Genomic DNA, 144,179 nt, shown 5'->3' with positions numbered 1-144,179 from the left:
TCATTTCTGTTAAGCAGGGTCTTTCACAAAGCAGAAGTTTTAAACTTTTAGGAAGCTCAAATTATCAATATTTTTATTTATGTGTCATGCTTTTGGTGTCAAATTTGCAAGTGATTTTCCTAATTCTGTGTCGTGAAAATTTTCTCCTTTTATTCCTAAAAGTTTTCATTTTATATTTTACATTTAAGGCCATGATCCAACTTTCTTTAGTTGATCTTTACAGAAGCTGTTGGGACTTATGTCAAAATTTCTTCCCTAGTCACTTACTGATGTCAGATAGTTCCCAGCACTGTTTGTTGAAAAGGCTGTCTTTGGTCTATAGAATTGCTTTTGCAGTTTGTAAAAAATCAACTGAGCCTCTTTGTGTGGTTCTACTTCTGAGTCCTTTATTCTTTTCCACTGGTTTATCTGTTTATTTCTCTGCTAAAACCTCACAGTCATTTTTACTGTAGGTATTACCTTGAAATTAGGTAGATTGCTTCCTTCCACTGTATTTTTTCCTTTCCTTTCTTCTTCTTCTTCTTTTTTTTTGAAATGGAGTTTCGCTCTTGTTGCCCAGGCTGGAGTGCAATGGTGCGATCTTGGCTCACCGCAACCTCCACCTCCTGGGTTCAAGCAGTTCTCATGCCTCAGCCTCCCAAGTAGCTGGGATTACAGACATGTGTCATCATGCCTGGCTAATTTTGTATTTTTAGTAGAGGGTTTTAGTTTAGTTTAGGGTTTCATTATGTTGGTCAGGCTGGTCTCGAGCTCTTGACCTCAGGTGATTTGCCCGCCTCGGCCTCCAAAGTACTTGCCGGGATTATAAGTATGAGCCACTGCACCTGGCCTTCTTTTCAAAATAATTTCAGTTATGCTACTTTCTTTGCCTTCCAGTATAAACTTTGGAAGCATCTTGTCTGTATCCGTAAACAAGCTGGGAGTTTCATAAGAAATGTGGCAAATCAGTACATCCATTTGGGGGAATTGACATCTTTATTATCTTGTCTATAGATGCATTAACACAGTGTATCTTTCCACGTATTTAGAGCTTTCATTATTTTCATCAGCATTTTGTAATTTTCAGCAAAAGTTTTTCAGATCTACACCTGTTTTATTAGCTTTACACTTGAGTATTTTGTGAGTAATTACTAATGGTATTATAATTTTAATTTCTGTGTTCATGTTTTTATTGATAGTACAGAGAAAAACAATTGCATGTTTATCTTGTATCCTACAATCTTGCTGAACATACTTGTTAGTTCCAGGATTATTTTTAGTAGATTTTTGAAATTTCTATACAGGCATTATGCCATTTGCAAATAAGAACAGTTTTGGTTTTTCACTTCTAATGTATATGCCTTGCATTTTCTTTTCTTCCTTATTGGCCTGGTTAGAACTTTCAGCAATCAGTTGAATAATGTAAAAGGAGTGAGAGTAGACATTCTTGCATTCTTCTTAATCTTAGCAGGAAATTGTTATGTTTTTCATCATTAAGTATAATGTTAACTGTAGGTTTTATTTTATTTATTTTTCTAGATGTTCTTTCTTAAAGAAGTTCTGCCATTTCCATGTTTCTGAGAGGTTTCATTATTAAGGGGTGTGAAATTTTGTCAGATGCTTTTTCAGTCTCAGTTGATATGATCATGTCATTTATCATCTTTAGTGGATTAAACTGATTAATTTTCCAATACTGAATCAGCCTTGTATCCCTAGAATAAACCACATTTGGTTATGATGAATATTTTTATATATTGATGAATTCTATTTGTTAATATTTTAAGGATTTTTGTGTCCCTATTCATGAGGGATTATTTGTATGAAGTTTTCTTTTTTTGTAGTTTATTTGTCCAGTTTTGGTATCAGGACAATAAAATCAATTGGTAATTGTTCCTTCCTCTTTAATTTTTCTAGAATTGATTGTATAAAACTGGTGAATCTCTTGTTTAATTATTTGATAAAATTATTCAGTGAAACTATCTGGACTTGGAGATTTCTTTTTTGGGAGATTTTAAATCATGAATTTAATTTTCTTAATAGTTACAGGGCTATTCAATTTATTTCTTATTGGCTTATTTGTGGCATTTCACATTTTTTTTGAGGAATAGTCCATTTCATTTAAGATGTCAGATTTATCTGTTCAGAGTTTATAGTATTGCCTTATTATTTTTTCAATGTCTTCGGGTGTATAGTGATATCACTTGTTGAGTTTCTCATATTGGTAAATTGTCTTCTCTCTCTTTTTTGTCAGTATTAATAGAGGTTTGTCAATTTTATTAATCTTTTTGAAGAAACGACTTTTTGTTTAATTGATTTTCTCTATTGTTTTCAATTTTGCTAATTTTTGCTTTTTATTATTTCTTATGATTCTACAAGTTTATTTTGTTCTTATTTTTCTAATCTTTAGATGAGAACTTAAGGTATTGATTTGAGACATCTCCTTTTTTCTGATAAGCATTTGGTACTATAAATTTTCCTTGCCACATTGCTTTAGCTATATCTTATAAATGTTATGTTTTATTTTCCATTTCTTTCAGTTCTCTTGAGACTTTCTCTTTTTTATGCTAAAAATTTAAGATATATATCAATGGACAAATGAATTAAAAAATTGTGAAACATATGCAATGGAATATTATTTGGCTTTAAAAAAGGAGATCCTGCCATTTACAGGAAAACGGATGACACTGGAGGACATCATGTCAAGAGAAGTAAGTCACACACACACAAAATACTGCATGATCTCACTTATATGTGGAATCTAGAAAAATCTCAAGACTTCCTTTTCGATCATGAATTATTTGGGAGTGTTATTTATTTGTTAAATGTTTGTAAATTTTCCTGTTACCTCTGTTATTGATTTCTAGTTTGATTATGTGTGTTGGAGAGTATATTCTGTATAATTTCAAAATATACTCTGTAGGATTTGTTGAGGTTTGTGTTATGGAACGGAAAATGTTATATCTTGACATAGTTTTGTGGGCACTTTAAAAGAATGTGTAAAATAATGTACTCATATGTAGTATGGTGGAATATTCTATACATGTTAGTTAGATCCTGCTAGTTGATGGTGTTTTTAATTTTTTCTATATGTTTGCTGATTTTCTTTCTGATTGTTGTGTCAGGTATTGAGAGAAAGGTATTAACGTCTCCACTGTAATTGTGGATTTATCTTTTCCTCCTTTCAGTTTTACTAGTTTTTGCTTCATATGTTTTGCAGCTCTATTTTTAGTTACATACACATTTAGGATTGCCATGTCTTCTTGGTGGATTGACTTTTTATAATTATAAAATGTCTATCTCTAGTAATTATCTTTGCTGTGAAGTCTATATTGTCAAATATTAGTATAGCCTGTCCTACTTTCTTGTGATTGATGCTTGCATAGTATGTTTTGAAGTCTATCCTTGCCTCTTGGCCCTGCTGGTAGGGGTGGGGTGGTGGTTGGCTGAAACAGAGTACTTACTGTCCATGCTTTTCCTGTCTTCCTCTGCTGTGCTTTTCTTGGGCCTTTAATTAGGGAGAGTGAATTTCTGTTGGAGATTTGTGTGTGGCTATCTGTGTTCCCACTGGTGTTTTATAGTTGCTGGTTCCTTCAGCTCCAAATTTTGAATGGATGAGTTAAAAAAGAAAACCCAAGTAACTCATCACCATGTTGTTCCTTGGGTCCCAAGGTCCTCAGTGGACCTGCCCTTCCCGTCCTCCATCTTTTAGTCTTCTTACATTCGTGTTACATAGAACATTCAGGGTTTTTAGTTGCATTTTGCAGGAGGATTAAGGAAAAGTACATCTACTCCATCTTCCCTGAGGCAGAAATCAGGATGCCAAGGTCTTTGGGTTTTCCATCTCAGATTTTAATATGTAGTAATTTCAAAGATTTTTTTTCTTCAACCTTTCATTCCAAGATGGTGTCTACAGAGCTTCAGAGTGTCAGAGTTAGGGGTACGTATATTGGCTGTTCTTCACACCCTACTGCTGAGAGGGAATTTATTCTTTAGGACAATGACATATATGGCAACTGCCATCTTCCCTGAAGCCCATGGTCCTGTAATAACCTCTGGTCATCAGGTCCATGCTGATCAGTCTGTCTTTCTTATAGCCCTTGCCATTCAGTTCTACTTGCATTTTTTCAACTTTGTTTATTTTTTAACCTTTTGGTAATATAGAAAAATTCATACTACTTTTTTTTTTTTTTCCTTTTTGAGACGGAGTCTTGCTCTGTCACCCAAGCTAGAGTGCAATGGCTCGATCTTGGCCCACTACAACCTGTTTCTCCCGGGTTCAAGCAATTCTCCTGCCTCAGCCTCCCGAGTAGCTGGGATTACAGGTGGGTATTACCATGCCTGACTAATTTTTGTATTTTTAGTAGAGACAGGGTTTCACCATGTTGGCCAGGCTGGCCTCAAAATCCTGACCTCAAGTGATCCACCTGCCTCTGCCTCCCAAAGTGCTGGGATTACAGGCATGAGCCACTGCACCCAGCCCTACTTTTGATAATATAGAAAATCTATACTATTAGGGGCCAGGAAACTTGGGAGTTTATTGGGATAGCATGGTAAGGGTGGAGAAACAAAACTTATATAAAGAAACCTCAATTTCAGGCCTGCTCATAGTATATGTGGAATACGAAGGCCTATATATTGAACAGACTTTCTTTTACTGAGACAATAGCAACTGAAATTACCAATCAAAAATTTAAAGCAACACTTATATTAGGAAATAAACACAAATTTCATCTATCACCTTTAAACACTACAATGGTTTTGCATATTATAAATTATTATTATGCAGTGTGTCAGTTAGGGGTTCATAAAAAAAGCAAAACCAGCAGGAGATTGTGTGTGTGTGTGTGTGTGTGTTTATGTCTATGGACCTAGCTCTATCTTTGCCTCTGGATTGGTTTATAAGATTGTGGGGACTGGTTAGGCAAGATTGAAATCTGTATAGTAGGCTGTTGAAAAGGGCAGGCTGGAATTATGAGGCACAAGCTGAAGGTGCAGTTCACAGACAGAATTTCTTCTTTCTCCTTTTCTTCTTTTTCCTCCAGTTCCCTTTCTCCTCCTTGTCATCCTCTTTCTTTTCCTTCTTAAAAAAATTTTTTTTATGGATACATAGTAGCTGTATGTATTTATGGGGTACATATGATACTTTGATACAAGAAATCAATGTGTATTGATCAAATCAGGGTAATTGGGATGTTCATCACCTTAAACATTAATCATTTCTTTGTGTTACAAACATTCCAATTCCACTCTTTTAGTTATTTTGAAATATACAATAAATAAGGTACTTCAGTTGATGGAATCAAGTCCACCCTGGTATCTAGGATAATTTTTCTTACTGAAAGTAAACTGATTATAAGCTTTAATCACATCAACAAAGTACTTTCATGGCAACATCCAGATTCGTGTTTGATTGAATAACTGGGGAATGTAGCCTAGACAGCTTGACATATAAACCTGATCATTACATGTAGCAAATATTAAACATATTTTAATCACACACAGCACTATCCCTTACATGGCAGTTGTCACCATCTCTCAAAGCAACAGCTAGACATATATTAGGGTAAAGAGTTGGTATAAAGTCATGCACTCACTCTTTGTTGTGAGAGCTGTTCCGTGCCTTGTAGGATGTTTAGCAGCATCCCTGGCCTCAATACACTAGATCCTAGTAGCATCCCCCACCAGTTGTGACAACAAAAATGCTTCCAGATATGCTGAAAGTTCTTCAAGGGGTAAAATCACTGCTGGTTTATAACCACTGAGCTAGATATATGTGTGTGTGTGTGTGTGTGTGTGTGTGTGTGTGAATGTGTGTGTGTATATATATACACACATATACATGTATGTATAATATATATACATACATGTATATGTATAATATATTATATATACTATATATATACATACATACACATATATACATATATTAGTTTTAAATATACATGTATATATTATATATAATAAATATATATATTATATATAATAAATATATATTATATATATTATATATATTATATAATGTATATTATATAATATATATACATGTATATGTGTGTGTATATATACACATCCAAAATAGATATTAATATCTATTATATATTATTATATATAGTAGCAGAGAGATGTTTTACAATATTTAACAACTCGTATTATTCTAAAATATATATATATTTATGTTCTTATGTTCTTCACATTAACAAATAATAAAAATAACAATGAGGCAATATGTATGCATGTTTTATAGATATATATTTTAGAATAATACGAGTTGTTAAATGTTGTAAAACATCTCTCTGCCACTAGAAATACCATTAATTGGAACATGAAGAGAAATAAGAAAACAGTTACTTTGCAAAAGCAGGAAGCAATACTTTGTCCTGAAAAATAAATCTAGTGCCATTGGTGAATAAGACTAAAACAAGATAATTAATTTGCCTTTTTTTCTAAGTACTTTGCTGCTCAAAGCTTCCTAGCATGAAGAAGATTTAAAGCTACCTTTTTTGCTTTTTTCCTATAGAATGAGCACTGTTTTTATTTATTCAATAGTTTGTTTTCTTGACCTCAATTTAGTATCAAAGAATCACAACAACTACAAAAAATTTGCTTCTTATTTAAATGTGGTACCAAATTGATTTTATGCAGTCAGGTGTCCTTGATAGCAGAAAATATTCTGAAATCCTAGCTTTTTAAATGGATATGACATGCCAAAATCACAAATGAACAATGAAGATAGGTTACTGTATTATTGAGTTCTCCAGAGAAACAGATCCAGTAGGATGTGTATATACATATAAGAAGAGATTTATTTTATGGAACTGTCTCATATGATTATGGAGGCTAGTAAATCCAAAATCTGCAGGGTGGACTGGCAGGCCAAAGACCAGGTAAAGGCCAATGCTGCAGATCCAGTCTGGAGGCTGCTCACGAATTCCCTCTTGCTAGGGTAAGGCCAATCTTGTTCTATTCAGATCTACAGCCGATTGGATGTGGTCCACCCACATTATGGAGGGCAATCTGTTTTACTCAAAGTCTACCAATTCAATTGTTAATCTCATCCAAAAACACTCTCATAGAAATATCCAGAATAATATTTTACCTCATATCTAGGCACCAAGACCCAGTCAAATTGACACATAACATTATCCGTCACAATTGCCTCATTGTTATTTTTATTATTTGTTAATGTAAAGAACATTATGGACAAACATAACCCATGGAGTCAGAGAAAGACTTCGTTTTATTCTGCTGCTTTTTAGTTGTGGGATATTGAGCAATTTATTTGGTCTCTCTGAATCTCAATTTCTTCATCTGTATGATAATATTTCCTTCTTAGGGTTGTTGTGGAGAACTGCATATGATAATGTATATAAAACATGTACATCCTGTTGGGCTTTGGGACATATATACACACACACATACACACACATATATATTTAAATAATTTTTAATTTCTATGGATACATAATAGGTACGTATATTCATGAAGTACATGTAATGTTTTAATACAGGAATTCAATGTGTAATCCTCACATCATAGAAAATAAAGTATTTACCTCCTCAAGCATTTATCCTTTGTTTTACAAACAATCTGATTATACTCTTATTTTAAAATGTACAATTAAATTATTATTGGCTAGAGTCACCCTGTTGTGCCATCAGATACTAAGTGTTATTTATTGATTCTATTTTTTTTTAACCCCTTAACCATTCTCATCTCTCCCTATTCTTCCCACTACCCTTTCCGGCCTTTGGTATAACCATCCTTCTGTCTCCATGGGTTCAATTGTATCAATTTATAGATTTCCACAAATAAGTGAGAACTTGTGATGTTTGTCTTTTATTTAATACTGATCACCAGTTCCAACATATTGTTGCAAATGACTGAATCTCATTCTTTTTTTATGGCTGAATAGTACTTCATTGTATATAAGCACCACATTTTCTTTAACCATTCATCTGTTGATGGACACGTAGGTTGCTTCCAAATCTTGGCTGTTGTGAACAGAGCTGCAATGAACATGAAGTGCTGATATCTCAATATACTGATTTCCTTTTTTTGGGTATATACCCTGCACTGAGATTCCTGGATCATACAGTAGTTCTAATTTTTAGTTTTCTAAAATTTGAGGAACCTGCAAACTGTTCTCCGTAGTAGTTGTACTAATTTACATTCTTACCAACAGTATGTGAGAGTTCTTTTTTCTCCATATCCTTGCCAGCATTTATTATTGCCTGTCTTTTGGATACAAGTCATGTTAACTGGGGTGATTTGATATCTCATTGTAAATTTGATTTGCATTTCTCTGACAATCAGTGATGTTTAGCACATTTTCATGTAACTATTGCGATTTGTATGTCTGCTTTTAAGAAATATCTATTTACATCTTTTGGCTAGTTTTAAATTGAATCATTTGATATTTTTTTCCTATAGAGTTGTTTGAGCTCCTTATATATTCTGGTTATTAATCCCTTATCAGATGGGCAGTTTGCATATATTTTCTCTCATTCTGTGGGTTGTGTCTTGACTTTGTGCTCCCTTTGCTGTGCAGAAACGTTTTAACTTGATGTGATGCCGTTTGTCCATTTTTGCTTTTGTCGCCTGTGCTTGTGGGGTATTACTCAAGAATTATTCAGACCAATGTCCTGGATAGGTTCCCTGGTGTTTTCTTATAGTAGTTTCATAGTTTGAGGTCTTAGATTTTAGTCTTTAATCTATTTTGACTTGATTTTTGTATATGGTGAGCGATAGGGGTCTAGTTGTATTATTTTGCATATGAATAACCAGTTTTTCTAGCACCATTTATTGAAGAAACTGTCCTTTCCCCTATGTAAGTTCTTGGCACCTTTGTTCAAAAGGTGTTTACTACTGATGAATGAATTTGTTTTGGGGTTCTCTAGTCTGTTCCACTGGTCTATATGTCTGTTTTTATGTCAGTACCATGCTATATTGATTACTACAGCTCTGTAGCATAATTTGAAGTCAGGTAATGTGATTCCATCAGTTTAGTTCTTTTTGCTCAGGATAGCATTGGCTATTCTAGGTCCTTTGTAGTTCCATATAAATTTAGCATTTTTTTTCTATTTCTGTGAAGAATGTCATTGGTATTTTAATATGGATTGCATTGAATCTATAGATTGATTTGGGTAGGGGAATGTGGACATTTTACCAATATTGATTCTTAACATTCATAAACATGAAATATCATGTTTTGTCTTCTCTTCAATGTCTTTCATCAATGTTTTATAGTTTTCAAAGTAGAGATCTGTCACTTTTTGAAGAATTCCTAGATATTTAATTTTATGTGTGGCTATTGTAAATGAGATTACTTTTTAAATTTCTTTTTCACCTTGTTCATTGTTAGCAAATAGAAATACTACTGATTTTTGTATGTTGATTTTGCATCCTGAAATTTCACTGAATTTGTTGATCAGTTCTAATAGTTTTTTGTGGATTCTTTAGGTTTTTCCAAATATGAGACTGTGTTATCTGCAAAGATAATTTAACTTCTTCCTTTCCAGGTTTGATGTCCTTTATTTTATTCTCTTGTCTGAAGTCCTAGCTCTAGCTAGGACTTCACTGCTATGTTGAATAACAGTGGTGAAAGGGGGCATCCTTGTTGTGTTCCAGATCTTAGAGGAAAGGCTTTCCCTTTATCCCCATTCAATATAATACTATCTGTGGGTCTGGTACATATGGCTTTTATTATGTTGAGGTATGTTTCTTCTAAAATCCTTCTTTTTTTTTTTTTATCATGAAGGGATGTTGAATTTTATATAATGCTTTTTTAGCATCTATTGAAATGATCATATGGTGTTTGTCTTTCATTCTGTTGATAGGATGCATCACATTGATTGATTTGCATTGAATCATTGAACCATCCTTGCATCCTGGGATAAATCCCACTTGGTCATGATGGGTGATCTTTTAAATGTATTGTTGAATGTAGTTTGATAATATTTTGTTAAGGATTTTTGCATCACTATTCATCAGAGATATTAACCTGTAGAGTTTTGTTTGTTTGTTTGTTTGTTTTTGCTATGTCTTTTTCTGGTTTTGGTATCAGGGTAATACTGGCCTCATAGAATCAATTTGGAAGTATTTCCTTCTCTTCTATTTTTCAAAGAAGTTTGAGTAAGATTGGTATTAGTTCTTTGTTAAATGTTTGTTAGAATTCACCAGTGAAGCCACGGGGTCCTGGGCTTTTTTTTTTTTTTTTCCCTGAGAGCCTTTTTATTACAGCCTCAATCTCATTACGTTATTGGTCTGTATAGGTTTTGGATTTCTTTCTTGTTCAATGTTGGTAGGTTTTATGTGTTTAGAAATTTGTCAATTTCTTCTCAATTTTCCAATTTATTGTCATGTAGTTGCTCATAGTGGCCAGTAACAATCCTTTGCATTACTGTGGTATCAATTTTATGTCTCCTGTTTCATCTCTGACTTTATTTATTTGGATCTTCTCCCTTTTTTTCTTAGTCTGGTTAAAGTTTGTCAATTTTGTTTGACTTCAAAAAAAACCAACTTCTTGTTTTGATTTTTTGCATTGTTATTTTCATTTCAATTTCATTTATTTCTGCTCTGATCTTTAGTATTTGGTTGTTTTTTTTTTAATACTAATTTTTGGTTTGGTTTGTTCTTGCTTTTCTAGTTCTTAAAGGTACATTGTTAGGTTGTTTATTTGAAATATTTCTTCTTTTTTGATGTAATCACTTACAGATATAAACTTCCCTCTGAGTACTCCTTTTGCTGCATCCCAAAGGTTTTTGTATGTTGTGTTTCTATTATCACTTGTCTTAAGACATTTTTCAATTTCCTTCTTAATTTATTTATTGACCCACTGAAGAGCTTCCAGAGCTTATTGTTTAGTTTCCATGTATTTGTATAATTTCCACAATTCCTCTTGTAATTGATTTTAATTTTTCTTCCACTGTGGTCAGAGAACATGTTTGATATTATTTCAATTTTTTTAGAATGTTTTGAGACTTGTTTTGTGTCTATATTTGAGAATGATCCATGTTCTAAAGAAAAGAATATTTATTCTGCAACAGACAAATAAGCAAAAAGGAAACTAATAAAAACTTGCCTTAAGTGTGTCCCTTCACTTTTTAACTTTTTGCTGTTTCTATTCATATCTTACTGTAATGTCTATGTCTTAAAAAGTTGTTGTAGTTATTATTTTTGATTGCTTCATTAGTTAACATTTCTACTTGAGTAGTTTACACACCAGAGTTATAGTATTCTGTGTTTTTCAGTGTACTTACTATAATCAGTTAGTTTTTTTTTAACCTTCAGATGATTTCTTATTTCTCATTAACATAATTTTTTTCTGATTGGAGTACTAATGTTAGCATTTCTTATAGGACAGAACTGATATTGATGAAATCCCTCAGCTTCTGTTTGTCTGGGAAAATCTTTGTTTCTCCTTCATGTTTGAAGGATATTTTCACCAGATATGCTATTCTAGGGTAAAAGATTTTTTCCTTCACCACTTTAAATATGTCATGCCGCTGTTTCCTGGCCTATAAGCTTTCCACTGAAAAGTCTGCTGTCAGATGTATTGGAGCTCCATTGTATGTTAGTTGTTTCTTTTCTCTTGCTTCATTTAGAACACTTTCTCTTTGGCCTTTGGGAGTTTGATTATTAAATGCCTCGAGGTAGCTTTCTTTGGGTTAAATCTGCTTGGTGTTCTATAACTTTCTTGTACTTTGATATTGATATCTTTCTCTAGGTTTGGAAAGTTCTGTCATTATCCCTTCGAATAATCTTTCTCCCCCATCTCTTTCTCTGCCTCCTCTTTAATGCTAGTAACTCTTACATTTGCTATCTTGTGGCTATTTTCTAGATCTTGTAGGCAAACTTCATTGTTTTCTATTCTTTTTTCTCCTCTAACTGTATATTTTCAAGTAGCCTGTCTTCAAACTCACTAATTCTTTCTTTTGCTTGACAAGTTCTGCTATTAAAAGACTCTGATGTGTTTTTCAGTATGTCAATTGCATTTATCAGCACCAGAATTTCTGCTTGATTCTTTTTTGTTATTTCAATCTACTTGTTAAGTTTATCTGATAGAATTCAAAATTTCTTCTCCATGTTATTTTGAATTTCTTTGAGTTTCCTCAAAACAGCTGCTTTGAATTCTCTGTCTGAAACATCATATATCTGTTTTCTCTAGCATGACCCCTGGTCATTTATTTATTTCATTTGATGATGTCATGTTTTCCTGAATTATCTTGACACTTGCAGCATCTGTGTCTGGACATTGAAGAGTTAGGTATTTATTGTAGTCTTTGCAGTCTGGGTTTGTTTGTAACTATTCATCTTGAGAAGGCTTTCCAAGTATTCAGAAGGACTTGGGTGTTGTGATCTAAGCTGTATCTACTTTAGGGGATATTTCAAGCCTGGTAATGCTGTGGTTCCTGCAGACTCATGAAGGTACCATCTTGATGGTGTTAGACAAGACCTGTAAGAATTCTCTGGATTACCAGGCAGAGATTCTTGTTTTCTTCCCTTACTTTCTTTTAAACAGTCTCTTTCTATTTTGAGCTACCTGAGCTGGAGATGGAATAATACAAGCATCCCTGTGGCTACCACCCTAGGACTTCCCTGGGTCAGACCTGAAGCTAGCACAGCACTGGGTCTTGCCCAAGGCCTTCTGTAACTACTCCCTGACTAGCTACTGCCTGTGTTTGCTCAAGGACCTGGGACTCTACAATCAGCAGATGGCAAAGCCAGCCAGTCCTGTGTCCTTCCCTTCAGGGCATCAAGTTCCCCTAGGCCCTGGGTGGGTTCAGTGTGCCATCCAGGAGACAGAGACTAGATTCAAAAACTTTAGAAGTCTACTTGTTATTCTCTTATACTGTGGCTGAGCTGACACTCAAATCACAAGACAATTCTTCCCATTCTTCCTTCTCCTTTCAAAAGGCAAAGGAATCTCACTCCATGGCAACTGCCACCTCAGGCCCATAGGGAGTACTACCAGACTACCACTAATGTTCCCTTAAGGCCTAGAGCTCTTCAGTCGGCTTGTGGTGAATGCTTACTCGCCTGAAACTCACCATTCGGGTGAGTGGGCTTTGCTGTGGCCCAGGGCAAGTCTAGAAATGCCATCCATGAGCCAAGTCCTGGAATTGGGGACCCCAAGAGCCTGCTTGGTACTCTACCCTCCTGTGGCCAAGCTGATACCTAAGGTACAAGACAAAGTCCCCTTTATTTTTCTCTCTGTTTTTCTCAAGCAGGAGTCCCACCCTGTAGCCACCACAGCTGGGAATGTGCTGAGTCTCACCTGAGGCCGGCAAGTCTTAGAGTCTCACTCACAATCCTTTATGTAGTACCTAAGAATCATTGCTGGTTATTCAGGGCCCCAGGACTCTTTAGTGAGTGGTGATAAATGCTGCCAGGACTGATTCCTTCTCTTCAAGGCAGGGGGTTCCCTTCAGGCTCAGAGTGTGTCTAGAAATGTCATCTAGGAGCTAGGACCTGGAAAGTTGCTCTCATGACTCTGATTAGTGCCCTATCCTATCTTGGAGCTGGTCTCCAAGATGCAAGACAAAGTCCTCCCTACTTTTCTGTCTTTTCTTCTCAAGTGGAAGAATGGGGTCTTTTGAAGCTTTAAGCTATGTAGCCTGGGGTTAGGGGAAGGGTAATGCCAGCACTCCTTTAACTGTCCTAGCTAATGTCCCAGAAGTCCTAGTAGGTTATGTTTCCACTTGCCCCCCAAGTCCACTGGCTCTGGGCCCATTTCAGACTGATGAACACAAGGACTCACCTAGGTGTTGCAGTCCTTGTGGCCTAGATTGACTTTCACGTTTATTTTGGGCCCCAGAGCCCTTTAGCCTGCAGTGATGAGACTTGTAGGAACTCAAGTTCCCAATGAGTTTGGCAATTTCCCTCTAGCTAGGGCTGGTTTAAATGCTTCCTCTGTGGGCAGGCATCAACTAAGTTTGGTCTGGTTTTGCTTTCTGCTATAACAAGGGCAGCAGTGAGTTCAATGCCTCACAATTGCTGGTTCTCCCTCTCGCCAGTGCATGGAATTGCTCTCCATACCATGCTGCCACTGCTGAGGCATAAGAGAGGGGTGGCATTGGCAATTCTGTAAGGTTTTTAATACCTCTTCAGTGCCTCCTTTAGTGATGTGAAGTTAAAACCAGATACTGTGAGTGCTCACCTGGTTTTTGGTTCTTATAAAAGTCCTTTTTTTGTATGTGTAGATAGTTGTTAAACTGGTGTCCCTGAGAGGTCGGGGATGATCAGCGGAGACTTCTATGCCACCATCTTGCTCTGCCTTCCTCTGAGCTATCTATTTTTTTAGGGGTGGTTAATAGTTACCTTTCCTTTCTTGATTGTTGAATCAAGTCCCTGGGTATCACTGCATGCAAGAATCCTCTCAGTTTTAAGTCCTGAAAAATTTACAAGATGTGCTTTCATTTTAATGCTGGTCATAGGACCTGGCCCATGGTAGGTATGAAGTACAAGCTGGATTTTTGAATGATGAGTAATATAGAACTGGGTGTCAATGCTCTTTTTTGTTGTTGTTATATCTAAATTGGTCAAACTAAACATTACAGATCTCAATGGTGATCTTTTAAGAACTGCAGATTTGCCATATTGATTTGCCATTAGTTTCAATTCATCAAATTCATTTGACTCGTAAAGTTCAATGAAAATGCATTAAGGAGAAACTGTTTGATAGGACAACTAGACTTGCCTCCAGTTTGTAGGAAGCTGAAGAAATTCAGTAAACTTTGTGAAAAGCCCATTTCAAGACAATTTTTCAGCAAGGAAACCGCTTAACAATTTCTGACAATAGGTTTTGTCTTTGTTTTTATTGCTGTTATTCCCATCCTTTATGCTTTTTAGAAAATGTGTATATTATATTTACTCTGTAAATGTTGGAGATGAAAAGGGTTATCAAAAACAAGCTTTGAGAATCAATACTATGTCTATTCTCCTATTTATTACACTAACCCTTGAGGTCCACTCAGGATGGCTACTGAGCCTTATTCACCTTTGTACTTCAAAGCACAATACAGTCTTGCTAATAAGGGACAGATTAAAATGTCAATAAACTGAAGTAATAACACCAATAGCTAATATTTACTGAATACCTAAAGTATTCTAGGCAATGTTCTAGGAGCTTCATATGCATTGACTCAATGTCCTGGTTTGCTTGGGACTGAGGGGTTCTCTGAGATGCAATGCTTTTCATGGTAAAACTGAAAAGACCTCAGGTAAACTCTTGACGGTTGGTTACCCTACCATGAATCACATGTGTTGACACTGAGCAAAATTAGGGCTATTAAATAATCAAACATTGGGTCTTATTAAAATATTTTCCTTAGATAATAGGGATGCTGAAAACATTCATTAACTTTTCCCAGTACCACTGAGTCCACAGGTCTTCAATAAATTACTTACAGGTAGCAAATTCTTTAAAAGTAATTTTTAAATTACAAATTTGTGTTGTTTCCTCAAAATATACAATTGGCTTACAGAACGCTAAATTTTTTTTACCTTGGAATATAGTTACTATTTGTTGAGGTTTCTGAGGTCTTTACATATATTGTCTCATTTAATTCTGAAAACAAGCTTTTGGAGTAGAAGTTACTATTCTAATTTATAGAGGAGTTAATTATGACTCAGAGAAGTAAAATACTCTACTTCAAATCACAGATAAGTGTCAAGGCAAAGAACATCGTCATTGCACCACCTTTGCACTTTGTGGATTTACAACCTGCCCCCCAAACAACAGAGAGATCTGATATGAAGAGGGTATGTTTAATGTGTACATACCAGAAGTTCTTCAACCAGAATCCCACTTCCAGGCTTCTCCAGATTAAAGGAAGGCACTATTCCTTGGTATTATATTCTTCCAAGGATGCTCTTGTTTTTTGCTCTGGAAACAGTACTGGCCATGCTCTGTGTTCTGTATCTTAGCAGACAAGAAGCTTGGGGTAAGAAGGAGATAAGGATCTCAGCTCCTACCCAATCAGATGGCTCCAATTTCTGAATGTTTGAGAGGATGTGAAATGTCCCAGCACTCTCCACTCCTACAAATGCTCTTTGGAGATCTCCCTTTAATTAATTTACAGTCTTTGCTTTCAGAAGTGCTTAAAGGTTATAGTCACTGGATCTGTTTGCCTACTTCTTAGCAAGTCTTCTGGGGATATGACTCATATGTAGAAAATGTGGTGTGGTAGTCGTGCAAATGTGCCACTCAGATCTCCTGCAGAAGGCATAATTGACTGACAGTCACAGCTACTTGTTCTGAATCCATCATTGCATTTGTGTCAAAGCCACACTTCCCACAGACTGCTCCCAGCCATGCCAATGATCAAATGTGTCAGGGATACTAAGACAGGCTTATTTCTACCATGGAGAACTTTTTGGAAGCATAACTTTGGCTTAAGGAGTTCCCATTGGTCTGTTCCAAAACTTAGAGTTTTGGTGTAAATTGAGTAACTTTCTATCCAACCCTTTCTTCCCTTTCTCCTTCACAGGAGTCAAAGCAGAATGTCATTTTCAACATTCCCTGTTTCCACTGGTGCCCTTCCTTTTTCCCTAGTAGGCATTTCCTGCAATACATCTATTGCACATCTACAGTTTTCTCACAGAACCCAAACTAACACATTGGTACTTAATGCCCACTGTCTTCTCTTTTGATGACTTAGCCAAAATTCTAACTTGAAACAATAGAAACAGTCCCATTTAATATCTTGCTACATATGCTGCAGTTTCAAATTTTGGAATATTTAATTTAATGCCAGATTTTAAAAACCAAAACATTTTTGGGTGATTGAACAGGGGAGTAAACTTGAATCAATAGAAAATTTGAGACAAATAATTTTAGTATAGATTCCTGAGATAATTCTCCAGGTTTTTTGTTCAGTTTACTTGTATAAATGGTAATTCAACCATAAAGGAAATGGCACAATAACAGAAGAGGGTTGATTTAGAACTGAGACCAGCCATGTGGCTCCTGGATATTTATCTCTTTCCCTTACTAACTATGGTTTTGAATGCATCCCTCCATCTCTCTGCATTATACCTTCTTGATCTGAAAAATATGAAATTTTTTCATTATACCCAAGAGGAAAGTATTATTACTTCCATTTTGCAGATGATGAAACTAAGGCTGAGAGAGAAGAATTTAACTTGCCCAAGTTAACCTAGCTAGGATGCAATAGGATAAAAATTTGGATAGAAGGTTTGGTGGCTATATAGTCTTTGTTCTTTTCATCTGTTTCAAACTGCATCCAGTAATCCTTAAGGTGTTACCAATTATTAATTTTATGGATTTATATACTTGGAATTAAAAAATAACACTTTGTCTAAATGCATATTTTCCCTGTGCATGGATTTTCTATTACTAAGGAACCACCTTATTGGAGAATTTTAGTTTATTTTTTATTGGCTGCTTTACTGAGCCTCATCAAATGTATTTGCTTTGCAGAGCTATAGTGGATTAATCCTGAATAAGTAATTTGGAAATGTTTTTATTCATTTCTATGGAAACCATCTATTTGGATTTTCATATATCAAGATCATAGAGATTTGTCCCAGTCCAATTGCAATCTTAGTCACAGCAGTGTTGGCTTACATATTAAAGGCATAGTTTTGCTCTGATGGCCCTTCAGAAATCTGTAATTGGTGTGGAACACTGACACTAACAGAATGTGTCCTATGAAGTCCTACGAGTTAGACTTCTGCAGATTAGTGAAATCTTTCTTGATGGAACAAGCCCTTTGGAATTTATTAACATTATTTGCCTCTCCTATTAACTATTCCCTTCTCACACAATCCATTTGATGTGCTTTTGCTGGCATTTTAAAGGGTCAAACTTCAATCTGAGAGTAAAATTGATATCCGAGATCATATATATCAGCAACATAGTTCTTGACTTCTGCATTAGTCTCTTCTTGCACTGCTATAAAATAATACCCAAGACTAGGTAATTTAGAAAGTAAACAGGTTTAGTTGGTGCATGGTTCTGCAGGCTGTACAGGAAGCATGGCTGGGGAGGTATCAGGGAGCTTTTATTTGTAGTGCAAGCCAAAGCCAGAGCAGACTTCTTCACATGGCTGGAGCAGGAGGAAGAGAGAATGGGGAGGTGCCACACACTTTCAAAGAACAAGATCTTGTGAGAACTCACTATCAGGAGAACAGCAGCAAGGGGATGGTGCTAAACCATTCATGAGAAACCCACCCCCGTGATCCAATCACCTGGCCCCTCCTCCAACATTGGGGATTACAATTTGATGAGAGATTTGAGCAGGGACACAGATCCAAACCATATCAACTTTTCCTCTGTCAAATAAGACTTTTCTTTTTAAATTTTGGGATGAACAATATTTCCTTTATATATTTCTTTTCTGCAGAGAAAACCCCTATCTTTTGATTCTCAGAATATATTACACTGCCTCCAACATGACTTTCTGACCCAGCAGCTTTAGGACTCTCTGTGCCAGGGTCTCCTTTGCTGAGGGGGCTGTTTGTAGAAAGGTAGGTGCTGGACTTACGCAGTTCAGACCTCCCGGAGGTGGTACACTGTGTTTAAAGAAAGCATTCTGTAGGGTATGGCCTCGAGATCTAAGACTCATGTTAGAAATTTAAGCTGGCTGGGTATAGTGGCTCATGCTGCAATCCCAGAACTTTGGGAGGCCAAGGTGGTTGGATCATGAGGTTAGGAGTTTGAGACCAGCCTGGCCAATATGGTGAAACCTTGTCTCTACTAAAAATACAAAAATTAGCTGGGTGTGGTGGCATGTGCCTGTAGTCCCAGATGTTCAGGAGGCGGAGGCAGGAGAATTGCTTGAACCCTGGAGGCGAAGGTTGCAGTGAGCCAAGATGGTGCCACTGTATTCTAGCCTGGGTGACAGAGCAAGACTCCATCTAAAAAAAAAAAAAGAAAGAAAAAAAAGAAATTTAAGCCTAAATTTCCCAGATATAAATATAAATCCTGGGAGAGTTAATAATAAATATTTAAGATTATGTATCCATCCATCTCTCTCTCTCATTTATCTTTCCTTGTTTCTTTCAAGTCAAATAATTATACAAAATTATTTCTTAAGACATTGATTACCTGCAACTGGTTTATTGTCCATAAAACAGCATCTAATTTGCCAAAATATTACCTTAAATTTCTATCAATTCAGTGTCATGAGGTAGTTAAAAAATTAATCCAGAGGTCCTAAGCTTTTAATGTGGGAAAAATCAGGCCATTTTGATGAACTTTGTTTATTCTTCCTTCATGCTATGCTGATAGTATTATAATTATATAAGCTTTCATTTGGTCTATCTTTATATTTAAATGCTGTCTTTTATAAGCATTATTCATTTTTAAAACCAATCTGACAAACTTATTCTTTTACTTAGACTATTTAGTTCATTTTTCTTTAATGAAATTACTGATACATTTGGTTTTACATCTCTCATCTTACTATTTGCTTTCTATTTTGGATGTTTTATATTAATATTCTCTTTACTTTCTTGATTTTTTGAATTAATCAAATATTGACATCATTTCTTTTTCAGTCTGTTCGTTTATTAATTTTACACTTTATTATTAATGTTTGACCTAGAGATCACAACATGCATCCTTGACTTATTACAAATGATTACTCTGAACTCTTTCCTAATATTACTAGAAACTTAGAACCTTTGAACTTTTTCTACCTTTCCCTCCTGCCTTTTGAATAATTCATGTTATACATTTTAGGTGCCTATATACTTAAAAATTCACAAGAATTCACAGTTTTTACACAATCAATATTTATTTATAGTTATTCATGTATTTATTCTTTCCTGTCTTCTTAATTTTCTCATTTTTTTTTCCATGTTTCCATCTGTGATTATTTTCCTTTGCCTGAAAATCTTCCTTTGGTATTTCTTTTACACAGACCTACTGACAGTGAACTCCCTTAGTTTTTGTTTGCTTCAACTTGTCTTTTTTTTTAGTGATGAGAGAATATTTTTGCCAGATATAGAATCCTGGGATGGTTTTTGTTTTCTTGCAGCCTTAAAAAATGTTATCGTGATGTCTCTGGCTTCTATCATTTCTGTTCAGATCTAAGTTGAAAGTCACATTGTTGCTCCTTTGAAAATAATATGGTATTTTTCTCTAGCTTTTCTTTTATTTTACTTTAAGTTCTGGGGTATGTGTGCAGATCTTGCAGGATTGTTACATAGATATACACATGCCATGGTGGTTTGCTGCCTTCTCTAGCTATTTTTAAGAATCTCTGTTTTTAAGAAATTTTACTGTACTTTCATACAGTGCATTTCAGAAATGTCCTGTATGATTTTCTTTGTCTTTACCCTGCTTGGGGTTTGTTGAACTTCTTAAATCTGTGGGTCAATATCCTTTAATGGTTTTGAAAAATTCTTGGCCAACATCGCTGAGACTACTGGTTTTCTATCATCTCTCTTCTTGCTTTCCTGGACAATAATGATGCATATGTTAGACATTTTGAGCGTATCCTAGAAGTCTCTTCCACTTCAAAGTATATATCCTTTCTATTCTTTGTTTTCTCTGTACTTCCTTTTGTATACTTTCTATTAATCTCTTTTCCAGTTTACTGATCCTGTGTCTAATTTGCCATTGATACCATCCATTGAGTTCTTATTTTAAGATACTGCATTTTTTAGTTCTAGAGTAACTATTTGATTCTTTTAAAAAAAATGGACTCTAATTCTGTGGTGAAAGTCTTCATTTTTTTTCATTTATATTTTCTACTTTTTTTTTAAAGAGGGAAATTTATTTATTTATTTTTGTATTTAACATATTGATCTTAGTTATTTGCTGACTCAAAAATCTGGATCATCAGTGGGTCTATTTCTCTTCTTTATTTTATTCTGTGTATTATAAGTCATATGATTTATTTTTTCATGTGTAATATTTTTTGGCTGAATGCAATGCTTTGGTATATGAAAGAACTGTAGGCTCCATATGGTTTTATCTTCCATCAGAGAAGGAGTCCCCTTTTCTGTTATGCAGATAAAGTGAGGAAGTGATCATCTTAATTCATTCAAGGATTGAGCTTGGTTGGAACTCATAGTAATATTCAATCTATCCTTGGTTTGTCCCTCTTCCTAGTGTAGGCCCTCCCAGGTTTTTGACTGAGAGTCTGGTGTTTCCTCAGCCCTGCCGTTTGCAGCAGATTCAAATTTTCCCTTCAGAAGAGTTTAGCCTAACTTTTATTTATTTAGAGACAAGGTCTCACTCTGTTGCCCAGACTAGAGTGCAGTGGTATCGTCTCGGCGCACTGCAACCTCTACTTTTCAGGCCCAAGTAATCCTCCTGCCTTACCCCTTAGAGGAGCTGGGACTGCAGGTATGCACCACCATGCCCAGGTAAGTTTTGTATGTTTCGTAGAGATGGGATCTTGCCATGTTGCCCAGGCTGGTCTTGAACTCCTGGCCTCAAGCCATCTGCCTGCCTCTGTCAGTGTAACTTTTTATCCTCACAAATCATGCCATTTAAATATTTGCAAATGTCTTTGGGGGTGAACAGTCAGCATTTGAAATAGTCTTCTTCACCTTGAGAGTCTTTAATTCCTAAGCACTGTGAGATTGTGGTTTTCTATCAACTCTCCCAAGGCTATTTTCTGCCTTTGGGAATTTTGGCCTACCTTTTTAACTTCCTGTGATATCAGAACTCCAAAATTCCCTTTAAGGAAAACTGGCTGTGTGTTTAAGACTTCTCAAGTTTTCATTTTTGTCACTCCAGTTTTGTGTGGCAGCTCACACTTTTGCTGGTTTCTTTCCTGTAGTATAGCCTCTGTCTGAGCCAAGGTTGATCAACCTCCGGTCAGAACTGAAAAATGTCCCTAGAGAAAAAAATTAGTAGCTATCTAGGAACTCTGTTCCCCTCTGGAATTTTAATTAATCTAGTCTAATTGCTTTCATAGATCTCTAATGCCTTTAACAATATTAAACAAAATAACATTCGCCTTTTGCTAGTTGTCTTGTCACAGTGGACGTCTTGGCCTGCTCTGAACTACTTTATTCTATTTGGACGTAAAAGTTCTTGCCCTCACACTTCATTATTCAAACCGTCATCCAGTATAGTAATCTGGAAATTATTGTAATACTGTTTTTGATCTAACACTTTTCCATGTGAAAATGGCTTAGTTATTATTTACTGTATTTTCAAGGACTACTTTACAAATATTAATTGAAAAAATGTCACTTATTTTCTACCTAATCTTCATGTCTGACTTTGTATATGGCCTTTGCCTCAGTCTTCCTTGAGTCCCCTAGTTGGAGGTAAACTTCTTTTTGGAACTCCCACAACACCTTATTTGTATGATTTAATTGTACATATACCATGCATTATAGTTACTTGTGTATATCAAGAGCTTTTTACACACTGGAAGGAATCAATAAATAAAAGACTGGCTATAATACTTGGGATACTTTTTGGGAATACCAAGAGAGTTATTACATACTAGTCCTCATTGTTTGTAAAGGGACCACCTAGGAAGCAATATTTGTGAATGTTTCCTAAGCTGGAGGCAAGAATCATACCAGTACTATCCATTTGCTTTTTGGAGCAAAGATTTTCATAATACTAGGGTTAAAATTCTAGTTTTCACAGCCATTAAATAAGAGAAACACAGTTAATATGACAAAGGTAACTTGTGTTCACATACTTACAGACCCTTTTATCAGAGGCTGTTGTAGGGCTTATTATATTGTTAGCAGTTAGGTTCAAGAAAATCCATATATAACTTACATTTTAAATTATGCACATAAAACTTCTGAGTCAGAGTCAGAAATGACTCTGCTACTCTAGCAATTCTTATACCTCTAAAATCAACCACCATTTGAGCAACTGAGCACTGCTGTGAGCAAAACACTGTGGGGAACCACAACATTCAGACATTGCCTCTTCCACACCAAGGGCCTTAGTTAAAACAACACATAAATATTAAACATAAAACACCATCAATATTGTAAAATATGTGACAGAAGCTATGTGAATAAAGCAGCTAGTAAATAGTCTAAGGACATAGAGGAGATGATGACCGTTCTAGGGGTGGTCTAGCTAAAGACCTAGATTATATCTTCTCATGGGACCTCGTATAGCCTCGTGTAGCTTACGTAGCCTCAAGGGACTTTAGCTTTAAAGTTCTTTTTCTTTTCTTTATTCTTTCTTTCCTGTGAGTTGGATTAACATAACCAATTGTGTTGGAAGAGAATTGAATAAATTTAATATGGCATTCCATACCAGCTGGCTTTAATAGTCTCAATTGCTTTTAAGAAAAATTTCTAAGACAAGTAAAGAACTTCCTGCCCAACTGTATAAATGCCATCTGGCCTGTTGTGGAAGCTTGGTGGTCTAAGTCCATTCATAAAAAAAGTACAATTTACCACAGTTATTCTGGAAGAGCTTGAAGGTAGGAGGAGCTGCAGTGTTTCTCATCAGAAATGTTAAATGAAAAAAAGGGATCAGAGATGAACCAAATAAGCAATGTCTCTGGAGAACCAAAACTTACAGATTTCAAAGTGTTATGGTGAAATAATATTAGTAGTTGGGTAGAACATGAACCGTGAAGTGAAATTGGTGGGAGGGAATCAGAAAAAAACAGACATAAGAATGCTGTTTGAAGACTATTTGTGACACCAGGACATAAATCAAAATTTGCCAGAGTTTAAATGTTCATTCAGCATATTAGTCCAGGTTCATGCCTATAATCCCAGCACTTTGGGAGGCTGTGGCAGGAGGATCATTTCAGCCCAGGAGTTCAATACCAGCCTGAGAAAGATGGTGAGACTCCATCTCTATGCAAAATTTAAAAAAAAGTTAGTCAGGTTTGCCTGCTCATATCTGTAGTCCCAGCTACTCAGAGGACTGAGATAAAAGGATCCCTTGTTTGACCCCAGGAGTTCAAGGTAGCAGTGAGCTAAGATCGCACCACTGCACTCCAGCCTGGACAACAAAGCAAGGGATTATACCTTAAAACAAGAAAATAATTACTATAAAGACCACCTCATCACATGAAACCATGGAAACATGTCATTGTACAGTTAAATTGCACAGAATTCAAATTACACAGAATGCAAAAAGTGCAAACAAAAAAACTAGGAAGAGTTCAGACTCCAAAACATAAAAGTAGTATTAGATGGTGAACTAAAGATAAAGATAATTTTCTGTTCCTCTGTACTTCCTAAATTTTTGTAATTTTGTTATATTAATAATTTTTAAAATAGTACTTTTATTAAACAAATAATCATGGCTTTATGGTGGACTTAAAGACATAATACATATTATTTCTACTCTCAAGGAACTCTAAAACTAGTAAGAGAGTAAGGCACATAATAGCTAACAAATAGCGTGAAATAAAGTAAAAAAGCCATTAGAGGGGCCGGGCGCGGTGGCTCACGCCTGTAATCCCAGCACTTTGGGAGACCGAGGCGGGTGGATCACGAGGTCAAGAGATCGAGACCATCCTGGTCAACATGGTGAAACCCTGTCTTTACTAAAAATACAAAAAATTAGCTGGGCATGGTGGCGCGTGCCTGTAATCCCAGCTACTCAGGAGGCTGAGGCAGGAGAATTGCCTGAATCCAGAAGGCGGAGGTTGCGGTGAGCCGAGATCGCGCCATTGCACTCCAGCCTGGGAAACATGAGCGAAACTCCATCTCAAAAAAAAAAAAAAAAGAATTTTTTTTTGTAGGCAGCCAAGTGTGATGGCTAGAAAATGGCCTTAAAATAAAGCCTTGGTACTAATTCTAGTTCCACTATCAGCTGTTTAACATTATCAAATAGTTGACCTTTTCTGAGCTTAAGTGTCCTTATCTTCAGTAATACTAACAGAGTTGTTCAGAGTAGCAAATTGGAAAAATGTAAAAAATGTTCAGCCTAGGACCTGATTCATAATAAGCATTAAGTTAATAGACATTTTATGTTGTTGTAGAAGATATTATTAATATAATAACTTTGAATTATTAACGAAATCCCTTTCTTTTTCTTTTTCCTAATTTAGTTTAGTCAGTTCTTAATGTCCCAGATTTCATGATGGTAGATATCATCCTTATGTTTCTATGGAACTCCCTTAAGCATTTCTTATAGGTCCAGTCTAGTGGTGATGAATTCCCTCAGTTTTTGCTTGTCTGGGAAAGATTATTTCTTCATTTGTTTTTAAAGGATAACTTTGCTAGGTATAGGACTCTTGGTTAGCAGTTTTTATCTTTCAGCGCTTTGAATATATCACCACTTTCCTGGTCTGTAAGATTTCTGCTGATAAATCCACTGTTAGAGTCTGATGGGAGTTCTCTTATACGTGACTAGGATGCTTTTCTCTTGCTGTTTTTAGAATTCTTTCTCTTTGACTTTTGACAGTTTGACTATAATCTGTTTTGGAGAAGACCTTTTTGGGAATTTGGGGTATCTGGGGATTTTTGAGCTTCTTGTATCTGGATGTGTAAATCTTTTGCTCAGGAAGTCTTTAAAATAAATTTTAAAGAAACCTGTTATTCTTGGCCAGGCATAGTGGCTCATGCCTGTAATTTCAGCACTTTTGGAGGCCAAGGCAGGTGGATCAGTTGAGGCCAGGAGTTTGAGATCAGGCTGGCCAGCATGGTGAAACCCCAACTCTGCTGAAAGTACAAAAATTAGCTGGGTGTGGTGGTGCATGCCTGTAATCCCAGCTACCCAGGAGGCTGAGGTACGAGAATCATTTGAACTTGGGAGGCAGGGGTTACAGTGAGCCAAGATTGGGCCATTGTACTCTAGCCTGGGTAACAGAGCAAGAGTCTACCAAAAAAAAAAAAAAAAAAAAAAAAAGAAATCTATTATTTATTTATAAATTTATTTATATGAACTTTTATAGAAATCTATTGATATTTTATAAAAATTTTTATATTTATATATATAGAAATCTATTTCTAAATTGATTTAAAATTTTTAAAAAATAGATTTAAAAGAAATCTATTATTTCTTTAAATAGATTATCTATGCCTTTGTCACTCTCTTTACTTTCTGGAACACCCAAAATTTGAACATTTGGTCACTTTATGATGCCACATAGGCCTCTTTCATTCATTAAAAAAAATGTTTTTTCCTTTTTTTGGTCTGTTTAGGTTATTTCAAAAGACCTGTCTTCAGGTTCTGAAATTCTTTCTTCTGTTTGATTTAGTCTATTGTTGAAGCTTTCAGTTGCATATTTTATTTCAAATCATTGAATTCTTCAGTTTTAGAATATCTATTTGGTTAATTTTTTAATGATATCTACCTCTTTGTTGAATTTCTTGTTGGTGTCCTGAATTGTTTTTCTGATTTCTTTATATTGTTTGTCTGTGTTCTTTTGTATCTCACTGAGCTAGTTTAATATCGTTATTTGGAATTCTTTTTTTGGCACTTCATTTTTTTTAATTGAAATCTATTGCTGCAGAATTATTGTGTTCCTCACTTTTACACTGTTGGTGGGAGTGTAAATTAGTTCAACCATTGTGGAAAACAGTGTGGCGATTCCTCAAGGACCTAGAAATAGAAATTCCATTTGACCCAGCAATCCCATTACTGGGTATATATCCAAAGGATTATAAATCGTTCTACTATAAGGACACATGCACATGAATGTTCATTGCAGCACTGTTTACAATAGCAAAGACCTGGAACCAACCCAAATGCCCATCGATGATAGACTGGACAGGAAAAATGTGGCACATATACACCATGGAATATTATGCAGCCATCAAAAACGATGAGTTCGCGTCCTTTGTAGGGACATGGATGAACCTGGAAACCATCATTCTCAGCAAACTGACACAAGAACAGAAAATCAAACACCACATGTTCTCACTCATAGGTGGGTGTTGAACAATGAGAACACATGGACACAGGGAGGGGAGCACTATACACTGGGGTCTGTTGGGGGAGTGGGGGTACGGGGGGGTGGGGAGTTGGGGAGGGATAGCATGGGGAGAAACACCAGATATAGGTGAAGGGGAGGAAGGCAGCAAATCAAACTGCCACGTATGCACCTATGCAACAACCTTGCATGATTTTCACATGTACCCCAAAACCTAAAATGCAATAAAAAAAAAATTATTGTGTTCCTTTGGAAGTGTCATATTTCCTTTTTAAAATGTTCATTTTAATGTTTAATGTTTTTTAAATGTGTCTTTATATTATTTGCACATCTAGTATAACAGTTGTTTCTTCCAGTTTTTGGATTGCTTTTCATAGACAAAGACTTTTTCTTGTAGATGTATCTATGGTGTTAATTGGGTAGGACACTTTAGTTTTGATTCTGGGTATGTGCAGTAGGGTAGTCGTTGCATGATTTCTTTGGCTATAAGTAGTGTCAATGGTATCTGTGATTTCCTCAGTGGCTTAGGCTGAAGTTGTTAGTGGAGACTATGGTGAGACTTTACTCAGGATGGGGAAGCCAAGTGGGCCAGACCTTGGGCCCCTGAAGTGGCAGTGCTGGGCTAAGCATGCCTGTCCTTGGGTCCTCCTGGTGGCATACATGGGCACTGGTATTAGTGGGTCCAGGAAGACCAATTCTTGGGCCTCCAGGCTGCCTGACGGCAGTGACAGCAGTGGGCTGGGTAGCTGGGCAGGCCTCAGGTTGCTGGGCAGTGTGTATGGTATGCATGATGGCAGTAGCAGTAGTAAGATAGTCTCAGGCTCTCAGAAGGCATGAGCTGGTGTCAGTGATCGCTGCTGTGGCTGGGCGGAGCAGTCCCTAGGCCCCTGGTGACATGTGTTGGTGGTACCAGTGGTGGTGGTAGCAGGTTGGGTGGGCCTGTTCTCAGGTCTCCAAGAAGAGTGCACAGATGTCAGTGGTGCAGATGAGGTGGGGTGATTCTCAGGCTTCAGTGGTGTGCTTGGATGCTGATGTCAGGTGTTGTGGGACTGTTATGGTGCACATGTGCACTTGAGGTGACTGATGGGTCGAGTGTTCCAGATTTGAGCAATGTGATTGGAAGCAAAGAGCCCACTATCTCCCTGCAGCCAAATGTTCACCTTTCCCTGGCCTACTCCTACAGGCCATTCTGTTGTATATAAGGGATTTGGAAGGCCACAGAATAAGAGCCAGCTTAATAAGTAAAGAAGGGAAAGGGAGGTTACAATCAGGATCACTTTATTACTTTATCTGAAGTGATATAACTCTTCTGTGCTTGAGGAGTAGACAGTCCTATGTATTAATTTACTTCATTATCTTATCTTTAGCATCATTAGTGAACTAAAGTACACTGAGATAATACTATTCTTGCTAATGTTAAGAATTAACATTTACTGGCTCCTTAATATATGCTAGGCAACAATCTAGAATAAAACAGAATAAGCCACTCAAGCTTCAATTTATAGAAAACTTTTTCTTATTCTAAACCTTTGTGTTGCATTATTGAAGCACATTTTTACTATGCATATATGGAAATGCACTTTTTGTTATTGCACCAAGCCTATAGAGTCAACAAATGTAGACTACCTCTGCTATGGCCTGAATGTCCCCTCCAAAACTCATATTCAAATTTAATTGCCATTGTAACAGTGTAAGGAGATGAGGTCTTTAAGAGGTGTTTAGGTCACAGGGGCTCACCTTCATAGGTGGAATTGGTGCCATTATAAAAGGGCATGTTGGCCCTCTCTCATCTCTCTCACTATCTTGCTTTCCACCATGGGATGACACAGTAAGAAGCCCTGGCCAGATGGTGGAAACTTGGTATTGAACTTTTCAGCCTTCAGAATTGTAAACCAGTAAATTATGCTCATTATAAATTACCCAGTTTCAGGCATTCTGTTCTACCAGTGCACAATGGACTAATATAACCTCTATAAAAACACCCCACCCCATATTTGGTATATATTTGTACTACATCTCAGAGCCGCACTATATAGCTACAGCTGCACAAAGCAAATATACTATGCATTTGAGTATTTTCTTCCTACATTGACCCTTCTGCTTCTTATTCTTGCCATTGTATTTTCCACCAAAGTTTTAATGTCCTCAAGGTTAGGTGCTTCTAGAAAGTCAGGCATGATCAGTCCTTTCTGTGAGAACTCAGTCTATCAAGATACTCATCAGTGTATATTAGTTGGCTTTGATGTGCTTTACTATTCTGATTTTAGCTTATTTATATGTTTTTTTTAAAACTATTTTGACCTAAAGAATTAGAATCAGAAGTCTGGCATTTATAATGATACCCTTTGGGATATATTCAATGGATACTTGATACTTACCATGTTGATAATGATGATAGTTTGTTAAGTGATATAGGTGTCAAGTAGCTGGGAAAATATGAGTTTGACTGAATAGCATAGAAAAATGCAGACACTAATTTCAAGCTCATAGACACAGTCTAATAAATTTAAAAAATCTGGTCCTTATATACATTCTTACAGTTTTAGCCAGTTTTAAGGTGTATTCTTAGAAAAAAAAATCTTTTTTGCCCCCTTAGTGTATTTCCACTTCTTACCCAAAATTCCTTCAAATACTAACTAACTAAATATAAAACATGAAATGTACAGTCTGGTGAGAGATCAAGTAGGTGGTGTCTTGAGATTAGGAAAAAGATAAGCACAACTTCTTAACATCTTATAATATCTAGTTAGCACTGGAGCCTTGAGTATTTCAGGGGATTTGGGGAAGCCCTTCAGTAACCAGTTGTTGGCTCAGGAGAAGGCGCTTCTTCCAGAGTGCTACACTAGTATGTGGAGGAGAAGATCCAATGGAAGGAGAAAGAAACTCCATCACTCTTGCTTGTGGAATACTAGGGAAGATCAAAAGATCCTTTAATTCTGATTTTAATCAACCCTAATGATAGATTTGGCTGGGAAACATTCAAGTAAACTCCCCCCAGCTTACAGGCTTACAAACCTAGCTCCTGATCTTACACAGCTCTTTGCCTAGAAGGCTGCCCAACTGCCCCTCAACTACAAGGCTTATTTCCCCTATGTCTCCCTTAGCCCCTCTAATTGCCCTGTACAACTACTTCATCATATTTTTAAAAGAGAATAAAATTAAATACTATGTGTTTGATAATTGATTTAATAAAATGTGTGATTCACGTATTCTTTAAAAAGGGTGCAGGTATTTTTAACACATATGGTGCTTCTAATAATGTGTATAAATATTTAGTTATTCGATCTCAGATAAGTTATGTCTTATTATAGCACTCTTGTAGTAAAAGCATCAGATTCAACGCATATGATTTTTAACTCACAACTCTTTCCAGAAGCATTCCATAATTTTTAGCACTGTCCATACTGTATACATTTACATATTGTGAGGAAGCCAAATAAACTTGTAAATCATAGCTTCAGGATGAAAATATTTAGGCATTTACATATCACAAAGCTTCAAACAGTTTAATGTAGAGATTTATACATATGCTATGTAAGCAGGATATGAGAGACACTTGAATTAGTACATAAAGTTTTTATTTAAAGTTTTCCCCTTCCAAGCAAGCTTCATTTACACATTCTAATACTGTACAAAATTTACATTCTCTGTGACTTATTTATTCACTTTTCACTTTCTAGTAGCTTATGTCTTTCTGAAATACAGAAAGCTTCACTTATAGTTCTCATAAATGCTTTTATTTATTTTGGTGAGAAATAAAAAATAAAATGCAGAACAAGTCTAAGGAAAGCAAATGTTCTGGTATAAACTGTGACTTTTGGAAGAAACAGTGACAGTTGACGACAAAAGGTTCTGAAGCAGACCTCATTCTATTCATGATGTCAGCTGGGATTTTCCCACAGAGTACTGTAACTTTTCTCTCTATATACTCATATGTTTTCAAGGAAAAAGAAATGAAAGTTGATTGCACTGGATATACATATATTTATATATATATTTTTTTACAACGGATCCTTTGGATCTGAACATACAAATAAATACAAAAACAACGAAGATTGCACTTTACTGTAGAAACGGCATTGGATTCCAGTATACCCATTTATCTTGATGTGCTCCACCATGAAAGCTTATCACCAAGACATTTTTCGTCTGTGGGCTTCCCCTAATTATTGTTTTGAATGACACATTTGTTGAAGGATTCAGCATCTCTGGATGGTTAAAAAAATGTGTTAGGCTTTTATTTACTCCTAAAGTTGTTGTTCAAGCTCTGAAAGGCTTGAAAATCGAATTTGCATTCCTATCAATTCTGTCCTTTTGGTTGGCCACACTGAGACTATCTCATGCTGTCCTGACCTTCTGCTCCTGAATTCCTCATGCTCCTAAAGACAGCTAGCAATTGCTTGCTTAACTGAGTTCAGGCATCTCTGGTGATAACAAACAAAATATGATGAATTGGGAGAATGACAATGGTAAGTCAAGTGTCTAGAGCCACCCGAAGGTGAGGAAGAGGAGAAGTATCTTGTCAGGTGCTATAATTGCCTCCTGTGGCTCTTGTAAGTTCTGTGTTTTAGAAACAGAAAGACAACTGGCATTGTACTTAACAGAAATTATTCTTTCTTTTCATCCCTGAATTCCTGAAAACAACCTCCCATTTTTTATTATGGATTAAGTTTGGGTCAAGCATATCATCTTACAGAATCTCTAAAATAGTCTATTTGTCAATCTTGTCTTTTGAAGCAAATAACATGTGTATTGACTACTTATATACCACAAAACATGAAAAAGCACAAACCTCCATGAACTCAATAGTGACATAGTGTATTTTGTTTTAGTCTTTCAGATAAAACTGAGGAACAGAAATGATGACTCTGTCTAGCCTAGAACTTATAAGGTAGAAAGCATTTATTACAAGAGCCAACATCTTTCTCTTTCCTGATCCCATGAGGAGCTATACAGGCAGAAGGTGTATGAAATAAAGTTGTATAGAAACGAAAATGCCCCTCTTTAATCTTATATAATTTTCAGTATGTTGCCAATGGAGTCTGTGAAGTAGCCAAAGGTTAGGAATACAGAATCAAGTGGCAATTTCTGTAACGCAGTGTATTTTGGTGGCTCAAATTTGGAATCATTATTGAATATAATATCCCCGGAATGTCAACATAGATCACATGCAGGTAGACTACAATGCACAATACTGATCTCAAGTCTCTCTGGGGCCAGTCTTCTGTATTTTATCTTTCTCCTTTTGCAAGTTAGGATTCACGTGAAGAGTTTTTGTAAAGCTGGGATAAGTTAAAACCAGTCTGAAATGGAAGAGTCTGTCACCACTGGAAGTTTGGTGCGATCTGAGTTATAGACACAGTATCTGTTCAAGAACAGGTCTCTTTCTTTTGTAGTTACTTATAAATCATCAGAAACCAAGGGTGGGTTTTGGCAGTGGTACCATTAGAATGCATTGTACCTGCCATTGCTTCCTAGAATATGATACTGTTCATTCCAGAGTTTCCTGGTGTTATTTGTTGTATGGTACACAAGAGGGCAGAATAACTGTCACACAGGCAGGGCCTGCCAATGGTTCTGCCACGTCTCCTTCGAGTTCTGTCCAGCTTCCTTTCTCTGGACAATAGCATATTGTAGATGACTTGTAGGCCCCCTGTAATGACAGAGGAAGGAGCATTTAGAGAAGGATGTCAGAGAAGTGCAATGGCAGTGTTATTGATCACATTTATTAATATATTGAAAAGAAAATATCTGTTCTCCATTTTTGCTAAATAATTGCAAATGAAAGCGATGGATTTTAAGCTGTTCTAATCCAAGGGAAAAGCTGAGATTGACAAAATTTCAAAAAAAATTTTTTGTGTGACTAATAATAAAAGTCAAATAAATATCTAGAACATCCTAGATGCTCAATAAATCCTAAATTGGCTGGGCCCAGTGGCTCACGCCTGTAATTGCAGAGCTTTGGGAGCCACGGTGGGTGGATTACTTGAGCCCAGAAGTTTGAGACCAGTCTGGGCAACATAGCAAGGCCTCATCTCTACACACACAAAGATAAAAGCTAAATTGGGCATGATAGTGCACATCTGTAGTCCCAGCTGCTTGGGAGGCTAGAACAGGAGGATCGTGGTTACAATGGCTTAAATAATAATAATAATTTTATATATATATATATATATATATACACACTAAAAATAGAAGTTATCCAGCTTAAGTTTAAAAAAGGACAAATTTACCATAAACATTCAAATAATTAGTAAAGTTGTATTTCTGATTGTCTCACTTCTCCATTTTTATTTTGCTACTGTGAAGAATCAGAGCTAGGATTGAAAATCAGTTTAAAGTGAACTGGAAATGAAAGCTTGTCAACTTTTTCTCACATTGACTTATCTATTTTCAACAGGCCACATGAAAATCAAATGTCCTTAATCTTGTTTTCTTTGTCAACTTTAGGGGTTAGTGCTTGTGTAACATTTCCCTCTCCAAACCAAGGTAGATTTGTGTTTATCATAGGAAACAAACAAGAAAGCCAACTAACCTAAAAATTGTTTTTCTGAAAATACTCCTAATGTCTGCTTCTAAACATATATATTCTTGCAGCTAATAATTTGTACCAGCAAACGAGCACATATATGAATATCTAGTTATATATGTCAATACATATTTGCTTATATGCAACTAATAACTTTTTAAAGCTCCCAAACTTTATGTCACAATCTTGTTTGAGGCAAAGGAAATAAAACTAAATAATATTGTTAAAACGGCCAAATTAATCTTATAAAACTAATACAGGTAATTCGAAAAATATGCAAATATCCATCATTTTAAAAGTGACTTTATAATATGCTAGACCTGATGTGTCTCCTGATATGCTGTAATTTCAACTACAAAGCGACTTTCTCAGGTGTTCTTGCTAAAAAAGAAAAAAAAAAGTTAGCAAAAGAAATAAGAAAAAAGAAAAAAGCTGAATTTAATTATGCTCTTATCTCTAACTTCCAGTCTCTAGCAAATAAGCAGACGGAGGACTATTTCAAATGACTCCACAAGGAAGTCATTAGCCACTTTCAAAATGTAGAGTATTCTGTATAACTGACCCTCTTTTGTCAAAAAGTCAATGGCATGAAACAAAAAGAGGCAGGGTAACGTTCTAGATTGTAAGAGATATATGAGACATAATGATGAAATATAAGAAAGACTTGTTGGATCCTAATTTGGATATGGCAATTTGAAAAATATATATATTTTTTAAGTCAGTTGCAAAAATTTGAATATCAAATGGATATAAAGGAATTATTGTTAATTTTTTGGAGTGTGAGTGTATTTATGTAAGTTAACGATTTTTTTAAAGATAAATACTGAAGCATTAGGATGAAATAATGTGACGTCTGGGATCTGCTTCATATTGCCTCAGCCAAAAATTTTAAAGGGGGATACATGAAGTGTGGCAAAATGTTGATGGATGTTGAAGCTGAATGATGGGTTAATGAGGGCCCATTGTAATCTCAATTTTTGCATATATTTAGAAATTTTCACGATAAAGAAGGAAAATAAGGGGAAAAGCAATGGCAAATTACACATCCTAAACAGATTTCGTGAATATTGGAGAATGAATTTCCATTTTTCATGCCTTACTGGTCAGAAACCTTTCAGACTGTCTTACTAAACTGCAGAACATTTGTAAAATCACCTCAGTTTGACTTTAGTTGGGAAACCAAAATCACAAGATCATAATAGAGATAGGAGAGAAAGAGACCTACCACATCTTGTGATGCTGTTGGTCAGATAGCAAGCCAGTCTGACAGCGACCAAGCTGATCCTATTTTACTACCTAAAGCAACTGACTGCTTGCATGTAAGTATGATACTCTTAAAAGGTACATGTGTGGGGGATAACACATTTGGAAAGATACAGAAAAAGTAAGCACAAACAAAATGAAGGAGGATGCAGTAAATGTGGACACATACCATACTCCAGCTGTAGCCTCCCACAAGGTAAATGCTGTCATCAAGCACTGCACAGCCAGGGCCACTTCGACCCTCCAAAATGGGAGTTTGGAGTATATTCCACTGGTCACCTTTTGGGTCGTAGCATTCCACAAGCATTACATCAAGGTGGGAGAAACCTAAGCAACAGAACAAAATGGAACAACAAAATAATAAATGCTCAGGGTCCCAATTTAAGGCTAGGGCTTCTTTTAAAAACGGATCTCAAGCCAGAATAGATAATTTTGTTTTTTGAAGACACAAATGCATAAATTCACTGAAACTGAGAGAAACATCAGAAAGACCTAAAGAAAACCCCAAAGAAATTCTAGTTGCTTCAGATTACTTTAAAGCAAGAATGCCTGAGCAGATTTCATTAGTAAAGGTTGATTATATGTGGGTTGTTCTTATTAAAATGGTTTATTAAAACCTTATTTAAAAAGGTTTAAAATAATAATAGTTTAAGCAAGCATTTTACAGGGCACTTACAATATGCTAGTTTTCTTTTCTAAGGGCTTTATTTAAATGAACTCATTTAATCCCTTCTATCACACTATGAGATAGTCCTTGTCATTACTTTCATTTTATAGGTAAGAGAGCTGAGGGACAGAGAAAGTCAATTACTTGAGTAAGTCACAAGCCAGTATGTAGATAGTTTGAGATTTGAATCCAGGAGAGGTTTAAGAACTCAGATGCTTGCAGACTAAATTGTATTGCTTTTCTCAAATGAATATTTAACTCTCAGAATGTTTTGATAGATTAAAAATATGTTGTTCAGTATCTTTTACCTTTTTCACAGTTTGACTATGTTTACAAACAACTCTGATGATGTAAATGTTTTCTAATATTTACCAAGAATCAAGGTTTAGAATAGGAGGCTTAGTACCTGTCACTGAAAAGTTTCTCCTAATGTTTCTGATAGGATTCTCAGTGTCTGGGCCAGAACCTAGGTCACTGAGAATGTTCCTGGATTCTACTGGAGCCCTGACTTTAATTTAGAAGGTGAGAAACACCTAATGGGAGCTTCATGCTCACCAAGCAGATCAAACGCTTAATGTTTTTTTTTCTGTAGTTAAATGCAGGCTATGGATATTTGATGGCGGACAATCACAGTGTGTAAAAGTAACTAGCATATTGGATTCTTAAAAATAATTGAGAAGATGAATAAAAAAGTAGAGAAATTTTTGTTCTTGAAGAGGTAGACACTTCCTACATAAAATAAATCACATAGATGATGGAACAACAGAACAATGTACTCATTGCAACTCCAGAGTATATTCCTTTCCTTTACCATTAAGATTACAGATGAAAATTTTTGAAGTGTATACACTTAGAATGGGCACTTGGGCAAATTCCAGGTTCTGACTTTAGAGGCAACATTTGAAGATTTAGATGCCTTCTCTGTGCCAATGTTACACAAGTTGACTGTAATCCTCACAGAAGCCATCAAGGCAAGGATAATTATCCCTCCTTTACAGACATGAAGTTAAATGTGTTGAGTAAGACCACACAACTAGGAAGTGCATAACTAGAATTCAAACCTAGGCTTGGATGCAACGTCTTTATCCTTTCCTCACCATGATGCCTCCTGGAGCTAACCCAATTTTGATATGTGGGCACTATTTCTCATTTAGATTGTCATTACCTGAGTCTTTCTCTCCAAACCTAACCTTAAATGTTAGAAGATCCTAGAACATTTAGACAATATCTTGTGCAAAAGAAATGAAAAGAAATCACAGTTTAACATAGAAGGATACAAAGTTAATATAAAACATATCGATGTAAAGGAATGGTGTGCAGCTTGAAATGAAAGAGCACCATTGAAAGAGATGAGAATAAAAAGGGAAGAGTCACAGTAGTAAAGAAAATCCTTTCCCACCGGGGAGAGCACTAGCAGACATGCACTAGGCTATTGGCATTTCTGAACATGAACTTGACTGAATGAACATGAACTTGTAAGTATCTACATAAAAGTTACATCTGTTCAGGCTTTATTTCACTTACAGGTAAATATGTATTAGGAAAATAGAAAAAAGATCTCAGTCTAAACCATTTAAAAAGATGTATATGCTATTAAAAAATAAATGCACACATGTGCATTATCTACCAGACTTAGATATCCTGTTTCCCAGTTAGCTTAGTTTCAGGGATCATAGACTAGCAGAGCTGGAAGAGATTTTAGAGATCAACTAGAGCAGTTTCTTCATCTTCAAATGAGGAAATTGAGGCCCAAAACAGTTCAATCATGTTCTAGATATCATAGGTCTTTCTGCTTTCCTGTCAAATTCAGTCTTACATGAATGCACATAATGTTATATATGTGCACATACACTACAAAAAGTTGCAGTCATATACATATATGGGGACAGAAAGGTGCCAAACATGTCTCTAAAAATGCTATGCTTTAAGATTTTTATTGAACAAAGCAACAGAATTTGATAGTCATAAATGGTTTGCTATTCAATTCTTTAGAAATTCTAAATATAGACACAAAATTCTGGTAAATATTTCCTTTAAAAATCATATATTAGCTTTCTGCACTTATGACTAAAGTTCTTTATGATTACTGCAAAAAAAAGTTTTCTGGAAACAATTCATTACTACAACTTTAGTGATAAGAAATAATTTATTTCAGTGAATTCATTGTTACAACAAATTATTTGTGCTCTTCAGTTATTAATGCTCCTGTTTCTTATTTTCTGTAGACATCATTATTCATTTCTTTAATGTGTATGGTAACTTAAAAATAATCCTTTCTGCAGAAAAGCCAAAATAAATGCTTGCTCAAGGGTACTGCTAATTTACACAGAGTAGATTGTATTAGGTTAACATGTTTTTTAGTTGGTTAACTATGATTATCTAAGGAGAAATCCTTTTAGCAAGAAACATGAGATGCAAATGTTGTGACTTGAAAAAAAAGACCTTTCAAATGATTTCCTCCAATTGCATACAAGCGATCATTCATTACAGCCAAAGTGTGAATTGCGCGTTTTGTGTTCATATCTTGTTTTCGAGCCCAGACATCCATTACTGGGTCATAGCAATATAGCCATGGGACATATTCTCCATTGTGTACACCCCCTGTGAAATAAACATAGACATACAAGTTAAGAGAGTGTTTTGAAACTGCACCTTGTAACAGAAAGTGGAGGAATTACTTGCCTGAAATGTATATTTTCCCATTGTGCACTGCTCCTGCGTGAGCTGCCAGAGGCTGTGGCAAAGAGGACACATAGCGCCATTCATTTGTTTCTAGGTTATAGCACTCCACGCTGGACAAGTAGCCAGTTTCATTCCTTCCACCAATAACGTATAAATGTTTGTCCAACCGACATGCATAGAAACTGGCTCTTCTACAATGAAAACAACCCACAGTAAATCACAAAAGGAGCTGTGAAATGTTACCTTTTGAAATAAAATAAGCACCACTCAGTTAGTCAGGGAAAGGAGGTGTGTTCTGCTTCAGAAAGGGTTACAAATCTTTAAAAATTACACATATATCTTATAAGTCTTAGACCTTCTACCATATAATCATATGTATTGCCCTTTCTGCTTAATATTCTTGATATTAAAGTAACAGTAGAGGAGAAATTCACCAACTCTTTGTTTTAGCTCTTTTTATCTTGCTTTTTATACGCTGTTGAGTGTTCATTAATATTTGGGATATTTGGTATCTTGTAAGACAAAGTGAAAAATGAGGTAGATAATGTAACAATAATAAATTATCTTGACATTCACTTTCTTTATAGTCCTTCAAGGGTCATTGTTTCCAATTTAAAGAGAACTACATCATCAAAATTTTTCTTCAATTATCACTTTTTTTTACCCTTAGTACTACTACTGCAAATAGAATAACTCTTGTGAACTTCATATAATGTTCAAATTTTGCACTTATATAACCAGTTACAGGAATGTCATCCAAGTAACTTTTAGTGTTGATTCTTAAAAGGCTGTAAGATATTTTTAATCCCTTTTAAAGAAAGGTTATTGATGATATTATCCCATTATGCCATCAAAGCAAAAGATACAAGCTGTGTTGAAAGGATTGGAGACAGAGAGACCAATCCTAAGATATGCCATAATTGAGGAGTGAGATCTGAAGATACTGAGGACCTGAATTAGAGTTTTAGTAAAAGAAATTGAAAGGAGTGATGCAAAAGATATTTTAAGGAAGAAGATGTGAAACTTGGTAAGTAATAAAATATGAGAGCTGAGGGAGACTAACATTCAAATAGCAATCAAAAATTGGGAGTTAGGGTGACTAGTTTGAAACTTTAAGCAAGACTTTGACTCTTTGCTTCTTTTTTTCATTGATGCTACTGGAATAATATACTTCACAAGGAAAACATGTGGTCCAATATTGAATAAATGTAATTGTTGAGTGCCATGCCCCTCAGAAAACATAGTTTATAATTTAATGAATTTATGATCTCTATTAAAATAGATGCCAAGATTCTTGCGCAATGCCGATTGCAAGACAAAGAGTGCTACAAGTTTTTATCAAATAAACATGTATTGCTTGCAGATTTTCCAGGTTGTGTTTATGAAATGCCAAAACATTTAGGAGGTAGTATATAGTATGGTGATTAATGATTTGCTTTTTCGAGTAAGACTTCCGGGCTATATGATATACTAGGTGTGTAACCTTTGACATGTCAGTCGACCCCTCTCAGTCTCAGATTGCTCATCTGGAACATGGGGATGATAACGGTCTCTTTCTCACAGGGCTATTGGCAAATACATATAAGTGCTTTTCATAGTGTCCAGCATTTTGTTCATGTTCAGGAACTGTCAATTAATATATATCTGGATAAAGGTTTTTAAAAATTGACCATCAAGATGTTTGCATGTAAACATTTCCTAATAATAAGTGACAACGAAATTCTTTAATATTAGTTTAGATGATTTGTTACTATATAGGCATGATATTTGTTATGGATGGCAATGTATTAATTTTTGATGGTCCTGAAATTATCCTATTAGGCATCATTGATAATTTTAGAGCAATATTTTAACTATATTTGTTTTTTTCTAGATTTTCTTGATATAGTTGAAGGAAATATGTACCTTGGAAAATTCAGAAAGATGATGAACAACAATAATAAAAACAGTGGTAGGGAGAAAAGTAGGAAAAAATAAAGAGAAGATGAGTCAGATTTCATAAAGTAAAGATTTAACCAGGTCCATGTCTTCTGTGGGGTCCGTGAGGCTCTGAAGTTGTAATAAAATGCTGTAGATAGATGTTTTTGCATATGTGCATTTTTTGGAGGAAGCTTTTTAATGCAATCATCAAAGGGATTTCTGATCTTTAAAAAAATCGAGATTTTTTTTTCTGGTATGAGAGACTAAAAATTCATCTAAATATTAAATAAGATTTCAAAGCAGTTACAAAATTAAGTGCATACAGATGAATTACTTGTTCCTTCTATTTCCTTAACCAGACTTCAGTTATATTCTCATTGAATATGATAGGTCAAAGTTATTTTGCTAGTACTTTTACCTTTTCAGGTTAAAATATTTCATTGAAAAGACTGACATATATCTACAAAAATCCATCCTAAAGTAAAACATATTTCTTTTTTGCACCAATGACACTAAGGTAGGTTGGTACACTTCTTCTATATGATTGTATAGTAGGTCTAGGGGCCTCTGAAATAATGCATTTTCTTATTTCACTAATGGACCATCTTTAAATAATTGGGATTATGTGAGTTGTAAGCTGGTAATGGTGAGTTCTATGCAGCATTACTCTAGAAGAAAAGATGCCTATTAGTCATAACAAGTATGAAAACCTTCTATTCAACTGAGTTTAGGTTTTGAAGAATAAGAGGAAGATCTCCCTTTGGTGAACTTTTCTTGTATAAAATTCAGTTTTTTCACTTTTTATGATCTGGTTCCTTCATCACTGAGACACCTGGTCAGCCTGTCAGAACCTGCTCTCTTTTCTCCCAAGGCATTCTTCATGCATCACTCCGTGTGTACTCCTAGCTTTATCCACACAGTGTCACTGTTAGGATCTAAATGGGAAAAAATCAGCAGGTTTCACTTCCTGATGAAAAGTGCATTTTTAGGTAGAAATTCCAATAGTAAAGATTCTTAGTCTTTGACTTATTCCCCTTGCATGCCCAAAGTGAGAGTTCCTGAAATGCATTTTAAAAACCCGATTGTTAATGGTCTGCCAGCAACTGTGAACATTCGCTCTAGGGTAAAATCTTACCATACCGGGTCTCTCTTGACAATGCTCCCTGCCCCTCTTTGCCATATGAAGAGCATACAAGGTTTAGGCTATTTTATTTTGGGAAGAAAGTAAGTTCAAGATTATTAAAGATTTCCTAGTGGGATTACACTGTTTTTATTTCAAATTGTTCATTTCTCCCTCCTTTAGCCTCCCCTGCCCCCACTGCCAGAAGCAGTATTCAGTATTTGTGAGATAAGTTTAAAAAAGATTAATAATAGCTCATACAAATATACTTTAAAACCTGCTTATCTTTACAAGTTCTTTCTGGCCTTTAGAGTTGTCAGTTTATATCCTAAAGCATGAGATTGGATTGCTATACCCTTACCCAGCTTGAATTTTTGACTTTTGTCATTGGATTAAAAACAACGGATGTGTGAAAAAGAATATTGTCTCCCATTATTTTTTGTAACACAAGATATTACTAGGAACAAAATATTTAAACTTTGAGGCATTTTTGATATATTAAGTTCTTGCCTTTATTTACTCTGTAAAATAGAGGCTTCGTTCTTAATGTTTCCCAAACTACTTTTTCTATTTTTTTTTTTTTTTTAGATTAGCTAGGGGGTAAGATCTCCATAAGAATAACACTTCACACATCAATTTTTACTGAAAAAAACTGTAAGTTACCAAAGCATTTCTATTGATCCAAGTTTTTAATTGTTCCTCTACTTACTGAAGAATCAAATTCTAAATCTGAGAAAAAAACAATTCATTGGCACTACATTTAAATTTATATTTTCATCTATTCATTTCTGTCAGTAAATTCATAGCCAGCAGGCATGCAATTCATGAACTGACTCATGGTTGAGTAAACCTGAAGGCCATGTGCCCATTTCCCTGCTAAACTGGAAAGGTATTCTGCACTTTTTCTCTATTCTTTCAGAAAGGATGGCTAGGTAAGATATCCTAGGACTCAATCTGTCCAGCTAGTTCTGGAAGGGTAGGTAACCCCAGAGGTGGCTTACAATGTGTTTTCATTATTCTCAGTTGGTTTGGTGACTTCTCAGCATAATAATTTTTCAGCAGTTTGGTAGCAGCATAATGGAAGGGGGTAGGTGGGGAACTTCCGGTTTGATTCATGATCTACACAATGCAAAATTAACTAAACGTTTTAAGCTACTTTTCTGATCCAAAGAGTGTCATATATATATATCTAGATTCTTTTTCCTCTTTTTTTTTTTTAACCAATTAATCTACACTGGTAACTGTATTTTGAATGGAAACTTGGCAATGACAGAAAAATTTCATTTTAAGTTATGGATTGTTGCCTGGGTCAACCAACCCATAGGAGAGATGGAGCTGCAAGATTGACGGGGCATTTGTGAGATCTGCCTTTTCCCACTCAGCACTGTGAGGAGCTCTTTATTTGGTCTATCGAGTTGATTGTTCTAAATCTAAAAAAAACCTTCTTTTACTAGGGACCTGACATGATATACCATAATGGCTTAGAAAGAAACGTTAAACAGTCCATCCTGTCAACGGTGGCTGCCGGGTGCCGACAGACCATGGCAGGTCTTTTTATCAGGTCAATGAGCTGCTAAAAATTGTCTAAGTAGGACCCTGCCATGATAGGCCATAGTGCCTCAGAGCAAGTCATTACAGACTATCAAGTAAACAATACACATTTTCAAAAAAATTACTAATTAGGTTTTGCAGCAATATTTTCCATCCTTAGGGGCTCTACAGTGAGATAATTGACCACGACGTGAGTTATGTCTCCCAAGCCGAAGGCATGAAGGTTAATTATCGTGGTGTACAGCCCCCAGCAAAGGGGACTGTGGTGACGAGATGATGACATTTCAAACATGTATTGATAGTTGTTTTTTAAGTAAAACTTTTTGGAACAGTTTTGATTAAAGGGCAAGATGATGCAGCTGTAATAACAGAAACCAGGAAATAACCTCCAAAAGAGAGAAATGGTGTGCTGGAGAAAGACACCAGGAAGATTCATTAAATTTGTCAAGCTATTAATTGACTTAGAATTATTTCTTTAGGTACCTTTGAACTAGACATTCCTAAAAGTGTCTGTTGTTCTTAATGTATCATGCCTTATCATTTTCACTATATAGCCTTTAGTCTTCTAAGGGAGTTTTAATGTATTTACCTGTATATAGAGTAGAAAGTTAGATATTGAGTATCATTAGAGCATAGATTCATGCTGTCTTGCTGCAGTAAGTACATTTTTGAATAAATGGTATAGTATGAAAATTTTCTTTTAGCTTACAATTTATAATTAAGGATCCAATTTAATCTCAGAGTAATCTACTTGAATGTTTTAAAAAGAGATATTCAGGTGAGGGGCATTCAGCAGCATTCTTTCTCTATCCTATAAGAAATAGGATCCTATTTCTTATCCTGTTTCTTATAGGATAGAGAAAGAATGCTGCTGATTCCTTATTAAATGCTAAAGAGGCAATAGATTGCAGCTTAATGTCTATCACACTGGAGAATTTGCTCAAGATGTCCAGATATTATCTGAAAAGAACCAAGTGTTCGAAATCTAGGCTGTGAATTTCCATATGCAGATAAAGACATAGTGTAATGACTGAGGAACAGCTAGGAGAGACAAAATATATGTAGATATAGTAGCCATCTTGTCCTTTGGTAGCCAGGAGAGGTTGAGATAACTACTCTGTATGCAAAAAAACGAGACGACACGTTGCAAGGCTAATTTTTTTAAAAGCTAACAAATGACTTGTTCTTGAACGTATGGATTCGAAGACATTTGGGGAGGCCAATGTAAACAAGACAAAATTTACTACTGAAATGTTAAATTTCAGTATTTCATATCTAATTATCTAAATATCTAATATTTAAATATTGAAATTTAATATTGATATTGAATTTAATATTAAATAATTTAATACTGAATATTGAAATGTCTGCATCAAAATGTACATCATTGCAAGTATAGTGTTTATTATTTCAATTTTAGAGTTTAAATATATTATTACCAAAAAAAGTGGTATAGCCAGAGAAATTATAGCTCTGTTTGCAAAATACCAATTAATATAATCAAGAAAGACGAGTCACAGATTTTTTTTCTTCCTACATTAGAACAAATAATTGACTTATTTTTCTCTACTGAATTAACAAGAGAGGTAATCTAAACTGGCTAGGTCAAGTTTTGTATTTTGTCTCACATGTCTTTCATTGACTCTGTTTAGTATTCTTTCTCATGAAAAACTACCTAGCACCCATGCCGCCTGTAAAAGTCTTCACAAACATTTCAGGTACAAGAAATAAACACTTACCTTTCTTGCATGGGTGGAAGTTGAATCCAGCTATTAAATCGGGGATCATATCGGCTGACAAAATTTGTACTGTGTTTTCCTGTAAAAATATATTTGAGACATTTAAAACTTAGATTCTTTTGTTGATTTGCATATACACTAGTATTTTTTAAGATATCTTTATTCTCAGGTTTAACTAACAGATGAATTAAGTAGAGGGAATACCTAACACAGCATAGGTGATGAGTCGATAGAAAAATAAATGTGCCACCTCAAGTGTATTTCCTCTTCCCTTCTCTTCCCTTTTTCTGTTTTTGGAATGAGTTAGGATGAAACTAAATCAACCACAATAATAAAAGCAACTACATTTACCAAACTGGCTTTTATTACAGTTAGGATAAACATGTTTGGGGTGTTCTTGGTGTTTTAATGTTTTAAACACAGTAAGTTATTCTCTGTAAATTATCAGTTCCAAAGACTACCTTGTATGATAATTTCTCTTGTTAGAGCCATTAAAAAAAAAAAAAACTTCTTAATCTTCTTTTTTTTTCAGAAAAAAATTAATTTAAAAGATAATGTTTTTAGAGAAGTTTTAGGTTCACAGCCAAATGGGAAGAAAGGTGTAGAGATTTCCCATGTGTCCCCTGCCTCGCACATGCATGGCCTATCAGTGGGAGAGACTGTTCTCTCCCTGTTCAAACAACAGCAGCCACTACAAAAAGAGCCTGACTGGGAAAGTTAGTTTTGTTCTACGCATACCATGTTAGTTTTATGTGTGTATTTGGGGAAGCACCGTTGCTGTGACATATACACAGGTGCATTTGCTGAAATGGGAAGCATGAGTCCTCTGAGCCACTTAACCAGCTTATCCCCTCTGTTGAGCCTGAGAAGCATGGTAATGCCTTCAAAATATTAAAATGAATCTTATTTTATGTATACATTGATATTAAAACAAGAAATGGAAGCAAAAGAATATATTACATTCTCTGTGTGGCACTCATCTAAAGTTTAATCATCTAAAGCACTGGTAATTATCTAAAGCACTCAAAGTCTTAACTTTCAAAGTCTGCCTTTATTTATATATATGTAACTAAACAAAATTCACTATAAGATTGAACAGATAGGGGTGTGTGAGTGTGTGTGCATGTGCTCAGACATGTTTACTTAACACAATTAACTATATAAATATATATCAAGCACCTAGCATCTACTGTGTGTTTTATGTATTCTATACTCTGGAAAGATATTGGTATGCAAGAAAGACATAGTCTTTATCCTTGTAAATGAACAAACAAACATGTAACATCAAGTAGTGATGAATGCTATTAAAAAATAAAGCCAGGAACGATAGAAGGGAGGCCAGTTTAAGTAGGATGGTCCCCTGTTCACAGACGTCTTCTGCTAGCCATGCAAATATCTACACAATGAGCCTCTCAGGCTAGGGAGCAAGAAAGAATTAAGTCCTTGGGCTGGCAGTGAGTTCAAAAACAGCAAGAATCCTGGGGTGACTGGACAGAGGTCAGAGAGGGGTTAAGGGCCAGAACGCAGTGTGCCTTGTGGACTGATGCAGGATTTTTGTATTTTGTTATAAGGACAATAGCGAGTCACTGGAGAGTTTTGAGCAAGTGAAAAACATCATCGAATCTATCACGCTGGCGGCCATGTAAAGAGCAGACTCCAGAAGGGCCACTGTGGAAGAAGGGGACTGTCAGGAAGCCACTGCAATCATCGAGGTAAGAGCTGTGGTGGCTTGAATGAAGGTGGAGGTGGTAAGAAATGGTAGAGTTTCAAATCTATTGTGCAGGCATAGCCCAATAAAATTTCCTGATGACTTGAATATTGGTGTGAGAAGAGTTGAGTCATTAGAGATGGCTGCTAGGTTTTTAGCCTGAATAATTGAATGGAAGGCCATGCAATTTGCTGAGGCAGGGAAGACTAAAGAGGAGTAGGTACGGAGTTGGGAAGAGAAGTTATGAGCTCTGTTTTGGAATTAACCTTGAGAGACCTATAGGATCTCAAACAGGAGGTGTCTGGTAGGCCACTGGCTAAACACAGCTACAGGTGCAAATTTTGGAGTCATTAGTCCAGAGTTATTATTTAAAACCATAGGACTTGGGGCAACCATGTATGGAGAGTGTATGACAATAGGTCCTCAGAATGAGCCTGGAATAGAAGAAGCAGACCAAAAAAGGAAAAGAATGCTCAGAGATGGGGGAACGGTGTGATATTTTGAAAGCAAATAGTGTTTCAAAAGGAAGGGAGGTGAGTGACTGCGGAGTGACCATGGGATTTGGCAACATGAAGGTTGTTGGTGGCCTCAACAAGCATTGCTTCAGTGAACCAGAGGGGATGAAAGCCTCAGTGCAGACTACTCAGGAGAGACTAAGATGTAAGAAAGTGTAGGTAAGAGGATAGACGCTGCTTCTTAGGACTCTGCAATAGAAAGAAGATTACAGCTGGAGGATGCAGCATCGAAAGGTTTGTTTGGTTGTTTTTAAAGTTCAGACACACTGGAAAGTCCTTGAGCAGCCAAGAGGGAATGAGGAATAGACCTGAGGATTGGAGCAGAAACAGTAATAGGGGGAAGACAGAATATATAAGTTGCAATGGAAATAAGTGAACAGATTGAGAGTAGCAACATGAAGGGTTTATCTTCTGAATGCTTCTATTGAACTAAAAAGTAAGGCTATCAAGTGAGAGTGAGGACGGTGACTTTGAAGAAGGAGGCATTTGAAAAGATTGAGAAGTGAAATAGTTTCCTTGGAGGGTAGAAAGGTGCATTGACCACAGAAGTTTAGTGGAGCTGAATAGTAGCCAGCTTGGCTGTGTGGTTTTCTCTATTCATATGTAGTTGCTCAGCGGCAGGGGAGAGAGGTAAGAGAGTTGGGTTTAACCAGGACTAGTATTGCCAGGCAAATACAGAGGAAGGAGAGAACAAAAGGGCAGCAGGTATATGAGGAGAGCGGTTAAGGGGATGGGCCGTAGAAGCTAAGCTCAGTAAAGAGGGAAGTAAAGACACGAGGGGATGATAGAGAGTGAAAAGGTGGTATTACCAGCAAAACAATGGATTACTACCACATAAAGAGGCAGCAAATGGTATCATCTGCAGATATCCTTTTAAGTGCTTGAGGTTTTAAGGGTTTGAGAATGGCAATAAGGAGAAAAGAGAAAAGCTTCTGGTATCCAATAATATAAATTATTTGGGGGAAGGAGATATACACTGGCTCCCATTAGAAAGAGTGGCTGGGAAAGCAGCACTCTCAGAAGATACTCAGGTTTTGGCCCGGCATGGTGGCTCACACCTGTAATTCCAACACTTTGGGAGGGAAAATTTTGATGGTTAGGTTGAGTGGTAAATTGAGTTTTATTTGGGGACATACAGGAAGAGATAAGAGTACCACGAGGAAAGGAAGACCCAGAAGACTTGGATTTCACATAAGGAGGCTCCAACTCAAGAAAGAATTATGTCTAGAGCTGGTTAATAAGTGAGTTTTTGTGAAATTAACCTTGGAACTTGACTAAGAATGATGATACTTTTTCTACAGGGAAATGGTTGCATATTTCCACAAACTGGAGCACTGACAGAGTCTATGCATGTCTATTAGAATATTATCATGCGTTCCTATCACTAATGACATGAAGACAGTTGATAGGAGTTAATGTTTATATCTGAGTAGAAAACCTTATGTGTGTATTTTGATTATATTTCCAGTAACTAATATATTTGCTGACTTCAAATTGTGGTCAATAGATCATCAACAGATACAACTATATTTATTTAAATGAGTACATGTTTGTGTTTTATGAGCATGTATTAAAATTTGCAATTTTGAATTTCAAGGGCACACATCTCAGATACCATTTTCATAAGGACTAATGTTTAACTTAAGAAGATTTCATCTTTGGGACTGACATACATAACATCTGAACCCATGGATTTAAGAGCTTTCTCCCTGTCAGCAATGATAGTAAAGCATGTTGTATATTATCATAAGATTGGTATCCTTTATATGTTTTGGTATTAATTGCACAAGGTATTATAATATAAGACTCTCATATTTTAGAGATGTTGAGTCTCTTCACAGTTTTTAAAATGAGGAATGATGAAGATTTCCTCGTGAATGAGTGGGAGCCACTTTCCATTGTGATCCAATATTGATTTAATTTCACCAAATCAAAAGCAAAAGCATGACTGTTACACATCTAACCAAATACATATGTCTACATGAAAGACTGTGTATTATAGTGATTAAAGACTAAGGCTCTGAAATCAGACAGACCTAGTTGGAATCAGCTCAGCTTCTTGTAAGCTATGTTTGCTGGCAAGTCATTTAACCTCCTCAGTCTTAGTCTTCTCATAGTAAAACTAGAGCTATCATGGAATGACTTGCAGGATGCTTGTGAGGATTAAGTCAAATGATGCAGGTGAGTGTTTAGCAAAGTTCCTGGCAATAAGGAGTACTCAATAAGTACTACTACTAATACTATAGAAGTCAACTATGGTTGATCAGATGGATGGAGTATGGAAATCATTCAAGGGATTGTGGCAGATGCTCTTGGTCACTAGCCCAGATCCCTTTACCAGACTGGTGCACCCATTCCCTAACTGCTTAGTGCTGGCTGCTCATGGTCACAGCAGCTCCTCCAGCTGAACAGGCCACCTCAGTGCCTTCCCTCATCCCCCCCTGGGGGAAGGCTTTAGCCAATGGCTGACAAGAGGTGCAAAAGGCTGGCCTGCTTGCCTCAGGGTGTAAGCAGTTCTCCTCTGTTTAGGTGAGCCCAGCCCATGGTCTAGCCTCCTTTGCCCAGATTTATGCTAAATGACTTCACATGCCAAATGAGTCAGGGACACAATGACTCAGCCTTTCATGCGGAAACTTCCAAAATTCTAAAAAGGGGTCTTACACACACACACACACCCTCTCTCTCTCACACACACTCACACATACATAGACAGAGAGAGAAAGAGAGAACGTGCGCACACTCCCAGGCCTGTATTAAGGCTAAAGTAAAATTAAAATATAGTAATTAAAGTTATACTAAAATTTAAATCTGTGCATCTTAGTGGTTAAAGTAAAGAGAAGAGACATGATAGTCACATGGTTAGCATTAGTAATAATTTTCAAAAGCACACAATGCCTCAAACTTCGGCCTAAAGAGTTTATCCTCTGGGGCTTCATAGGGAGCCCATGAGTGGCAATGGTGAGAAACATCCCTACAGTAAATGCAGTTGTGTGCTGTTTCTAGTCATTTCTCAAAGCGTATTCACTGACGGCTTTAAACCCAACTGCTGTTCTTCTCAGGACTGTGAAAGAGAAAATCAGTGTAATCCAACAGCATGATTTTATGGGAGTCTGAATTAGTTCAAAGATGAAATCTTGATTCTCTAGACTAGAGGAAGGAATATGTCCTTTCAACTCTCCCCTGTTCCCCCCACCCAATTCTCTCAGATGTGCCTTTGATTAGAAGTTGAACAGCAAGTAGTTACAGGGTTTTTTGTTGTTGTTTGTTTGTTTTCTTTGCATATGCCTGTGGAACAGGTTTTCTGTGTTGCTGCTTAAGGCCTGACTCATAGGGATGGGAGGTTCACAGTGTTTTGTGAGAATGAATTATGGTACCAATACTGCTGTTTTAACAGAGGCCTATTCTACCTGTGAATTGCAGTAGGCTGAAGACATTCCTGTTTTCTCTTGTCATGTTTTAGTTTTAACCTGGCCTTAAAAAAGAATGTTCTGCAGATTCTTTGCTTGGATAAACCCAGTGGCTGCACACCGTGTGTTTACTTACAAATGCTCCTTACAGTTCAAATCACTTCCGAAGAAGGATAAGTTAAGTAGTAAATGAGGAGTTTACAATGCATTGTACGCATGTCAGTGTTTTCTGGTAACATATGGAATCCATTATTACGAAGGTAAGTTAGAGGAGAGATATGAAATATCATCCTTGCTCCTGTTCCAAATCTGTTTCCTACAAAGCCCAGGAACTGTCTTCTTTCCAACACTAGAAAATGTGGCACAACAAAGCTGCAGGTCTTGAGAAAAAAAAGTCTTCCTCTCTTAAAAGAAATGTTCTTAGAGGGTGGCCTGGATTGTTTTCCTTTAAATTTTTCTGGAGCGAACAGATGTAACAATTTTCTATAATTTGCCTTGGTGCAGATGCTGAAAGAGAGCATTCACAATAAAATATATGCAGTATATGTAATTTCAGCTGGATGTTCTGGGCTTTTAAAGTAAAAATGTGTACCTGCAAGCTGTTTTATGGTTTCTCAGTCATAATTATCTCTGTTACACAGAAGGCTACAACTGCAACTCCTTCTTCATGTGCAAGCTTTCCAAAAATATCTTGATAATTTTGCATATTCTGCAAGCCACAATGCTCTTTTTGTGTTCTATTTGGAAAGTGTGTTGAAATGTTTAACTTCTCTTTGCAGTAAGTTTATGATGTAATCACATCAACGGGGAGGATGGTGGATAATCTATGGAAGAAGCACTTGCAAAAGGTACAGCAACTGGAATGGATGTCAAGGAATACCTGCTGCAAAATGACTTCTGCTGAAGTTACGTGCAGCATGACTGGACATAATGCTTATGTGTTGCAACCCACATTATTATATTGATAAAATGGGAGAAAGGTGGTAGAGAAGATGGTGAGGATTCTTAACAGCTGCAGCTTGCTCCTTTCCCCTAGGGAGTCTGTGCTCATGCTTGTGGCATTCCTCAGGGGATGGATAAGGAGAGGGGCTGGGGTATCACTGCGAAGCCAAATCCCCAGACAGTTGATGAGTGATAGCTCTGCTACACATGTCCCCAGTTAGCTCAATGATTGACCCTCTCTCCAATTGTCAGCCCAATTTCCAGACTATTTCATTTGTCCCCGTTGTACAGAAATGTATTTTCCACACTAATTACAAAATGGACTGCTACTGATGCCCTTCATTACACACATACTTGTTGAGCACCTCCAATTAAGTTATTCAATAGTTACCATTCGGATTCCATTGGTCCTCTCCACCCAGCACGAACAAGAAGTTTTCCACCTCCACAACGCAGTGGTGGGCACTGTTGTATGGCATAACTGAAATTAAGAAAAAAAAAGATATATGAAATTTTCCATCTCAGGACTTGCTACCTTGGCTCACTAGCTATTTGTTTCACTGAAGTGCATAAAATGTGAGACTGAGTCAGAGGAGGAAAAATGCACAGGTAGCCACGCCGCTACTCATCAATCCAGGGATCCCTACACAGTGACTCAGTGGTGTGTTCCCAGCGGCTTCAAACCCAACCCCTTTTGACTCATTTTACATAATGTTATTCCAGAAATTAGTCAAGAACAACCTGTCATGCTGCTTTCGATTCCTAGGTTCTCCTTACCTGCCTGATGATGTGGATAGTGTTCTGAATGACTGACACTCCTAAATGGTCAGGGTTGGGGTTACTTCTTGGAAGAAGTAACGCTGAATACACTTGGAGCCATTAAGCTGCTCTGCCCAACTTAGTGTGCTGGCAATCCTTCCATAAACAGACTCAGGGTGCTTGGTAGCTTTCTATTCCACAGCAATGAACAAGCTGAATTTCCATACATTTTTAAGTTTTTAAATTAAGGTCCTGCTGATTTAATGCCTCCTCCAAATGTATACGCTTAATTTCCTGTACAATGTCATTAGCAGCACAATCACACATTTTCTATCTATCTGCTTAGGAGCTCTTCTGTAACAAAGATGAAAACCGTCAGGAACATCACAAATATCTATGCTCCTTGCCTCTCCCTTCTCTCTGCCCAAATGTGGTGGATGTGAGGAGGGGGCATTATTCAGAAACCTACTAATGCCAGCTTCCTCTGTATTTGTTCTGATTTATATTTCCTTTGGGGAGACACAAAATACCAGAATAGGATGCTCCTGTCTTCTTTCGTGCTGTGCAGTGTTAGTCTCTGCTACAATAATATCCTCTGGTAAATGTAAACGTATACAGCATTAGTCATCATATCTCCTACAGTGGTTTGGGCCCAGTGACACCAGTAGGAAAAATGATGTCCTTGTTCAGCTCATCATATGGGCACCTTAAATCTAGGTGAGGACAAATGGGGAGGTGATGTGCATGTTCAGGCAGGGAACGTATTCCTTGACACGGATCAACAGAGCACTTAAGAAACCAGTGCAGTGGGAAATCAATATGAGTCAGGGCCAACTCTTACTTTGCGCTTCTTTGCCAATGCAGAGAGAGAGAAAGTGAGGAGACCTATCTCATGCCTGACTTATTTTGGGTGCTATATATCTCTCATTTCATTTTTTTTTTTTATCTTTTATTTTTCTCAGAAAGCACTTATGCTGGCTAAGATATGTAAATAAAAAATAAGAAACAGGCACAGGTTTGAGAACTATAACACAGCCTCTGAAAGAGCAAATCAGAGCATTTAAGCTTCTTACTAAGGGATTTTAGGAGTTTTGTTTATTTCCCTACTGACTTATTTATTTGTACTGTAAATATGCATTGCTTTTGAACTTATATCCACAAGGCAGAAGGCATTCGTATGTAACCTCCAATTTGGGGGATAATGTAGAAAATGGGTGGTCAGTGGTTTTGTGTGGTCCATGAATTAGGTCAATTGACTTTGAGAGTCATCTCAAGAATGTCCTTTAGCCCATCAGTCCTCAGTTTATCTCTTTCAAAAATGCTTTTTACCTATATAGGTCCTGCAGGCTTCACTACTCACAATTCATTGTGGCAGAGTATATGTGAGGTTCATTGAGCAACAGAAGTGCAATATGTTTTAAAGGTTTTTTCCCTTTAATTAAGTTCATCATTGTTTGGATCATAATGCTGGTTCCAAAATATCAAAAACAAAATGAAGCTTCCTTTTTTCATATTGCGAACAACCTGGTGCTACTCCAGTTGATGGTAGTGTCCTCTGGCCAGTGGTAAATTTACTCAGCATTAATTGTCATCTGTATGCATGAGACATAGTGCAGTAACAGAGGCTATCAGCTACAAGGAACTTACTCTATGACCACACCTCTTCAAATATTTATTTTAAACTTTTGGTCAGTTCAACATTTTGCCCAAATCTTATAAATAATGAAAAATGGTATTCTCTCTTTAAAAAAAAAAAACACCAGAAGTCCATCTTCATAATAAAGTACAGTCTCTGAAAATAAAATGACACTTGCGTTTTGTTCTTACCATGCATTTGCTCTCATTCAGGCAAGCATAAATTAAGTGAAGGAAATAATACATGATTTATTTTTAAGCCTCTTTTTCGTTTGATTACCCCTATTGTTATGCTTTATGCAAACAAATGAAACTACTGCACTAAGCTAACTATTGAACTCTTCAAAATAAGAGAAAAGAAGGTCTTTGAAGTCCTAATTTAAAGGCTACTTGAAGGAATTCTCATCTATTTACACATTTTTACCCTTGTTTTAAAACCTGTCTGCAATATTTCTTGGCTGAGCATTTCAGTATTCTCATCCCTGAATTATTGTCTTTTCTGAATTATTACTGTGAATTGAGAGGCTATAAATATACCCAAATGCTCCTTGAAATTATTCTGAATGTAAAACTCTCCCAAATTTATTTTAAAAAATCTATATTCAATCAATGTTTGAATTTTGCAAAAGACGTAATTTCTTTGACTTCTGATTAAGCCCAAAGGAAAGCAAAATAAATAGGGTAGTGAACAAGAGCAAACAATTGTTTAAAATGGCCTTGGGTACTGCACTTATTGATTTTCTTTTAAATAACCACAGATACATGCCTGCTTCTTTCCAGATTTCTCCAGAGGTGGACAAGCACCTCGTCCTCACAAGCAGGTAGTGGGGGAGGTTTGTACTCCAGGTTCACATACAGCCCAGTGTGAGTTTTTAGCGTGTCAGTCAGTGAGTTAGAGGGAAAGGGGAAAGAGAAGCTAATCAGGATGAAATGAGATTAAAGGCTGTCTAATTTTACAGCAACTGTGATCCATCAGCCACTGTGAAAGTGACAGTGGAAATGAATGATGGAGACAGACAAGTGGGGCTGTACATTTCACTGATTTATCCTCAAATGCACTGGGCCTTATTTTATTGAGTGAACATGACCGCATTTATCATGACTGTCATCTAAACCCACTTCCCTCCATTTAAAAAGGTCACTTTACTCAGAAGGAGTAGGAGAGAGGCACTTTCAAATCAAATTTAAAATCTAATAACACGTGTTTATAAGGCCATTTGCGAGAATTCTCAACTTTATTAAACAAACAGGTAGTGCTAGGAGGAAAGGTAAAAAAAAAAAAAGCCAGAAAATTGGAAAAGAAAAAACTTTCCATCATCTGAAGGAGCACATTCATTTCATCTCTAAATTTGTACCATTTTTGCCCTTCCCACTCCAAACACCTAAAATTCTATTCTAGTCCTGGGAAATTAAATAAAACATTTACATTTAATATTTTAATTAAGAAAGTTGGAAGCAGGTAATACTATAACATAAACTTGGAGAGATACTGTCACAGTATTTATTCTGCAGAATGACTAATCATCACACAGGAAATAGATGTTAGCAATCGTTACAAGCTGAATCTCTGCCACAATTAACTTACGTACCTGTTAATTGTTTTCCCATAACTTTAAGGCCATAAAAAATCTCGGTTACACAGTCTTTTAACCCTCCCTGTATCAGAGCAATAAAATGTCCTGAGATCTTTGCACAAAATTGGTCTTTGTGGATGGGGAAACAACGTCAAACTCTCAGGGGATTTTTCTGTAACTTTTTGCAATAGTAACCAGCATTGACCAAACATTTACTATGTGCCATATGTGTGTACATTAAATATATATTTATCTATATTATATATTTGAAAATACAACAACACTTGCATTCTTGCTATTCATTTGTTTACATTCGAGCAAGCAGAAATTAAGTGAAGTAAATAATAAATGATAAAATATACAGATAGTATATTTACCTAAATTGACTTAAATATTTCATTTAATACAAGTAATTACAAAGGAGGCGTTACTCATTCACTTTATTTTTTTAGAAATACTAAAAGGCCTTGAGAAGGTAAGTCACTTGTTGAAGGTCAGACTCAGGTATCGAATGGCAGAGATGGAATCCAAACATGGGGATATCTGGACCCCAACTCACGCTCTTATCCATTTCACTCTACTGATTTTCAATAGGTATGTTCATCCATCCAGCAAGTAATTACTGAGTTCCTGAGTGTTCAGTGATGGTGTTTCTGAAATTTGTGTATAATTTTTTATATTGAATCATATTTTAAATGTTTATTAGTATGATATTTGAATGAATCTTTAAAGCAAGAAGACCTTCCTTTAAATGATTTCCTATAAATCTGAATATTCAAAGAGTTGGTTTTCTTAAAGCAGAGTACATTTGTTTGATGGAGCCAGAAAAAACACTGAGAACTCAGTTAAGGGTGGGTAGAGTCTGTTGGCAGACTTGTTTTTTCTAACAATGAGGACATATTTCAACCTTGCAAGCAGATTCTAAATATCTTGGTCATAGAGGCTGTTTTCTTGGCCTATAAAATGTCCAGGGGTCTTGTTTGTATTTATGAAGGCCTAGAGATCCACACTATTGTGTCTCTTCCCACATTTTACATCTAAGGAATGTAAACCTCTTCCAGAAGAAAGTATAGATATCCTTTTCAACCCTAGAATTTCCATGAATATCCAAACAAAATATTGCATAGGGCTATGCCAAGAATATAGAATTGCTAAATAGATGGTTATTGAATGTTTATCAATTAGATGTAACATTTGTGAAGACCTTGTTTTTTTGGTCTCAGATACATAGGCTTGCAAAACTGTCGGATATAACAAAATTCTTAATTGTTTTGAAAAAAATAATTAATGCCTATGATAAAAATACAATCTTAAAAAAAAGGATATACAGAACAAATAAGTCTTCCTCTTATTCTCGACCCTCAGCCTTTTATTTCCCTACCACAGAGGCAATCTCTGCTACTATGTTCTTGGGTTTTCTTTCCAGAGACACATATATGGGTCATTTTTTGTTAGCACAAATGGCAGCAGCATACTATAGACACACTGTTTAGTGTCTTGCTTTTTTGCACTTAATAATACATTCATTCATTCTTTCTCCATTAATCAAATATTTGTTTTGCTGCTACTCCATGCCAGGCAATGTTGTGCCTGCCTGGGAGGTCATGATAAACAGTAAACCAGGTGAGTACTAGTCAGGGGAAGCACATGATAAACACAGACACAAATAGGCTCTTTTGTTTCAAATAGTAAGTACAAGAAGAAAAATAACTCTGGTTCGGGGAGAGGGAGTGGCAAGGGTAGTAAGTTTTGACAATACTCAGGGAAGACCTTTCTGAGTAGATGACTTGTGAAGAGAGAATTGGCTGAAGCGAGTGAGGGAGCTGTGCAGAGTGTAGGTGCAAGAATAGCAAGTGCAAAGACCTTGAGGCACAGGTTTGAAATGTCTGAAGAACAGCAAGAAGAGCAGAACACAGGGATCTGAGAGGAGGTTGAGGAGAGAGACCCAGGGCAGACCAGTGCAGTGTTGAAGGGCATGGTCAGAAGATAAAGCTGGCATTGTGTCCACTGAATTATTTTAAGTGGCTGTACAGTATTCCATTTGATGGGCATTCTATAATTTATTCTATTTCTTTCTGATGGTTAATTCATTCAACAAACATTCACTAAACACTCCTTATTTGCAGGCACCTTTCTGGTTGCTGATAATACAGCACTGAATGAGGCAGAACACATCCCTGCTCTCATAGACCTTATATGATAGAGAGGAAGAGCAATACAGACAAATAAATAATAAATAGGAGCACAGCTAGGTGATGACAGATGTCATAAGGAGAAATACAGTGGGACGATGAGCTGGAGAGTGAGTGCCTGTCTATTACTTTAGTTGAAGCAGTTGGTCCAGAAGTGAGAATTAGTTGGTTGTACCTAAGAAGCAGAGAGAAAGCCTGTGTGTTGTGAGCACCTTTGGTGAGGGCCAAAGAGACATGGGATGAAGTCAGGAGGCAGGCACAGGCTGAAAGGCAGGTCTTTATGAGCCAGAATAAGCACTGTGAATTTATGCTAAGCATGATGAAAAGGCATGGGAGGGGTTTAAGTGGCAGAATGATATAATCTGATTTATGTTTTAAAAATATCAATCTGGTGACTATTGATGTTGTAGAAGGAAAAGAGGGGGATCAGGCAGAGGTTCCTCCTGTGATCTAGAAGAGAGAAGATAGAGGCTTGACTGGGAGGGGACAGTAGGGATGGACAGAAAGGCCACACTTTGAAGGTTGCTGCTGTTACAAGTGGTGCTGTGTTGAGTGTCCTTGCAGATATATAACACATGTGCATAGTTTATCTGTAGGGTTCATTCTTCTAAGTGAAATTTCTGGGCCAAAGAATAGGTACATTTTACATTTTGATGGATATCATAATATTGTACCAATTTTTACATTTGTATCTTTGCCAATATGGTGAGTGAACAATTGATGTTTAGTTAACATCCGAATCTTCATTTATTTGTGGTAGAGGTGCAGCATGTTTTCACACATTTAAAATGTATTTTATACATTTTTGTTGGGTTTGAGTTCTCGATGTAATTTATGTTACCTATAATTACATAATTTCTGTTTTTAAGGTATTTTCTAGGAACGGACAAAATAAATGATATCTTGGAAGCATGATACTGCTAGAATATATATTTGTGAACTATTTACTTATTGAAGCAAATTCAAATAGCAATTACATGCTGTTGAAAACAAATAACCTGAAAGAAAGATGCCTTACTTTATAATATTGAATATTCCTTGCCATGAAATCTTAGAGGGTTTTTTTTAAACAACTTCAGTTTTATAGTAAATGCAGTTAAGAAACATAACTGTTTTAAAATTTGCTAGTTAGTTTAATCCTACCATTCAGTCTTTCAGCAAAGATCTAGCAACTTGGCTAATGGATTTCTGGAGACAGAAACAGACACACAGTAAAACATTTTACACATTAGGAATTACTTGATAGATATTATTGAATAAATAATGCATACAAAAAGCTCTGCCATTTTTTTTTCTGTTATATTTGTTTGGGCTGTACTATAGTTTCAAACTACAAATAAGTGGAAACATTTTGTGTATTTGGGGGATGATTTGATCATTACGGACAGTTCGTCTGGAAAATTTAACCCTGTAAGAGATTTTTATGGTCTGAATCCAGTGATGAGTTGGCAAATGTTTGGAATTAACCCAAAGGTGGCCAGCACTTTCTCCCTTACCTCCTACCTGTTCTGCACACACCAAACCAGATCCCTGGAGACGAAGTTATTTAAATGAGTTTAAGGCGTATAAATCTAAAAAAAGTGCACATTTAGGAGGCTGTGCAAGAACCAAGAGAGCTTGTCTCTCATAGTTCAAAATTGTATCTACGGGTCAGTTTTCTCGACAGTGAGGATTGCTTCATCACTCTCTCATCTGTGCAATGCTTGGACTAAACACATGCTTTTACGGTATCACTTACCAAGTGATGAAACAGTGTATTAAAATGACTTGTCTTTGGCTTCTCACCCCCAAAAGATCTATAAGCCCCTGAAGGCCAGATGCTATCATCTCCAGAGCTTCATGCTTAACACAGAACCCAACACATAGTAATGAGCTAGACTCTGGCATCCCTATAGCATTTAGGCATAACATAGTAATCAGAAATATTAATGAATCAATAAATGTTGATTTAGTAGCACGAATGACTGAATGCTAGCTAATGGAGACTGTGGAATTTCCTTTTTTGGAAGGTGGAAAAAATTGTGATGGACGCCAGAAGATGTGAAGGAGGAAGGAAGTGAAAGAATAAAAAAAGAAAAAAAAGTGCCTTGGGTAAGTATTCTATGACTTGTAGGATAGATGTCACCCATGCAAACATATGTCAGTTTTAAGCAAAGAGGACGTTTGTAAGCTTTTCAAAGGCTGGCCATATATTATTTCTTTCCAGAACTATGATAACACCTAATTGTGCCAAGGGCAAAGGTTTTCAATAAAACCTTGTTGATTTACAGTTTTAGTTCTGAACACTTAACTTGGAGAAGTGCTAATGAACAGTGAGATTAATGTGATTTCACAAAGGACTTCTATTAGGTATTTAAACAAAACTCGCCTTCAAAGTCTTATTTTTGTCTTAGTTCAAATATTTTCATTAATATATTCCTAAATTATAATTGTGTTATTTTAATATCAACTGTTTGAGTACTTCCTGGCATGCTAATAGGAGCTTGAATATAGTTTCATTTTTACTTTTGGAAAGTAAAACATCTTTGGGAATGAAAGCTGTCATCTCTTTCAAAGGTTAGTGTTTTTTTTCCTGTTTTACAAAGTGTTGTGTATTTCAGAGACATGTCAATGAAACACTCTAGAGCTTTGATGATTGCCCTTTTCCAAGTGTCAACACGATGTCTTCCAGATGATATTTTTCTGGGAGAAAGTATCACTCTGATACTTTTTATTGTTCTACAGTCAGAAAGGCTCATGTCAAAAATGGTAAACCCTCTAAATGAATTAAAGTAGTAGAGCAACATATATTATTTAAGCATTTGATAATAAAATCTTTTGACAAAGGTTAAGGGAGTCAGGGCTATTTATAAGGTGGATATATGGCAACAGGATAGCAAAAATGATTGTTATGTAGTTCAAATTATCATAGGTCATGGCTCCATAGTTGCCCCAAATTACTGAGGGCAGAAGGAAGGAAATGGATGTGGCCTACATAATAAGGTTTTATAAGAGGCTTTTTCTGATGCAAATCCCATGTATTCAAATATGGGAAGGTGAACTCTAGTGATTCACTTGAAAACCCACAAGGTATCAAAAGGTCTAATTAAGAATCATATTTCGGGCAGGGTGCGGTGGCTCACGCCTATAATCCCAGCACTTTGGGAAGTGGATATGAGCAGATCACCAGAGGTCAGGAATTTGAGACCAACCTGGCTAACATGGTGAAACCCCGTTTCTACTAAAAATACAAAATTAGGTGTGGTTGTGCACACCTGTAATCCCAGCTACTCTGGAGGTTGAGGCAGGAGAGTTGCTTAAAGCAGGGAGACGGAGGTTGCAGTGAGCCTAGATCATGCCATTGTACTCCAGCTTGGGCAACAGCGTGACTCTGTCTCAAAAGAATAATATTTCAATCAGCTACTTCATTTCATTCAAAAATATATATTGCACACCTATTAGTTATTATGATAAACTCTGAGCATATGAAAATGAATTGTATACCATTCCTTCATCCCAGAGCTCACTGTGTAGACAGAGAGAGAGTGAACATGAGAATAGATAAATAGGACACAGAGCACTCCAGGTAGAAGAGCAGTAGATGCTCCAGAGAGGAAATGACAAAAACTTCAGGGAGAAAGTGAGGCTTAAGCTTAATCAGAAGGCTGAAAAAAGCTTTTTCCAGGCTGTTGCAGTGGTAAATGTCATTATCAGGAAAAGGCACACAGATTCCACAAATATTTACTGACCACCTAGTATGTGCCAGGCCTTGCAAGGCCCTGTGATATAATTTTTAATTATTAGCTTAATTTAAAAAAATGATTTATTAGAATTAGATCAATTTCTAAAATCTTCTAAGTTCTAGTGTTTTATATCACCGTAGAATGACTACAGTTAGCAATAACATGTTATATAGCTTCAAATAGCTAGAAGGAGAATGTTGAACGTTCCCAACACAAAAAAATGGTAAATGTTTGAGATGATGAATGTGCTAATTACCCTAATATGATTACTATACATTATATGTAGCAAAACGTCACTGTGCACCCTATACATTATTATTTGTCAATTAAAAAATAAAATAAAAATTTTAAAAAGATTGTATTACGGCTGGGTGTGGTGGCTCATGCCTGTAATACCAGCACTTTGAGAGGCCTAGGCAAGTGGATCACTTGAGGCCAGGAGTTCAAGACCAGCCTGGCCAGCATGGTGGAATTCAATCTCTACTAAAAATATAAAAATTAGCTGGATGTGGTGGCACATGCCCGTAATCCCAGCTACTTTGGAGGCTGAGGCAGGAGAATCACTTGAACCTGTGAGGTGGAGGTTATAATGAGCCAAGATCACACCACAGCACTCCAGCCTGGATGACAGAGCAAGACTGTCTCAAAATAAATAAATAATAAGAAAAAAGATTATATTATTACAATATCAACTTTTTAATTGAGGCCTGAGAAAATGTGTTGGGAGACAATTGTGCAAATAAAAGGAACGTGCTTTTATCTACACTGTCCTTTTGGGCAGTGGGTCTGCTCTACCTATTCAAGTTCCCTTCTGGACCACTCTCTTCTTAGAGAATCCAGTGATCACAGCCTCTGATCTAATTAAATCTTTCCCGACATGTGGAGCCACCTAATCATTCTGGAAGCATTTGGTAGCATTATCAGAACTGTAAGCAATGCCTTTGTTCCTTTTAGATAATCTGTCATTGCACTGGTTCTAGCTAACTCAGTGTGTTATTGGTGCCATTGCACTTATTTGACTTTAAAGCCTATTTTACCACAAAGATTCAGAGGAATTTGTCATACAGTCTTCCAATGGCCATTTCATGGTGTGTGCATGTGTATGTGTTATGTCCAGTAAGTACTAGAGTAGTTGGGCCAAGAGATCAGGATTATACTGAGTCAACGGCTTGTTACACCTGAGAGAAATTAAGGTGCAGTCCATGATCTTAGGAGACGTGCCCAAGGTGGATGGTCAGGGCCATGGTGAGGCCTAGAGCCATCTTTCGAGGAGGTTCTGCAATCTCGATTGCTGGGAAAAGGTGAAGAACTGAAGCAGTGCAGGTCAGAGCATGTAGAACAATATGATAAATCCTTTTACCACTTTTTTGGCACTGTTTTTTAACTGGAAGAAACTAGACATTCACTGAATACTAAGTAATATTTATTTGTAAATATATTTATGAACGATATGAATATTTGCCACTTCTCTAGTCCTAGAATATGGGCTGAGACCCTAATGCTAAGACAATCCAAAGATACATACCGAGCTATCTATGCAGGACTTGATAACTTGGCCCTTAAACTGGTTTGGACTGATTGTCTGTGTGTACACACACACATGTATTCAGTCTATATATACAAGGATGTGGAACACAGTTGGTGAATAAGTTGTTTATTTTTTTATAAGTAGTTATGGGAATATTGTGCATTTTCCATCAACAAGAGAAAATAATGCTTCTCTCACTCTCCACCCTAAAGATGAGGCAAAGAGTGGTAAAAAAAGATATCTTGGATCAGATATCTGCATGTCTCCTGGAGCTTGACAAGCACAGGGAGATGTCTGAAAGCAAGAGGCTGGGGGAAGTTGTCTGTTATGAGAGCCTGAGGGGGAGCTGGGGGAGAAATGACCTGCACTTCTGGATTTGGTGGGGCAATGGTACTTAGTACCTTCCTGTGGGCTAAGCTGGTGCAGTGGAGGCTTGCTTGGCCAGAGCTGTTGAAAAGACACCCCCTCCCACTACAAGAAGATTAACTGCCAGTTCAAGGTGACCCTAAGAAAAGCTATGTAGTGGGCATAGCGCACGGGGCAGTAGGAATTCTTCAGAAAGAGGCTCACAACAGAACTCATAAAGAGAGCTCATCACCAGACAAACTCAACTTTGTATCAGGTGCCTCCTGAGGAGCAGGAAGCCAGGTCCTGGAAACCAGGCAAGTAAGAGCTTTTCTCCCTTTGCCCCGCACCCTCCTCTAGCTGCATCCCTGGTGAAACCAGAATACTCAGCATGGCTGATTTCCTCCAGGGCAGGCCAGCCTGGCTCACTCTCATGTTAATACAAGTGTGCAGGAAAGAGTTCCCATAGCAGGCCTGAAGCAGCTTCCTCAGAAGGGGCTGCCTGCAAAGCTAGCCTTTGGCTGGCATTTGAGAACTTAGATTTCAGGAGCATTCCCACTACCTTAGCTGATAAGAGTAGCTCTCTGTTGATTTAGTAGCACGAATGTTACATAAACAACTTGGGTTGTTTGTGATTTATGCTGAACACTTGCTTTTCTTCTAGTAGTCTGGAATTTTGGTATGTTCTAGAAGATGCCTATCTGACTAGCCCCCAGTAAAACCCCTGGGCTGGAGTTTCCAACCAAGCTTCCCTGGTAGATAGCATTTCAAGTGTGTTGTCACAATTTGATGCTAGAAATGAATGTGTCCTGTGTAACTCCACAGGAGCAGGACCCTTGGAAGCTTGGGCTGGGTTTCCTCGAGACTTTGCCCTGTGCACCTTTTATCTTGGTGGTTTTGCTTGTATCCTTTTGCTGTAATAAATTACAGCAGTAAGTATGGCTATTCCATAATCCTGTTAGTTCTCCCAGTGAGTCACTGAACCCAGGGGTAGTCTTGGGGATTCCTGATACAGTAGGAGATGGAGAAACTTTAAATATATTTAGTGGATAATTTAATGCTCCGAAGTGACTGGGTCTGCTTTAGAACTTTTCAAGGTACAACCCACAGGGAGAGATAAATCATCCAACAGAGAGGGTTTGAAAATCAGTAGCTGAAAAAAATCAAGTTGTTTTTGGCTGGCCTTGTATGTGAAGCTCATTCAATAAACTGATTATGGATGGACGGACGTATTCCTGACAAATTGCTTCTGGGCTCCTGAGGAACACTTTTAAGAAAGCATGGCTCCAGTTTTCTCTGGTTGGAGCCAATGTGCATATCTCTCCTGAGAAACCACTAGTGCCCAACACCATCCCACCAGAGGTGCTAGAGGATTTGTCAGAGAAATTGGCATTATCAATTTGTCAGAGAAATTGGCATTATCGCCCTTTTTATTCCCTAGGGACATCTGCAATGTATTTGAAACACTGGCACCAACCCATATGAAGCCATCTGAAAGAACAGTAGTATAGAAGATTTGTGTCAAAGAAATCTAGATAAAGGAGAAGTCATCAGCGTTTGGCTTAGGTAGCAGTGTGCCCTCTTCAGTCTCTCCCCTGACATGAGATTCTTCTGCTGTCTTCACAGGACCCCTGCTATTATCTTTAAAAAATAAAGAAAATGCAAACTTCTTTCATCCTGCTGCCCCTTCTAGAACACCCCATTACCTGACTCACCAAGCCAGGCCTGTACACACAGCAGTAGAACGTGAGTGATTGGTCTAGAGAGGGTTGCATGATCTAACCAGGTCCTTGCAAGGGGTTTTTACACTGGAGCTGAAAGGAGAATCCTTTCTTTTCTGATCACAAATCCTGGAGCTGTTTACAGCAGTAGAGAAGCAGGTCTGAGCAAAGAAGGAGCTTGTGTTGTGAGAAATGAGACTTTCAGAGAAGCAATCCTGATGGGACTTTGAAATTTTGTTTCTTAGTCGTTCTTAGGCCAGTACTGCTTTGCCCTCCTGGTCATGTGGCCCAATAAACCCCCTATATTCCATAGACTTTGCAACAGCCTCTTCACAGGTCTCCTTGCTTTTATTCTTGTCCATTTTTGGTTTATTCACTGAGAAAGGTCCTTCTAAAACCAGAGCTACATGATGACATTCACTTCTATGCAGCCATTTCCTTACTTCTCATGGAAATAAATTTTAAAGTTTCCAGAATGGCCTGCAAAGATCACAGGGCCTGGCCCTGGCTACCTTTCCAAGCTCCTTTTCCACACTCTGCCTCACTGATGGTGCTCCAGCCATGCTGGCTGCTTTGCTTCTGCAACACTCCAAACACGTTCCTGTGTCAGCCCTTTGCACTTGCTCTTCTCTCTGTCGCTGACACGTTTTTCCTTTGAATATTCTTATGATGGTTCACTCTATAACTTGAGGTGTCTGCTGGAAGAGAGATCTTTCCTGACAGTGCCATTTAGAAAGCCCTTCGCTGTCATTCTCTGCTCCCTTACCCTTCTTTTGTGATCTCGGTAGCACTTGATAATGCCTACCTTTAAAATATTTTTTTTTTAGAGACCAAGTCTCACTTTGTCACGTGAGCTAGAGTGCGGTAATGTGATAATATCTCACTGCAGCCTCCAACTCCTGGGCACAAGGGATCCTCCCACCTCAGCCTTCTCAAGTTGCTAGGACTACAGGTGTGTGCCACCATATCTGGGTAATTTTTAAAGATTTTGTAAAGATGGAGTCTCACTATGTTGCCCAGGCTGGTCTTGAACTCCTGGCCTCAAGTGATTTATTTCTATGCAGTGTATTAACTGCATAGGTAAGACAAGGAGTGTCTTGCTCACCACTGAGATTCTAATGCCTAGAAAAATGCTTTGCACATAGTGGGTTCTCAATAAGTGTTTGTTAAAGACAAAATTAGTGATATAGAATTGGAGTTCTATTATTTGCAAATAATACTTTAAAAATTTAAATAGAGAAAGTAAAGCAATTTGGCTAACAGGAAAAGCTAATTAAATAAATATGTAGTTTTAGCTGCTTGGTTCAATATTACAGATTTATGTATAATTTGCTTTTTAAAATGGAAGACAGTGAATTGTCATAAAAACCAGGTTTGATATCATTTAACTGTGTCAGTTTAGGAGTTTTGATTTTCTTCATCAGTAAAATGTTGACTATATTATCTGCCTCACAGGGCTATTGTGAGAATTCAGTTGAATTGTATAACTTACGTAAAGCACAAGGCTTGGGTTGGACAAAGTGGCTCATGCCTGTAATCCCAGCACTTTTGGAGGCCAAGGTGGGCAGATTACAAGGTCAAGAGATGGAGACCATCCTGTCTCTACTAAAAATACAAAAATTAGCCCTGCGTAGTGGTGCACTCCTGTATTCCCAGCTACTTGGGAGGCTGAGGCAGGAGAATTGCTTGAACCCAGGAGGTGGAGGTTGCAGTAAGCCAAAAAAAAAAAAAAAAGAGTTAGTTCTTTTGTTGTCTCCTGTCTCTTATTTCTTCACAAATATATTCTAAGCAAAACATCTCCAAATAAACAAAGTTTCTTTGAGAGACTAACTACTTAACAAACGTTTGCAATTGTTGAAGCATGGATTTGTTATAGAACTGAATCAAAATACAATCTGGAGCTATAAGGGGGCAGGAATGCATGTTTTCCAGGAGATGATGATATCTGGACATGTGGACAGGATGAAGTGACACAAGTACTCATATTTTTAAGAGTTACACAGTGGTTTAAACTTACTAGCTAAAAACTCATATTTGCATGAGAAGGATAAGGGATTTCATTTAATTTTTAACTAACGTATATCAGACACCTACTATGTGCTGTATATGAAACAGAAAAGAATGTAAGCTTCTCTACCAGGAGCTCATGTCCTATAGAGAGATAATTTATATGCATATGTAAATTTAACATAAAGCAGACTATAGTTAATGATGTAATAGAGGTCCAAGATATAGAAAGAGATGAGGCATGAGAAGAGTGGTTGTTTTTTTCAGTTTTCTTGGAAAATAATAACTACAGGTGGATTTGTGTTGGGCCATTGAAGGAAGGGCAAGAAATGGACAGATGGAGAGGGGTTCAGGGAGGTTCCATCAATGCCATCTGTGTGCACAAAGGCATGGTGGCTGAAGAACTGTTAGTCAGCTTTGGGTGTCTAACAGTTGGCTGGTGTGTAGGGAGGTGTAAGGAGCAATGGGATGTAAAGTAGAAAAATAACAAGAGCCAAGATGGTAGAGGTCCCTGAATTCCAAAAACTCTACTGCTCTCAGTAGAAAGACCTAGAGAGTTTAAGGACGGGAGCAAAGCCTTAACGGTGAACAGCAAATAGGCCCCCTTCTTAGATCTTGGTAACATTCATCACCTCTGCATGCTCTGCCAAAATAAAAAAGCCATTATCTCAGAGTGTGGAAATCCAACAAAAGAAGGGTTTCTAGGGAAAAAATAGGAAGAGTATAAACCTCTTCAAGTCACGGCCCAGAGAAAGTAAAGCACAGCTACAGGTAAAAGCTAAGAGGCAAAGAAAATGGGGGACAGCAAAAGAAAAAGAGGATTAATTGGCACGTGACAACGGATATATGCAGTATTTGGGGAGAAGGAGTAGGCAAGAACATTTTTATGTAATAAAAAGAGGAAGAAAAGGAGTACTTTTAATAACTAAGAAACTACATGTTTTTGTAAACAAGAATGCCGTTCAAACACTACTTCCGAATAGATTTGGATTCTCTTTTTCCTGGTGATAAAATGGGGAGTAACATCACTCTTACCTTGCAAAATGCTAACTGCTCTAAGCAGTCATTCAACAAGTTTGAGCCACAATTTAGCTCTTACTCTTCAATAAAGTAGCTAATGAACTGTCCTCTTCCCTCAGGAAGAGTATCTGAGCATCAAGGGCTGGTAGCAAGGCCAAAATCCATTAAGCCTGACTCCTTTTCACTGTTCTTCACACATACCCTCATATCCTTATTCTCTGCTGACTCTACTTAGTTTTCAAAGCTCTTCTTTGGAGTAATTTCCTGGCATACACACTCAGTTATCTTGCCTCTTGCTTTATTCTTTATAGTTGTATAGCAGAACCAAATCTTGCCTATATTCAGCCCATACAAACACCCACAGAGCTGAATGTGATGAGAGAAATTTATATTACTATGTGAATAAGCCTCATTTTAAGTTCATATTATTGTTGCCTGAAATTCCTATCATGTTTTCTTAAACCATTCATTATGCTATCCTCTCAAATCAAGGGTTAACAATCCATGGCTCATGGGCCAAATCTGGCCCACCATTTGTTTTTGTTAATAGTTTTATTGGAACATAGCCACTCCCAACAGTTTATGTATTGTCTCTGGCTGCTTTTGTGTCACAACCACAGAGCTGAAAAGTTGGAGCACAAATCTAATGATATGCAAAGTCTAAAATATTTACTATCTTGCTCCTTCCAGAAAACGTTTGCCCACCTTTGTCCTAAATGACTATTTCACATTTGTTCTCTCTCCTCGACTCTCTAATATCTGCTCCCTGATTTACTTTTAGTTGATAACCTCATTTTCTTTTTTCACTAAGAAAATATAAACATTTAGAAAAGAACTCCCACAGCCTCCCAGCCTTATACCTACCAAATTACCTGCATCAGTATACCTGGACTCTGCCTTCCCTTTGTTAGCATAGATGGACCTTCCATGCTCATTACTAAAGTCGAGTCCTCTATTTGTGTACTAGGTCCTCTCAAATACTCAAGGATTTTTTTTTCCAGAAATTTTATCATGTCTTGTATCATTAATTTTTCCCTCTTTATCAGATCTCCCCTATCAGCAGGGGAACATGCTGCTATATTACTCACCTTAAAAAAAGACATCTCCTGAATCACTATCCTCTTCTTTCTACCTATCCCATGTCTCTTCTTCTCTTTATATAAATAGTCCTCAAAAAAGTTGTCTTTGCTCTAAATTTCCAGGGTTTCTTTTCCCAATTTTACTTCAACCTGTTCCAATTTGGTTTTTAGTTTCATCATTCCATGGACACAGTGTTATTAAATTAAACTTCATGTTGCTAAATCTGATGCCACTTCTCAAAGCTCATCTCATATCATCTACCTGAAACATTTGACCTAGTAGATCATGCCTTCAAATGTGTCCTTCCAGAAAATCATTTTCTCTGGATCCTCCTTTCCCCTGACTGGCTGCTCCCTGCTTGTACTCCTTGCTGGTTGCTCTTCATCTCCTCAATCTGTAAACTTCAGCATGCCCAAGAGCTTGCTTTTAAGTCTTTCTCACCTCCATCCACAAGCATTACTTTGTTTTTGTTAATAAAGTTTTATCGGAACATAGCCACTTTCAACAGTTTATGTATTGTCTCTGGCTGCTTTTGTGCCACAACTGCAGAGTTGAATAGCTGGAGTAGAGACCTAATGACATGCAAAGTCTAAAATATTTACTATCCTGCTCCTTACAGAAGAAGCTAATAAAGCTACCTCCAGAGCATGATGTTAAAACCTCAATCTAACTCCACTTGGGTATCAAATAGGCTCTTCAACTTACCAGTGTCCCCAAACAAACCCCTGGCATTTCCCTCCAGATAGTCCCCTTCCCACCTAAGCCACTGTCAACACTGTCCTACTTGCTCAGGACAAAAGTCTTGGGGTTATCCTGACTCCTGTCTTTTTATTATGCTTTGAAAAATGAATGACTTATTTCTCTTGGGATAAAAAACAGCCTTTAGGCTGGTCATGGTGGCTCACACCCATAATCTCAGCACTTTAGGAGACTGAAGTGAGAGAATCCCTTGAGCCCAGGAGTTTGAGACCAGCCTGGACAACATAGGGAGACCTCAGTTCTATTTTAAAGAAAAAAATTATCCTTTAGACTTTTTTCTTTGCCCACTCATCTATACATAAACATGAATTATGGTGTATATGCTTTTATAATCTGCTGTTTTCACCTAAATATATGATAAGCTATTTTCATTTTAATAAATGTAGATCTTCATTCATAGTTTTAAATAGTAGTATGCTATTGTTTTTTGGTATGGCTGAACTAATATTTATTCAACAATCTCTAATTGTAAAACACTTAATTTTATTCTAATGTTTTTGCTGTTATAAACAACATTGAAATGAATATCCTGGAACATGTGAATAATTATTTTCTTGGAATAAATTCCTAGAAGTGGGACTGCAGAAATCAACACTGTTAAATTTCTTTAAAAATTTACCTTTAATAAAATTTACAAATAAATAAACATATTTTTGCACATTCCTAGATGAGAGTGCTATACTAATATTTGTTGATGAAAATTATGTAACAAGTAAATTATCGATAATTTAGTAATGCTTTTTTATTAATTGCATTTGAACTTTAATTGCAGTGGTGAATCCAGTATAAATAGAAGTCATTATATATTCAATTTATAGAGGATATATCTCTGACCGTGGATTCAAGAACCTCTTGTGTGTTAGCTCCATGGCTGTCTAGGAGTTTATAGGCTGGCAACCACAGCTTTGGTGATGATTTAAAGAAGCAATTTACTTAGCATATCATCACAAATGGAACCCATTTCCTCTTTCATCCAAGTTGCCCACTTCCTGATAGAACAAAGTATTACAGTAGTAATATTAATTCTGGTATTAAGAAGGCAAGTAAAGAGTTCTCGTTAAAGCAGAGTAATTATAGATACATAGTTGAAATAAAGTAGGATTTTAACTGTGGGCAATTTAAATTAACTTCCTAGATTGAATATTTTTATGTACCGTGAGAGCTTCTCTCTGGAATTCATGGCAACCACTTCAGTATTTCTCAGCCTCTTGGAGAAATGCTGAAGGAAGAATGAAGTCTGTTAATTGCCATGGCTGCAAACACCCATTGCTGCTTTCTGTTCAAACTCGCCTTTTGTTAACTGCAGCAATTTTGAACTGAGCCACTAGATGGTGTACTCTGTTCTTTGCTTACCCCCCAGAAAAAGCATCAAGAACTATGCTCAGGTACAGGACTCGAAGGCCAACAAAAACAAAGATGAAACTTACAACACTAAGGCCACAATTAAGGGCCTTTAAAACTCTGGTGTTTATTTATTTTTTTTTTTTATGGAAGTTACATTGAGTTGGAGAATGTCAATATTATTTTCTTGACTCTATTCTTGCTTAGTATTCCAAATATTTGAGCTGGACCATAATCTATTTCAATCTTTCACAGCAACCTATTTTTGAATTTCATACATGAGTCCTGATGGCACTATAAAATAGCTTCTCCTTTAGAAACCCATATGTACAGACACTTAGCAGGAATACCCTATACTAATATTGTTAAAGATAGATTTTAAAAAATAGGTCAGATTTCTCAATATCTTGAAAAATCTGCAGATAAGTCCTGTGGTGTTGACGTAGTAGAGATGTAATGAGCAAGAATTTACCACTGTCCTTGAGTCTATAAGCAACATTGATCCACATTTTGATATAAACTTGCATTTCTATATAGGGTGAATATGTGTTTGGAAAAATGATATGGTTTTCTTTGAGTTTCAGGGAATAATTTTACACAAGAGTCAAATACATGAAATTCACTTTTCAAAATGGGTAAATTGCTTCAAGAGACAAACATTTTAGAGAAGTTAAAAGAGAAAGTCTTCCTCTTTACCTTAAAGAAGGTGTCCCAGGTTTTTATAAATGCATGGGAATTTATCGATAGATGATCTTTTTTTAGCATCTTCAACCTATCTTTTGCTTTATTGAATTCACATTTTTATATAATAAATTGTTTTATGTTAGGAGCAAACATTTTAATGACAAAGTTGAAAAGATAAAAAGTCTTTACCTTACCTTAAAATGCCCTCTCAGATTTTTGCAAATACACATATATTTAAATATGGGTGATCTTTTTTGATTACGTAGTTTCAACATATCTTCTAATCTTTCTTGTCATCTTAACCTAGATCCTTTATGAATTATAGCTCCTCATCTCAAGTAGCAGTTAACTTTCTAATCCTTAATAGTCAAAGATGACTGTAGCAAATCAGTATAATCATCCTTTGTGGGGAAAATAGTTTTCAAACCAATCAGGGCCTTTGAGCTGAGAAGAGCTGCCCAATGTTCATTTCTACTATACAGTAATGAGTTGAAAGAAATGTCTATAGGTGGATCTTCAATTGGAAAATCTAAAGTCAGTGAAATTACTAAAAGGCCTTAATGGTGCTTCTGAAAACAGATACTAATTTTATGTTCTCATTCTTTGAATTACATTCATCTGACATTTAGAAGTCATTTTATGGGAAAAATTTTTATTAACTGAGAAACAAGATTTCTTGGATTATAATGATAAATGATGACTGTATTTTAAAAATATAGTCAACTCATGATTATTCAATGACCAGTGCTCTGGTTTGAATATCATTCCAATATTATTATTTCTTCAGTTACCTCCTTTCAGCCTGGCTTTTGGTTATTTAATTCTTCAGCGCGTAGGCAAAGCCGAGTGGCAGTGGTAAATACAAATTATCAATCATGTATCAGCTGTAAAAAAAAAACTGGCTTTTTTGGTGAGAGAACAGAATGATGAAAGTTAAAATTATTATAAATTGTGAAGCTTTTGGCTTGTTTGACTTTTTTTTTTTTTTTTTGAGACAAAGTTTCGCTTTTGTTGCCCAGGCTGGAGTGCAATGGCATGATTTCGGCTCACTGCAACCTCTACCTCCTGTGTTCAAGTGTTTCTCCTGCCTCAGCCTCCTAAGTAGCTGGGATTACAGGTACACAACACCATGTCTGGCTAATATTTTTTTGTATTTTTCAGTAGAGATATGATTTCACCATGTTGGCCAGGCTGGTCTCAAACTGCTAACCTCAGGTGATCCGCCCACCTCGGCCTCCCAAAGTGCTGGGATTACAGGCATGAGCCACCGCACTCAGCCCTAGCTTGCTTAGCTTTTAACAATCCATTTTATTCCTTCACTTCATATAGTTGATATATAAAATTGACTGTTTTCCTTGACATTGTTTTATACCTAGTTAATATTTTTAATTTTTTTCAAATATGACTTTGTAGATATAAGCCTTTTACATTATGTCTCCTAAAAGCTTTAGTTTAATTTTAATTATTTACATATTCTTATTTGTCCTACTGTCCTCATCTGCTAGTCAGATGTCTAGACTGGGCCTATAAGACAAAGGACAACTCAGAATGAGATTAATATGTCCTCTCTCTCTAAATTGGAGGGCTTTACCAAATAATGGCAAGTTGTTGAACTAACAGCTCCAAAACCTCTCGTCAGCTTGGTTGTACTAGCAAATGAGGTGAATGGAATGAATATTTTTATTCTATTTGGGCCATGTTTAGTCACATGTGAAAACATTATAAATCCCTGTCACTGATGTAGTATGTGAAATCTTAAGGAAAGAATAATCTGTTGCAAGTACAACTTAACAGTAGGTTTAAGTAAATAAGTCAAACCAAAAATAAAGCATGTCGAAGTGAGAAAGACAAGGGGAAGAAATTCCTCATGGTTGCTTGAAATTTAGACTGTATCATTCACATATCCTAATGGGAGCCAGATGTCGAACTGTAGAAGTCTACAATTCATACAAAATGCTTTAGAAAACACCAAGGGCTACTATGAGACTCCCAGCTGCTTTCTTCATCTACCCCTGAAAAACTGATGTTCATGTTTTTCTTCATTCATGTATTCAATGAATAATTATTATTGAACCCCCAAGGACTGGGCATACATAATCCTATTTTCTTGGAGTTGGGTTTTTTGTCTTCTTTCCTCTCTATTTCTTCCCCCTTCCAGATCTCAATGATGCTATTTGCTTAAATGCTGACTTTTAAATTGTTATTTCTACTCTTTTCTCCTCTCTTATAGACAAACATGTTGTAGATCTTTCTGTAGAACTTCCCTTGAATCTCTCTCGGTCTTCAATTCTTGCTTCCTTCATCGATACACTCACCAAATATTTATTGAACACCTTTCATGTTCCAGGCACAAGTCCGAGTATGATGAATATAGATATTTTGACGTGACATGCTACAGACTAACCTCATTTCATCCTCTCTAAACGTTCATTTTCTTGGTTTCATCTTTTGATCAAAGGCATCATCAGCTCAATTTGGCCAACCAAACCAGGCTATCTCTTCCTCCTACAGCCCAGCAGTTACCAAGTGATGTCTAACTCCATAAAATGATTTTTACATTTGCTAGTCCCTCATCGTTTTCATAGCTATTGCCATAAATCAGAACCTTGTTATCCCTAGTCTGGATTATGCAATAAATGATTACCCTGCCTTCAATATCTCTTTTTCCAATTCATCCTAAATTAGCTTTTTAACACATATTTAATTATGTTATTTCTCTGCTCAAAGATTTTTAGTGACTCCCTACTGACTGTAGAATAGGATCTAAATGGTTTTCACATAATCTTTTACACCTGATCTCAACCCACCTTTCAGGAGTTCCCCACCTCCATGCAGTTTCCTAAATTTAAAATGCAATGTCACATTCTGCCCTTCTCACATTATTCTCTTTCTCCTGGCACAATAAGAACCCATCACATTTGTATGTTGTTTTCCAGTTTACAACGAAATTTCCCATGCACCTTCTGGGAGAGAAGCAGAGCTATTTCCCCCCAAACTTAAAGCTGGAAGAGCCAAGGTTCTGAATGTATAGGTGACATGCTGAGCAACATAATCTTGCTTATGGTTAGCAAGAGAGCCCAGATACTAAACATCAGGGGTAGTAACACCAAAAAACAGATTAGAATGAAGTGTAGTATTTTACTGCCAAAAATGAATTCAGAATATAGATTTCCATTAATATTTGGTTTCATATATTGCAATCTAAGGGTTTCTTTTACACAGAAAGCCCATTTTAAAATTCCATATATTTTTTGATTTTTAACACTAATCAGAGTTTAAAAATAGTTTCAACATTTTATAGCTACTATGATAAGCTCTACCTTCTTTTTAAACTTTGTGTATCTTTACAGTGATGTAGATATACTCACAATATTGGCACAGTCTAGCTTCCATAAACATTTTGTAGAAATGGTACCTGCTACTTTCATTCAGATTTTCACTAGATCATGCTATAATTTGATGGAAACCTGCACTTTCAACAGATATTTAGCTAATGCCTGTTTTGTGCACCAATGGCAGACACTTAATAAAACTGTCCATAGAAAATAATACATTTTAAAAGCTTACTCACAATTTTTGAACTCGAAGTATACTATATCTTGTAAGTCCATGAATGAGTCAAAGATGAGGATGAATTTATGAATGGATATTTCTCTCATCATTAACGACTATGAACATGTTGAGGCCTCACTATATGACATTTTATATATATCAAACAACTTGATGTAAGGCATCTGAACTGTTCCCTGTATAAATAAGGTGTGACGGTAAACTGGCTTTGATGTCATCAGTTTAATGATAGCTGGGTTTGCTTAAGCTGCTTTTGTTGTTCAGGCATTATTCATTCATTTATTCAATAATTACTATATGTACTTGATACAGCGGCTAAAAGATTTTCAAAAGGTACAAAATCCTTGCTTTCAGTGTAGGCTGGCAGACATTTAAACATCTGTGTCACAAAACAACAAGATTTCTAAGGTACGTATGGTCAGGGAGCTGTGACAACACAGAGGAGACAGCGATCATTTGTCAGAGGTGGGTTAGGAGTTACCCTGGTGCTTGGTCAGTAGGGCTTGCATAGCCAGATGGGTGTAATGCTATGTGCTCTCTTCACACCCCGGACCTACTTCAATCTCAGCCAATGGCACTCTATGTAACTGGTTCATTTATGTTCTCTGCAAAAATTGTGGAGACCGTAATAATGTGGGCCATGTCGTATTTGTATCTAAAATTCCTACCACAAAGCACGGTTGTGTGTGGAATTCAACAGGACTGAAAATATTCCATATAGAAGAAAAGGCATGAGCACTGGCCTCGATGTCAGCAGGACATTTTAGGGGTCTGCATGGATTCAGTAAAAACTGGAGGAAGATGTGTGGGATAGGAGAGACAGCAGAAAGTAAATCTGAGAAGGCAGGTTTCAGGAGCCCTACTAAAGAGTTGGATCTCATCTTATACGTTGTGAAGAGCCATTGAAAGATTATATGCTAGGGCTTGACAATGAGAATGGGATGAGGAAATGGATAAGAACAGAAACAGAAGATCATAGCCACAGCACCTATGATCGGCTGAGGAAGGGGTTGGAGGAGAAAGAGGGGTCAGGGATGACACTTAGGATTTCAGGTTGGAGGGATGAAGATGCTATTTCTCCCAACAGAGAACAATAAAGACAGAATGGGTTCAAAAGCAAGGTAATTTTAAGGCCAACTGGAGATGTTCAGGAGGCTGTTAGAAATACAGTAATCGGCCTCAAGAGAGAAGTCTGGGAATGAAACTCAGACTAGTGGTCACCCATAAACTCTTATGGCTGCTGTCACAACGATGAATGTTCAGGATGAGAAGGGGCTTGGGATGACATTGTGCCAAACACTAATGCTTCAAGAGTAGCTAGGAAAAAAAAGGCATCCAAGAAGTTACATAAGAAAGTACAGTTTTTATAGAGCTGTGTTTTCCAAGTAGATGACTTAGCCAAAGAGATGTGACTTTCACTGAGATGAAGTCCGTCTCACCAGTACTATAAGTACAAGATGAATTGTCTCTGGACCAGAAGTCATTGACAAAGAAAATACTCTGCATTCTTCATGATTTCAATGCCAGGCCCATCAGTCTTCTTCACATGTTTATAATGGCCATTACTTTCCTCTTCCTTAAGTCCTTCCTCTTCTCCCTTGGTAGCACGTGTATTTTAAGATCATCCTCTTCACATTGGTTTCATCAAATGGAAATATGAGAGAATGATGAGATGGCAAAGTGGCATCTCATCACTCCACAGCCATGAAAGCACAATTGCCAACAAAGTGTGTTTTCTACAGAAAAGGCACTCGACTCCCATGTGGGCCAGGAGCGTGGCAGTGCTCTGAGACTGGCTATTTTTGAGCACTCCAGTAGTTATGCCCTCAATTCCATGCCTCTGGACACTTAGATAATGATAGCAGCAGGACACACAGAAAAGAGGCAAAATCCACATTTGACATCCTACTGAGAGGAAACCCGGGCTCTATTTGTAGTCTGCAGAGACACATTCACCTTTGTGCAGTGTTAGAGAGGTTGGGCATGCAGCAGCTGTCCACCACCCTGATACCCCTGTGCCACCTGTCATAAGAATTTATAGAGCTAAGAGGTAAGACATAAGCTCTTCCTGATGGGAGCTGTCTATCTAAGGGATACAAGAAAGGAAAAGAGTGATTTTCAAACTGAAATTTTTTAAAGTTAATAATAATAAAAACTGACACATTATTGGTATCTACGCTCACTGAACATTTGCTCAGGTTTTATTAATATAAAATGTATATTTCTACCTGTTTTCTGTTCACTCAAGAGACGGGATCTTCTCTCTCAACCTTGATATATTATTTTTCAATGGATAATTAATCAAACTCTTCTTTTTCACATGACTGGCTTTCCTCAGGTACCAGTCTGAAACTCTTCATGTGGTGAAAAAGGTTATATTTAATTTTCCAGTGTAAACAAAGTTTGGAAAAATTTTACCAGTCATCTCTCTTCAAATCACAACCATAGTGAACCCGCCTGCCTGACTCACCCATTTAAATCCATGACTACCCACGTGACCTAAAAATCGCGACCCTCCCCTAGAACCCTCCTGGCCACAGTTTTCTGATATGGTTTGGCTCTGTATCCCCACCCAAATCTCACCTTAAGTTGTAATAACTCTCACATGTTACAAGAGGGATCCGGTGGGAGGTGATTAAATCATGGGGGTGGGTTTTTCCCTGTGCTGCTCTTATGATAGTGAGTAAGTCTCATGAGATCTGATTGTTTTATAAAAGGGCAGTTCCTCTGCACATGCCCTCTTGCCTGCTGCCATGTAAAATGTGGCTTGCTCCTCCTTGCCTTCCACCATGCTTGTGAGGCCTCCCAAGCAATGTGAAACTGTGAGTTAATTAAACCTCTTTCCTTTATAATTACCCTGTCTCAGGTATGTCTTTATTTGCAGCATGAGAACAGACTAATATATTTTCCTTTGGCATTTTGTGACCATCAGGAGGCCCCATTTGAAACCTGTGCCATCCCTCAGATATGCAGTGACTTTACCAGAAACAGCTTCAAGCCCAGTATGCTGTGAGCAACCACAACTAAAAAAAGAGAGACGTTTAACCAGAAGGAACCTGGGAAAATGAAGAGCAGCAGTCCACAGCAGAGCTGAGCTCTTCAAGTAAAAACTCATGCAGCCCAGTGGGGAGCCACACTACTGAACACACCATGGTCTCAGTTCTCACCACAAATGCCCCTTGTACATTCTGAGAAAGGTGAATCAAACTCAAATTTTCACTCCGTAACCATGAATGTGTGCACAACACCACACTGTAGCATTAACATTACCTTCAACTGGCAAAGAAAATAATTTCCTCACTCATCTTAAAAATCTGGCCAGGTACAGTGGTTCATACCTATAATTTCAGAACTTTTGGAGGCTGAGGCAAGATTTTCTTGAGCCTGGAGTTTGAGACCAGCCTGGGCTACTTAGTGAGACCCCCATCTCTACAAAAAATTAAGAAATTATCCAGGCATAATGGCACCCATCTGCAGTCTCAGCTATTTGGGAGGCTGAGGTGGAAGGATCGCTTGAGCCGAGGAGTTGGAGGCTTTAGGGAGCCATGACCTCACCACTGCACTCCAGTTTAAGTGACAGGGTGACACCCTGTTTTTTTTTTTTTTTTTTTTAAAAAAAACAACAAAACCAAAAACCTAACAGGTGTGATCATTTTCACTGTAGGGAATGGGCCTAGGATAACAATGGTTTGCTCATCCTTCAATGGAGAACAGGCTTGTGTGATGAAATCATATCACTCCCCTCTGCTTCCACTTCAATTTGTTTATTTGCTATTGGGTCAGGCACAACAGAAAACAGCTAAGGGTTTTTCGTTTGTTTGTTTGTTTTTGTTTTTTTGTTTTTTTTTTTTGAGACAGAATCTTACTCTGTCTCCAGGCTGGAGTGCTGTGGCACAATCTCAGCTCACTGCAACCTCCGATTTCCTGGTTCAATTGATTCTCCTGCCTCAGCCTCCCGAGTAGCTGGGGTTACAGGCACACACCAGTATGCCCAGCTAATTTTTGTATTTTTTTTAGTAGAGACGGGGTTTTACCATGTTGGCCAGGATGTTCTCCATTTCCTGACCTCGTGATTTGCCCGCCTCAGCCTCCCAAAGTGCTGGGATTACAGGCGTGAGCCACCCCGCTTGGCCAAAGCACCTAAGGTTTTAAGAAGCTTGGATAAGCCAAACTAGATATTACAGTTCCAAAGAACCAAAAATGTGTCTGTATTTTGACATTTTAAATTGTTGATTTTGACATCTAATAAAAAATAGTATTCACAGATAGTGAATCCAAGCATGCTGCCGTCTTTTGATTTTGCCCCTACAGATGCACTCTCCACCCCAGGTCCTTGCTCTGTTCTTCCACTCTGGTGGTACTGACTAAATTAGGGGCTCCTTTGCCTCTGGCTTCCAGATGGATTTGCTTTCGGAAGACTGAGGGAGGTAGGAGAGGAAGGTCAGGGTACTTACCCTTCGCTATCTTTTTCTGGGTCAGTGCAAGCTGCCTTTCTCATCTTAATGAAGGTCCTTAGTTGGCCCTTTCCACAGAGCCCTCTTTGTGTCTGGTTCTGGTAATCCTCTCTCCCCTTGTGGACATGTATTGAGGGCTGAAATTACATACTCAAAGTAACAATGTGAGGTCAATAGCATTACTGTCTCCATTGTATTGATGAGAAAACCAAGCTCAAGGATATGTCCAAGCTACTTTGTGCTGGAGCCAAATTATGAGCCCCATTGAACAGTGTTCCTCTGACTAGCACCAGGGGTTGGAGAGAGGGGTACACTACTTCTAAGATGTTCTTGCCTTTTGCCCACAGCTCTCAAAGTAGCTCTCTTATTATTAAAGTGTCGTCTGTTTCCTGTTGGAACCCTATGTTATATACCAAGCATGCTCAATTTTGATATGGCACTTTGTGGGTTCCCTCTGCATTGTTTGCAAACAAGGAGTTAATTATTTTCCATTCAAAGTAGCTATAGTGATTTAAAAAGCTTCTGAAATATAAATGCTTTTCTGAATAAATCCAGTTGGAAAAAAGAATATCATGTTAGAAAGAGATCAAATAATGTCAGTTACAGGTCAAAGAACTCCTAATAAGGTTTCATAGAACATGGCTTAATAGAAAGAACACTGAACTAAAGTAGGTCAGAAGCCAAGGGTTTAAGTCACAAATTCATCAATTATTGCGTGACCTTGACAGGTCACTTAACCATTCTGAACTTAAGTTTCCTCATATGTCAAACAGTGATAATAAACAGTGACCTGTTTATCTCCCGGGGTTATTATGGGGGAACCAATAAATGATAGATTTCAAAGTGCTTTCCAACTGTGAAGATTACACAGGGATATTACCCAGAGTGGTGATGAGGATAACATTTATCCAATAAATAAATGTGTAAACCTCCATTACCCTAGAGAGCCCTCAATATATTTCCACTCTGATCCTTAAAATCACAGCAATCAGATAAAAGCAGTGCAGTGTTGGGTTTCAGAGGCTGGCTCTGAAGCCAGTTGCTTGGGCTCCAGTACAAAGTAAGTTGGACATATCTCTGACCTTGGTTTTCTGATCAACACAATGGGGATAGTAATGCTATTGACCTCACATTGTTACTCTGAGTATTTAATGAGATAATTCATGTTAGGCACAGAGCACAGTGTCTTGTACACAGAAGTTCTTCATCTATGTTAGCCTCAAGCCATTAGAGGTGAGAAGAGAGAGAGAGAAACAGTGCAGTGTCACAGAGTGGTTAAGCACCCAGATTTCAAAGTAAAAATTTCATACTGGGAATACTAACATATATTTACTAACTGTTTAAGTTCGGACAAATTACTGAATCTTTCTAAGTGTTCATTTTTTTCATCCTCATCTAGCTAGTTATATCTGCCTTATGAACACTAAATAAAACATATTTGTAATGTGTTTAACATAATGGTGAAGACATAACAATTGCTCAATTAAAATGTTCATTACAATGTTTAGCATGGTGTTACTAAAATAAAAATTCCCCTCTCTTCCTTTTTTAGACACAGGATCTTACCCTGTTGTCCAGGCCGAAGTGCAATGGCACAATCACAGATCAGAGGTCACTGTAGCCTCAACTTCCTGGGCTCAAGGAATCTTCCTGACGCAGCCTCCTAAGTAGCTGGGATGGGACTACAGGCATACACCACCACACCTGGCTACTTATTTTTTAATTTTTTGTAGAGACAGGGTCTTGCTTTGTTGTTCAGGCTGGTCTCAAACTCCTGGGTTCAAGCAATCCTCCTACCTTGGCTTCCCAAAATGCTGGAATTATAGGTGTAAGCCACCACACCTGGCCTTCTTTTCCTTTTTATTCTTTAATTCTTTTGCATATGAAGTCATCAAATAGGCTCATTTTATGTAATAGATATTTGCAAGTTCAAAGAGAGTATTAAGCAGAAAAATCTCACTACACACATTTGAGAGCTGGACATACCTTTGAAAGGCTGATGTTGTCTCAGTACAGCCAGCAGATGCTCCACTGGAGGACCCCATGGCTAATGAGCCAATGTCTGGCCCCCTTTGGTGCTTGCCCATGGCCCTGGCACAGCATGAGAGTTTAATTCCCTGACTCAGTATTGTCCAGTGTCTGTGGAATATGTCCCATGAGCTAGGCATGGCGTAGTTGTCAGCTATGGTGGTAGACATAATATCAGCCCTCATGTTGCTGACAGAGAAAGTGTTTCTTTTATATTCAGAACAGTGTCTGCCTCTGAAGTTAAAGGCGAAGGTCACAAAATATCCCCTGAGAATCAGTACAGCTTGTGACTCAAGGGTATGATTTCTGGAGTTAGACTGTTTGAATTTAAATCTTGGTTTTGCTTCTTAGTCATGGTGTTGTACAACTTGTTTTTAACCTCTTTATACCTTGGTTCCCTCCTCTATGAAATGGAAGTTCTAGTAGAACTGGCATCATATGGTTGATGTGGCTCAGTCAGTCAAATAAATAAGAGTTACTCCTATCAGCATTGTCTCATTACCAAGTGAGGTAATTTGTGAGTGAAACAGTTATGGCCTTAGATTATAGTGCAAGGGTTAGCAAATATGGCTTGCTGGCCAAATCCAGCCCTCTGCCTATTTTTATAAATAAAGTCATTCTGGAATACAGCCATGTTTATTTACTTAGGTATAGCTTATGGCTGCTTTTGTGCTACAATGGGAGGGCTGAGTAATTGTGACAGAGACCTTATGGCCACAAAGCCCAAAATGTTTACTATGTGGCCCTTCGCAGAAAAAGTCTGCTGACTGACCCCTGGATAGACAACAACTACTAACGTATTTTTCTCAGCCAGGCATGATGGCTCACACCTGAAATCCCAGCACTTTGGGAGGCCAAGGTGAGTGGATCACTTGAGCTCAGGAGTTCGAGACCAGCCTGGCCAACATAGTGAAACACCATCTCTACTAAAAATACAAAAATTAGCTGGGTGTGATGGCAGGTACCTGTAATCCCAGCTACTTAGGAGGCTGAGGCAGGAGAATCACTTCAACCCAGGAGGCAGAGGTTGCAGTGAGCTGAGATCACGCCACTGCATTCCAGCCTGGGTGACAGAGCGAGACTCCATCTCAAAAATAAATAAATAAAAATAAATAAAATAAAAAACCATATTTTTCTCAAAAGAAAAAATTGGCATAGAAATTATTTATTCTGGGAAATATGTTTATATTCATGCTTCTGCATTCTTTCAAGGGTCGTATTACACACTGCAGATAAGTGCAACCAAGACTTCAGACGGGGCTGCCATGTGCTCTCTTTACCCTCATCAGTTCTGCTTAAAGAAGCATCATGCGTGAGGATGCTGCTACTAACCCACTTTCAGCAGAATAAATGTCCTGTTATTTTCCAGTAGCATTCATGGATTTGCATTGATCCATCCTGTCTTTCAGTGGACTTCCATTATTCACAGTTACATATGCTTATAAGGGGCAAGCTGGCTGGGGTGCATCCCATGGCTTGGAGAAAGAACTTCCCTGTATGAGAAGGCAGCTGACTATAAAGAGGTATGAACTCCCATCCTCGGCTTTATGCAGCCCGTAGTAGAATCAGGTGTTGGCTACCATATTTGTGACTGACTAAATTTTATTTTATAGAAGAACAAAAGCTGCTTCTAAAAAGGTCTGAATTTTATACTTCTGGATTTTTTTAAACAAAGTATGGGAAACTTAACAGTTTTCCAATGGTCAAAAAAGGTTATTCTGTCTAGCAAAAGTACTCAGTAGTGCCCACCTCCTTGTTTTACACTGTACCCATGTCTAGTCAGACTTTTCAGTTCAGGGCTGAAATCAGCTGGACATAGAAGATGAAGCCCCATAAGATTAGCAAATGAACTGGGCATTAAAGATACATATAAATTATGAGACAATCATGGGTTGTCTTTGGAATTATATTTAGAAACTTATTTATTTGTATTTGTGACAAAGACAATATAGCATATCGAATCTTTGCAAATTTAATGATAGAGTGAAAGCAAATAACCATTACACATCCCCTTAATTTATCTGCACATATGTCTTTTCATTATAGTTGAGATAGGGGAAATGACTAGGGTTTTTGACAAGAATAAGAACAAAAAAGGATGCTTTATCATTTCTTTAAATGAAAGCTCTAAAGTGAAAGGAGTAATTTAATCCCATGAAATGTTTATGTATACACAAAACCAGCTACTATTTGATAAAGTTAACGATTACAGTAATGAAACACTTCAAACAAATTTATAAATGAACACAAAACAAAGATCTGAGATTTACCAATATGTCATAGACAGAGGAGTACCCCCATGTCATTAGTACTCAGAGGACCTAGAGTGCAAATGCAGTTTTTCTCTCTTTAGAAATTCACATCTTAGCACACAGACCTTACCATTATGATTTTTGCAAGTGAGGAAGTATACACAGAAAGCAGTGGTAAAAGTTGCAAGTCCCCTGGAAGTGATAGACTCATTCTAAAATAATTTTTACCTAGAAAATAATCCAATATTGTGTTCTTTCTTTAATCTTCAGTTAATAACACAGAAGATAGTAGAAGGTTCAACAAATATGCATGTAAATTTAGGGTGCTAGTATATTCTATGTGTGCAGATGATGTTCAATTTATTCTGCATAAAATGCTGAAGTAGCCTGTCTAGTCTTGCTTCACCTTTGACTCTTTTTACAACATGCACTCTGTTGTTAACTACAGTAATGAGAAACAGCAAAGACTGCAGGCTCTGGAGCTTTATTTGGGTGCACATTTTGGCTCCGCCATTTACCATCTGTGTGACCTTGAGCAAATTGCTTAATGTCTCTGTGCCTCCGTTTCTGCATCTTAAGTAGAAAAATAATATTGCCTACTGTGGTAGAGGGCTGATGTCTGAATTAAATGAATAAATGCAAGTGAAGTGCTTAGAATTTTGTTATGTCTTTTTCTTATGTGTGTCCTTCTCTAGGTGTAATGAGTTGAAGTGTGTCTCCATGAAAAGTTATGTCAAGTTTTTACTCCCAGTATCTGTGAGCATGATATTATTTGGAAACAGAGTCTTTGCAGATAAAATCGTTACAATGAAGTCATACTGGATTAGGGTAGGCCCTAAAACCAATGCTTTTGTCTTGCTATAATGGTAAGGATGGATTTTTGCCTGGTTTATACCCATCATCCTTACCATTACAAGACAAAAGCATTAAAGTCCTTTTAAGAGAAAGGAGAGGACGATCTAGACACAGAGATACAGAGGAGTGACACAGGGAAGAAGCCCATGTGAAGACAGAGACTGAAGTAATGAAGCTGCCATCAAGAAACACAAGGAGGCTGGAACCCACCAGAAGTTAGGGAGGAGGAAGGAAGTCTTCTACCCTAGAGTCTTTGGCAAGAGCACTGCCCTGCTGACACATTCATTTCAGACTTCTAGTTTGTAGAACTGTGAGAGAATGAATTTCCATTGTTTTAAGCCACTTAATTTGTGGTCCTTTGTTATGGCAGCCCCGTGAAATGAATCCTACCGGTAACCTAGATTAAAAAGTTAGAGTTTGTGGAAGAAGAAAATGAGAAGCCAAAATATGAAATCCCAGTACCTAGAATGAGGCTCACACACGGTCCATTGGGTGCTCTTTCACTTTCCTTATTTCGTAGAGGTCACCTATTTGTTTCCTTGCCTGTAGGGAAGCAGGGTGAGGATGGCAGGCAGTGCCCCTGTGGGAATGTGTATTCTCTCCTACCTAGAGCTGTGCTGTTCATACAGAAGTCACTTGCCACAGGGGGTTACTTAAATTTAAATTCATTATAAAAAATAAAATTAGAAATTGAGTTTCTCAGTTATACTAACCTATTTAACACATACAACAGTCACGTGGGGCTAGTGACTTCCATTTTAGACTGCAAAGATATAGGACATTTCAATAACTGTGTAAAGTGCTATTGGCCTGCGCTAGATGATATTTACATGATAATAGGATTTGTTTAGGAGACAAAGTAAGCAGACAAGTTGGGTAGAAAATAGAAATATGTCATTGGCATAGTATCATTGGTTTTAGGACCCACCCTAATCCAATATGATTCATCTTAACTTGATTTCGTCTACAAAAAACCTATTTCTAAATAAAGTCACATTCACAGGTACTGGGGTTAAGGACCTATATCCTTTCATGGGGACACAATTCAACTCACTAGATCTAGAAAATGCCAATAAGTAAAACTAGAGATAGAAAAATCTGTATTACAAGGTGCCACACTCTTGTAATACCGACAAGCAATTCCATAATTTATTAAGGAAAAAGGGAGAGAGAATATGGTAGAATTGATACTTCAACAGCTGCACATGAGGCAGGTCTCACTTGTTGAAAGTTCTATTGTTTTCATCTTAAAGTCATGCACATCACTGCTTTTTTGTAATTTGAACAAAGGGTATTTACTATATTCAATTCTTTTAGACGGAAGATCAGTATAGCCAAAAACTGGCTTATATCTAATGACAGAGATCGCCATGGAGAAGTATAGCCTGCTTCACCTTGATCTGCTGGAGATAGACCTAGTACAGAATTGGTTAATGTTTTGATCCCTTAATACTGTGAAGGAGGTAAACGCTGCAAAGCAACAAGAGATCAAGAAATCTGTGAGCTATGATCTCTCTCCTCCTCTTCAGATCTAATCATATAGATGAATAAATTGCTATAAAAATACCAAAAATGAAACTAAAAACAATGACTGAACCATTAAAACAAAAATCTCATGTACTCTGTGTTCAGGTAGGAAGAAATTTAATTCCAGTCAGACCAGTCTCCTGTGATTCTTTTTTCCTTTCATCTAAGATATTTTTAATGCTCAGAGGCATTATAATAGAAAAGCATGTATTTTTGCCTGGTTTATACCCATCATCCTTACCATTACAACAAGACAAAGGCATTAAAGTAAAATTAATCATGTCAAAAGATTTTAGCAAAAACAAGTGAGACCATGCATAAAGCATCGCTTTGTCTAGTGTGAAGTCACGCTCTGATTAAAAACATATAATGAAAGTGAAAGTGATACATCATTGCCTTAGCAGTAGGGTTTTCTGAAAGTGCTTTGCAGTTCTCAACATAAAAATGTGGGAACATTTTGATCTTTGAAACTCACAAAGATTATTGTTCTACCTAAATAACTAGAATTCAATCTCAATTTAAAAAAAAAATTAAGACTTAATGACCAAACCAGGCATGTCAGTAGATTAATAATTAGAACACGCTGTGAGGAGTGGTCGTCTGCCTTGACATCCAGACACAGAGGTATGAGAGAGTCTTCTCAGCACTCCCCTTTCACAAAACCATCCTTAATGCCAGCTAAGTGTGGCCAGGTCCTTAAGGTATCAGCATAGCTCTTTGCTCCATCAGAAGCACTTAATGAATAGAAAAGTTTGATTAGAGTAATCATATTCCCTAGCAGTAAACTCAATTTATGTATGATCCACAAAACCAAAAATTCTAAGTGGTTGGCTATTCCTGAAATGTAGGTTTAGTTAATGATGTCACCATAGAGTCATCTCATGGATTTGAAAAGAAACAGTTTACTTATTTGTACTTTGTCTTCATTACTTCTTTATTTTGATGGGGATATGTACACATAATAATTGCTCGCCAAAATTATCTTTCTTTTTTCATTGTTGTTGTCATGTTGAAGGTCATTTTGGGCTATGGTCCTTAGCAAGCTAATGCAGGAAGAGAAAACCAAATACTGCATGTTCTCCCTTATAAGTGGGAACTAAATGATAAGAACTTATGAACACAAGGAAGGAAACAAGAGACACTGGGGTCTACTTGAGGGGGAGGGTGGGAGGAGGGAGAGGATCAGAAAAGATAGCTATTGGGTATTGAGCTTAATACCTGGGTGATTTAATAATATGTATCATGACATGTGTTTATCTATGTAACAAACCTTCACATGTACCCCCAAACCTAAAATAAAAATTGAAAAAAAAAAAGAAAGCCATTTCAACTGTTTTTTTTTAATGGGGTCTCTCTAAATGTTGAAACCCATCCTGTTCTATGAGATCTATGTGTATGTATTTATATATATATATAATTTATCTCTATACACATATTTTCATAACTATATTTTAGATGTATAATAGTTTACATATAATACTAGAAACAAAAGATGTATAATAGTTTACATATAATATTAGAAACAATGACAATTGTATAAACTCAGACATATTAAAACTGAGGGAAATCAAACTTTTAAAAATGCACTCCAAATGGATCATAATAATATTTAGAGTATTTTTGTAAACTTCCCTTTAATAGGAATGGTTTTGCCCAGATGTGGTAGCTCACACCTATAATCCCAGCACTTTGGGAGGCTGAGGCAGGCAGATAACCTGAGGTCAGGAGTTGGAGACTAGCCTTGCCAACATGGCAAAACCCCATCTCTACTGAAAACACAAAAATTAGTTGGGTGTGGTGGCACATGCCTGTAGTCCCATCTACTCGGGAGGCTGAGGCAGGAGAATTGCTTGAACCTGGGTGGCAGAGGTTGCAGTGAGCTGAGATTGCACCACTGCATTACAGCCTGAGTGACAAAGAGAGACTCCATTTCAAAAAAGCAAAAAGAAAAAAGAAATGGTTTTATATCCTGGTAATGAGTATCAGTCCTGACAATAAAGTCATATGCAGGAAGTGACAGAAAGATATATGGAACAATTGTATTCTGACTAATAACTTCCCCTCACAGGAGAAGTGAGACTATTTTGCATGTGACAAGAAGAGTGAAACAAATATTTGGGAGCATAAGGGTGTGCTGTTGTAAACATTAGGGACTAGTACATATTTTGATTATACACCCCTGAGACTTTGGGAGGACTGCACTTTTCCAGCCACTTTGAAATTAGATGTGTCCAAGCAATTTGTTTTTGCTGATACAGAATGTTATTCAGGGCAGAAACTTCAAGAGTCTGGGTGACATTTCCTCACCCCTGCCATGAATATGGTGATATGTCAAATAGTGGAGTCTGTCAACCTGAGAACCAGAATGAGAAGATATGGAACAGACTCCCAGTTAACCTGCCATAGACATATGACATGAAAAGAAATAACTCTTTACTTTCATAAACCACTAACATTTGGGGATTGTTGTCACTGCCTAACCTGACTGATAAAGGTGCCAAGAAGGTCCAGTGGCTAATAAAGAAACTGAGATGGAAGAGTGGAAAGATGGAAATACATACCATGGTGAGGAAAATCAGTTGGTACAGCTCTTATTTGCTCTTACTTGGAAGGCCAATCAGTTATTTAATGAACTTCTACCTCCAAGGGAAGCTGCTGAAAACAGAATGTTGATTGTATGTGTTGGTTGCTGTTGGCTGCACTTGGCAAGATCTACAAAAAAGAGATGATCTCAGAAAAAAAGTGGCCCATTTATGAGCAGTATTGAAAGGAAATAGAGTCCAGAAATCTAGGGCTGTGTAGCCTTGGAAGATGTGGTGTTTTTCAATTTCATCTGATAAGTTAAGTTAAAACTCAGTTTAATGAGAGAGAAAAAATTAAAGGTGTGACTTTCACAGTGCTTTCACTGAGTTAGGATGTCTTAGAAGAAAGTTCTGATTAAGGCCAAGACAACCACCAGTAAATTCTAATTCAGAGAAAACAGTAAAAAGCAAACTTTCCCATTTAAGTCTTATGATACAGAAATAAAGAGACTATTAGACAGTGGTGTGTGTGTGCGTGTGTGTGTGTGTCTGTGTGTGTGTGTGAGAGAGAGAGAGAGAGACAGAGATGGAGAGAGACGAGAGAGAGAAGGGGCAAGAAAACAAAGGAAAAGCAATCTGAGAAGTTTATCAGAAAAGAAATATGGCATGGTCACTGGCATTGGAGTAGCTGGAAACATAAAAAAACAGTTAAGTTTTCTTGAGAGTTAATTGCCAAAAGAACTGCCAGTCTTGAGTCAAAGTAGCTGTTGATAATTTGATATCTAAAACTGCTATGGTTCTCTAAATGTTTACAGATGACTGGGTGCAGTGGCTCATGCCTGTAATCCCAGCATTTTGAGAGGCTGAGGCGGATGGATCATCTGAGGTCAGGAGTTCGAGACCAGCCTGCCCAACATGGCAAAACCCCATCTTCACTGAAAACACATAAAATTAGCCAGGTATGGTGGTGGGTGCCTGTAATCCCAGCTACTCAGGAGGCTAAGGCAGGAGAATCACTTGAACCCGAGAGGCAGAGGTTGCAGTGAGCCATGATCATGCCACTGCACTTCAGCCTAGGCAACAAGAGCGAAAATCTGTCTTAAAAAAAAATGTTTACAGACATGGAATGCATGTAGAAAACTCTTCCACTCAAGAAGAGCATATTCATCAGGGTTACTTCAGACATGACTCATGAAGATAATGAAAAAAGAAGGATCTCCCATAGGGAGAAGGAAGAGCCATGGGAGAACAAGAAATAATGAACAGAATTGGGCAGGACCCTAATCAAAGAACACAATCCACCTCTTGGATACGTGCCCTTCAAAATGTCTATTTGGTAGAATTGCTAACTTGCTACACTCTTTCCAAATGAAAGTGTTTACTGGGGTGATCCTGTCCCTTTTCCATCATGGTGCATTATGTGTGAGGGACCAGATAATTTGTCTCTTTAGTTTATTCATTCCAGGTCAAGAGTAGTCTCAAATCAGCTTGATGTTGGGATGACTATTCTTCTTACCCAGAGATCCTCCACAATGGGCTTGATTTTGGGTGATCTTCCCTTGGAGGAAAGGTGAGCGTGCTTTGAGCACAGCAGAAGAGTACATGGAGTATGTGATGTCTAGTAGGATAATTATGCTCGTCACATTGCATTGTTTGAAAATTCTCTGGTTTTCCTCCTTCTGAACCCTGGTGAGCTTGCACTTTCCTGCTTCCTGAAATGGGATGTGGTTCTGTGACTGAGAAGAAATGATATATGTCACTTTTAATCACCACTGCAGCTCTTTCTTCTCCTTGTTGCATCAATGGTGGAAATGCATGTCAAGATGGAGTCCCCATATGCCTGGACCCCTGAATGACTCTGTGGAGCAGATGCCCTCTATCAACCTGTGTTGGACATGCAGAATAAGTAAGAAATAATTTTGTTTTGTCCCTTTAAGCTCCTAGGACTTTTGGGGTTATTACCACAGCATAATCTAGCTTATCTTGACTGATAGACACAAACTTCATGCTAGACATTGAGATTTCATTCCGAATCAAAGTGCGTCTTCTTTCTCAAACTTTAGATGAGCATAAGATAAGATTCAATATTTTGGTTTTCTTTATTTGGTTAAAAAATAATGCAAAGTCAACTAAAATAGAATAAAAATGTATTGAGGAACAACTCTATTTCAAATCCTGAGCCTGGACATTTATTTGTATTATCTTATTTAATTCTCACAATAACCCTGTGAGGTGAGTATAATTATCCTCAATTTGCAGATGAGATTAAAAGATCAGAGAGTAAGCAGTTTCCCAAATTCACACAGACAAATATCTTGTGTGTGTTTCAATTCAGATCTATCTGTCTCTAAAGATGTCTGTAAAGATGTGTGTGTGCACACTTGCGCACGTGCACATGCTGTTTCATTTTTGACACTATGTTTCTTCCAAGAGACAGTTAAAATGTCAAAAAATTGCAGTGAATTGTGGCCTGTCCATAATCTTAAATGCAAATTTTGTCACTTACATATTATAATTTGCAGTTTAGTCCATAAACCAAGATTACATTATTGACCTCTAAGAATAGGTTATTATTTCAATTAGCTTATTCTGGCTCTATTCTGTGAACATGGTACTATGCCAAATACATTGGTTCCATTTAGATTTTCATGGGTGAAATGGGTCAGCACAGATTAAATCCCATTCATCTGCTTGGACTCTTTGAGTAATGGCAGTTTTTGGTGAGATGAATTGGTGTGAGATCTGGAGAAGCACAATTGGACGGATATACAGAGACCAGTGTTCTATTCTTTACACTGCCATTAAATCACTGTGTGACTCTGGGCATAGCACCTCCTCTCTTTGCATCACTTAGAGTAAAAGCCAAAATAAAAACATTTGAACCTGCCATAGAAGTTCCTGTCTGGCCTGGTCTCTGCTGGTGTCTTTAGACACATCTCCTATCTGTTTCCCCCTCACTCTTTGAGTTCAGCCATGCACCTTCTTTTTGCAGCATCTTTGCCTTTACTGTCAACTAACCTGGAGCAATCTTATCTCACATCTTCACCTGGGCACTGCCTAACTCCTTCTCATCCTTCAGTTGTCAGTGCAAATGCCACTTTTTTTGTAATATTCCCCATGACTCCTAGATTAGATCAGGACTCTCCATTGCCAAATCTTATATATTTTATACCCTTCCCTCAGAGTCCTATCACATTTTCTTATTATATATTGCTACCTGGCATTATTTATTAATGCTGGTTTCCCTCTCTAAACTATTAACATGGTGATATTTGTTTTGGCTCAGCATAGTATCATCTGTGCTTAGCACAATCTCTGTTACATAGGAGATGCCAATTGTGTTTGTTAAATGAATGAAATGAGTGTGTAAAATGAGAGGGCTGGGCATGGAGATCATTTAATCTTTCAGTACTTACACTCAATGGTTTGCCAGACATAGTCTGTAATTTGCCTAGGAATAACATAGAGCAAATTTAAACAGCCCACGTGACTCATACCTCCTTCATTTCAGACTCAGTAGCAAATACCATAGCTTGTGGGTAAAGAAGGTGTCAGAATTATTTGTACACATGCTGTTCTATGGAGGAAAAAAAATTGCTATTTTCAAGAGAGGCATAAGCCAGAAATAAATGAGAGACGGCCAAAGAAGGTCAACCAGTTTTTCTAGGTACCCAACTTCCTTGAAATACAGTATTTGGCGTGACTACCACACATATTTTCTTAAAAATCTATGAAAAATCCACTAATGTACTGGTGCATGAATACACAGTAGCAAATAATTCAAGATATATAGCAATGTGCAGCCATGTATCTCAAATTAGGATTGAGCTCATTGAAGGTAAAATTAGATGCTAACATATTTAAAAAGTCCAAACACAATTGTCTCTCCTTCTTCTTTGTCCAAAGCCGTGGAAACGATTGCTCCACGAACTGAAACAAAAAATTCCAGGCTAAGAGAGATCAACTGCTGTGATATTGTATATATTGTAACACTGAAAACAAAAATTAGAGGGGTATCCCAGCTTGCAATTCTTAATTCTTAAACCTGTTTTGATAGTTCCTTGAAATAGTCTCCATGTGATAAGTTATTGGTTAATTCTGCAGCCCCATCACTTACTAGTCCAACTTCAGACTTTCCTATAGATACGCAAATTTATTTCAGTTGCCAAAAGACACTATACTCCCTCCTGCCTTTTGGCATTCTCAATACTGGGTGGTTTTACTAAAGTGCTTTCCCATCTACCTTTTGCCTTGGTAATTCCTACCCATTTTTTCAGAGTTACAGATGGCCACTTTTAGGAAAGCTTTCCTAACCTCTCATGTTTACATTAGGGGCTCCTTTTTGTGTTCCTACAGCACCCTAGGACTTATCTATGTATCTCTTAGCACCCTGTATTATAATTACTTCCTTAGGTTATTGAGAGGAGAGATTATCCTATGCATGTTCTATCCTACCATCCAACACAGAGTGGGTATGCAATAATTGCTTATTACATGAAAGCATGAGGTCTGTAAATAAGTCTAAATTATTCCTAGGCATTTTCAGAGTCATTCAGAAGTACCTCATTGTTTTCTAAAGTTCTCCTGCAATGAGAAATGCACTGCCTACAAACTCTACCTACCTGTCTAGAAATTACATTAAATTAAATGGTTTGTGGGTTTTAGTTCTTGGTAATAAAGATAATATGAATAAAGGAAACCCACAGGTACAAAGCCCTTAATTGAATTTACATTTTATTTTCTTCAAAACAAATAATGATAAATGACTATTAGGTTTTGACTAATTTGACTTTCCTCCCATTATATCCTCAGGGAACAGAAGTGAACTGAAATCAAGCAACAGAAGGGCCAAGGAAAGATGTCCATTTGAATGTATCAACATGCAGGTTTATTAATTATTCCGTGAATAATCAACAACTAAGCCATTCTGCATTGCTTGGATATTGAATATGATCAAACCTATATTTATCGTTTGGGACTGAAGTTCAATGTCTTATATAAGCTTTGTTTTCTAATGACTATTCCTTCACGATTTATAGAAAGTATATTTTTTCAAAAGTATGAAGAATCCACCAGCTTTCTGATCTTTGTGACTCCTCTTAAATAAAGAAATGACAACCAGACACAGGACCCCTCACATGTGGATGGGATCAAGTTAAATGTTGTCCACGGGCCAGAGGAGACAACCTGGGAAACCACTACCCAACAGCTTACTTTATTCTCCATGACTGAACAGTAGAAAATTCCCAAATCCTTGCACTACAAAGAAGAGAAAAGAGTTTAAAATCAACAGAAGGGGAGAGGAACAAAAGGCATTTCCCCTACCTTTAACAAAGGTAACTAAGAGTGATCAAGAGAAGGAACACACCTTTCTACTTAGCTGCATAATTTGCATTCTAATGTTATTCAAAATAAGTCATCACTGGTATATGGAAGGATAAATCTATATTTTAGAGTCCCTTTTTTCTGTTGTTGCTCACAAAAGGCAACTAAAAAGTGTCTAATATAATAGAATCTCTTATTTGAAACGTGGAAAAAAGGTGCCAGTTTCTGGAAAATACCTTGCCCATCAGTAAAGAAATTGGCCCACAGGGAATAAAAATGGAATGGAGAGCTCTCCAATGCTGTCCCATGGGGAGAAATAAAAGGGATCTCTACACCTGGACTTCATAAAAACTTTGATATATAAGAAATCTGTTATCAAAAATATACAGTAGCCCCAGGAATTGTTCTGTTTAATCTTTGCACAGAGGATTTAGGGCCTGCAAAGTGCAAGAGGCATGATTTTTGCATTGGCCGTTTTAGTATTCATGTCTCCTGTACTGCTTTCTAATAAGTTAAGATGAAACGGGAGACTGCGTGCAGCAGTGAGAGATGCAAGAAAAGCAGTGCTGAAAAATAAAGATGAACAAAAGTGCATCTCAACTTCCCTCTTATCATCAGGCGAGGGAACAACAATGCCAAACTTAGAATGCTATTACTTAACACTTCACATTTACAAAAAGACTTTGCAGTCATTTTTACATGTTATTTCTCAATACTTTTCTGACAGAGGCTTTTTTTCTAATAATCAGTTTTTATAATGATATATGAAATGACTTTTCCAAAAAGGAAGATAAACATGCAGTCTGTGCCAGCATGTTACTAAAACAATCTTTTTGGTGAGAATAATTGTTTCCTTTACTGTTTGGGTAGGCCGAACAACTGATTGGCTATTTGAATGTTGTTTTCTTTCTGTTATGTAGACCCACTTTTTCACTCCTATTCTCCTTCACTCCATTCAACTCACTATTACTTAAGTTTATCCCTTACATCGTATTTCTGAAATATAAATAACATAACAGAATAAGATCTAAAGAAAACTAGCCTTCCTCTTAATTCTTCTGTGATATAAGGTATGTAAATGGAGTGGCTCCCATGAGTGAGTCTATGTGGACCTGCCTGTGGGATGGCATCTTTCTAAGAGGAACATGTCTGTAAGGCACACTGAGAAATGTTTGCTCAACATAAGTGGGCAAAGTATGCTAAGATTCAGAAACTCCAGCTACCCTCACATTTTAGGTATCTGCTAGTTAATTTGTTAGTTTGCATGGAGAAAGTTATTCAATAAATAAGTAGACCCCAAACCAGGGGACTGTCTCCTACCTTTAACTGTTAACTTTACCTCCCTGACAAAAAGAGTTTAGTATTTCTTGTGGGGCAAAAGAATGGCAGTAGAAAGTTCTCCAGTCCCTTAGGTTTCATAAGATTTGGGGAGAATCTGGGTATTCTGATGAGAAACATTTCTTCATTTATGATTACATGGCCCAAAGCATGGCAATCTGTCAATTACCTTTTTCAGTTTTGCAGAATAAGATATCTTAATATAAAAAACAGCAGACATTATCTAGGTAAATTTTTTATATTTCTTCAACAAATGTAAAAAATATGCCTTCACTTGGGGCCGTGTAGTCATAGCCTAGCAGGTAATAAACAGTATATTTTTAAGTACAACTTCCAGTGAAATGAACATTGTCAAGTAAACATTTATTTTAAAACCATATGCCTGAGTATAGAAAAAAGGGTTCAAGATCTTTACATATGTTCCCATTATAAGAACTTTACACATACACACACTAATTTATTTCATTCATTTTCAAATCTAATAAATAGAGTCAATAGATACCCTTTCTCTTTACTTCTTAGTCTATAGATTATTAAATCTAACATATGAAAACTATGGAGAATATGCTCCCTATTCCGGGGCAGTGTATTAAAGTGCTATGTCTGTTGTAGTGTTACTTGTCTGCATGGAGAGCTTGAACTGATTGACTGATGCATCTAGGTATAATGGTACAGTCCTTATGCTAATGTTGATAGTGATGTTACAGTAATAGCAATAGTACCTGTAATTTATTGAGTACATTCTATGTGCTAGGTGATTTATAAACACAATTTTATTTTAAAAATACTACAGTGACTCTCACAAAATGAAGAAACCATGACTCCAAATATTTATATGGTTTGCTCAAGGTCCTGGATCTGGGTTTGCAATCAGGTCTGTCTGATTCAAAGTTCATGTTTTCTTCCGACATCCCTCCAAGCAGGGAGTTAAATCAGGCAATGTGAAAACTTGAAGTAAGGTGACCATATGTTCCAGTCTATACCTGTTGTCCTGGCATGATTAATAGATTCCCCCTTCAAGCTTGAAAATGCCCCAGTATGGACAACGTTTGATAATCAACCTATCTTTGAGCAAGGTTTAAAATGCACATAAGACTTTTCCAAGGTATTGTTAACAATGCTTTAATTAATCTTTTTGTCTTTACTGAAGGGCATCAATCAAGTAAAACACTGAACCTAGCTTGGTGTATTTGGGAAAACAAATGGATTTATGAATGAATATCATTAGGTGTATTATCTCTCTGTCATCTCTCTCTGAGAATCTTTTATCCTTCCTCTTTTGTCTCTCCTCCTCCTAGTCTCCATGTTTCCTTTTATGCAGGCTTTTGCTATTGGTTAAGTATCAAAGAATGAATTCCTTGGTTTTGCTTTAGTTTTCGTTTCTGACAAACCCTTAAAATTCAGTTTGCCCACTCAGTCAGATGTTTAAACCACTATTAATGGTATTTTTGTCAAAAGGAAATCATTTTCAGACATCACTAACTTATTTTTCTTTTCTTTCTTCTCCTAAGCTCACTACTATTTCACTACTTCTTCACTACCACCGTAGCGCATTGGTGTCCAGGGAGCTTTCTTGTTGCAGTTCCTGGACAGTGCTACTGCAGGTTTCACTGGGGGACGCCAGCTCCAAAATGTATTATTTCGAGCACCACCTCACATGTCTCTATGCCTCTTCTGCTCTTACGGGTAAACTGTTGTCCAATTTCTATTATTTTAAAGGGCTCTCAAGAAGAGGAAAGAAAATGATTTTTGAAAAATAAACATGATAAAATACATAACTGTTGAAGACACATGCAATAAGAAAATCTAACTTTCACTTTTGTTGGTTTTAAATGTATGGCTTTGATTTATGGATCAAAATTGCTCATTTATTATTTTATCTATACAGCTCTGGGCAACTTTGACAGTTAAAATTTAGTTTTATTGACCAGTGCAGCCACTGTGCCCACAAGGGGACTGGTGCACACAGCCTGCTGCACTCAAGAAACGATGATTTTTGATTCCATGAGTGAGCCCGATTGGGAATCATAACCGATATAACAATAAGTTCCAAATCTCAGTGCCCAAGGCAAGAGGTTTGCTGTAAAACACAATCACCCTTTAAGAAGGGGAAGAGAAGAATCCTGGGTAGAAGTTTGCAAGCACAATTTCATGCAGCTGGAATAGGTCACAAATATATCTGTCCATTCAAACTATGCAGCAGTATAAGGGGACGTTTCTCTCAACACCCAGTTCCATGGACTAAATATTAATGAGCAAAAATGCCTAAAAAGCAAAATGAATGTTAGTTACAGAGATGATGAGCTGAACAACCATTCTGATGTGAGACAATTTACTAGTGAGTACTGTAAACCAACCTTTGGCTTTTCAATCAACAACAACAAAATAACAGAAGAATTTTGGGGGGAAGATCTTTGCTCCTCTCCCACACCATCCACTGCAGCACATACAGAAACATAAACCAGTACAGTGATTTTAGGACAGGCCTATTCAACTACCAGTTGGCCACCTCTGCAATGTTAATTTAGTCTTTTACTCTAAATCTCTTGTGATACATAAACAAACCTCCAAAGGGGAACAAATCAATAAAATGTCTAATTTGATTAACTATGTTTTCAAATTCATCAAGACAGCTCTAACCTGAAATAAATAGGTGAGTGAATAAATAAATAATGCACTCACTTGTGAGTATTTTCCACGTCTTCTTTTCATCGTCGTAATACTGAACCAAATTGCTGGGGAGCCGGTCCGGTCCAGGAGGCAGCCCTCCAACCAATAACAGCATTTTCTTGTTAGAGCGAATTCTTCACCCAAAACAAAAGAGGAGATGAATAACCACATTATTGTAGAGTCTTTTTAGTGGCAACAAAATCATAACCATCAAAAGAATGTTCCTTGCTTGCAGATATCTATTTCATTTTTTTCCTGTTTCTCCTCCCATTCATGTCTCAACAATTTTTTTTGAACCAAGCAGAAAAATGATCAGAAGAGCTGCACATCCCCATACTCATAGAATAATAAGCTCCCTTTATGCAATTTGTTAGAGGTTCATTCTAGAACGACCTTTTTCTTATATTATCCCTTTAAATCATCACTCTTTACAGCTGAGTACACATGAAATGCTCTGGAGTTGTACTAAGGTTAAGCATTAAAGTTGCATGTCAAAAATCGTATTAGTCAAAATCATTATTATAAGCCATTCTCCACTCAAAGAACCTTGAAAAAATTAAGGTTATGCAGGGAGTTTGTGAGCCAACTCTTTAATCACCCAGGGAACTTCAAATACCAGTTTGGTACAATTAGTAACACAGGGCTAACTGGGGTGGGTTAACCAGTTTGAACATGAATTTTTTTGTTTGTTTGTTTAATTTAGCTTAGACTTCTGCCTTCTTCCCCTTCCCCCACTCCCAGCTCGCCCTCCCCTCTGCTCTCCCCCTGTGCACCACTGGCGATATAGCAGCACCAATTGGTAAAAATGAGACTGTGATGTTGTTGTGAGCCTCCCCAGAGTGGAGCCCTGCCAATGCTTGCCACTGATCCAGCGGCATGAACTTGCTCAACTGTGCAAAGTCACTCTAATTCCCTCCCTCTGTTTTTCTACCTTCTCCCCCAGGGGGCAACCACTGAAAGGAGTGACTACCCACCCATCAAGAGCTGGCAATTCGCTGCTATTAACCGTGACTGTGATTCCCAGTCTGCCTGGCAGTTCCTGAGAAAGGCCTGCAACGTCTCATATGCAGTAAAAGCTGTAAGATGCACCCTGGCCGGCACACTCGACCTGATGGATGTACAATCCTCAGGAACAGTAATGGATTGAGCGCACTTGTGATTGAAGCAGGGAGAAGAGGCCCAGACCCCCACAAAGGGCCTGCTGATTTAACAGTCACTTTACATATAATTGAACTTTTCTTGTACCTGAAAGGCTCAAGGTGGTGGTGGAAGAAACAGAACAACAACGATTGAAGGAAAAAAGTCAATAAATACAAAAGGATTCCTCATAGTGATGATCACAAGCCACAGTGTGGTTCTCAATCTATGATTACATATTCAGCTTGTTCTGATTCGAGAATGTTTGGCGAAGTATGCCCTTGTGGAGAAGCACTATTTGTTGGTTAAGAACCTAACATTCAGAGAGTTAACTTAATGCAGTTAATGACATCGCCATGTGAAGGAAGGGAACAAGAGAATTCCTTTGATGAAACTCTGGTGCCATTGAATGCATTGTATTATGCCTCAGTGGGAAAAAATACCTTCTGGAGAATTGCATATATTAGACACTCATCGATAGAGGGAGCTGTACTTACAGAGGAATGCGTAATGTGATAGCAGCTTGCAATGTTAATTTTGCCACTCTGTGGATATAGTGGAGCCAAAAGGAAAACAAATAAACCCAACCTCTTTGAATCTGAAGTACCTTCAAACTGTACCCCTATGCCTTATAGATTAGTAGTTGACAAATAAAACAGAATACAACAGCAAAGAGCCTCATACTTGGAGGATTTCAGTGACTGGGGTGTTTTTGCAAGAGGGGGTTAAGAAAAATCAGTGCGTTTTCCTCTCTTTCATTTGGAAAAAATACATACAAAATTTACATGCTATGTAATCTCCTAAATGCATGGCCACAGAGCTGATATATGACCATTTTTTCTTATTGTAGTTTTTAGTCCAAATAATCAACCACTCTATGTGTGTAAGAGATGTCAAAATGAAAACAAATACTCTTTTTAGGTTGCTGCAAATTACCATGTGTAGACAGACCTGTTCAACTGGAGGTCACGATTCTGTGACTGTCCTAACATCACTCGTCTACATGCTGCCAGGCTGCAGATGGGAATAGATCAGTATCAACAGGACAGACACAGAGGAAAGAACTCATTGAAGTGGTGGTTGTGACAAAAGCAACATAATTAAATATGTTTTAATATATAAATAAATTCACTGCTTAAAAAATATGTTTAATGGGGCCCAGTGTGGTGGCTCATGCCTGTAGTCCCAGTACTTTGAGAGGCCAAGGCAGGCGGATCACCTGAGGTCAGGAGTTTGAGATCAGCCTGACCAACTTGGTGAAACCCCAGCTCTACTAAAAATACAAAAATTAGCTGGAGTGTGGTGGTGGGCACTTGTAATCCCAACTACTCGAGAGGCTGAGACAAGAGAATTGCTTGAACCCGGGAGGCAGAGGTTGCAATGAGCCGAGATTGCGCCATTGGACTCCAGCCTGGACGACAACAATGAAACACATCTCAAAAAAAAAAAAAAAAAAAAAAATTAGCTGGGTGTGGTGGCACACACCTGTAATCCCAGTTACTTGGGAGGCTGAAGCAAGCTTTACTTCGTGAAGGTGAACCACACAGAAACCCAAAACAAGATGAAACATGTAAGAAGTTGGATCATATAGAGGAAAGAACACATCAAGTAACAAAATGCATTTGAGTGGTTTTCTCACTATTTTCTCCATTGACTCTCAAAACAGCCCAATGTGGTAGCTATAACTCTCCATTTTACAGAGAAAAGAGAAAGTTTCCATAGCTATTATAAGAAGATGTACATTTGGATATTACAGAAAACTATGAAGATTTCTGAATCCAAATAAAGGAACCTAATAGAGATCACTTTACATTTATTATTGCTTAAGAATAATACAAATGAGAATAACTATCACATATTTTACTTTGATATAAATGCAATGTCAACTATTCAATTACTCCTAGAAAGTAATACACGTGAATAATTCCTGTGGAAAAGCTTCCATTCTTTTTACAATGTGCAATTATAATCGTGACAATGACCATAACTACAGATAATAATGAATGCATATTGAATATTGAACTTCTGATTATCATACTATTCATTTGATGTGTGTGAACTTCAATTGGAAAACACCATAAGAAAAGACACCTGTGAACTAGAAAAGTAAAATTAAGAGAAGCTGAACTAACTGTGCTGAAGGTGGTTTTAATTATTCTTTTCCAAATAATTCCAGCAGAGCTTTACAGGTTTAATTTTAGATTAGTCAAAATTTATAAATGCAGCCTCACTGCAATCACTAGAGCTTCTTCTCAGGGCGACATAGTATACTTTTTAGAAGCTCTTTACATAGGAAACCAATTTATCCAAAATTAATATGTTCTCTTCATACCTTTTATTATTTTAAAACACTCCTTCCACTCTTCATTTTACCCAACCCAGACCAAAGTATGTATTGAAAAGACAAGGACTGTAAACAAAAAGCTGAGTATATCGTGGTTAATAATATTTGAACGTCTTTGATTTGAGTTCCTTGATTCTTGCGTAGAAAAATGTAAGGTTGCAAAGGCGATGAAATCTGAAGGTCTCCTTTGTTCCATCTCAGTGACTGCCCAGCATTTACCATGTGTCACATTTGGGTGTGTATGTGCGTCTGTATGCATGAGTGCTGGCGTGCATACATACTTTGGTTCCTGGGATGAATGATTGAAGGATGACCTAAACCTCCTGGTGTAAACAAATTTTTCATCATACTGGTGTTCTAAGTACTGTAAAATCTCATTTATTTATATTTCAGTGATTTGGAACTTCAATAATTGGGAAACAGGCCAGATAAAGTTTTGCTTTCCATGATACATGAGAAAAGTTTTCATGGACTAGATTGCTAAAAACTTTTAACCTATTTAACCTAAGAAATCTAATGTGCTAAGAAGTCTAATATGCTGACACTTTATAACTACCAATGCACATTTAGACAAGATTCATTTTATAGGAAACAAATAATTCTCATTTATAAAAGAAGATATTCTGCAATGTTCAAAGAATCATTAATTCCTAGAATTAGAAGAGAACTTTGAGGCAATCTAATTCTGTGATTCCCAGGCCTAGCAAGTTACCAGGATCAACTGAGGGGATTAGAAATTTTAGATTCTTGGTATAGATTCTCAGTTCTCAACTCCCAGAGATTATGACTCAATAGCATGAGCCTTTAAAAATCAATACTATTTCACAGACTCCCAGTTGACGCTAACATTCAGCCAGACTTGTGGCCACTGACTTGGTATAGTCCCCTACATAATGTAGAAATCCTTCTAACAGTTTTTTTAGTAAGTAATTATTCTTATCTATTTGGAAATTTGAAATGAATCTTAGGTTTTCAAATACACTCTGTTGTTAAAAGTTGTTGGACTGTTGAGTTAGATATATATTTTTCCTCTTATGCTGAGCTGAAAAAACCTACGTAGGGTTTCTAGAGCAGTGGTCCTCAATCTTTTTGGCACCAGGGACTGGTTTCATGGAAGACAATTTTTCCATGGACCAGGGGGATGGTCTGGAGATGATTCAAATGCATTACATTTATTGTGTACTTTATTTCTATTATTATATTTCTATTATTATTACATTGTAATATCTGAAACTGGATCCCTTCCTTACACCTTATATGAAAATTAACTCCAGGTAGATTAAAGATTTAAACATAAGACCTAATACTATAAAAACCCTGGAAGGAAACCTAGGCAATTCCATTCAGGACATAGGCATGGGCAAGGACTTCATGACTAAAACACCAAAAGCAATGGCAACAAAAGCCAAAATAGACAAATGGGATCTAATTAAACTTAAGAGCTTCTGCACAGCAAAAGAAACAATTGTTAGAGTGAACCAGCAACCAACAGAATGGGAAAAAATTTTTGCAATCTACCCATTGGACAAAGGGCTAATATCCAGAATCTACAAAGAACTCAAACAAATTACAAGAAAAAAACAACCCTATCAAAAAGTGAGCAAAGGATATGAATAGACACTTTTCAAAAGAAGACATTTATGCGGCCAAAAAACATATGAAAAAATGCTTATCATCACTGGTCATTAGAGAAATGCAAATCAAAACCACATTGAGATACCATTTCACGCCAGTTAGAATGGCAATTATTAAAAAATATGGAGACAACAGATGCTGGAGAGGATGTGGAGAAGTAGGAATGCTTCACACTGTTGGTGGGAGTGTAAATTGGTTCACCCATTGTGGAAGACAGTGTGGCAATACCTCAAGGATCTAGAAATAGAAACACCGTTTGATCCAGCAATCCCATTACTGGGTATATTCCCAAAGGATTGTAAATCATTCTATTATAAAGACACATCCACATGTATGTTTATTGTGGCACTGTTCACAGTAGTAAAGACTTGGAACCAACCCAATGCCCAGCAATCATAGAGTGGATAAAGAAAATGTGGCACATACACAACATAGAGTACTATGTAGCCATGAGAAAGGATGAGTTCATGTCCTTTGCAGGGACATGGATAAATCTGGAAGCCATCATTCTCAGCAGACTGACACAAGAACAGAAAACCAAACACCGCATGTTCTCACTCATAAGTGGGTGTTGAACAATGAGAACACACGGATACAGGGAGGGGAACATCACACACTGGGGCCTGTTGAGGGGTCGGGGGAAAGGGGAGGGATAGCAGGGGGTGGGGAAATTGAGGAGGGATAGCATTAGGAGAAATACCTAATGTAGATGACGGGGTGATGGATGTATGGCACGTGTATACCTATGTAACAAACCTGCATGTTCTCCATATGTACCCCAGAACTTAAAGTATAATAAATAAATAAAAATAAAATAATAATACAACTCACCATAATGTAGAATCAGTGGGAGGCCTGAACTTGTTTTCCTGCATCTAGACAGTCCCATTTGGGAGTGATGGGAGACAGTGACAGATCTTCAGGTATTGGATTCTCATGGGGAGCCTACAGGCTAGATCCCTCACATGGGCAGTTCACAATAGGGTTTGCGCTCATATGAGAATCTGCCACTGCCACTAATCTGACAGGAGGTGGAGCTCAAGTAGTAATGCGAACAATGGGGAACAGCTGTAAATACAGATGGAGCTTCACTCCCTCTTCCGCCACTCAACTCCTGCTCTGCGGCCCAGTTCCTAACAGGCCATGGACTAAAGAAAACTAAAATACCAGTTTTAATGCTTTCTAAAATCACAGTAGTCTTTTAGCAGTCACAGTGCAGTATTGGGTCCCTGTTCAGCTTCTAGCTGATTATTAATATAGATCTTTTTGAAAAAAACAAAAAACAAAAAACAAAAAACAGGTGTTTTCAAGCCAAGTTTTTCCTAACCTATATGTCTTCTAATCAAGATATTTTAAACAGCTATGCTTGACTATTAACATTTTTGTCCTCTACTGATTTAGACAATTCGTTTACAGTTAGCAATTGTTAATTGTTAATTGAGTTCCTACTATGTTCCAGGTGGTGCTCTAAGGATTGGAGATAATAATGAAACGGGAGGAGAAAATTCCCTGTTCATCGTGGTATAATGATTAATTCCACCCTAGTGGAGACATCTATGGAAGCCACCACAATCTTTGAGGCAGAGTAGTCTAGTTGTTATGGGTGTACACCTCTTAGCTAAGATGAAATGCCTGGTTTCAGCTGTTCTAAGTGAACTTGGGCTGGCCTTTTTGCTCCTCGGGTTTTTTTTTGTTTGTTTGAAAGCCTGGGCTCTGTTGCCCAGGCTGGTGTAGTGGTGTGATCTCGATTCACTGCAACCTTTGCCTCTTGGGGTCAAGAGATTTCCGGCTAATTCTAATTGTTTTTTTTTTTTTTCTTTTTTTTCGAGACGGATTTTCGCTCTTGTTACCCAGGCTGGAGTGCAATGGCGTGATCTCAGCTCACCGCAACCTCCGCCTCCTGGGTTCAGGCAATTCTCCTGCCTCAGCCTCCTGAGTAGCTGGGATTACAGGCACGCGCCACCATGCCCAGCTAATTTTTTTTTTTTTTTTTAGTAGAGACAGGGTTTCACCATGTTGACCAGGCTGGTCTCTAACTCCGGACCTTAAGTGATCCTCTGGCCCCGGCCGCCCAAAGTGCTAGGATTACAGGTGTGAGCCACCGTGCCAGGTCTCTTTGCCCCTTTTTAGCATTATTTATAAAATAGGGGGATAACACTAACAAGACCTAAGGCATAGGTATCTTTAATTTTCAGAATTAAAAGACATAATATATGTAAAGCATTTAAAACAGTGCTAAATAAATGCTAATTATTACCACCATCATCGTCATCATCTTCATAGTTATCGACATTATTCTCCTCATCCTCATCCTCCTCATCTTCAGTATTATCTGTTTCCTTTACGTATTTTGCAGGTTTGACAAGCAGGTGACCTACATCCCCATCCAAATTTTATTACTTAAAGATAATAAAGAGTTGTACTTCAGTTGTTTTGATATGTTAATTATTCTAACTCATTCTTTCCGAAATACTAAATCACTGGGATTTTTACTTTAATTCTCTACACAGGGTCTTTGGGAGTGTATGTTTTTGAAACATAGATATTTGATTAAAAAAAAAAAAGCAGTTTTGAAGTAGCAAAGTGATCCAGAATACATAATCATTATTCCATGTTTCAGAAGCCAAGTTAATTTCGAGTTAAGAGTTATCAGACCTGGATTTAAATCCTCTGCCTTGTCTTATGTTTATCTCCTTGGGCTGGCTCTAAGCCTCAGTTGCTTCATCTGTAAAGTGGGAATAATGGTATCCTCTTACAAGAATGTTGTAAGGGTTAAATAAAGTCATCTCGGGGGTAACAGGAAAATAAATGCCTTCTACTTGTAACCAAAACCACCTTGGAGAGCCAGTTTCTCCAGAGAATGAAAGGCCTTTTGTGCTGCTGACACCTTGAAAGACTAATAATGTCTCTGCATACTGAAGGGGGAAATATTGATACTTGCAACATAATGCAGTAGGAAGAGGCTATGGAAAATGAAAATAAGTTTTTGACTCTTTCCCATGTCCTCCCAATTTCAGTGGACTTTACTAAACTCATGATAACTTAGTATTGCAGAAAAGCAGTAAATGGGCAGTTTCAAATCTGAAGGTACAGCAGAAATGTCTGGGAGTGATTTGGGAGGTAGTAAAGGCCAGGAAAACACAAGCTCCAAGGGATTTACGGACATGAGGTGTGGGAGTCAGTTCAGGCTGTGATAACAAAAATACCATAGACTGTGTGGCTTGAACAATAGAAAATTATTTTTCATAGTTTTGGAGGCTGAAAAGTGCAAGATCAGAGCGCTAGCAGATTCTGTTCCTAGTGAGGGCCCACTTCCCGTTTATGTTCTCACATGGTGAGGGGGGCAATGAGAGAGAAAAAGAGAGAGAGCGCGCACATGTGTGTGTTCTCTTGTCTCTTCTCATAAAGTCACTAATTCCATCATGAAGGCTCCACCCTCATCACCTAATTACCTCCCAAAGGTCCCATATCCAAATACTATCTAATTGGTTGATTAGGGTTTCAAGGTATGAATTTTTGAGGAGCAGACCCAAACATTTAGACTATAGCAAAATAGTTTTGGTTTTCCACAGGCCATAGGATTATAGGGGTTTGTAGTAATTTCTTTACCAGATCTGTTAAGCCTCCAGCTGAAATCTGGGTTACATAGGAATAAAACATTTATGTATTTCAAAATTGATAAATAATAGCTATTACTATGTGGAATTATTAACTTTACCAAGTACTCATTTGAAAATTCATCTTTGGAATTTTGGAATTTTTGAATTTTTACTGCTTAGAAGCCTTGCAGATACCATATGTTACACTGCATATAAATAGCCGGAATGTTGATTGCATAAGCAGGTTTAACAAAAATATGAAACCACTAAACTTCCTACAATAATATTGACCCAGATCTCATTCATAAATATAACCTACTTACTCTCTTTGCTGCGAGCTGCCTCTGTTAATGTAGTCACCAAATCTTATGATATCCAAGTCACCAAATTTCATGGTATCCTTGACTCTTCCATTTTCTTGCTGTATTCTATAGTTTCTAGAGCTGTAACATTTCTTAAATCTTTGTCTTCATTCCAGCTGAGCTGCCATCAGCTGGATTCAGCTGGGTTGGTTCTCCCTTAAGCTGTTGCAAAGTGGTGGCCCTGCTTTCTGGGCCCCCATCCTCATCTAATCTACACTACATATTTTGTCAAATGAATTTTAGCAAAGCTGAACAATAATCAACTACATCAGTCCTCTTCTTAAAAACCATTGAATTCCCAATTGCCTATCATATTATAACCTCTCTTCCCTTTTTCTCTTTTTTTCTCCTGTCAGTAAATGTCTTCCTGGAATTTCATTTGAGGGATATAAGAGTTTATGAGTCCAGATCTGGAAAAATGTGAAAGGGGAATTTCAGATGGAAACTGCTCAGATCATGGGAAGAAGTAAACAGAGGTCGATCCTTCCTCTCTACGTCACTGACCTGGCCAGAAGGAGGCTTTGAAAGTCAGCTAGCCTTCCCTAAACTTCCAGCCAGAATGCTACCCAAAACTCCCCCAGGAGAGCTGCTACCCTTCTCTTAAAATTTTCCAGAGAAGTAAACTCCCTCGAGAGTTTGTTCCAGCTGATTTGCTGTTGTATTTAGGTTTCTTTATCATAGCTGTTCTTGGTAATTGCACAGCAGCTTTCATCAGAAGAGCCTTTAAATAGACCTGATAATGCCTCTCTGAGGTAGGTAAACACAAAGTATCATTATCCCCATTTAACAGATGAAAGACTAGAGGAAAAGGGGTTTGGACACCTTTTCCAGTGCTGCAGGATGGGTTTCATTTCCTCCATTTCACACAGGAAACATCTCCAGGGTTTTCTCATACAGCTCTTTTGTGCCTCTCAGGTGTGGCTGAAAATGCCTTACTTGCCAGAGTCTGACTTTGCCCCCCTCCCCTTCTTCGTCCCACACGGAATCTGGCTATGTGGTGACTGGAGAATGGTCGGTTATGTGCATTATTTAGTTTTCCTAAGATGGAAGTAACTTTAAGATTTGTTTGATCATATCATAAAGATAATACATGCTCACTGAAAAAAAAACTCTGACTATACTTAAAAGTGAAAAGAACTTAGTACATAGTAGGTGCTCAATAAATGCTTGTTGTATACATAAAGATATGATGAAAAAAAGAAGGACTAGGGCCTGGCGTAGTATCTCATGCCTGTAACCCCAGCACTTTGGGAGGTTGAGGTGGGCAGACCACTTGAGGTCAGCAGTTCGAGATCAGTCTAGCCAACATGGTGAAACCCTGTCTCTACTAAAAATTCAAAAATTAGCTGGGCGTTGTGGCATTCACCTGTAATCCCAGCTACTCAAAAAGGGGAGACAGGAGAATTGCTTGAACCCGGGAGGTGGAAGTTGCCATGAGCTGAGAACACATCACTGTACTCACTCCAGCCTGGGTGACAGAGCAAGACTCCATCTCAAAGACAAAACAAAACAAATAACAACAACAACAAAGAAGGAATAGGTCGGAAGACTAAAAGTCACTTGTAATCCCACCATCCAGGAAGATGTTATAGATTCTTTATACCCTCTTTTCCCCTTACTTGTTTCGAGGTTCAGTCAGTAGGGGTGGAGGTGTCAAAAGGCAACTGGGAAAAAAGAAAAAGTGACATTTCTGAACCACAAGGTGGAAGTTAGAGAGCCATATACTGGGGAAAGGACCTTCACATCAACCAACTCCCAAATCTAAGCTGCTATTTTTACTATGTACTGCCCCAGACACTCCACCTTTCATCTCTGCCTGAACATGTCCAAATAATCAGTCTTTCTCTTGCTACATTATCATGTTCATCATTTTTCTTTGGATGTCTCTGCTTATTTTTGTTCTTTAGGTCTAGTGGTGTCTCACAGAATGGCAGACTACCATGATAGCATATAATGTTTACCAAACGTCAGTTATCAGTACAACAGAGGATTTTCATTAGTTTTGCCATAACTACACACTTTGAAATTATTTACTAAATATTTTATTTAAAACTGCTCACTTAAAAAGTTCTTTCTTAAAAATCCCAGGCTGTTGTAGTGGTTCCCAATGTGGGCTGGGGGAGCTTTTATACGCTATAAGAATTTCTCAGGGATTCTGATTCAATGATCTGTGCTGAGACCTGGCATCGTGTGTGTGTGTGTGTGTGTATGTGTGTGTGTGTGTGTGTGTATGTGTGTTTTAAGTTTTCCAAGTGATTCTATTAATAACATGCAACCAGTATTGAGAACCATGGTTCTAAGCAATTATATTTACTAAATCATGGGCTTCGTTGGTTAATTATCTCTAACACACATTAAAACATAACAATACCTAACTTATTATAAATGTTAAAATGATTTCTTATGTACCATCTGAAATTGTCTCACTACCAGTGGCTGATAAATCCTACTTGGGGATGCACTATAATAAATGGAAGAAACCAGGACTTGAATATCTGAAGCTCCGAAAACCTGTTACATTCCAACTCTGCCACTTCCTGTCTGTGTGACTATGTGAAGATCAACATATTTATTGGATGCAGCTTTACACATTACAATTTTAATTAGCCATCTTCCCACCGCTTCACTTCTTATCTCACCCCTGTGGCTCCCATGGGTCCTCCACAATTCTTCCAGAATGTTACCATGTCCTCTCGCATGCAGTTAGGGTAGTTGGCTTATGCTTTTGCCACATTCCTTTAGGCACCAAACTTGTAGACTGGTTGGTGATGGCAGAGGCTGATATAACAAAAAAATCTTAAGACTTTTATCTGAATCCATGAAATAAAGCCCACCCCAAGGATCAGGACGGGTTTATCTTTATATTATATGTAGCACTTGACACTTCATTCTTGGTCCTTTGCTTCATGAGGGACAATGGCTTTCAGCCAAGTTCATACTCACTGCATTTCCCCCTTCCCCACCTCCCAGATTAAAGCTTCCTTTAGTAACTAGAAGCAGTTGAGTATCTTCTTTGCTTGATTACCTATATAATCCCTAATTCTAATACCTAGTACTTAGCACCTTTCTTCTGAAGAGCATAAATTGCAATGGAAATGGCATCTCATTAATCCTCCCCACATCCCTGTGAGGAAGTTTTGTGGCAAGCATTAGCTCTCAGACTAATCCTCCTGCCTGCAAGTAGGATGCAGGGTCCTGCTGCTCTCTAACACAGATGCTTGCTACTGAGCAAGCTGATGGGGACAACAATATGTGTGTGACAGGAGAAAGCTCTCCTCTTTCTATGCAGCCTGTCACAGTGGAGCCATTCAAGCTCTGTATAGTCTAGTGACGAAAGGAGATAAAGCATCACTCTCAGGTTAGTGATGGACTCGTAAGTAATGCCTGCATTTAAACTACAAATAAAGCCCAATTATTAGACTTTGCTGCCTCCTGAGAGCCAATCTCATTACTGAGACTTCGCTCTCTCTTTTTCTCCCTTCCTCCCATCTGGCTGGCTTTTGGAAGAGGTAAGAGTGACTTGTTGACCTAAGGAAACTTTGGCACCTCCAGCAGAAGAAAAAGTGCAGAAAGACACCAAGGTTGTAAAATAATAAAATTCAAGTTCAGAAGGATGCAACATCTTTCCATTAAAATTATGCCTCTGAGAGAGTGGGACATAATGGCACAAATGAATATTTTGACAGCAACATGACATTCTGAAGAAAGGAGTTCAGCCATTCAAGATGATGCTGAGAGGGACAACAGCCTCTGATCGAAAGCCCGATTACATTCATTACTCTAACTCCAGGGAGAGGTTCCTCACGGGGAAACTGTGAGGCTCGTTCAGAGGAACTGGAGCCAGCCTCCTGCCAACCAGGCTGTTTCCAGTGGGAGAGTCACTGCGGGAGTGGCCACGCAGGGAGACAGTGAGAAAAGTTAGTTAGTAACAGGATAGATTTCTCCAGTCTTCTCCTGGAATATTCATGGTGACAAATAGGTGTCCATTTTCAAGAAAGGAGTTTCAGTGGATTCCTTCTAAGAGGACTCAACATTTGTTTTTAGGGGAAGAAAAATGCTATGAAATCATCCTGGAGTAAAGATAAAAGAAGAAGGTTTTCCTTGTTTTGGGGTACGTCTGCAGCAAGGGAGTGAGGCAGGCCCTGCCTGGTGTGTGCTCTGTGGAGACAATGAGGTGTGGCTTGTGGGATCCTGCTTAGGGACACCCTGCTGCTGTGGGTGAAATGGAATCTCTTAGCTTCCTCTGCTTTTCCTCTGTCTTCTTGTAGGGAGCCAGTTCTTTCTGTTCTTTGCTGTATCACCAACCCTCCAGGGACTATGGTGCTACAATGAACCCCAGGTGGAGGGCTCCATGGTGTCTAGGAAGCCCTCCAAGGTCATCCCCTGCTGGGAAAAGCATTCACAGAAGCATCTGAGACCCACCCAATCAGCCAATCCAGAGCAATATTCTTTTCATTATCAGGTCTTTGACTTGCAGCAACAAATTATTCTGAAGAGTTTATTGTATTCTCTGAAGCTGAATTGCGGATGCTATACTGTGTGGCTTGAATTATTCTGTAAATTCTCTAGTGCAGTAGGGACACAAATTTCATCTCTAGGAAATAAATCCTCCAGAATTTGGTAATTTCAGCAACTTTCCCTATGACTCATTTCCCTTTTTCTCATATCAATTAATCAGAGTTCTTTTAATTTTGTAACATAATTTCCCCTAACTTATCTTTTCATAAATTACTATCAGTATTTTCTCCTATCTTTTATAGATATGTAGCAAATTAAAAAAACAGAAGCAACTAATTTCATGATTTGCAAAATGTGGTCCAAAATCCACTGGTAGCAAAACTACCTATGATGCTTGCTAAACACACAGGTTCTTGGGACCTCGTTTCAGATCAATTTATTTAGAATCTCTGGGGTGGAGCTAAGGAAGATGTATTTTGTTAAAAAGGTCTATGGTTGATTTTTTAAAAAGCTACTGGTCTAGGCAAGCAAGATTTTCTAGAATTGAGGAAAAAAGATCTGCATTTCTTTCTCTACTAGCTTTACATTACTGGAAGAGCTATTAATACACTGCTGACTTGGATAACTGTTCAACCGCCTAGATAACTTTGCTTGTATGGATCTAGTTGAAAAGTAATAGTTTAGCTAATTTCCTTGTTTTCTAATTTTATGTCCTTGGACTAAACTGTGTTCCCCCCAAATTCATTGTTGAAGCCCTAAACCCCAATGTGACTATACTTGGAGATAGAGCCTTTAAAAGGAGGTAATTAAGGTTTAATTAGGTCATAAGGGTGAGGCCCTAATCCAATACGACTGGTGTCCTTGTAAAAGGAAGAGACAGCAGTAGATATTCTCTGCATGTAAGCACAGAGAAAAGGCCATATGAGGATACAGCAGGAAGGCAGCTGTCTGCAAACCAGGAAGAGAGGCTCAACAGACATCAACCCTGCTGGCACCTTGATCTTGAACTTCCAACCACCAGAAATCAGGGACATTAAAATTTTTTTAAGCCACTCAGAGACTTCAGTGTTTAGAGTTTCCTTCACACACACACACACACACACACACACACACACACACACACGCACATACACACACACACACACACACACACACACACACACACACGCAAATGTGAAACACTTTCCAAAAAATCTAAGGTGAGATTATTCCTTCTATTAATAGGTAAAAAAACAAAAACAAAAACAAAAAATCTGTTTCCTGGAAGTTGGACTGTCAGTTTGATTACATTGATGGAAGGCTTTAGAGACTCTTTCCTTCACAAGAGGTCCCGGGATTGATTTTTACCTAGACTACTTGCTATTGGTTTCGTTTGCTGCTCCTTAACCCTGGAAAAATCCCAAGCCTTGAATTTATTTGAGTGCATCAAGGGTGGTATTTAAATATTTCACTTTTGCAGTGCCTATTTTCTCCTTTCAGTTTTGAATATGAGAAGCCAATTGAAGTGTGTCAGGATTCCAGGTGTTCTGAAGTGACTTCCTAGCATTGGGTACCTTCTCTAGGTGACTAAAATTTCTGCCAAGGGAAGAAGAGGTCTTCCAAAGACAGACACATGGACTAATTTCTAGAGGTTTTCTGCATTCTTGGAATTTGTTGAAAATGCAATCTAAAAGCTGTCAAAATATCACATACTTTTGATAATACCTTGCCCCCCTGAAATATAAAGAAATCCACACTACAATCCCTACCACCTTGCACTCAGAGCTGTCATGGTGGCTCAGTCGTCTGTCTAATGTAACAGAGATGTAAATCTTTTCAGAGAAAGCAAGAATTTGATTGCTCATAAAGATTCATAACCAAAATAGAAATTGTTCTATCTAGCAGCATAAACATTAAGCCCAGGAAACAATTTGTTGGCCAATCTTCCATATCCACACACTAGAAGCGACAGTGAAGTAACGGTACCCAACTTACTAAGAGAAGTAAAAGTAATTTCTCTTCAAAAGCAGAAGCAGCAGTTTTTGTCCCTAAGGAAAACTGCCAGGAGATTGTAGCAAAGGAAAGATGAAACCAGATAAATTATTCTCACGATAAATTTAGCTTTTTCGTGTCAGAATCTGCTTGGTGATATGGGTGGTGAAGCCCTCCATTGAATCTCAGCCTTGGCTAAAAATCCTGTGCTTTGCTGTTTCCTGCTGATCCCCACAAGGAACGTTTTAAACTGAGAGCTGCTGTTTTTTTATTTTGTGTTCTTTTGCCATGCAGTACTTCTTTTTCTATAGCACTTCTTATCAGTTATCATGTCTTGGAAGTCAAAAAACTTTCACCTTATATTCCTAAGATAATTATTGTATCAACATTGCTTGAAAAAATACTTCTTATGTGTCTTAAAAAAATTTAAGCAAATAACTCAAGTGATGAAAATATTTTCCTTGAAATGAAAGGTTTGCTTATCCAAGTCTGGACTATCATTTGAGAAATATGATGCCCAGGTCAACAAAGCCAAAATGATCACATGAAGAGAAAAACGAACAGTACCAAAATCAATCACAGATATCTTCCTCTGCCACACCAAATACTGAGATTCTGAATAATAGTCATATGTGTCAGATAAAAGTGTCTACAGAATTTTTCACTCTACATCTGCATGTATTTTCTTTTCATTTTTGCAAATAGAGTATTCCTGCAGAAGGTAGCCCCAGCTGTGATCTAAGTACCACAAGAAGTCCTATGATGCTTACAGGATATTTATAACTGAATCATAAACAGACAAATTGCACAACTAAAAAAAAGTGGCCAAAGAATTTGAATTGAATCTCGATAAAGCTATTCAGTGTGAATCTACTATGGGTCTTCTACATTTTCTGCTTGCATAAATCTCCCTCTATCTTTTGTATTTTGTTGTTGTTGTTTGTTTTTAGCGATGGTGTCTCGCTCTGTTGCCCAGGCTGGGGTGCAGTGGCACAATCATAGCTCACTGCAGCCTCAAACTCCCGGGTTCCAGCAGTTCTCCTGCCTCAGCCTCCAAGTATCTGGAACTATAAGCATGCACCACCAGGCCCAGAGACAGTTTTCGGAATAGATAGGCAAGTGGCCAATAAGCACATGAAAAGATGCTCAACATGATTAGCCATTAGGGGAATGCAAACCACCATGAGATGCTACTTCCCATCGATTTAGATGGTTATAATGAAAACGACAGATGAATATTGGTGAAGATGTGGAGCAACTGGAACTGTCAGAAACTGCTGGTATGAATGTAAAATGGTGAAAAATCATCTGACAGTTCCTCAAAAGGTTAAATATTTGTTTAATGTTAAGTGAATTACCATATGAGACAGCATTCCCACTCCTAGGTATATGCATACCCAAGAGAAATGAAGGCATATGTCCACACAAAAACTTGTATAGGAATGCTCGGGGCAGCATTATTCATAATAGCAAAAAGTAGAAACAACCCACACGTCCATGGATAAATAACAAAATGTAGTTTATCTGTACAATGAAATATTAGTCAGCTATAAAAATAAATGAAGTACTATTACCTGCGACAACATAGATAAACCTTGGAAACACAACACATGAAAAAAGCCATTCAAAAAACCCACATGTTGTATGATTCTATTTACATGCATTGTCCAGAATAGGTAAATCTCTGGTGACAGACAATAGCTTAGTGGTTACTTAGGGTTGAGAGTGGGGAGGATGATGGTGGTGGTGAGGGAATGATTGGTGACTGCTAACAAGTATGGGTTTTTGGGGGAGGAAGTGATTAAAATGTTCTAAAATTGTGGTGATGGCCACACAACTCTGTGCATACACTAAGAACCACTGAATTATATACTTTAAGTGGGTGAATTGTATAGTATGATAATTGCATCTCAATAAAGCTGTTCAATGTGAAATTACCGTAGGTTTTCTGGATTTTCTGATTGTGTGAATAATCAAAAGGATGGAATAAAATTCCAGGATTGGCCTGGGCTCTGTACATCACTCAAAGGTGGATAAAATGAACATGAACTTAAAATGATGACTACAATGGATAATGCTTCAGGAGAAGCATAATCATTATCAGAACACCGTCAGGACTCATGCTGTAGAAATTCAACTCTAAACATTTTGTATGGAAGTGGAAGTCCTAACAAGTGAACAGAAAGGCAAGTAGCTATAAATGGAACTATCCCGATAAAAATCAAACCTATCAATCATTGAATATTCATAGCCAGGTACTATACTAAGTGATGTACATATATTATTTCAACATTTAGAATTGCCCTAATGAAGCGAGTATTATGATGTGCATTTTATAGGTAAGGAATCTGAAAAATAGGTTAAGCAAATTACCCAAGGAGAAGTAGCTTGTAAGTGGTAGTGGTGAGATTTAAACTAGCATTTGTCTAACTTTCAGATCTTAATTATTACACAATACAGCTGTTTAAGATATCTGCATTATAACCTTCTCTCTCTCTCTCATCATTTTAGAGTAAATGCTTAGAAGAGGGAGATTACAGGAATTGCCACTGACAATGGTGGCACAGTTGCTATAGTAACCAATCCACCAAATTCATCTGTGCTACTGGGCACACACTTCTGCCTCTGTAATACACCCATACTGACTGGGATCTCTCACTGTATCAGTGAACTCCTGTTAATGCATATGAAATAGAAAGTGGTGAGGGCCTAGTGTACACCTGATAGCATTAAAGTGTTTCCTTCAAAGTTTCCCTCTCTGACTTACAGGTTTACATTCCTCCTTTTAATCCTATTGTTTTGCACAGGATGCTCTGATGTGATTGGTTTTGAGGGGTGCTCAAAATCAGAGCCAAACAGCACTCTGTTGTTTCATTCTAAGCAAGATTTACAAATATGACTATTTTCTTTTTGGGTGACAAATTGACCCTCCCAGCTCAATAATTCCTCACTCAGTGCCAGATTGTAAATTGTGGACCATCCCACCCTGATCCTAACATTCAAAACAGACCTTCATCTGATAAAAACACATCTCAGAAATCACTCTATAGAAAATTTGAAACTAGCACCCAACAATATGCAATTGGACTGTGCACGCACACACACACACACACACACACACAAACACACACACATATCCATCTCTCCATATTTTTCAACAATGCCTCTATATTTTCAAGGACTTTTTCTTCTCAGATATTGCTGCTTTCTCTCTTCCTCCTCTTCTCCATCTCACTGGGCTCGCCTGTCTTCAGAGGCACCTGAAGGCACATAAGGCAGGGAAGTGAAACCGACTGTAATTCTTCAGTTCACTTCTCTGCAGCCTCCAGTGAGCCAGTCTCCATACGGTGGCCCAGCTGAGCTCTGAAGAAGTTCAGAATCCCCGCGCAGGTGCAATTTACCAACCCCCTCACAGGCACTCTGGGAGCAAAGAAGCCAGACGTGTACATGTGAAAGGCTTTGGGAGCAGCAGAAAAGAAGTTCTCTAAGCTTAAGTTTAGGAGATTAAAAAGAAGAGGAACTCTCTTCTATGAAAGGAAGAGATGAAAGACATTTATAACTCAACCAGCCCTCATTTCCCTTTTGAAGAATGAAATATAAATTGCTGACAGCTGTCGAAAATTCTAATGTTCCCACTTTCTTCTGATGCCCTTGGTTTCACCTTTGGTTTCCTTCAACTTCATTCTTCTGGTGTTAACAGTCTCCGACTATTTCTGTGCCAGCAATGATATCACGAATATGTCCCAGTGTTTTCTTGAGAGGCAAAAGTGCATTCAGGTTAATTTCGCTAAATGTGTCTTTTAAAATTAATAACATACAAATTTAAAACAGCATTTTATGTAGTTTTTCTACAATCTCAGCTAATCTTTCTCCAAACCCTGGGAAGTATTTAGAACTATAAGTATTAACCCATTTTACTGCTGCAGGACTTGGCTAAAGTGGATCCAGGCCATTCATTTAGGTTTATGATTCCAAAGGCAGCAGTGTATCCTTACTAGTACTGGTTCTTTTTTCAGTTCAGCTGAAAAACATGCTGGTTTTTCCATTTTAAAATGTATCTATATGGCTTAGTATGGTGGCTCAAGTCTGTAATCCCAGCACTTTGGGAGGCTGAGGTGGGCAGATCACGAGGTCAGGAGTTCAAGACCAGCCTGGCCAACATAGTGAAACCCCATCTCTACTAAAAATAAAAAATTAGCAGGATGTGGTGGCAGTGCCTGTATCCCAGCTACTTGGGAGGCTGAGGCAGAAGAATTGCTTGAACCTGGGAGGTGAAGTTTGCAGTGAGCCGAGATCACACCACTGCACTCCAGCCTGGGCAGCACAGCAAGATTCTGTCTCAAAAACAAGTAAAATAAAATAAAATAAAATGTATCTATGCAGTAAATAATCCTTAGCAGGGCCTACGACTTCCTCTATGATTTCCACACATACCTGTTTTTTTTTTTAGTTCCTGGAAGGTGCCAAGCTCTTTTCTGCCTGGGAGCTTTTGCACGTGGTCTTCTCACAGCTTTGCCTTTCCAATTGCTTACTTTGCCTTCTCCCCAGGCCCATTACTTAGAATAGCTCACCTTTCAAGCCTCATCTTATACCTTTTCTGCAAAGAAATTCTTCTCCAGTCCCACAGATAAGGTTACAGCTGTCTGTTATAGGGTGTCCCAGCCCATGACACTTTTCTCTTGTATATTATGTATTGCCAGTGTGATTATTTTGTGCCATTATTTACTCTTTCTTTTTTTTCTATAAATTGCATGCAGTCAAAATGTGTCTGCCTTGTTCAACTCTGTATTTCAGAGCTTAGCTCAGAGCATGATACATCATATATGTTCAATATAAATTTGGGGGATATTCCACAGCACAACTTATTAGTGGCAAATTGCAATGTATCACTCCAAGTTTCCACTATCAGTGTGACAGAGTCACGGACATGCATTTAGAAAGCTATCAGAGGTCCTGAAGTTCTCCCTGCTTCTCAGGTCTGTTGCCAGATCAAATTACAGTGAGAATTAAGATGATTTTGCAACAAATAAAGTTATATTTTTGTCTCCTTATATTCACATAACAGGCTGTCCCCTTTGAACTCTGACATTTCTGAAACTATTGCATTGCCTAACAACGATGGGTTTAAAAAAAATCTTATTAACTCAGATTACACATACATAATTATTGAACTGAATGTAATATAGGTAGTGCAGTACCGTGATTGACATTTTTTCTTGTGAAATATTTTCTTTCTTTTGAGAACCGACTTTTTTTCTTTTTAATGGAACTCTGTCTATAACTCTAAATTATATAAGGTTGGGTATGCCATGATTTAAGCATTTCTTGATTTGTACTTATCTTAATTTGTAAATATTGAACATCTAATTTACAGTCTTTAGAACCTTCTTGCCTATCTTCTTTTTCTTCCTTTTTTAAGATAATCCACATTCTTAATAACTTGATAACCCATGTTTCCTTGCATTTTTGTTACTTCTTGACTTTCTTCTTTTTCTCATTGCCCTGTATTTTCTCTTTTTATGGTAGGCATTCCCTAGTACCTTTCTGCTTTAATGTTAACATTGCAAATAGTTCTAATCCTAGTTCCATGAATATTATTTGTGAATAGATAAACCTCTCTGCTATTTACAGTAAAATGAACACACTCACTATATCATCTATATTACAACAGACAGCTTGTCTCTGGTTATGTCACCCTCCTACCCATATCAAAATAGTGTTTTTGTTTTGTTTTGTTTTAAAGAAATCATAATTTGTAATTCATGTATTGTGAATTATCTTCGAAATTAATGGAAAGGACATGGAAAATGAACATATTTTCTGAATTCTAAATGAATGAGAGAATACAAATATTTATGATCTAACAATTGCTAAAATGATTTTCTTGAAACAAAATATAAACAGAATAAATAAGAGTAGTCTTATTTTATGCTATTAAAATATACAGGCATTTTTATAATTCCAGTTTCTACCTGGTTATTTAATCACCTAAAAGTATCACCAACATCAATAGTTTTTTACTATCACAAAAACAAATCTAACACCCCTTTAGTACTCCAGTGCACAGAAATCCAGGGAAAACAACTTTTGGTTCAAATTCAAGCTTCAAGGTTTTGGGTTTTTTTAATAGTTATTTTTCATAGTTAAACTGAAAATTCTTATTTTTCTTTCTTTTCTTTATTTAAAGTGCATTGGCTCATTCTATTTTTTAGTAAGTCAATATCATAGTGCCGAATCTCAGCAACTTTTCATTATTTAGCCCCTTAATTCAGAACTAATAATAAGTGCTGTAGACCAGAAGGATAGAATTCTGGCTTTCTAATGTCTTCCCGTCATTCTTCATTGGTTGAGCGGCTTAAAGAAGATGGCAGGGGCTTTTAATGACTTCTGTGGTGTGGTGGAAGGTGTAGATCAGAGCTTGGCTTTTGTAGATGCCACATCTCCAATACACACTCATAAAGGCAGGGTATTCCCTGGGTGATAAGGACCTCTGACTCAACACTATTCAGATGATTGGGTAAATTACTTATCTTTTCTACGTCCCAGTTTTCTAATCTTTAACAAGGTTGAAAGGGTGCTGTAAATATTAGAAACACTGTAAGTGGTAAGTCAAGCTTGTGGTAGTTCCTCAATCAGTGATAGCTACTATTATTATTGGCAAACAACAGGTTGTGTGTATGTTTGCATATGTGTAATCATCTTTAAAATTACCTATATTTTTATTGCACATTAGCTTTGTTGATTCACACTACACTAAGCCGATCTTAAGTGTCTATCTCAATTATATTAAAGACCAATAGCAATTTGTAACGAACTCACATTTTTGGATTAAGGTCAGGCACTGAGTTAAGTGCTTTGGTTACAAATATTCAGAGAAGTCACTGTCTAGTGGGGACTGAGACAGACACATAAGACAAACTTATGATGGGGTAAGTATTCCTCCAGAGGTTGTTCACTTTGGAAAAGGCAGACAGGATCTATAGACATACTCAATCCAGTTGATCCACTCCGAAGTCAGGAATCATGATAATACAGGCCCGTTGCTCAAAGCAGCTGGAGATACAGATTGACACTTAGAAAAATAATTGTTCTCATGTTAATTTAGTTTAGATTACTTTGCCTAGATTAGTTTGCTGAGTATGTACCTGTCAATCTCAGAAAAGTGTGTTGAATATACTCACCTACTTTGATTTCCTACTTAAAATGATTAAAATACCATCTAAACAATATTTCAGCCTCTTCTGAATAATGATGACCATTCTACATTAGGAGGTTTTATATCCAGTATGCTTGAAAAAATGAGAAACTCATCCATTGGTTTAATTAATCACTATTTAGCTTCCAAGGATCACTATTCAAATCCTTGTCATATTCTGGAAAAATTAACTTCTAACTTAGCATGGTAGAATTATTTAGACTTGAGTTCTTTCCAACTGGAAGGATGAAGACTAATGGGGATTTTTTCCACTAGAACAAGGGTAAATTGTTTTTGTCCATTTTCTTCACTGATATATTCCAAGTGCCTAGAACAGGGATTGGCAAATTGTGGCTCACAGAATAAATGCAGTCCACCTCCCATTTTTATATAGCCTGAAAACTAAGAATGTCTTTTACATTTTTAAGTGGTTGAAAAAATTAAAAGAATAACATTTCATGGTGTGAAAATTATATGAAATGTCAGTGTCCATAAATGCAGTTTTACTGTAACACAGCAATGCCCATTCATTTTTGTACTGTCTATTGCTGTTTTTGCACTACAGGGGAAGAATAGGGTAGTTGCAACAGAGATCTTGTGAGCCCAAAGCCAAAAATAAACACTGTGTGGCTTTTAATAGCAAAAAAAAAAAAAAAAAAAAATTGCTGAATCCTGGCCTGGAAAAACAACTCTCCTACTTTTCTTAAAGTCAGATACATTAGTATTTAACCCTCGCAAGTTGCTTTTTAAAAGGAAAACCTTAAGTCTACATATAACTCTTCAGTCAATTACTAGATTACAGCCTGACTAGCATTTGGGGAATGATAGTTAAAAACAGCACACTGTGAATGACAACACAGACTTGCCACACTGCCTGGGTTCAGCTGTGCAATCATGGAGCAATGTTTAACTTCTCTGTGCATCAGGTTTTCATCTATATAATGAGGCTAATGATGGTACCTATGCCTTGGGCTGTTCTGAGAATTCAATTAGTTAATGTTTGTGAAGTGCTCCAATGTCACCTGTCATGTAATAGCAGTTGTAAATAAGGTAACACATTTTTCACTGTTTTTTAAGAAAATTGCGATACTTAAAATTAGCTAAGGTAGTGTATGAGAAATACAAGCATGAATTAAAACTGGAAAATGTCCACTTTTGGCAGTAAGTCCTCTATGTCAATACTATGCATTTGTATCCTTTTTAATTGCCTTCTGATTGTAGGATGTAACTATTTGATTCCCATACCTGTTGATGTAATTTTGTAATCAATGATCCTGTTTCAGATAATAAACAAATTGTATTCTGAATGGTTGGATAATTTCTGATACAAAATTTAACTACCTAACAATTTCTAATCTGAGGGTATCGAATTGATATAAAGGGAAGTAACAATTTAGAGAATGCATGGATACAAGATTAGTTTGCTTTGTTAAGGTTATTATTCAGTTCTTAGAAAGAGAACCAATAGAAAATATTGTCCTACATTTAATGAAACATTTTCTAAGCACCAAAGCGAGGAATCAAAACTGTATATTTGGAAATTTAATGGCTTTTTAATTATTCCAAGTCATTATAGCAGATAGATAATTAGTACCCTTGATGTTTAAATATATTTTCACATTAATTTATAAGAAATCTTTAAATAGACTATGTTTTGTAGAAAATGAAATCTTAGGTAGTCTACTATTATTTACAAAATATAATTTCTTTAAAAGTACACAGAGACTCTACACAGGACTTAACAGCTAGTTGTTAAATGTTTAAAAAACATGATTACTTTTATGAATGTATTTCTATTAAAGGTGTTTTCTTGGAGAAGGTTCAGCAAACTTTTGTTATATGTAATAGTAATAGAGATTAATGTATTGATGAAGTACAACACTGAGCCCTTCTTATTTCATAATCTTAATTCATTCAACTTTTAATAAGTATTTATTTGTTACCTTGTGTGAGGTGCAATGAAAATGTAAAACATTAGTTAATTTTATCTAGTTAATATCTAGTCTAATTTGATTTATTTGGGATAACTGCTAAATTATGCATTAACATTTCAAAATGAACAAAAAGAAAGTATTTGGGTTGCTTTAGCTAAATTTAGACTACAGGTCTTCCGTTACTTACGTTTAATGTGCTAAACACTGCATACGTCACTTTATGAAATTAAATTTGTATGCTTTAGATGATTTTAATATTGACTTGTAGACAGATTAAATCAAGCTGATTTAATATATCCATCACTTCACCTTCTTACCATTTTTTATGTTGAGAATGTTTCAAATCTACTCTTTTAGCAATGTTGAGATATACAATTTTTTTTTTTTTACTAACTGTGGTCACCTTGCTGCTGCAATAGATCACTAAAACTTATTCTTCCTGTCTAACTGAAACTTTACATCCTTTGTCAAGTCTTGTCGTCTGAAATTACTTATGTGTGTATTTGAATACAGAGTGATAAGTTTCTCATTTTACTAATTGTCCTTGTGTTTAGTTTGGTAAAATGGAATATGAATTTGAGTGCAACTGGTATACTCAGAAAAACCAAGCAACAAGAGGGAACATTTTAAATTAACTTGAGGATTTGTATAAAGATTTTATGCTTGGGTTCCTTTACTTTTCTAGACTTAACAAAGATTCAAAATTATTTAATAATCCTTAAAATGTTTAAATAATGATTATATTAATCTCTCTACTTTCTATAGATAACATATATTCTTAAACAAGTAAATTCTCTTTTGAAGTTTTCTATTTTCTTATACTTTGTACTTATTCCAAAAGACTGGTCAATTTTAATTTTTCATCTCCCTCTCTGGATATAAGAAACTCTTTTATATTTATGGTTTGAAAACCACAGGTGGATAAAAAGTAATAAACACAAGGTCTTTCTATTCAATTGTCTTCAGTAAAAATGATGTAATCTCAAAAACAATTGGTTAACACATTTACCCCCTGTTAAACTACATGTAAGGCTGAGGAAATATTTTTATGTTACACTGATGCTATAATAAATGGGCTGATTTAATACCGTTGGTTGCAACTTACAGCATTTTTGTCTACTTTAAAGTTAGGAACTTCATGGTTATTTTGGCATTCTTCCTGTGAATTAAAATTAGAATAATGCAATTAGTCTGTAAAGTTCAAAATGCTACATTTACTAATAATGGAATAAAACCTAAATTATATTATGTTGAGGTCAATGATTGGTTCGCATGAACTATTTTCTTTTCTATATCTTCCTCTTCTAAAATAAAATACAGTTTTCTTCCTACTGCAGAAGTATCAGATTCTTGCAACATCCATGACACTTGTAAGCATTTAGTGGTCAGACACCACTACATATCCTTCAAATGATGTGGCCCAGTGAAGCTGGAAGGTGTCGTCACGGAGCCAGGCAGCCTGGTATCTCAGCCATCCACCAGGACAGAGCCAGCAAGCCCTAGCTGGTGTGCTGAATCTAGACTAAAGTGGGAAATGGATTTTGCATTTTGAAAGTTAACTCTTCTAACGTTAAATCTTAAGACATATCTATTAGATAAAAGTGCATTGAGGGCTTCAGAAATTACTTACTGGATCAAATTTATAAAGCTCATCTGCCAAAATTACTCTTAGAATAAGTTAGATCTTAATTTTATTATCCCTCTGGGTTTCTGAATTTATACTAGATTATACATATTTTCAAAAGTATGAGTAAATGTATGTTCAGGACCATAACTGTGTTGTCTGAATTACTGACTATGTATGATATATGCTAAATGAAGTATACTTGTAGGTCATTTAAAAGTGATAAAAATTTAAATGACAGAATATTAACCACCAATGCCCATTGCCCATCACACTGAGTTTGCCATTTTGATCTTTAGACAAATGAAAAATTCCAATAAAATAAAAATACATTTCATTTTTTTTCCTCATTGGCCTCTTGTGCTCCCTGTTAAAGCACAGGGGGATTTAGATTCTTGTTTCTTCTATTGTCCTAGTATCATTTTTGACACCACGATTCATTAACTCATCTCCCACAGATGTTAGAAAAATCAACTTACAGGGTTTTATTACAAGTTCAAGATTTCTCATGCATCCTGTTGGCCTCTCCTTAACACTAGGGCTGCCTAAAAAAGTGTAGAGAATATCTTCCATTTCTTGAAACTTTAGTTACCTAGGTCTGGTGGAAACATAATGGAAAATACACACACACACACACACACACACACACGCACACACACACACAATTTAATTCTATAATGCTGCACAAGGTGGACCCCATCCTTTAGATATCATTCTGAATGGGAAAATGCCCTGCCAGGTTTTCAAACCATGTACTCTGCTAATGTAACACTTTGGTGGTTAGGCTGGAGTAGCTGGGCATCTGGAATCATGATGTTTTATCATGAGAAACAGAGAGGATACTGTTTCTCTTTTCTAAAAAGAGAAAGAAACCCTTTTCTAGGGCTCATTAAAAATGGTTTTAAAATCGTAGCCAATAAAACACGATTGTCAATTCCTACGGCCTTTTTACCTCAGCAGCATTTTTAAAAGGCATCATTTCTCTCTCCCCTGAAATCCTACTTGCAACACACACAGCCACATTTCTAACTAGCATCAACAGAAGCAGCAACAACTCCCCAACTTCTTTGTCACTGGTGAGCAGGCACACAGACCAACTGGAGCTAGAAGCCTCTCCATTCCCCCATCTCAATTTTCAACTGCACTCCTCTCTGAAATGGGAGTTGCTAGGCAAGATTCACCCCATCACTCTGAAATCTCTTGCTTTACTCTCCTTTAAAAGTGAAAAGGAAAGGCTTTCCACAACATAGAAAAGTTTGCCTGGGCACATGATACCAGCATTTCCAATAGTGACTCTAATAGACAAAGCATTTTGAAGCTCTGACATTCACAGGGAGCAGATCCCAATCATGAAGAAAAAACTTGAGTGTGTTACAGCAAGACCATGAAAGCCTTCCTTTGCAAGCATCGCCTGGGTTCTTCTGCTCACCCAAGGCAGAACTGAGGAGAAGTAGGGTGGGCATTCCTCACCACAGTATTCTTTTTCTTGAGCAAGCCCATCTTGAGATTTTTAGAAAGGGCTGGCTTGGAGAGACTTCCAAAGCTACACTTCTAGCTGTCCTGGCCTTTGGCCCCACCTGCCTGTCAATTCAGTTTGAGTCCGCCGCTCCCATATTTAGGGCTCTGGGGATATCTAGAACCTGGGCTTTGGAGCGCTCAGGGATGCTGTTAGGCCAGTTCCCTATTGACCTTTCAGGGACTCTGAAGTCAACTTTCCCCACACACTCTGAATTGTTTGCGTTTGTTTTCATTCTGCCAGAGCCTCCCGCCCAGCCCACCCATCTCTCCCCTCGTCCCTGCCCCCTCCCCTCCCTCTGGCCTCTCTGGCTCTCCCCCCCCCCACCCCCACCGCCGCCCTCCTCTTTGTTGTCTCCTACCTGCTGGCCAGGCTCTGCCTGCAGTGCTGCCTGAAGGGCATCAGGTGGTAGTTCATGGCGTCCAGCAGCAGCTTCTGGCAGACCGGGTCGGTTCTCATGAAATCCACTGACTGGACCCGCTCCACCAGCTCTGGGGCCGGGATAAGGGCGAAGCGGAGGCGCTTCATGAGGTCAGGCGCGTATTGCATGCGGGTCTCGCGGTCGTGCTCCAGCCACAGCACGGACATCTGGAAGAGCGCCAGCTCCGACTCCACGGGGGGCGGCAGCGAGTCCAGCAGGGCGCGCATCTCCTCGAAGTTGAGCAGCAGCACATCCTCCACCAGGTACTTGTTGGCCAGCTTCTTGGTCTCCTCCAGGCCGTGCAGCGCTGCGATCTTGCACACCTGCTTGTAGTTCTGCACCGAGATCTGGTCGTTGAGGAACTGCACGCAGAGCTTGGTGACCTGGGGGATGTGCAGGATCTTGCTGACCGACAGCACCTCCTCCACCGTGTCCAGGGACAGGGTCACGTTGGCCGTGTAGAGGTACTCGAGCACCAGGCGCAGCCCGATGGACGAGCAGCCCTGCAGCACCAGGTTGTTGATGGCCCGGGGGCTGGTCAGCAGCTTGTCGTCGGGGGAGGAGGAAGGAGTCCCGGGCTCCTCCTGCGGCGGCGGCTGCTGCTGCTGTGACGGCTGCTGCTGCTGCTGCGGCGGCTGCTGCTGGTCCTTGGGGGCCCCCAGGCCGTCCTGGCCGCCGACCCCTCCCCCGAGAGGGGGGTGGCTGGAGAAGAGCGATCGGAAGTACTGCGAGCAGGAGGCCAGCACGGCCTTGTGGCAGTGGAACTGCTGGCCCTGAGCCGTCAGGGTCACGTCGCAAAACAGCTGCTTCCTCCACAGCAGGTTGAGGCCGTGCAGCAGGTTGTCGCTGTGGCTGGGGTCGAAGGTGGAGGTCCTGTCCCCGGATCTGGACATGGCGAGCTGACTCGGTGCACCTGGCTTTAAATCCTCCTCCAACCTGGCAGACAGGGGTGGGGGATGGGAGGGAGGGGAGCAGGGTGGTGGAGGGGGTGGGGTGTGGTCGGGGTGGGGAAGGGTGTGGAGGGGAGGGGAGGGGAGGGCGGAGAACGAGAATCAAGGCTCAGCTCGGCTCCCTCCGGGCGCGCTCCGGACCCCGACCCTTGGAGGAAGGTCCGAAGACGCTAGATCCGTGAGCGCCACCAGAAGGGCCCAGTCCGGGGTACCGGCGCCGGTTCTGCTCCCTGCGACTCCTCTCGCCACCTCCCACACACTTCGTCCCTCACTTTCCTAAAACCACCTCAGCTCGGCTCTTGGCAGCAACAGCAGTGGCAGCAGCGACGGCAAAGTGGCGGCTGAGGCCGAGGCACCTCGTGGGCTCGTGTCCATGCCGGGCCGGATGAAGGGAAAGGCCGGGGAGTGGGGAGCCGGGGGTGCCCTGAAAGCTCAGAAGCGACCGACGGCGAAGGTTCCAGGTCAACTTGTGCCAGAAGCTTTGCTTTTCGCGGTTGGCCCAGTTTGGGGGAGGGGGTAGGAACGGGGGCCCGACAAGCGTGCGGGATGGGCGAATCTTAGCTCTCCAAAAGCTGGGATCCCCTCCGATTATCCATGGTGCCCCGAGAAACTCCTAGGCTAATAGTCTGAGGGAGGAGATAAAGCCCTTTCTTCTCCCGGGAAAGTGCAGCGGAGCGCGGTGAGGACCCGCTCAGTGGACTCGGCAGAGGCGGGAGCTGTCCTTATCAATTCGAGCTCATTTCCCTCAGCCGGGCCCTGCCCGCTTCCCTGCTTCGCAAACTGTTGGCTTCCCCGTCACCACTCAGTTTGGCTAATTTTCCAGAGACGTCTTTAAACCTGGCAGGAGAATCCTTCCACCACCCCCACCCTCACGCGGCGGCCCCCTCTTCCGGGTCTCCCTCATTTCAAAGCGCGGAAGTTCAGGCATCTATCTCCCCTTCCAGCGCGGGGCGGCACCGAGGACCCAGGGGAGGAAGTGGGGCTGCTAGGGCGCGTTGGGAGCGGGATCCCGGAGCGAGGGAGGTTTCTCCCTCCCGGGCACCAGTCGCAGTCTCTTTAACTCCAGTAACTATGAGAAGTTCAAGTTAGAAGGCAGGTATTGGGGGAGGGGTGGGGGCTGTGGAACGAGGCGGTGGGGGGGGCGCACAGGGGGGTGCAGGGTCTCTGCGCCCCATCTAGCGTCGTCGCCGGCAGCCGCAGCTCCCTTCCGACTCCCTCGATAGAGCCCCCAGCGGCCCCCGACTCGGGCACCCCCACTCCCCCGGCCCTGGAACTACTTCTGTAAAAAGTCTGAGCCGCCCGCATCCAGGCGGAGGAGGGCAGGGCGGGGGAGGCGAGGCGAAATCGATACGCCCGGTCCTTAACCTGTAATTGCACCTTCTAGGGTTGAGCAGAAAGGGACCCTCTGCTCGCATCCCGCACGCGCGCCGGGCCGCCCGCCCGGGAGAGCCGCCGCCGCCGCCGCCCGGCTCAGAGGGATCCCGCCGGACCTGCCCCTTCCACTGCGGCTCACTCTGCCCTGCCTGGCGCCAGTCCTGGATCGCCGGCTTCCTATTTATACCGGATTGGGCTCCTTTCGACTCACTTTACCATCCTGTTCCAGGTGGACCCTACCCTCCCTCGCGCTCCCTCCCCCGGCAGCACCCCCACGCCCTCCCCCAAAGCTCTGGCTTGCCTGAAACATCTTACAGAGTCTCTCTCCCTTTAAGAGGACCCGGTCATACCTCTCTCTAGCTCTCTCCGCTTCGTTGTCCCCCCGCCACCCCATCTTTTCCTATTCCCCTTCCTTCTTGTTCTCCTCCCTTGCCTTTCCTCCTCATCTGCTTATTTCTTGCAATAGGAGTTTTATTCTTTATGAGCGTTTGCCACACAACTACCCCCCCCAACCCCTCTGAAAGACTCCCTCCCCGGCCCTTCCCCCTCCAACAACCCAAAAGACAGAACAAAATACACACAAGGCAGACACAAGGCCAGAAACTTACCTGCTCTCAACCAGCTGCAAAGTCAAGGCTCACTTAAGCTCCCCCCAAAAATCAATTGTCCTTCCTTTTTAAAGGTTTGCTCTCTCCTTGGGAGGGGGAAAAACACCTTCTGGTTCCCAACTCCAGGCAGTCACTCTTTACAATTTATTTTGTCGTACATCATTTGATCACCATGAATTAGCAACAGCAAGAAAATGTAGGAGAGGGAGAAAAGAGAGAAAGAGAGAGGGAGAGAGAGAGGGAGAGAGAGGGAGCAGAGCTTTCTGCAAGAGAAGAAGAAGAAAAAATGTACGTGTGACAAATTATGCTACCAAGAAACAACACATCATTATCCTTGGGCCTGGGGCTCAGTGAGTCGTAACGAGAGTAATAGGAAATCCACGGTTGGGGAGAGAAACGGTCGTGCTTGGCCAGTAGAGAGAGACCATACAGGGGGATGGATGCTGGAGAGACTCGCAAAATTATGGCTCAAGGCTATTGTAAAAATTGTCGAGCGTAAATGACTGCGATTTCAAACATCTTTGGAAGAAAGAAGGGGAAAAAGCGAGCCCCCCTTCCCTCCCTCTCCCTCTCTCTCCCTCTCTCTTCTCTCTCTCTATAAAGAACCGTCAAGTTTTAGTGCGCATTGCTAATTAGTCAATTTCTCTCTGCCTTCACAGGCTGGCGACTTCGCTGCTGAGCTGAAACTGCTAATTTCTGTGACCAGCTTTTTTCTTAGCTGTGATCTGGATGAATGAGTAGCTGTCTCACAGAGATGACAAAAATAAACTCTAATCCCCCCCAAAATTTCCACTACATCTTTCTCATGCATAGATTTATGATCTTCAAGCGCTCTGTGCAATATGCAAACTTTTTTTTGTGTCTGTATATATGCTGTTGTTTCCAGATTTCACTACATTGGTATGCTGCTTTCCCTTCCCCCCACCCCCCCCCCCCAACACTATGAAATGCAGAAACAGTCTGATCTCAAAGTATGCTAAGATACCACTTTATTCTGTTTGGGTATTTGGGGTTTGAGTCTGACTTGGAAGACACTAGCCCTTGCCTTAAAGGTGAGTGGCTGAGGAAACACATCAGGGTGGGGGAAGTAGAGCTGGTAGAACAGAGGACAGCCCTTTGCTTTACATTTGCTTCCCATAAAGCACTATTCAAGCTTTATGATCTTATTTGAAAACATATTTTCTCTATCATTTTGTCTGGTTAAACAACTGCCTCTGAACTTCTCTGTCAGCTTTTCAACAGATAAGGTTGCAGAAGTCACATTTTTTTATTGAAAGATTATCATATTGTTGGATTTGTATTTCAGTTAGGAGTGTTTGATTTGCAGGAGCTAGAATCAAGTGCTAGGAAACCTGGCTACAATTCACAAACGTAACCTTTCAACTTTGGAGCTCATCTGATATATAAGGGCAACCACATCGTGCTCACATTTTTGACCCTGCTTAGCATGTAAAAGGAACCCCAGCGTGTTTCTGGAATTTTAGCTGTACCAGAGATTCATGTGCATTTTGGTAGAGGACATGTTCTCCAGACTTATCTCATGATGTATTGCACCCTTACATTTATAGCCCTACATTTCAGTTGTCAATGGGGGTTGGAGATGTCCAAGAAAGAAAGAAAAAAAGAAGCAAAAAAAGGAAGGTATGCCCTTGAGTAAAATGAACATGAAGGAAGCTGGATATGAGCTACATTGAGCTTTTGTTTGCTATTAAATATATGAATATGATTTATCCTAATTTATATGTGCTCTGATTAGTAAACTTATTAAAAATCTGTATTAGGGCACGACTGCAAGATGTCTATTCACACCCCCATCATCCTCTTTGATTTGTGAGAGATGGAGAGGCACCTGCTTAGGAAAAGGGGGAAAACTAAAAATTCTGAGCTTCAGAAATAGGGATTCCCCATTTACAATGATAACATTAACATGCACATGGGATATTCACTCTCAAATAAATTAAGAAGGATCAAACTGAAGCATTTAACCCTTACAAAAGCCCATCTTTTTTTTTTTTTTTGTCAAGGTCTTAGATTATCTGAGAGTAAGACTTCTGTATTCAGATCCTGCTGAGATGCTGCATTCTCACATTTATGTTTATAATGGAAATGCCCCACTACATGATTAAATCATAGAAAAGAATTTTACTATTGTTGTTTAGGGCAGGGGAAAAAAAAAAAGAACAGATTATCCAATTCTTCTGGCCCTATTATTTGTTTTTATTTTTATTTTTGAATTTACCTTCTTTGGGTGTTGAAGAGGAAGATCATGTGACTCTAAGAACCTTTTTGGAGCTCTGTGTCACTAGCAATCAAAGCTACCAAGTATGTAGAGTGTTAACAAAACTCTCATACATGTAAAGTGCAATTTTTTTATTATGCTTTTGATGTTGATCTTTTATGAACTCATGAAGTATTTGGAACTAAGCCCAAAGGCAAAATAGCATTGATCACTTAAATTATGGCCACTTTCTTGTTTTATCCTGAAAGAATTAAAGTATGTTTGTAGGCCTCAAAATAGCTTAGTCTCAAATTTCTATTTTATTTTTTATGGACAGGATATATTGGTCACTAATTATGATCACCAGACTCTTTACTGCTTCCAAACCAGATAAAAGCCACATTTCAAAAATTTTAACTACCTATAATTTTAATGCTTATTTAACAACTAGGGTGGAAGGGGAAGAGAGGGGTTGGGAGCTGGCGATTCTAAAACGGCTGTTGAAATGAAGTGGATAAAAACATTTTCTTCTGCATTCTAAGGTTATGTTATCTGATAATGTTTTAAATTTCAGAAAAAAAATACAATTCTGGTTATTTTGTAAGCAATTAAAAAAGAATATTGATAACAAAAAGTCCCTTCATAATCTGTGTATAAACTAGCCTGTATGTTGTGTAAATCTCACACCTCCAGTATCTTATACTGGCTTTGACTGAAATTATTGCAGAACTCACAAATGAGATGACACTATTTACAATAAATCTCGTTATGAAAGATTCAATTTGCAGCAATCAGATGCTAGCTACTAAGCGATTGTAAGTATTTGAATTTTATCCTACTTCACTGTTCAACATACAGAAATTGCATCTGTGTGTTTGATCTGTCCTGCTGAGCACTATCAGCAGCTTGCATCTCTGCCACTATTGTTTTTAAAATGGCAGGAAGGACGTGACTAGTCAGGAGCACTGAACGGGGTGGATTTCATGTGGCATAAGAGGAGCCAGAATTGTCTTTTTTAAAAAAAACTAAATATGATTGTGTAGTCGTCTAATGCAAGCCGTCTTCAGACTTCGATAGAATTATCAAAATTATTCATTAGTGAATTTGCATTTAAACCATGTACAATGGAAAGATTCTGAAACTATGGCCACTGAGCAGTCTACTAGAGCTGCCATTAGCTTCTAGCCGTCTGGTCAGCCTTCAAGGTGGCAGATCCAGGCCTATCAGTGGCTACAGTTGCTCAGGATCATCTCACTGGACTGGAGGAACTAAAGATTATCTTTAGAGCAGTTCTAGAAATGTTTTGCTGCTTAACATAGAGGGGCAGCCACACTAAAACGTTATTTTCCTCATTCTTGACTTTTCTGCTTAGGATTTATGAGTTATCACCAGATTGCATAAACATCAGAGCCTGGTATGCCCTGTGTCTTTTGGGTAGTAAACACTACTTCAATGTGATATGACCTTTAAGATTACCATCATTGTGGAAGGGATGGATAAAGGACGAAATTATTCCATTTTACACATGGAATAAAATTGAGTAAAGAAGGATCATGTAGCTCCTTCAAAGTTAGGGAGTGGCAAAACCCAGGCACAACTCACAGATTTCTAGTTCTTTATTTTTAAATCTTGAGTAGACATGGCCAAAGATATCACAAAACCATCAGCACTGAGAGGCTTATTAAACAACATGAAATCTGAAATAACAATAAAAAATGGTGTTATTGGCTAACATTTAGGCAAAAGCCAATGGTTTGCTATTACTCTGCTGTCAAGCCCAACTCTGTGGCCAGCATTCCAGGTTCCCAGTATTTAGCTCTAGCTCCCCTGGGCAGCCTGTTCCAGACACTCTCCACTGTTAAACCACAGCACCTATTATTAGGCTGTGTCTTTCTGAAAGGTCTTCATTCTCTACACATAGAAATCTCACTTATCTCTCAAGAGTAAACTCAGATTTCTTTCCACTATAAAACTTTTCCTGGCAACCTCCAACAGAATAATAATGGATACCACTTATTGAGTTTATTACTTCGTGGTGGACACTGTTCTAAATCCTTTAGATGTTCTATTTTCTTAATCCTCTCGCTAATCCTATGCAAGAGTGTGCAGATTGGAAAAGTTTCCACCCTTCCTGGTATACATACTGCATTATAATGTGACTTTGCTGCTTCTCTCATCAAGAGTGGAATCGACTTACCCAATCCTTGAATGTGAGCTGACCTTGTAACTTGCTTTGACTGATGGAATGTGCCAGAAGTGACCTTGTGCCAATTCTGAGTCTAAGCTTCAAGAGGCCTCATATGTTTCAACTCTCCCTCTTAGAGCCCTGTCATATGCCATGTGATGAAGCCTAGGCTGGTCAGGCAGAAGATGACACACCGCGTGGACAAGACATTCCCCAGATTGCCTGATAGCTGAACTCAGATGCATGAATGAGCCCAGCTGAGACAGGAGAACCAAAATACTCCAAATGACAGATCCACAGAACCCTGAGCTAAATCAATGGCTGCTGTTTCAAGTCATTAGCTTTTGGGGTGATTTGTTCCATAGCCAAATAGCTGATGACAAAAGGTACTATTATTATCATTTTACTAATGAGCAAAATGAAATGGAGAGAAATCAGGTAAATTTTTCAGAATCACACACTTTTCAAAGGTAGTGCTTAGGTTCAAACCAACACAGCCTGACTCCAGAGATTTACCATTATACTGTACTGGCCACAAAAGAAATGCCTGCCTCTAGAAACATTTGTTTATTTATTCATGCATTCATTCATTCATCAAGTACATATTAAGTATTTATTGAATACCAAATACTGTGCTAAACATCAAGGAAGCAATGATGAATAAAACTGCGTTCTTGTCCTCAGGAGGCTTACATTCTAGTAGAAGAGACAGCAGGTAAATTATCTTCAGCAAGTGAATAATTATCCTTGTTAATTGCTCTGATAAGGGTATGTATAAGCAATTACTGGAGCAGAAAGAAGCAGGTCTCTAACTTCCTCATAGTACTTATTATCTGTAACACTCTTTCAACATTTATTATTTACTGCTTTGTTAATTGCTTATTTAGGGAAATCTGTTACCATGTTAACTAGATTGTAAGCATCCATGGGAGAAAAAGTTCTATGTCTGGTAAAAATCTCCCATAGCACATAGATTTGTGTCTTGCCCATAGCAGTTATTCAATAAATATGTTAATGGACTATTAAAGGTGAATTTTCAAATGTTATCAGAGAAAGAGAAGAAAAAACAAGGGAAGAATTTCACAGTCAGACCGTATCGGGTATTTGACTAAACTCGTATTAGTCAATCTCTGGATTATACTGATCTACTGTCTTAAAATTAATAAAATCTTTATACTTTTGTGAAATTATTGCTCATAGCACATAGCTAAGAGCTTGATGGGACTTTAGTAAGTACTTTCTCCGAATTTTTTACCTATAGCCACCATCACCCAGCAAAGCTCTCTAAAACTTTGAAGAGAGTAGTGGCTTTAATAGTAACTCCACAAAGTGCTACTCAACAAAGGTAGCACAGAGCTGCAATTCTGTGCGTGAATTCTTGAAGCAGATCCCCTGGAATGGAATCCTTGTTCTGCCACTTTCCATTGGTGTGACCTTGAGCAAGTAACCTTCCTGTGCCTGGTTTCTTCATTTGAAAATGGGATAATTATAGCACCTATCTCAATGGATCTTAGGGCGTTTAAATTTTTGTAAATATTTGTAAAGTCCTTAAAAAAGTACCAGAAACATAGTGAGTGCTTTATTTAACATTTGTTAAATAGAAGGTAGACAGATGTAGCTAGAGAATTCTCTTCTTAGTTTTCCTTTTTTTCCCCCTTTTCTACAGATTATGCCTAGTGCTCAACAAATATTGGATGATGAAAAGAATACATCTACTTTTCTTAGTGTTGTAAGGATTCATGATGCTATTCATGAGGCAACTGGTCACTTTAATGAGAGTACCACTATTTTTGGCTTTTCTCTCTAGATATTGTATGTCTATATATTTTGTTTACCTGTAGTTTTAAAAACCATCACACTTTTCCCTCTGGGGGACATTGATGTTTCATGCATGTCTTGGGTAATTAAGATTTTTTAAAATTAAGGATATTTAGCTTTTCTGGCAGTTCTGATCTCCGTATGAGAATATGCCTCTTGTAAAGGAAATTCTTTATCCTTTTTCAGAAAAGAAGGAGAGGAAACACAAGAAGTGCCTGATGCAGAACTCCAGTTCCTACTTTGTGGGTATAAATATTCAAGATGCTGTAAAATCGCCATGGTCTTTAACCATGCACCAATGGTGGCTTTGTGTGTTGAGTGCTCCACTGTCTTCTGCCCAGCCTACAGGAAAGAAAAAGCAGGACATGCAGATATTCCTGTAGGAGGAAGCAGCACTAATATCATTCTGAATCAAGATAAATGGAAAACCATTCCAATAAACACAATTGGGTATTAAAAACTAAGAATATTTATTAGTAATGATAGTTTAATAACAGATTGCTGAATAGATTCAGGACTGAAAAGTCGCTTTTTGGCACTAGGCCTTCATGACAATGTCTGAGATGAGAGAGGATGTTGCACATTGGCTTCTGTCTCTGACATTACCTGTAACTCTAGACAAATCACTTTTCTTTATTCAGATCTCAGTTTCCCATATGTGAAGAACGGGAGAGAGCATCTCCTTCATTTAACTACTGTATAGGCTTGCATTCAGGAGAAGTGAACTGAATGTTCCCCCAAAGAATAATTGGGAACTCTCCTAGTGATTTGCAGGATAAATTGTAGGTTAAACAGTAGAATAAGGAAGAACATGTTCTTCTCCCCCTGAAAACTTCCCAGAGGCTGGAGGTCATAGGAATGTACCCAGTCATCTTTGTCGAAGTCATCAGATACAAACAAGAAGTAAAACATGTCAATGTATTTTGAGTGCATTGGCAGAAGTTATATTACTTATATCCACAAATTATTTTATATGGATGAAAAGTTTTCAAAGGATTGGAGTTTGTGGGAAAGTACCTGTTTGATATTCTGAATGCTCATTTTAGGAGGGTATGAAACTCTCTATGAGGAAGACAATCTATCTTTATCATAAAGAATTATTATCCAAATTTGTAAATTATTAAAATCACCTTCTCCACTCTCAAATTTTTCTTTCATTTGTGGCAATAATTTTGTTCTTTCTCTTACCAATTTTTAAAAAGAAATACGTGTATTGCTACGTTGGAATATTCAACAGCCCATTGAAAGTTTTGTAGTTAATGGAAATACATGATCTAAATTTCTCAAATATCTATATGCTTCTTAGTCACATATTATTTTATCTTTACAAGGATATATCACCTTGATTGCAGTGCTAGTTTCTCTACAGACAACTTGTTTATATCTTGAGGTATTTATTGATTATTGCTCTCTGCTTCTTTGATATTAGTGCCAATCTCTCCAACTTTCCATTTAAAAAAATTATGTTGTTCTGTTTATCTTGTTTATCACCATATCCTCCTTTATGTTCTGTATATCTGTTTATCACCATATCCTCCTTATTCTTCCACTTCACCCCAGTATACCCAATCCTATTTCTGTGTCTATTATTTATTTTATAATACCATATTTCAGAGTATTCCAGTAAAGTTGTTGAAATTGTTCTAATTCGGAGTTAATACAGTAATTGTTGAAGTATTGTCTGGAAGTTTGAATAAATTTGGGGAGTCAATTGTCTACGGTGACAAATAATTCAAGAATTCTGATGAGTATTTCTTTTTAGTTGTTTAAAGACAACCCAGTAGCTAAAGGATATATTTTCTCAGAATCAAATAGTAAGATGTAGCCACAGCTAATACGACATGATAAATCTGCACCAGAATCTTTTTATTTTGTCTTTACATCTTAATTGAGCTTAGAGCAAAACATGGGTCAAGATAAGGACTGATGTAAGTCCTCCGTAGGGTTTTCAATTCCAACTGCCAGAATATTTGGTTTGGTTTTGTTCCTTTTTATGCATATTAATTTTCTTGACTTTGTAACAGTAGTGTCAAAAGAAGTTCAATACTTGCAGAGAGAATTTCAAGAACACTCTTATTGTGTCAGATGCAGATTTTTGCAGCTCTCATCTTTGAGACATGCTTTTAATGAAACTGTCTCCATAAACCTGAAATACGTATATTATTGGCACAATTCTACAGAGTCTCTGAAATGGGTAAAAATTGTCAGTTGAATCTTATATGTCCATTTAATGATATGTACTGTAGATGTTTGGGGGAAAACTGAAATATAATGATTTAATCAGGTAATATGGACAGTACTTAATTTTGAAGGTGAAAGTGTGTGTGTTTGTGTGTTCATTTGTTGTTGTTTCCCAAAATTAGTATTTGTTAGCATGGGTATCTGTCAGTATGTAACTTCATTTTTCAGAACCATTATTAGTATAAATATTTATTTAGTTGTTTTCTAAGATTCAGAGTACTTTTAAAATAAGCATTTAAATCTTAGAACATATTTAGATTTACAGGAAAATTGAGAGGATAGTACAGCGTTCTCATATGCCCAGTGCCCAGTTTTTCCTAACATATTAGTATGATGCATTTGTTATAACTGATGGGTAATATTGATTAATCATTATTAGTTGAGTCATTATTTGCTGAATGCATAGATTATTCAGATTGCCTTAGTTTTTATGTATTGTTCTTTTTCTGTTTTTAGGATCCCATCCAGAAGACCACATTACATTTAGTTGACATGTTTCCCTTAGGTTCATTTTGGCTGTACATTTTCTCAGACTTTTCTTGTTTTTGATCACCTTGATTTTGAGAAGTGTTGGTGAGGTAATTTGTAGAATGTTCCTCAACTAGAAGTTGTCTGATGTTTTCCTCATGATTAGACTGGGATTATGGTGGGTTTTTGGGAGGAAGACTATCGTAGTAAAGTCTCATTTCACTACATAATATTAGGGATACGTGTGATAAATATTATTAATCACTACTGATGTTAAACTTGTTCATCAAGCTGATTTAGTGTTTGTCATGTTTCTCCATAATAAGATATAATTTTCTTTTTATCACTCTTTCCATATTGTACTTCTTGGAAAAAAGTCACTATGCACTCTTAAGGAGTGTCGAACAACTTCTTCAGTTCCTTCTAAGTGGAGTATTTACATTAATTACTTGGAATTCCCCTGCAAGAAAAATTTGTCCATTCCCACCCCCACTTAATTAATTAATTAATTTATTTATATTAATACAAACTCATGGATATTTATTTTATACTTTGGGTTATAATCCAATACTGCTTTATTTTCCTCATTAAACTATTGCAGCTTTGAAAGGACATATATTTCCTTCCTTCCTTCCTTCCTTCCTTTCCTTTTTTCTTTCACCTTTCTTTCTCTTTCTTTCTTCTTTCTTTCTTTATCTTTCTGTCTTTCTTTCCTTCTTTCTTTCTTTCCCAGCAATATACTGCAGGCTCCTCTTGTATATTTTATGCTCCAATCTTAGAATCAACCATTTCTCATTTCTCGAAGGAACACTGCTTCCTGTTATTGGAGAATAGTGTTGGAAATAAAGATCTGGGCATTGGGTCTGCTCATTGCTACTGGGGTGTGGTAACTTTTAGATACTCTGAGCTTAGAGATCAAGGAAATATGTGTGTATACTAACTCTATGTGTCCACATATCTATACATGTTTATATATGTGAAATCATCTATATTTAAATTAAGCTAAACATGAGATTATACTCATGTCTCCAACCCTAATGCATTATAGGCAAAATTTATTTTAACTTAACAGGTTTATATGGGAAAGTCATGAGAAGGAAGAACAGGCAACACAGTGTCCCTACTTTGGGGCTGATGAGGCCACAGACTACACTGAGGTCTCACAGGATATAAACAAGTGCTGCAATGAAGGAATAAACTACATCCTGCAGTAACAACTTTCAACTTTATTATTTACTAGGGTTACACTTCAAATTCTTTTAGTGTAACATGCTGAAAATAAATACTTTGCAACCGAAGTCCATTATCTTCAATAAGATAAGGGAGGTGTCAGGATCTTCTAACCTTAGAAGAAGGCCTCAAACACAGACCTACTGGGAGAAAGCTGTAAGAAAGGTATCTTAGTCTATGCTGATTTTACTTTTATAGGCCATGGCTCTTGACAGCCATTGAAAGTTTCTATAAGAGGGATGATTGTAGCTACAGTTCCTCTAATAGATCACCGACCAGTGGGAGTAGGAGGAAAGAACATAGGACCTAGAATAGAAAGAAAACGGACTTGAGGCTCATCTTCATCATTTATTGGTAACACATGTGTCCTAGTGTCTTTAAACCTTAGTTTTCTCATTAAGTGGATAATATTAATTCCTACAAAATTTATTTTAAGCGACAGTATAATGATTAAGAAAGCTGTGAAATGTGAAAGTAATTTGTGAAATAATAAGACAATGCAAAAGAATTATTATTTATATTATCTTTAGTGGGAGGAGATCATACCCATTAGGTGACTGGAGGTGCTATAGCATAGTGGGCAAGAACGTGGACTTGAACTATGCAATTTACTAACTGTGTGAAATAAGGCCAGAAAGACCCTTAATTTCTCTGAGATTCACTTTTCTTGTAGGTCAAATGGGGTTCATTTGTCCTACAAGTTCATTGTAAGGATTTGACGGGAGAATGCCCTGTACATGGAAAACACTCAGTGTTGGTTTAGTAAACCCTAAATATTTGATTCACAAGACAACTGAGAAATAAATCTACCCACATGTTAACTTTCCTTGGATTCCATTTTAATCATCTGTGAGGTGGGAAGGGGATTGTGTGGTTGCTGATGTCCTTTCTCTCCAGCTCTAAAGTTCATATTCTGAATCTCTCTATTTTCTGGAAATACTGATTAGTGCATGGGATATGGGATCCCAGTTCATAACAGGGCCTAGGTAAATTCCCTTGAAATAAGTGGAGGGATTGGGCCTCCCGACTTAGCTATGAGGGGCCACAGAAAAACTACACCCCAGTTGAGTGATTAGAGGCAATTGTCCACTGGAAATGCACTTCATTCTCATGGGCTCCCTCCAAGGCTCTAGGAGGGGCACTAGCCATGTGTAAAATTTGCAAAAATGAGATTATTTTACTGTAATCAACTAAGAGTGCTATTTTCACTCTGACTTCCCCTCATGTCAGATGGCTTTGGAGGGGTTGTGAATACTTTGAGATATAGCAAAAGGGAAGTTTATTTGGGAATCTGGTTTGGATTGACGTAGAAGGATGCATTTATGTGGTTCACAATTGTTTCTATGTACAGTTAAGTTGTTGCAAGCTGCCCTGATGTAGGAATGACTACCAGGAATATCCTGACTTCCCACTATGCTGACTTACACAGCATCAAGACATGAAACTCTAGGGAAACTTTGGGAAGCTTAAAAAAGAATCTTTCTAAGCTATTAATAAAAAAAAATTAAAAATTAAAAAAAAAAATTTTTTTGAGACAGTCTTTCTTTGTCACCTATACTGCAGTTTAGTGACGTGATCACCACTAACTGCTGCCTCGACTTCCCAGGCCTTAGAGATCCTCCCACCTCAGCCTCCCAAGTAATTGTGACAACAGGTGCCTGACACCACACCTAGATTTTTTTTTGTGTGTGGGGGTAGAGATAGGGTCTCTCTATGTTTCTCATTCTGGTCCTGAACTCCTGAGCTCAAGCAATCCTCTTGCCTCAGCCTTAGAAAACAAATTTTGATCAATCATGTTAGAAGAAAGATTAACTGATCTACGTATTTTCCTCTAGAAAATAGTATTACAAAATCTTTGTCATTTTGCTACTTTAATAGTATGAAGCCAAAATTTCAGGGAAAGGAATATTATAGAGATCCATCTCACAGTTAATTAGTTAATATTACATTATTTTCCTGGATTTGGCAATGTTTATGATGTTGTTAGCTTTAAAAATGTGTAATATTATGCACCACAGAATGTGTATCTGCCCCTGTATCTACTCTATGTTTGCTTCTTTAAGAATCCTGCCAACACATAGAATCTGTAACAAGTAGCTGTGGAAATAGATGGATTTCTCTGATACACAAAGATGTAGGGCTGTGTATAGATTTTTCTTTAGATTCTTTGCATTTCAGGCATCTTGTCTTGAGAAATAAGAATTTGAAGCTCCTGGAGTCATACTTTCAGTGTTTTCCTTCTAGGAATCCTGGGCTCTTAGGGTTTCTCCTTTTGTTTGTACAACCTCCTCCCTTACCGACCTAGAAGAATACTGTGGCTCCCAAGAGTCCAATTTACTATTGGAAGCCACTTAGGAAATTAGCTTGGGGATAGGAGATTTGGACTTGTTTATTCTAGTTGTGCTGATTCATAGATGGATTTCGCTATGCATTTACCATTGATTCATCCATTCATTTAATAAAACATTTAATGTTACATGTAAGATGGCTTTTGTGTTTATATGTTGATTCTTAGAACAAATGTTTTGAGATTTGTACAGCAGAAGAACTGGCACTGCTAGAAAAGCTGATCATTCAAACACTCTGTTACGTATATCAATATGGTTCTGAAATCTACAGAAACCTGGGAACTCTTCCAGTATCATAACTTTAATTGGACTTTTCTTGTAATTATACAGATTCATGATGGCAACCTAGCTATCCCCACTCCAAATTGCTTTATTCCATTTGTCACATGTCATCAACACTCAGAATTTAAGGGTGGATCATCTTGATTGCTAAATGAATCTTCTAATAAAAAATAAAATTTACTAAAATAATTTAAAGTTTGCTGAATTATTCTTGGAAGTGATGTATCATTGGTCAAAACATCTGAACAACAATTTAGGTGGTCAAGTTCTCTATCCTGGTGCGGATATAGTGATTTTATTTGTCTGTCTGTGTCTATGATTCTATGTATATATGTGTACATATATAGTATGTATGTTACATACAAATATATAGGTATTTTCCCAATACATTGCTATGTGTGTGCATATACACATATATGTAGTATTGTAATTACTGCACATGTGCAATTCATAAAACTTAATAATTACCCTTTCTTGGAGAGTTTGTTCTGCTAAAATGTTGTTTTAGGATCTATGTGATAGTGTTAGTAAAGAAAAATATATTACCTGTCTCCTATGACCAGTGTGGATTTTACCATCTAAGAATATATACGCATATTTGCTCAATGGCTTTGAGTGTGCATTATTGGCACACTCAAATAATAACATTGGCATTATTTCTCAAGAGTGTGGCACCAGGTGGCAGATGTTGACATTAAGCAACTAAAAATATTTTGTTGTGCCCTCTAAATATTTCAAAGAGGACATCAATCTCCTTAACCCAAATTTCTGTACATCTCTGCCCCAAAGTACCAGGTAAAAAGATAGAATATGCTTTAGGCAAATGAGCTTTAGGAGTCCATCTCCAGCCTCCAGGCAGCAAACAGTGGCAAATGAATCTTAGCTGCAAAGTCAGAGTGTGGTTGATAAATCTACCCTCTAACAACTGCAGATAACATCAACCTGTTATCACAGTAGCCTAGTGACATTAACTGAAGACTGTGCCTGTATTCTAATATCCTCTTCCCATTGGAGATGCTGTCGTGTTCTTTCTTCTCTATTCTCTACTGAGAAGATATGCAGTTCCACTATAAGGGCCCAAGGGTAGCTTAAATAATTTCTGCAAGTTATAGCTTCCTGTAAGCTTTCATGTACTTACTCTGCTGAAGAAAATAAATTTACTACATGGAATCACACTCCTCTGAAAATATCTCTGGGTCTCCACAACCTACAGATACATAACAAGCAAAAGAGTACTTATAGACACTGATCTATTAAGCCATTTTCCTAAAATACCTATAGTCTTTCATATAAAACAGAAAAAAATCATTAAAGCTATGGTTTGCCAGACAATTACTTTGTCAAATCTCAAGAAATTGCATAATAAATTGTATACATGCATCAAACATGAACAGCAGAAGACTGTAACAAGCTATGTATTTCCAGTCCACTTGCTCTTTCATCCAAACAGTAGCTTTTGCTTTTGAGAACAATTCTATATATTTTTTAAACGGTTTCATAAAATATGACTATACAATTATCTATCAAACTACATAGAAATAATTGAAACACTTAATATGTACAGTAATAGGGAAACACATGAATAACTTCAATATTAATGTCTATTGATTATTTATGTTTTCAAATAGGCAAATGTAGCTGCTAGTATTCTTATCATGTAAATCTATATGTGTATTTTGGCTTTACTTGTTTATTGGCAAATTTACAGTCCGCATTATGGACATTTTTATTGCTTTACACACTTACTTGATATGCGCATAACCAAGGTCAGTTTACAGAGTGACTAGTGTTTACTCAATTTGATTACTATGTTACATTTCTGAGTTTATTTTCCCTTTGGAAAATTAACTGTACAAAGAAGCCTAGTAAATCTTTACTTAAAAATTCCAAACTTTAGATTGATTTCAGCAGTGTGTTTGTATTGATCTCAAAAGCTTTGCGTTCCTAACTAAAAACTAATCTTTATTTCACCCCTTAGTGACTGTAGTCATAAATATGCTCACTCCTACCAGTGTAGAGTGGATTAATGGTTATTGGAGATTGGGGCTTCCAACTAAGTCTGGGAAGCCTTAACCTTTGGAGGACAACATGAAGGCATTTACCCCTTGTCAGCTATAATCCCTAGTTCCTTTTTTGACATTTACCTGAGTGTTAAAGAGGAAGCAGAGCAGAGGCAAGGGAATAAAGCTCCAGAGATTCTATCTGGCTATTAATCATCATAGTTAGATTGATTGTCATGCCTGACCCTGGCTGCTTCTAGCCATTGGAGTCACCGCAAGGCATGACTCTGCTGCTCCACTCTGGAACCCAGGTTACCTCCTCCTGGGGAAGCTTTCTGCTGCTTGCCTTCAAGGAAGGACTTAATTTCATTGCTAAAATCCATCCGTCATTGTTGTTTCCATCTTGCTGTACTGATGGAACCAACATTTGGGGAGCATGTTCAACCCATTTACAAGATCTAATTATGGAGAATAAAAGAGTTAAAGAGGGACAGAACAGAATTCGTTACCAAGGATAATTAAT

The 144,179-nt window shown here is 37.7% G+C and overlaps 1 protein-coding gene and 1 long non-coding RNA gene across 2 annotated transcripts; one reads left to right on the top strand and one right to left on the bottom strand.

Annotated features, from left to right (window-relative positions):
• Window positions 1–31,671: 31,671 nt before the first annotated feature.
• Window positions 31,672–129,427, bottom strand: KLHL14 (kelch like family member 14). Its single transcript, XM_012447292.2, has 9 exons — window positions 128,867–129,427; window positions 125,875–126,870; window positions 97,751–97,872; window positions 51,222–51,311; window positions 44,259–44,337; window positions 37,929–38,119; window positions 37,689–37,847; window positions 34,749–34,906; window positions 31,672–32,440 (listed from the first exon to the last, which is right to left on the bottom strand). The coding sequence occupies exons 2-9, from the start codon at window positions 126,825–126,827 to the stop codon at window positions 32,300–32,302; spliced, it is 1,893 nt and encodes a 630-aa protein (XP_012302715.1). The 5' UTR covers window positions 126,828–126,870; window positions 128,867–129,427; the 3' UTR covers window positions 31,672–32,299.
• On the top strand, window positions 128,387–141,502 carry LOC105713521 (uncharacterized). Its single transcript, XR_001106575.2, has 2 exons — window positions 128,387–128,487; window positions 129,526–141,502. It is a non-coding gene; the product is annotated as an uncharacterized LOC105713521 (long non-coding RNA).
• Window positions 141,503–144,179: the final 2,677 nt, after the last annotated feature.

This window comes from Aotus nancymaae, unplaced genomic scaffold, assembly GCF_030222135.1.
Source record: "Aotus nancymaae isolate 86718 unplaced genomic scaffold, 86718_ANA_hifiasm-v0.15.2.pri h1tg000020l, whole genome shotgun sequence".
NCBI lineage: Eukaryota > Metazoa > Chordata > Mammalia > Primates > Aotidae > Aotus > Aotus nancymaae.
The sequence above is the reverse complement of the archived record's forward strand: the minus strand, read 5'-3'. Positions and strand labels throughout refer to the sequence as shown.

Bases quoted from the DNA above. Each gene is read 5' to 3' on its own strand.
- KLHL14 (XM_012447292.2), bottom strand. From the start codon at position 126,827: ATGTCCAGATCCGGGGACAGGACCTCCACCTTCGACCCCAGCCACAGC. The intron at 51,312-97,750 runs GTGAGTGCATTA...TCTTAATTTCAG, and splicing joins GACGTGGAAAATACTCACAA to TTATGCCATACAACAGTGCC. The intron at 32,441-34,748 runs GTATGTGTCCAC...CTGTCATTACAG, and splicing joins GAGGCTACAGCTGGAGTATG to GGGGCCTACAAGTCATCTAC.